At 34.4% G+C, this 144,179-nt stretch overlaps 6 protein-coding genes and 3 non-coding genes across 12 annotated transcripts; 6 read left to right on the top strand and 3 right to left on the bottom strand.

Annotated features, from left to right (window-relative positions):
* Positions 1-3,830: 3,830 nt before the first annotated feature.
* LOC111049149 (formin-binding protein 4) lies at positions 3,831-31,210 on the top strand. 2 transcript variants are annotated; one of them, XM_039432819.1, is made up of 15 exons: positions 3,831-4,339; positions 4,796-4,897; positions 6,476-6,744; positions 7,843-8,033; positions 9,380-9,531; positions 11,965-12,082; positions 12,808-13,847; positions 14,219-14,626; positions 15,708-16,148; positions 16,944-17,092; positions 19,674-19,807; positions 24,931-25,223; positions 27,126-27,271; positions 28,302-28,583; positions 30,301-31,210. In XM_039432819.1, exons 2-15 carry the CDS (start codon positions 4,816-4,818, stop codon positions 30,397-30,399), a joined length of 3,804 nt encoding a protein of 1,267 aa, XP_039288753.1. In that variant the 5' UTR covers positions 3,831-4,339; positions 4,796-4,815; the 3' UTR covers positions 30,400-31,210. The 2 variants fall into 2 exon arrangements, with proteins under 2 accessions (XP_039288753.1, XP_039288754.1); XM_039432820.1 differs by having other exon boundaries at positions 4,029-4,116.
* Positions 31,211-32,717: 1,507 nt separating this feature from the next.
* Positions 32,718-38,220, top strand: LOC111049147 (40S ribosomal protein S13). The gene is made up of 4 exons (XM_022335163.2): positions 32,718-32,869; positions 33,686-33,813; positions 34,883-35,048; positions 38,037-38,220. Exons 1-4 carry the CDS (start codon positions 32,847-32,849, stop codon positions 38,173-38,175), a joined length of 456 nt encoding a protein of 151 aa, XP_022190855.1. The 5' UTR covers positions 32,718-32,846; the 3' UTR covers positions 38,176-38,220.
* A 1,154-nt stretch (positions 38,221-39,374) lies between these two features.
* On the bottom strand, positions 39,375-57,846 carry LOC111049146 (2-oxoglutarate dehydrogenase, mitochondrial). The gene is made up of 12 exons (XM_039432822.1): positions 57,704-57,846; positions 55,007-55,199; positions 53,190-53,528; positions 52,144-52,433; positions 51,348-51,476; positions 50,935-51,095; positions 50,559-50,706; positions 47,184-47,390; positions 46,296-46,496; positions 45,355-45,505; positions 43,122-43,392; positions 39,375-40,430 (listed from the first exon to the last, which is right to left on the bottom strand). The coding sequence occupies exons 1-12, from the start codon at positions 57,791-57,793 to the stop codon at positions 40,019-40,021; spliced, it is 2,592 nt and encodes an 863-aa protein (XP_039288756.1). The 5' UTR covers positions 57,794-57,846; the 3' UTR covers positions 39,375-40,018.
* A 553-nt stretch (positions 57,847-58,399) lies between these two features.
* Positions 58,400-83,329, top strand: LOC111049140 (2-oxoglutarate dehydrogenase-like, mitochondrial). Its single transcript, XM_039432823.1, has 13 exons — positions 58,400-59,252; positions 61,421-61,628; positions 65,800-66,144; positions 67,088-67,374; positions 68,528-68,656; positions 68,941-69,101; positions 70,399-70,546; positions 71,848-71,985; positions 73,349-73,552; positions 77,241-77,375; positions 79,183-79,405; positions 81,119-81,389; positions 82,866-83,329. Exons 1-13 carry the CDS (start codon positions 58,965-58,967, stop codon positions 83,275-83,277), a joined length of 2,949 nt encoding a protein of 982 aa, XP_039288757.1. The 5' UTR covers positions 58,400-58,964; the 3' UTR covers positions 83,278-83,329.
* Positions 83,330-94,261: 10,932 nt separating this feature from the next.
* On the bottom strand, positions 94,262-102,902 carry LOC111049145 (V-type proton ATPase subunit E). Its single transcript, XM_022335160.2, has 4 exons — positions 102,746-102,902; positions 101,321-101,496; positions 100,499-100,667; positions 94,262-95,979 (listed from the first exon to the last, which is right to left on the bottom strand). Exons 1-4 carry the CDS (start codon positions 102,776-102,778, stop codon positions 95,677-95,679), a joined length of 681 nt encoding a protein of 226 aa, XP_022190852.2. The 5' UTR covers positions 102,779-102,902; the 3' UTR covers positions 94,262-95,676.
* A 160-nt stretch (positions 102,903-103,062) lies between these two features.
* Positions 103,063-139,675, top strand: LOC111049144 (regulator of gene activity). 3 transcript variants are annotated; one of them, XM_039432826.1, is made up of 9 exons: positions 103,077-103,334; positions 104,395-104,462; positions 108,801-109,105; positions 116,674-116,981; positions 126,219-126,416; positions 131,536-131,721; positions 133,358-133,619; positions 134,440-134,547; positions 136,994-139,675. In XM_039432826.1, the coding sequence occupies exons 3-9, from the start codon at positions 108,807-108,809 to the stop codon at positions 137,217-137,219; spliced, it is 1,587 nt and encodes a 528-aa protein (XP_039288760.1). In that variant the 5' UTR covers positions 103,077-103,334; positions 104,395-104,462; positions 108,801-108,806; the 3' UTR covers positions 137,220-139,675. The 3 variants fall into 3 exon arrangements, with proteins under 3 accessions (XP_039288759.1, XP_039288760.1, XP_039288758.1); XM_039432824.1 differs by lacking the exons at positions 103,077-103,334; positions 104,395-104,462; positions 108,801-109,105; positions 116,674-116,981 and adding an exon at positions 118,909-119,860; XM_039432825.1 differs by lacking the exons at positions 126,219-126,416; positions 131,536-131,721; positions 133,358-133,619; positions 134,440-134,547; positions 136,994-139,675 and adding an exon at positions 117,777-119,860 and having other exon boundaries at positions 103,063-103,334.
* Positions 139,676-140,621: 946 nt separating this feature from the next.
* On the bottom strand, positions 140,622-140,694 carry Trnak-cuu. Its single transcript has one exon. It is a non-coding gene; the product is annotated as a tRNA-Lys (tRNA).
* Positions 140,695-141,358: 664 nt separating this feature from the next.
* Positions 141,359-141,430, top strand: Trnaw-cca. The gene has a single exon. It is a non-coding gene; the product is annotated as a tRNA-Trp (tRNA).
* A 2,208-nt stretch (positions 141,431-143,638) lies between these two features.
* On the top strand, positions 143,639-143,712 carry Trnat-agu. The gene has a single exon. It is a non-coding gene; the product is annotated as a tRNA-Thr (tRNA).
* The last annotated feature ends 467 nt before the right edge of the window (positions 143,713-144,179 follow it).

Below are 144,179 nucleotides of genomic sequence, written 5' to 3' on the forward strand. Positions count from 1 at the left end.
TTCCCAACAAAAAGGAATATTTCAATCAGGCTCTCTGTATTTTTATGTGAGACTGTTGGATACTCTTGAAGATATATACCTCTTCAGTTGCGCCAAAACATTTGGTTTATGCATAATGGAGCTCCAGCACACTTCAGTGTTGCTGTTCGTGAACATCTAAATCACAGCTTTCCAAATCCGATAGGCCGAGGTGGGCCAGAACCATGGCCAGCTTGGTCACCAGACTTAAATCCTTTGGATTTTTATCTTTGGGGACAGTCAAAAACCTTAGTATACAATACTCCGATTGATACCATTGAACAACTCCGATTAGGGATTTTGAACGGAATAGAAATGATAAAGCAGACTCCTGGAATATTTGAACGGGTCCGACAATCGATGAGAAGACGTCTGAACATATGCATTGAGAACAACGGAGGTTACTTTGAACATCATCTTTAGTCTTTTGGTGTAAGTTTAATGGCATTTAGATTATGTTACTTTCATATAAAAATAAAACTTAAAAAAACCGAATATTTTATCTGCAATCAGCTACAACCTATGAGTTATTAGTTCTCTCCTCATAAAACAGCAAATTTTTGTGGTGTAATGTACTACAAAAGAATACATTTTATTTAAATTTCATTCAAATTATTAGTTCACACAGCTTACATAATTCTTTTCAGAATTAAATTCTCTACAATTTTTATTGCGAAAAATTATTTGTTTACTGGTCATTAAAGAAAGTTATTGGGCATCAAACGTAGAAATCTGTGTTTTTCTACTTGAATTTTTTTCATATTTCAACTTTTTTCTCAAAAACTACTCTTACTACAGCTTCCAGACTAGTTTTATTCAATTTTTCAGATATTTTTCCATATGAATCCAGCATAATTTTTCCAAAAACTAGTCCCCAAACAATTCAGCATCGTTGTATTTCACCAGAGGAACTGAATTCCGGGCGAAATCTTTCACTCTGTATAGCTCGCTAATAAAGCGTTTATGGATACATGTTTATAAGAACTTTTTTTCTTATTTTTATCTCTACTATCACTTATTAGATTATTTTACCATAATTAAGAATCACACTGTATTAGTTGAATTATCGACATAAAACCAATCTGCTTGCTTCATCTTGTAATTTCGTTGTCGGAAAACTTAGTATTAGAAAACTTGATTCTAACACATTTAGATTTATGATATCGGTGATTGCATTTTACTTTTACCTATATTTCAATTGCTATATTCATAATATCCATAGTTGAACTATGATATGTTATGTTACTAGTTAAATACAACAAGATCAATTTTAGGTTAAACTTGGGTGACTTTTGTCCCAGTATAAGAATTGTAATATTATGCAGGACAGGCCTATGATGCAAATATAATCCAAAATAAGATTAATATTATCTATTCTACCTAATAAATCATGATATTCACCTTAATTGAAATTGATAAGTTCTCAATATTAATTTTTTGCTGATTCTACCGCTGGAGCCAACATGCCTCGACGCTACAAAGATCTTCAGTCAACAAAAACTTGAATATTTTTCAATTTTGATTTCCAATTTGTGATTTTTTTGAAGTGTATTTCATTTGTTTTTAATGTCACGCTTCATTTTAAAGTTTAACAGTTGGTTTCACTCTGAAAAATTAACCATATATTATAAATGTTTTTCATTTATAAAAGTTTCTTTTTCTGATAGCCTACGTATTTTTTAAAGTGAGACCCCAACCCCTGGTTAACATTGTCTCTTATTTTAAAAATATATCTTTGTTAAAGTGAAGAAAAGTACTGACTTTTTATAATGATAAATACTCTTCAAACATTGCAGAATACAATGTTGTATTAATAATCATTAAAACCCTCATTTTATAATTTTTTAAATAAATTTTCATAACCCTACACATACTGAAAATATTGGGAGGTGTTGTTAATATGGCCCCCATGGTGTTTGTAATATGGACCTCATAATTTACGTACAAAAAAAAGGAGAAAAAAAATAAAAGCTGCTTTGTGGCACTAAAAAAGTTTATTATGCATGAGTAATAGTCTTATATTAGGGTAAAAAAATGGATTATAGATATTTGTAGATGATTGAAGGTCAGTGAATGTAGAATAAAGTTAACAACAAAAGTTGCAGACACATTCCTCCCTCTCTGCTCCTGCACATTCATTATGGGCCCAAAGAGAACACATCAAGCATTGGACCCATAATTCTCCTCGTACATTACTCGAGAATTTTTCATTGCAGAAAATACATGCCGCATCTTTTTCGTCTGGTTGAGGCTCTCCAATTGGCAGGTCAAAGGGTGCCTCGATGGAGCAAGTGGAGAGCTGCACCTCATCATCATCATCATCATCACTGCTGTCGGTTTGTTCTTGATGTTTAGGCCTTTTGATTGTCTTTGATTTTCCATGCTCCTGATCAGTAATAGGAGATTGGAGTCCTGATGTAGAAGGCTGAGGGTCGTTAAAAATGAAATTTCTTTTGGCACCTCTACCACGTCCACGTCCACGGCCACGGCCACGGCCTCTTCTGTGAGTGTCAGCTTCTTTATTTGCATAGAAGTCCTCTAGTTCTTTCTTGTATGGAGAACTTGTAACATTATTCGCAATAGCAAGTTTTTAACAACAAATATTCAAACTGCTTGTAATATGGACCCCGGGGTCCATATTACATTCACCTAAGGGGGCCATATTGCAGACATGATTGTGATTTAACAAAGTGGTTTGTAGGTTAGAACTTGAAAGCAACAGAGCATTCTAGTTTATGTTAAAATGTTGGAAATAACTTCTAGATCATAATTACAATGCTCAATAATGAGAAATTATTAGTTATAGCACATTAAAATTGAGAAATTTACATACCTTCCAAACTTTCAAAAAACACAAGGATAGAAATAACCTCAAAACTCACCAACTGCTGCATAGACTTGTTCCATGGACTCCTAGTGACCATCAACTGAACTAATGAGCTAGTTCCCATCTTCAAAACTAGATCTCAGCACTTGGTCAATGAAATACAGAGGGGTGCCATATTATATGCAGGGGCCATATTACCACCTTTTCCTCTATCAATTTATCGAGAAACTCTACCAAACAAAACTTGTATGAAATTTATTAAGCTTCATTTTTATGTAGTTGATTATGTCAATGCAACACATTGTTTCCAAGATATAAGCATGTAAGTAATAAGTGGAAAATTCAACTTTTGAACCACCCTCATCCCTTCAGCACATGATGTAAGGTTTGCTATTTTTGATATGCTCACCTCCAAACTAGTCTCAACAAAGCTGCAAAGTCGAAAATTGCGTTCCAAACATTCCCTCCAAATTGCATTGTCAATATTGATCTATTGTTGCTGTACAGAAAATTTTACTCTCAACACTAAAACTGCTGCAACAGTCGTAGGGAAATGCGTAAAATAGTGAAAATATACATCAAATTGAAGATAATTTGATGCTCTATTAACTCATAATCAGCACGGATTTTTTTCATCAATCGTACAAAATTATAAGGCCGAAAAGATTAAAAAATTGGAGGCAGAAGTGTTTTTTCAAAAAATGTCTCACCTTCAAGAGCGGATATCTCAGAAACCATGGAAAAAATGTAAAGGATAAGACTTGTCGGTAATTTTGTAAGCTTCAATTTTGCACAGAATACAAATGTTCATAAGATGCATAGTTTCCGAGATATAAGTGAAAAATGAAAAAATGGTATTTTTTCCAGCGAAAATTATCTGGTGACTGGACTAAAATGCATATTTTTGCAACTTTTTCAAAAAATCTGAAGATTTTGAATTTGGCGCCTAATAGAATGGTTGTGCAACACCCACAAAAAGTCAAATAGATAACACGGAATAATAAACGTGAATCCAACGTTTATCATCAATCGTGAACATAAGCCTATTAGTTTTCGCAATTTTAAAATATATTTATTGTTATACTTCAATCTTTATAACTTCAATAATAAATTTTATATCATAAATAAAATAGCTTGGAATGTTGGCGAATTGGCTAAAATGATAATGGCGTCTTTTCTATTCTGTAATTATTTGTGTTTGCAGATCTGTAGATCTGTACTGTGAATTATCAAGCGGGGAAATAGAAGACTACTCTGTTTTGTTTATTTATGTAAGATTTATAAAGTGTTATGAACATTGAAATTGACAAGTAATTAAGACAAAAAAGTCTTCAAATATTAAGAAAATTTTTCCAACCAGTTATTGTGCACCTAACTTAAACATAAACAATTGATTTTCAGTAAAGCATGTATTATTGTTTTTAGACGTCATTGGCTTGTAAGAATGAGTTATATTATTGAAGTAAATTAAATCAAGCATTACATCATTGCTCGGTAGGTTTATAAGTTGTTCTTGGTTGAATATAATTTATTACCAGTGTTGCTTATTTGTTAATTTTTATTATCAGTACGGTAATCAAACAATCTTTTGCCTCGAAACTAAGTCATTTCATTTGCTTGAATCTTGAATCAAATTGTAAATGTGTTATTAAAGAATACTACTAGCTTTTTGAAAGAATATAATCAACTAAGTATAGCAAAAGAAATTTTGTATATCAAAAATATTAAGTTATAAAATAGTCTAATGTTTTTTATTTATCTTGGTTTTGTAGGTTATGTTGGTTTTGATTCAATTCTCAACCTAACCTTAACCAAATAGATTTTAAATGTAAGTTTTACAGAATAAGCAGTATATATTTCCTTTTTACTATTTGATATAAAAATGTAATGCATGTTACTTTATATGAATGTAAATAGAAAATCTTACGCCTTTTCTTAATGTTTTTTCAGTTTCATGAAATGATACTAAAATGAAACGAAGAGGAACAGCTCGTAAACCCGTTCTGGATTTAAACTCAAAGGCGGACTCTCCTGTCAGACAATCTTGGCAAAGTAAGTTATTATTTTTATTTTATAATTGTTGTTGGAAAACGAAAGCAACAAAGTATGAAAACGTTTTTTTTTACATTCAAGCTTCACGTTGAAACCAATGATTATTTAGTCTACCCAGCGAGCTACCCTAATCTGTATCCATTGCATGAATAGAAACTTTATTATACATTTGACAAATACCTTTCTTGGGCGGATTTCACACCAAAGCTGGGCCGAGCCGAGCCGGGCGGATCGATGAGAGGCCGAGCGGAGCGGAATCTGCCTGCGTTCGCACTGAAGCCGATTGCCGATTCGCTTTTTAATTCATTTTTTACTTAAAAATACAAAATACTTGCTCGTCTTATCCGCCTAAGCCAGGGAATAAAATGCAGAAAAACGCAGATTTTTGGCATTATTACCAAACCCCACTAATGCTAAATTTGATTTTTCTTATTACAATAAGTACAATCACTTGCGGAAAGGAACAACAGGCTGGTACTATTCCAATTTAAACAACACACAGTTTAAAAATACAGGTTATGAGAGTCACATTTTAAAATCACAATACCAAGAAACAAACAAATTTAGAATTAGTTAATATGAATATAGAATAAAAGTGAAATAAAAAATAAGTCATTGAAAGTGTCCAAAAATATAATAAAATTAAAAATTTAGAACCGTAAACTACACTTACCATTCAATCATACTACAGCTAATGGATTATGAATCCATTTCATTATATCTACAATTTTCATACCTTATCTGAGTCTGTGTACCAAATTTGAACATTTTTTGAACTTTTTGTTCTTGAAAAGGTTAAGAAAACGCCGATTTTGGGTTTACCTTAGCCATAACTTTTAAGCTCTTCTATAGCCTATTTCTGTAGCCTACCTCGGCTGATCTCGAGTACCAAATTTGAACATTTAATTCTTGTGGAAGCTTAGCAAAATCAGGGAAAACGCTTGGAAAATTACTGATTTTGGGCGTATTTTCAGCGTTTTTACAAAACCCTTTCAATACAACAATTTTACACCTCAGCTGAGCCTGTGTATTAAATTTGTACATTATTTGTTAATTAGTTCTTGGGAAAACTGAGAAAACGCTGGAAAAAGGTAATACCGTACGCAGATTTTGTGCTTATCTTCGGATTTTTTTTTCAAATCCGTTCTTAGTGTGCCTCCAGAAGTCCTTCTGGTAAATTTGGTATTATACCTGTCTAATTTTAATGAATGAAAAATACCTGCCTGTTCATGGTGAATGAGTGAGTAAATGGATCAGTGCCATTTTGCTGTAATATATTGATTAATATGCAACAATACATCATGACTAAATTTATTAGACTAACTTATATCTACTCAAAATGTTCGGTCATATTGTTCAATAGACTTTGTTTTTCTACTCCGACGTGATTTGAGTCACAAAAAGTCTTATTATTACTTGAGTTAACCGGTAGCAGATGAATCAATACAATATGAAATTATATTAATACGCTAGTAAATTCAACAGTTGAAGAATGATTGAGCCTTTTTATGATATCTTATTGGATTCTTTTGGAACATTTTCAACAACGCCTACATTGTTTTGTTCTTTTTTCAACAGCCAAATACCAGCAAATCTGCCAGGAGCACAGTCAAAATGGCGGCAGCGAAGCGGGCAGTCCGCAGTCGCCGGTGGTGGAACCGGAGCGAGTGGACTCGCCGAAGAAACGGCGGCTGTCGTCCGATTCCGCTGGCGCTTCAAATAATCCGCTGAAAGGTTTGCTGGGGCAGTACAACAGTGACGACGACACCGAAGGCCATGTTGACCAATCAGGGGCTGCTGTTGTTGGCAACGGTGGTTTGGATGCTAAAGTGGAGGATTTTTTGAAGGTTGGTTTTGATTTGATTTTTTTGCGGATGATGCCCACATGAGCTTTTTGCTTGTGCGTGGTTAATGGGAAGTGCGAGGGTGAGTTATGAGATGATCAAACATCCATGCCTAATCGATGGGATTTGTCGGGATTCGAACCCGCTACCAGGTAACACTAGCAGACTGAAGGGTGCAACGCCTTAGTCAACTCGGCTATCTGGCCGGCGGCAGATTTATCAACTTACTGTTCTGTAGGCATATCTAATTCGATTTATTTTACATATTCACAGAAATTAAATGTAAAAATATAAGATTAGCGAGCTGATAATCTGTTTAATTGATTGAAACGGAAATATCTCGATATTTAGTTAGCTATTGAAAAATGGATGCATTTCCTCTATATTACTGTTTTTATTTATTTATTATTTTTATTTTCACAAGAAATCACTGAATGGGAGAGAAAAACTAAGGATACTCCTTGTACTATTTCTTTCCCGAATTTAGATAATATTTTAAAAGTCCGTTATGACTTTAAAAGAGGTTATGATTCCTTTTTTAATTAATCTTTTTTCACTAAAAAGGAACAAAAAACTAAGAATTTTGAATTTTGACGGTTGAGAAACAGGATAGAAAACAAAAATATTACAGTCAAATCACTATCAATTGAAATTTATTTATTTAAAGCCAGAAAAATTAAAAAAAATTGTTTTATTTCTAAAGTGGGATTTACTGCAAATGGTTAGCATTCCTAATGGCCAGACCATATCGAGCGTTTTTAGAGTTGGCAGGGCAGAAAAACGTCTTAAATCGCTTGCAAAAAGCTAAAAAAGGTCTAGCCCCATGCCCCAAGGGTCAAAACCTAGTGGAGCGGCGAAAACCTAATTAAATACTAAATACCTACCTTTGCCGTTCCAATATGTTCTCTTCTTACACATTTGAATAGGCCTACATCAATTATTTTTAACGCTCTCTGATACCTTATCATTGGAATATGTTTATTATTGGAATAACATCAATGTTTTATCATTCAACCAAAGCTGACAGTTGAAAGTGAATCAAATCTTAGTGAATAAGATTATTTAAATTTGAATTTAATACTGGCTCTCTTTTGCAAACAGGAAATCCAAGAAATCGCACCTCTCGAAAAACCAGTTAAAAAGAAGAAGAAGAAGGTGGCCGCAACCGCCAAACCCAAACCAGTGGTGCAACAAGCGGATGCAACCGAGTTGTATGCAAATGCAACTGCAGCGGAAAGTGCATCACTGCAGCCCACCATAGCCTGGCAGGAGTGCTTCGATGAGGGCACTGGGTATGCATCAATAAATAAATATCTCTTGAAAAGTGATACAATAGTGATCAGAATTCAATTCATTCTCCATTCATTGATTGCAATGCTATTGTGCAAATTTTAGACTATTTATTCATTAACAGAGTCGCAAATAATAAAATACAATATGATTGGGAGATGACCACTCGGCGTAGGTCGAAACTGTCTCTCTCCTAAATTTTCATCGGTTTTGGAAAATAGTTTTGGATGAATGTATGTGAGAATGTATATGAGAATATGTTTTAGTCCAGGCAATGAATACTCAAAAAAGGGTATAGGAGAAAAGTTTTGGAGGAAAATTTTTGACCCCGCAGTCTTGTTCATGGTAGTAAGGAGGTAAACAAAGCAAAAGTCCCCATCCCTACCTCATGTGCTAAAGGGATGAGGGTGGCTTAAAAGTTGCATTTTTGAGCGTTTTGCTTCCACGCTCATATCTTGGGGAAAAACGTTTAACTGACATAACTAACTATTTAAAAATGAAGTTTGATAAATTATCTACCCTTTATGTTGAGTAGAGTTTTGTGATATTCCCCACAGTTTTCGAGATATCCGCTCATGAAGTTGTGAAATTTTAAAAATAGCTGGTTTTTATCCAATTTTTTTGCTCTTTCAGGGCTTATAACTCTCCAACAATGCATTGTAAAAATAATTACTCATCGTGGGTTTTTAGAGCATTAAATTATCTTTGATGCGATGTATTATTCCACTATTTCAAGTTTTCCTTCCATTGTTATAGCAGCTTTAATGTAGCGGGTGATATTTTCAATGCTGTAACATTGACAATCAATTGACAATAAAATTTGAAGGGGTTGGTGAAAATTTTCAACATTGCAACAAGTGTCATCTCAGCGGTTACACACCTTCAACAGAGGAGATAAAATGCGCACTTTTCCTATGTTTACACTCTCACTAGTCACAATTAAGCTGCAAAGTCAACAACGTTTTTCCGGCCCCCCTTTCAAGTTCTATTGTCAATTGATTGTCAATGTTACAGTATTGAAAATATCATCCCCTACATTAAAGCTGCTATAACAATGGAAACATTATTAAAAAATCACTCTGTAATACTGTCAACTGGTCAGCCTGAGTTGAAAGCATTGAAAAGTTGAAAGAGATAGTTGAATAGTTGAAGAAAATAGGAAGAGATAGGCATGGCATTGAATTACAAGCAATCAAGCCTGGTGACAAGTGAATTGATTTATTCTAGCACTACTTTTCAGTGTTGTCAGTTCGTTGAGCATGGCATTTGTTTTAAAGGTGTCTGAGGCTCATTACACTTTTGAAGTACAATGTAGCATACGATTTAAATGACTTGATTGGATGTGTAGGTACGCTTACTACTGGAACATGCACACAAACGAGGTGACTTGGCAGATGCCGGCTGAGTACCAACAGTACCTGGTGGTGTTGGAGGCTTGGCAGAGGCAGCAGGCTGTATTGGTAGCGGCCGCTGCAGTTGGCAGCACTGCCAGTGATGCTCGTAAGTACGATATACAAAGTGATGTAGATTCTTTAGGCCATGTAGCTAGTAGGCCTACGGTATAGATGGTGGTTCAGTCACCAGAGGACGCTTAAAATTGCAGATGTGTTGGGGGGGGGATGAGTACTGCGTATGTGCTCTTTTTGTATTGCTATCTGTTTTTCACTAAACAACAAGGCAGCCAACCCTTTTCTCGTGGCTCAACCGATCCTAATCACCTAATGCAATACGGGCCAAAAAAACGCAAAGTCTGGTGGAAGGTCTTCTTCATAAAACTGTTTTTTTGTCAAAGTTTCTAATATATTTTAATTTTAAGTTTTGACATTTTTTATGCTTATTTACCTATGTGATTTTAATTTTTTTTCAAATTTAAAAATAAATAACTTTGTAGTATATATTTCACTAAAAGCTTTTAATCTAATGATTTGTAATGAATTTACTTCATTGTATTTGCTATTTTGATCACTAATGTATCAGCATTTTTATTATCAAATTTTGATGGTGTGTAATCTTGAAAAAATTATATACTTCCAATTTAGTCCAGTCAATATAGACATAAGAAAAGGGGTGTGCTTGCAATTTATATTGTAGTTCTGATTTTTTAATATATTTTGTGGATACATGAGAGAAGTCCAGAACCGATTTCTTCATGCAAAATTTCCTTGTGCTTAATACAGAGTGGCCCAAAAACTTCGTATTTTCGGTTCATTTTTCAGCTATTTCTACCAAATCCAGTAATCGGACAGAAAAATTTGCTCTCGCCTTTTTTCAGATTATGAAATTCTGAGTAAAATTAGATCATTCGGAACTCTTAATATCCAATAAGTACTGAGTTATGATTTTAAAAAATGAGTAAAATTTGAAGAAAAATCAATTCTGATGAATTTTAGGTCTTGATCATCAATATCTTCCGATTTAGATGTATAATTCAAAATCCCTCTGGGCGTATTTTTTTGCTCTATAATCTGAGATCAGATAGAGCGCTCTATCTCTTATAGATCTCCAGGTACATCTGACAACAATGCTCCTTGTATTGTGAAAAACACCTTATTTTCAGCTTCAACCATCATCACCAACTACATTGCCCTCACATTGATATTTCGCACTATGACATAAGTTCATGAGATTATGTTCTATGAAAAGTTACAGAAGATTTTAAAAATGGCGAATTCAGTTTCTTAATTTTTCGATTCGAATTTAAAGATTCTTCTGTTGATTAAAAGTTTTTAAAACGAGTCTGATACATCGTAGAAACTCACGATTGATTCCAAATTGTAGATAAATTAAACCTCTAAGAGCTCAGTTGCCTAAAATCCATCTTGAAACACTCTTCCCTATCACAGAACTGTCACAACCGTTAATATGAGAAAAATATCTACAATGTCCGGATTTTTTTCAACAATCGAATCTTACTTTACGAACACATTTTTCCATAAAACGTTCACAGTAAATGAAGGGGAAGATTCTACTGAACATTTCAATATCAAGTAATGTTTTTAACGGGTTACCGAGATACATAGCTCTGAATATAGAAATTGGCCAAATTTTGTGTATTGAAATATGGGCGTAAGTACACTCAACAATAAATTTTACATTTTTCTACCAAACTTCACCTATGATGCATGATTCTGGACAGCCTTGACGAGCCGAGAAGAATGAAGTGTAGTACGATGAAATCTGAGCATTGTGTCAAAAGTTATAAGAGTGTTTGAAATTTTGATCCTTGAGGTGTCCTTATGCGAGCCTCTCTACTAGGAAATGCTGAAATGAAGTGCATCTAATGGGTGATCCTCATAGAACATAATCTCATGAACGTATGCTATTGTGCGAAATATCAATGTGAGGACAATGTAATTGGTAATGATGGTTGTAGCTGAAAATTAGGTGTTTTTCACAATAAAAGAAGCATTGTTGTCAGATTCACTTGGAAATCTATATGAGATAGAGCGCTCTATCTGATCTCAGATTGTAGAGCACAAAAATACGACCAGAGGGATTTTGAATTATACATCTGAATGGTAACAATCGGAAGATATTGATGATCAAAAACTAAAATTCATCAGAATTGATTTTTTCTTTAAATTTTACTCATTTTTGGAAAATCATTACTCAGTACTCATTGGAGATTGAGAGTTCCGAATGATCTTATTTTTATTCAGAATTTTATAATCTAAAAAAAGGGCAGAGCAAATTTTTCTGTCCGATTACTGTATTTGGCAGAAATAGTTGAAAACTGGAAAATGAATTGAAAATACGAGGTTTTTTGGCCACTCTGTATTTAGCACAAGGAAATTTTTCATGAAGAAATCGGTTCTGGACTTCTCTCATGTATCCAAATAATAAATTAAAAAATCAGAACTACAATATAAATTGCAAGCACCAATGCATATAGTGACTGGACTAATTGTCATAAACTGATTTCTCTGTTTACAGCTTCCCAACAACCTCAGCAGTCGAACAAGAAGACTGAAACTAAAGACAAATCGACCAAAAATAAACAATTGGATAAGAGAAAATCTAAGAAATCTGATGACAGTGGATCGGAAGACGAGTAAGAACAAGTTAATCTATTTTCTATTAATTAGTCAAGTTGGATTTCCACCTATTAGTGTTGGTGTCCGGTTCCGTGAAAATATTCTTCTTATGGGTTCCAATGGGATTACTTATACTCGGTTGGCCGGGATCAGTTGCCATTAGAACCCATGTAAAGAATGTTTTCATTAAACCGGGTACGGGCTCTGATAATGATAAGTGCGAATCTAGATTAATTCATTTCTTGGTAAGGATTTGTAAACTAGAATTTTGAAAAGCTGGTGTGAAAGAATAAGAAATTCATTCGTTCAAGCAATTATTTTAGATTAGATGATTATACAGTAATCAAGTAATAAATTGAACAACATGTTTTATTGAATACTTGTTTCAATTAAATAATTCAATTGAACTAATAATAATTATTTGATTGAAAATGAAGTTACATTCTAATCACATCGAGGTTTACCCTTTAACTATTGTTTAATCCAATATTGTTTATAAATGAGAATAAATGGTGGTACTCTTGCAGATTTTTGACAAAACGTGATGCTAACAGATTTGATTGAATTCCTAAATTGAGTATTGAATATGGCAGCTGCAAATTTATTAGTCCAAAATATTACAATATTGGAAATCAAACAAATTAACAAAGCAAGCGGCCTGTGTAAGTTTTGCTCTAAGATTTTAATTGGTTTTAGATCTAACACACCTTTCATTATTTCGTTATTATCTTTGTTTTTGTAGGAAAATCGAACTGATAACATCCTATGGCCAGTCATCTTCGGAGGACTCAGATTCAGAAGAAGAAATGGAAAAGCATAAGCCAAGTGTCGCTTCAAGTAAGCCTCAGCTAGGACTTGGCAGGGCTTTCCAGCAGGAACCAGCAGCTGCTGTCAAGAGGGACTCGGTCCAGCAAAAACCGCCATCTGTGACTGCAAACAAACCAAAACCTATGCTCCCCAAGTCTGCGTTGAAAAAATCTGTTGAAGAAAAATTGTCTGCGCTGCAGAAAAAATCTGACAAGTCGTCCGTTTTGCCGAAAATTGGAGAGAAGACGTCCGTTTTGTCTAAACCAAGCGTTAAACCGTCCATTGTTTCAAGTGTTGAACCGTCGCTTGTTCCGAAAGAAGCCGATAAATCGTCTATTATCTCGAAAGGTGTCGAAAAATCCTCTGTTATCTCGGATAAATTGTCGGTTAGTTCCAAAGTTGTCGATAAACCGTCCTCAATTGGGGATAAACCCTCGGTCAAGTCGACTGTGGACGACAAACCATCAGTTACTTCGACAGTATCTGACAAAGCGTTGGTTATTTCAAAGGAGACTGATAGCAAATTGTCGAACAATCCTAAATCTGCCGTTAAAACCTCGGTTATGGCACCGACTGAAACTAAACCAGCCCCCGTTAGTTATGATTCGAACAGTGCTAATACAGGAAATAAAGACAGTGAAAAGGAGTCGACAGTTTTGAAGAAACCTAGTGAAAAGAAGGTCATTGATAATATTGAAACTCTGAAAAGGTTGAAAAAACTGAAACGGAAAACAGTTGATTCCGAGTCCGATTCAAGTAGCAGCAGTGACAGCAGTAGTGAGGAGAGTAAAAATGAGGAAGATGATGATGATGATGATGATGACGATGACGATGATGAAGATATTAATGAGAGTGATATCTTGGCTAGACTAAAGAATCAGGCGAATATTCTGAAGGAGCTAGGTGGTGAAGTGCCTGACTCAATCAAGGCGTTGATATCAGATGATGGTCCGACGTCGTTCTCACTCATTGCAGGTTAGTTTTTCACGTGATAAATATTATGATTTTTAAAAAAATTTTATTAATTATGATTTTTGTATTTCTCTTGCTTGATTCATTTGGAAATGCTCATTATTCACCTAAACAAAATGCAACACAAATTCAAATTCTCAATAAGCATCTGGCAGATAAGAAAAATAAAAACATTCTGTCTTTCAAAAATCTACGTATCATTCGGTGATACGTGGATACGGAAAGCAAGCTGGGACACGCAGGAATGGAGGCTGGGCTGGCGACCCTAGTGTAGTGAGCAGTGAGCGCAATAAGAACTAATGTCCACTGGTGGCTAATGTAATACGGGCCTTATTGAAAATGTTTATTAATGTGATTTTCCTATTTTGTTTTAGGCTACGGTGATTCGGACGCTGAAGACGACAAAGAAGCCGGACAAGAAAAAGTAGAGAAGAAAATAGAGAAAGAAGCACCTCCCACTAAACCATCAGTTGCACCTAGTGAAAACAAACCACTTTTCCCCATCATGGAAAGTGTGAAAGCGGAAGCGGATAAAATGAAGGTGGAAGAGAACGAACAAAGCAGAAATGAAGTAAAGGAAAAGAAAGAGGAACCAAAGAAAACGGAATTGGAAGATGCAAGATTGGCTGCTAATAGGAAGGTGATAAAGCTATCGGCTAGGGCAAAGACGCTTATTAAGAACAGTGTGACGACTGCCAAGGCTAGGGCTACTGATTTCGTCAAAACCGACCAGGGACTGAAGCCGGCCAAGAGTTCGGATGTCACACAAATCAAAGGTTCAGGTAAGTGCAAGGCTCAGACAAGCTTTCATTCTATTACACAAATATCCTAATTCAAAACCAAATGTATTCAGAATAAAATGCATGCCACGTTTTTACCCAAGTCTCAGTAATAGTAGACACGAAAAAATAAAATTGAACTACCTATATAATAAATTTGATGTCACATAGTTCGATAGTAAATATCACTGTCAACAGTGTAATGGGGTTAATATTATTGGTTATTGTTAGGTTGTGAGTATGAATAGGTGAGATTTATAGAATGAGTAATAAGTTGTAAAATTTTACTAATTCATTATGATAACAATTTATAATGGGGAGAATCGCTTGGCTTGCGAGAGGTTAAATTGTTCTAACTCCAACTCATGAGAAATGAACTATAATTTTAAATAATAAACAGAACAAATAATATTTTGAAGAACTAAATAATCTATTTAAAATTGAAATCCAAAATGAAATTGAAAACTAAAATTAAATATCAAGGGAAATTTAAAATAACAGTAATAATAAAATATTGTGTACGCTCCGTGTACAGTAAATTGTTCCAGTTCCAATCGTAAATTGTTCCGCCACGTTACTAGTGCAAAATGTTCCCATGGAACGCCATTTCAAAATCGTTGGTTCAAGCTTTTGGCGCGCACTTATAAAGTTGATTTACACCAAAATATGTCGTTTACTAGCTTCGTGAATGAAGAAAGGCTGTTTTACAAACTTACCATCTAGAAAAGTGTGCATTTCTTTCATTCCATTACTCTCAAATTTTCTATAGAGAAAAAATCATTCAACGAATGGTTATCAAACATCATTTTCTTGGTTAAGTTATTCTATGGCTATGCTATGGTAAACAAACAAGCTATCAGCGCATGCGCAGAGAAGCAAGCAGACTACAATTCAATCGACCAATGAGAGCTCTGATAGTTTGAACTGTCACAATTTACCAAACTTCGACTGTGGGGCAGAAACTTGGAACTGGTTTCTGGTAAAGAATCTGTCAAAATTCTTCCCATGGGAAGCAAAATGTATCTCATATGATTGTTTATTTTTATGATTAACATTTTATTCGAATCTCTTTTCATTGTTCTAGGAACAAAAGACACTCAACCACCAACCCTCGAAGAAAAACCGAAACCTATTGCAAAACCGGAGCCAGAGTCCAAGAAAAAAACAAAATTGAAATCAGTGGCTTTGACAAGTAGCAGCTCGCTAGAACCTCCAAAAACCGCTGACGTTGGCAAGACTGTTTCGGCGCTTAGTAGTGATAGTGTAAACCACACTACTATTGTGAACACTGCAGGTACTAGTGTAAGCAGTAGTCTAGCCTACACTAGCACATGGAGCTATGGCAGTGAACATCCCTCGGGCGAGAGAAGAGGTTTCGGATTTTCGTCACAGCCGGATGTGGGTGTTAGCAAGACGGAGAAGAAGGCTGGTAAAAAAGGAGGTATGATTCAGTTTGTGAAATCGGATACTGTACTGAACGAACCGGCCGCAGTGGAAAAAGCGCCTGTCATACTGGAAGAGAAGAGTGAGTTACAAACATTTTCACAATTTTATAATGCACGGAGAGAATATTGTAACATTGATTGTGTGATATTGGAGGAGAAAAGTGAATTATCAATACTTTTATTATATCTAATAAGTATTATTATCATCCTTCGTAATTTCAATAGATAGCCCATTCAAATTAAGACAATGCAGTGTTTCAATTTCAAACCGATAATCGTTAAACTTCATAAATTTTAAATTTGGAATTATCAGTCTCAGTTTTCTCTACTTTTCATTATAAACAAATCATTGATTGTCCATTTTAGGGTTGATTTAGTGTGAGTCTTTGGTTGATTAGTTTATTCTATTTCATTTTATATTTGTTGGCTTGCTCACTTGTTTACTTTTGATAATAACAATTCAAATTCAATATTTATTTATCTTTTTAATATTTATCTAGTTTCATACAATATTTTATTGATCACCTATGGTGGGCTCTGTGAAGTGTTTATTAGTAACTTATCACATTAAAGTATCGTCATGTATATAGGGGGGAGGGGGGTTATTATAATATCTTAAATATTTTCAAGTATTTACAGACTTTACAACTTTTTTATTAGATTTCCAATATCATCGATACTTATTTAAGGACTTGTATTCACAGTTCATGTAAATTATTGAGCTATTGAAAATACACTGTTTCTGTTGGAGTCAATTTTATTTATCTAGTTGAAGTTTTAATCATTTACGACTTGTTTTATTGAAAACTCCACGTTTTTGGTTGGACTATATGATTTATTTCTGTATATTTGTTAACCGTGTTTGCTGTTTCCAGAACTGGTGGCCAAAACTGTGACAGCCATCGATCCAGACACTGAGGCTACACTGAAAGACTTGGCAACAGTGATCAAGGAGAAGACAACCTTCCTCAGTGAGGGCAAGGAGCCCATTTCAGCAGTCCAAGTCATGTCCATTCAGCTTGAGGTAATTCCAAAGCAATTCACCTAAATGGGAACGCGCCAACTAAGCTCCCCGTCAGTAGAGCTCCTTTTAAAACCACTTTCGAGGGGATTGGTTGAGGGGCGTCAACTGAGCTCCTGAGAGTGGAGCTTAGCTGACGGGGAGCTTGGTTGTCGTGAGCGTTCGAGGAGCTTGTTTGTTGTCTACGGTCCCGACAACTAGTCCTTACTCTATGGATTTACTCTATGCACTTACTCTATGGATTTCCTCAAATCACTCCTGGTTTTCCCAGTCATTCATTGCTTTTTGATGAGTCATATCACATTTTTCAAGAACCAATAGTTCAAACTTCATTATGAGGTTCAGCTCAGTTATTGGTTCATATAATGATAAGTTGCATATAATGATGCTAGGACGGCAAAAAACTGGATGCCAAAAACCCGTGGTGTGTGCAACGGGGTAAAGCTTATTTCTATTACTATGGATTCAGTGTGCTCTATAATAATATACCTTCTACCCTCTAAGGGTGTATTTATAGTGGGTTGAATGATGAAGATTAGGATGTCACTACAGATGGTATTCATGAATCAGCTTTAGTAATCAAACACTACACGAAATAAATGAAAGTGGACAATCAATATGGAGAAGAAAAATTAATTGACTTTTTTAATAATGCCTAGATAAATTTTCATATATTTCGGAATTTTTAGCAGTCAGGTGCATTGAAATTTAAAATTGAATTTTTGGATCACAGATTAAAAAAACAAAAATATTTCCGATGCCAGTATTACAAGGTGATAGTTTTTCTCAATGAAAATTGAGATGAAAATATGATTTCACATGAATCTCTTTTCATAAATGATCTGCATATGGCATAGAACTATAACCGTGTAAGGCCCACCGCAAAGTAGACCCACGCTAATCCACGGAAAGCAACCCACGCCGTGGAATGTTTTGTAAACCATTGCTAGGCTTCTCTAGACATCTGTGTAATACATGCAATGAATAATCCACTTGTCAGCTGATTGATTATGAATAATTCTATAGCAATGGTTTACAAAACATCCCACGGCGTGGGTTGCGTTTCGTGGATTAGCGTGGGTCTACTTTGCGGCGGGCCTAATACCGGCCTAATAAACGAATTTGAATGCCTAGGTCTACTAACTTTGAAGATTGCCCAGCACATGTGATACAGTATAACTGTCTTTGAAATCGAAGCTGTCACACAACCCTTTACATTCCATACTAGAAAAATACCATATTAAAAAATCAAGATTAACTTTGATCAATCATAATTAATCAAAAGAGAATAGTTGAAAATTAGTGAATAGTTATTTAAAAGAGGACAGTGACAAATCAATGTAGAATTATTCCTACAATTCACATTACATGAAAAAATTATAAGGCCCGGTCGCACAAAAGCCGGTTAAATTTTTAATTTATATTAAATTTTAACCGTGGTTAATTTCACGAGAACCAATCAGAGAAGGCGTTTTTGAAAAGACGGCTTCACTGATTGGCTCTCGTGGAATTAATCACGGTTAAAATTTAACCGGCTGTTGTGTAACGGGCACTAAGAATATAAAGTCTCAATCTAAAGTTTAGAATGCCATTAGTTGAAGACCAAACACGTTTGACTAGTTGATGGCAATGGTATAATTATTTTGCCAGGGGATTTACTGACGCCTGTGATCAAAATTGCGAGGAGCTTAGTTGTCGGGGAGACAGGTTGGCGGCGACCCACTGCAAAATATACCATTGCTGTCAACTAGACTCCCTGACATCTAATCTCCTACTAGAAGGAACTGTGGTTCTCAACTGGAGGGTTGCAGTGTAGAATTTGAATTGACTCATTCCTTGGCAATACTTTGACTTTCAACAAAGTCAAGTTCTATGTAACTAGTAGGTTTCAACTTAGCCTAACAATGATAGTGCCATAGTTGGTATAATTATATTAATTGTGCCTATTATTTTTAAAAATGCTCTTCATATCTGAGTCACCTAAATCTCTAAAACGTTTTAAATCATTATTTCTAAAGTTTTATGAGTGTATGGATCTGTTCAATGAGAGTCTTATCAAATATGGTTTATATTGTTTTGAGACTTTTATTGTGTATGTTATTTTGAGCTGAGCTGTGTTGAAGTGTTCTTTTATCAACTATTCTTCACCTTTGATTTCATTCTTTAAAACTGACTTTGCTAATCTCATTCATTGTAGTTAGCATGAAAGAAGTGTATCAGACTGAGGTGTAAAGGTGTGGCCATTCTCTGCCATTAATGTGACATTTATTTGTGGAAAATGAGGGACCTCACAATAGAAATAGTATTTTAACTTATGAATTGAGCTGGGATAATTTTATCAACATTCGTTGCCCTAACTTTACTATATTGAATTATATTGAATAAAATGTCTCAGAATTATAACTACTACTCATTTATTTTAAAAAATTGAAATTTTAGTTTTCACTGATTATTCTTTACGTTGGAGCAATGTATTTGCTTCTTTCATTTGTTATTATTGAAATGATGGATGATGATGCTCGTATTGATTGTGCATGGATAATGAGATGAGATGAAATTCAAATTCTGGGTCTGTTTTCTTCAGATGCTGACCAATGCTTGGAGCGAGAACGCACTCTCATCAGACTTCTACCACAATTGGCTGATGTCAGTCACACGTCAGCTGACGTCACTGGAGATGTCTGCCACCCCACTAAACTGGGCCTGCTTCTGGGATAGGTACGCTACCTCAACCTTCTACTACTACTACTTCTACTCAACCACTCAACTGTTAGGTCACAAAACAAAGACAAACAATTCATGTTTTCCCCACTCACTTACCCTGTCTTTCACTCATAGTATTTTTACGCTTTTATAATCTAAAAGATTTTAAATTTCATCTCAAAGTTTGCTAAGAGTGGATAAAGTGAGAAATAGTCAAAACTATTGTTTTGTGTGTGTAATTTGAATTTGGCATCCAAAGTGGGGCCTTTTAGTGACATCATTGGTTGGCCTACTGTGACGTCATGGATTGGTGGATCCAATTATGACGTCATGAATTGGAAGAGCAAATATATGATGGACGGTTGCAATGCATGGACATGGACTGTTGGAGAGCCAAGCTTGTGAAGTACCATCTTAGCGAAGACTGTGATAGACGGGTGATGGTTCCAGTGCTAAGGTAAGGGACTACAAGCTTTTTCAAGTACATTTTTATGTTGGGGTGTATGAGGTGATCATGATAATTTCCCTACAATTTCTTATCATTTACAACGTTCTTACAACCCAGGCATTTGTGTTGACAATAGATTGAAGTTTTGAACTCATTAGCTTGGAGTAAGCAATTAGTTTAGAACTTCTCAGTAATAAAATAACTGTATTGACAAACCTCTCATAAATATTGAAGTTTCTGATCTGAAACCTCTCAGTAATAAGTAGCCATTCACGTTCTGCTTGTGAGCTTCCTTGAATTGCAAAAAAACTTGATGTAGGCTAATTATTATTATCTGAGAAAGTGCAAAATTATACTGTTGCCCAATTCTATTTACAATTATTATTAATATTTTTGTGGCATAGAATGGAATGCACGAGACTAGTTTTTAAAAATATATTTGTGAAAATCTAAATTAAATATTTTTGATAATAATTAATATACTTAATCCTGATAACTCTATTTTTTCAAGTATCTTAGCAATTTTCCTATTTACAATTAAACTGAAAATGTACGTTCTACTCAAACTAACTTCAACAATAAAAATATAATTGTTGAAAAACCTGCAAATAGAAAATGTATAAATGTATTTGTAAACAAAACTATTCCATTCTAATATTACCTAATACTAACAGGCAACCTGTGCCCTGCGAGGGTCTAATTAAAAACTTGACAAACTGAGATCTTGAAGAATTGAAAATAGTCCTATAACCATCCTCGGGAAATTAAGAATCTATTTGCAAAATTTCAAGTTAATCAGTTCAGTAGTTCAGACGTGATGATGCGTCTACATGTATAAGCCTATTCTTTCATTCATTATACATATTATAAATGAGATATTCTAATATCTATCATCCAATATTTCAGTATTCTAATATTATGATCGCCTTTTTATGTTTAATTGACTATATATAATATTTGTATAATACCTACATTATATGCCTGGAATCCTTGTAAGGGTTTATGCTGGGAAACTATTTGAAAGCTGATTGCCCAATAATTGAGTTTATTTTAAGAAATTTTCATTGAAAAACTAAATTCAAGCTTGGAACTTTGTTCATTCCTTGACACTCAACAACTCTTGAGACGACATTTCTTTTTTTCACTACTATATTATTGAATATCGGTTTCAAAATGTTTCCCAGCTCTAGAAATGTATATTATTTCGAATAATGGCATGTATTCGTGCATTCACCTGGACTCATATCAAAGTATATAAAATGGCTGTGAAAATAACTTGGTAGAAGTATGTGTGATAATAAGATTTGTTACAATATTGTTTTTAACTGACAGTTACTGTCATAATATTTATATTCTACCTACCATTCATATTGAATGATTGTTAACTAGACTTGTAAAACAATCCATACCACTAGTTGTTACATAAAATAAAATGTATTTTCCTCTAAACATATTTCAACTTCTTTCGTATCCCTTGTTATTTGAGTACAAAAAACGGGAATTTGGAGAGAACCATAACAGTATTATGTTATCGACCAGAATCTTGCAGTTTCGATAATCTGAATTTTACAATACGGAATTACATTCCAAAAGTAAGCTAAATACATTTTGAGATGTAATTTATCAATAAGTTTCATGTTGATGAGCTTAGGTGTTTTAGATTCATGAACGATTTCTCAAAATAGGAAGTGATATTTCTACAAAAAAAAATCTATATTCAAGTTTAGATATGCGAGTCCAAGACAATCTGTTGTTAGACTTCTCATTAGCATTCATTAAAAATATATTTTGTTATTGCCCTCCCGTTTTGAATGTACAATTAACAACGCTGTATTCAATCTTACACACATAGCTCAGTATACCGATGGCTTGAGGGATAGGTAACTGTCCCTTATCGATTCTTGTTGAAAAACGACTCAATGAAGATATGAATATTAAGATATTTCATTCGTTCTAGAACAGCAAACATGTAGGTTATGAAAATGCTTACCACTAAAAACGTCTAGACAATCCTAAATATATTTTGAGTGAATGTTGATGAATCAACGTTTGATTGATTATGCAGCATTTTACTCTAAATTCATGAAAAATGAATTTGCATTCAGCAGGTTTCTGAATGAATAAAGCTTCATTACGGAGATTGAGTTTGGAAATTAATCAATTTCTGACTATAGATTATATTCTTGATCAGATCAGTTCTAGATTGATTAAGCAGGAGTAGAGAATAATTTATCAATGATTAGCCAATCATATGAGTAATGATTATCAAACAACTCTATCTCTATAAATAGCTTACTCTGTTAATTAGAGCTTCCTTTACTGATTTGGCACCTAAACTATTGAAGTTCAAAACCGATCTGATCTAAAGAGTATTGTACTATTCTTGTTCAATTTGTTTTCTTTTGCAGAAATAATGTTTTGTAATTACGTGATCTTATGCTTTGATCTTGTTGACAGGTTATTGAGGAGTGTACATGGTTGGTGATCTTGATCATTGATCAAAATATTGACCGCAGATTAAATTCATTGACAGAGGATGTATCGAGTTTTTGATAGATTAGAAAAATTATGGAGTCTATCAAAACTGAAAGAACTGCCCTCTTTCCTACAGTAAAAATGAATTCAATATGGATTAGTTGGAGCTATTGTACTATTTCAGGTTAATATTTTGAAACCTTTTAAAGATTGCAGTAGTTTTTGAACATTCAATGTCTAATAAGACATTTTGAAGATTTCTCCATAGCCTATCCTATTTTCACTTATCTGTTAGATGGGGTTTACAATATTGCGGAAATAAATATTATAGGCGTTAGCTCGAAACTTTGAGGCTTAACTCACACTAACGCGACTCAGGTCGAGAAGAGACTCGACTCTAGTCGAGTGCATGTGTTTATCAATGGTGACAGTCGCGGAGACTAGAATCGACTGGTCTGAGTGTCACCATTTCGAAACACGTGCTCTCGACTAGAGTCGAGTCTCTTCTCGACCTGAGTCGCGAAAGTGTGAGTTGAGCCTAACTGTTTCAAAATTTGGTCAAAGAGAGGAAAGACATTTTTAGTAATTTATAGCTCTAGGGCTGATATATGTTTTCGTATGAAGTAAAAAAATTCTCCAACTTGAAATGGGAATGCATTTTTTGGGATCATTTCAACAATGGGAAATACTTCTTCGTGTAATTTAGGAAGAAATTGGTGTGAACGAGATAATCAACTGAAGATAATACAGAGAAGCATCTAGAGATCGACATCTGTTTGGCCTCATTGAGAGCAATTTTCAAAAGAAAGTTCAATCTTTCTTTCCTGGAATGTGCTATCAATTGAGAATGCACAACTGACAATGATTTAAATTATTAGTATACTTTTTCAATCTTATGACAGTTATTTCATTTCAAATTTCTTATTTCTACTTTTATTGTGTTCTCAAACAAACTTATTTTTTTGTCCATGTGGATAAGTTTGTCTATTTGGAATTGAAGTCATTTTTGCATTCTCCAATAGCCAAAACAAACAGGTAAAGGTTTATTTTTGTACAGTACCAAAATTTAATTTCTATTAGTATTTAGTCACGGAATTGTTCTGTGAATTTTCCATGGAATACTTCATGTTGAAATAATAAAATTTGGATTTGGCGATTCATTTCTCTTGAATAATGTAGCTATTAAGATAATATTTTATCAATTCTTAATCGGATTAATTTATATTTGTAATGATTCTTGAAATCGAGGAAATTCTTTTCAAATAAGTTATGCTCTTCTATTTACTATGATTTTTTTATATTGAATTGATAACTGATTCCATAGAAGATCCACAATATGAAAAATTATTTTGATACACGACATAGTGCTAAGATTCATTATACATTTATATTTCTGATGAATTATTCATTTATTAATTCAAATTCGGACAATACTGGCCATCAGATGGTGTTTTCATCCATTCAAGTTTTTTCTATTTGGGCTCATTGCCTGTTCATTACTTTTGTGTGATTTATGAAACAGGAAAACGCAGCAATTTGGAATGTAATTGATAGATTATTTTCAATAATTTTCAAATAAGTTATGATTTATTTGTTTCTTTCAAATGACCAAATATCTCGTTTCACAACTTTCTGAACATATATCAGAAAGTCTCTTTTTTCCCTGATTGCTTGCTTTTAAAGAATATAAAAATGTATTTTCAAAAATATTAACCCTTGTTAATAATTAATATATTGGTAGAAAATATTATATAAATCGAAAATTCATTTGAGATCGATCAACTAAATTTGAGTTTTTAATCTATTAAACTAAGCATCAACATAATTAATAAACAAACATTTCTCCCAATTACATTAAACTGACAAATCTCCCAAAATGTTTCGTGAGTTCTAGAATTTTTCTATTTTTATGGTACGGTATTCGATTAATTTTACAGTCTCCATCCATGGAGGTCTTTGGCATGTGACTAAAACTGGCTTATTATAAAAACTTCTTCTCAAATTATATAAACATATTTGAGCATTGAGGCTATACTTTAAAAAATCAAATTCTTTGTTACTGTTGATTAATACCGCTATTCTTAAGTGTTGCAGTGTGCAATCATGGAGGTCACTACTGTTTCCCCTACTTCTTTTTCCCCGTTTTTCCAACTTTCTCGAACTGTTTACTGATCTTTGCCTGTGTTGCTGTCTGCTTTGTTTTTAATGGCGGCAGATCTCACAAACGCTACTACTATCGCGAAACGCAGACGGGTCGGGTGCAGTGGGAGTACCCAGTAGTTGCCGATACGGCCACTGCAAAAACAGCAGCGCTAGCGTCGACACCGCCACTAGTGAACGAGTCGGCCGAGACAGCGCTAGTGTCGTCTTATGCCAGTGACGACGCCATGGATCTGTGTAACACACCGCCGCCTCCGCCTCTTGATGATGAGGATGAGCAGCCTCCAATGCCCCCTCCGCCTCCAAATATATCTTTCGGGGAAAGTGAGGAGCAGGCTGCAGATAAAGGTTGGTGCAAGATTTTGAATGTTCTAATAGTTTAGTTTGTGCATCTAGGGTATAAAATGTTTTTTCCCCTCCATCTACCATCAACATTGGGTCAAATGGAAGAGGAGGCTCTTATTGTCTCAACTTCGCCCACAACACTTGTAATATTTTAAGTTGTGATAAATAAAGGCAATCATCTTTCTACCATCTAAAGGCTATGAAAAGATGGCGAATGCTCGCATATGCATATTCATAGACACAAGATCAATAGAGATGAAATTTGAATGAAACTTTTTATTTCTCATGTTCCAGTAGCGGTATTGTCTGCCCCACGTTAACTAAACAGGAGTAGCCTACTCTTCGGTGCTCAGGTCCGTTTTCTACGACACTCACATATTACATCTAATAGACATCTCAAATCTATAGGATTAATGTTCCATAGATCCAAGAAGTGACCTAGAAACCGGTTCTGAATTAACTAGTAAAGTAAAGCAACTACTTTATTACCGTACACTCAATCGTATGATTTATACTGGCACAAATCATATAGAATTCAAATAGCATACAATCAATAAATCCATATACATATATTGGGGAGAATTCTTAGTCTCTAGGGGAAAATTAAGTACTCAGGTATTATGTTTTAGAGAGAAAAAATAGGATTTTAGATGTTATGTGAAGGAACATTGGATTTTCAGGATAAGAAAACAATAATGTTTGTGTGTTCATAATCAGTCATACTACAATATTGTCTTATTACTACAATTAGACTATAATTGACCGAAGTGAGGTCTAAGAGTCAAGTCGACGGTTTGGCATTTCTCTTAGTGTTTAAATGTTTATATGTTGCACATTTACGGCGAAAAGCGGTAATAGATTTTCATGAAATTTGACAGGTATGTTCCTTTTTAAATTGCGCGTCGACATATATACAAGGTTTTTGGAAATTTTTCATTTCAAGGATAATATAAAAGGAAAAAGGAGCTTCCTTCATACGCCAATATCACCGTAAAAATCAGACTATAGAATATTATTCATCGAAAATCAGCTGTCTAGTGGACTATAATACTACCCGTTCAAAAACATCGAACATCTTTAAAATTTATCTTTCCATCAACGTTAGTAGACAGTTGACTATAATACTACCCGTTCAAAAACATCGAACATCGTGAAAATTGTATCTTTCCATCAACGTTGTAGACAGTTGCAGCCAGAACTGATAACAGCGCTCACACTCACATTCCGGGACGACACATCACGGTATGATAGCTCTATGTTCATTTAGGATTTTTTCTAGACATTTTAATTGATAAATTATTTTTGAGAGAACATAACAACAGGTCAACGTAACTTACTGAGCACGAGGTCTACTGTTCACAGAACTACTAGTGTATAATCAGTCAACAAACAATTTAATGATTGAGAAATATTGAAACCAACACCAAATAATGTTTCAGCAAAAATATTGCGCGAACGTCCATTCAACCGTGATTGAACGATGGTTAAAGGTGGAATTGCTAAGCGACGACTGGAACGACTCTAGCCGCACTACAGGGCTCAGCTACACTACAATCTTTTTGGCTTTACAACTACTGCCATTTATACTGATATAGCGACTGTAGTGTAGCTGAGTTGGGCGGCTAGAGTCGTTACAGTTGTAACGAGCTTCACATTGAAAGCTACGAAAAGCGGTTGATCATTGTTCATCGGTGATTAATCACGGCTAAATTTAATAAAGTGCAACCGGGCTCTAGAGTTTCTTATGAAAATACATCGATATTTTTATTATTTAACGAAAATCCACATTTTTGGGATTTTGCAATTTCTTTTATTTTTTTATTAGAGCAATTTCTCTTCAATTTCCATCGTCATTTTAATTCTTATTCCAATTCTCAATAAGTTATTTGTGTTTTCTTTTTTTAGATACGACAACCGAAGACACCAGCTGCAGCAATGGTGAACCACCCCAAGCCCCTCCGCCCCCCATGATCAGCGACAGTTTCGACATGAACTCAAAGTCGCCGCCCCCGCCCCCCGTCTCACCACCCCCTCTGCCGCCGCCACCACCGGTCAGTAACCATTATGAGACTATGAATATTTTCTCGTTTTAAATAAGGTGTTCCAAATCTTTTAGGCGCCCATATCTCGCAAACTAATAACAATGTGTTTATTCACGAAACACAGAACAAGATGTGAAGAGTGGAAGTTCCAAACATTTTAAGTACCATTTTTTGTGAAATTGAGTTTTTCGACTCATTTTGTTCTATGTTCAGACGCCAATCTGCCTGTACAGCTCTACGTGCCATCACTGTATTACTTTAGTTCCAATGTTCCAATAAATCTGATAGATGGCGATTGTTCCAAGTCTATCAGCTGTGTTTTCTCGTATTTTTCCAAGTGCCAATTGCATAGCGTGTGTGTTCCAACGTTTCAACTGCAGTAATCATGTTCTGATTAAGGGTAAAACCATTGAGGATCTTCTTAAAGTTCTACTCTCTGTGAAGTATAAACAAAAACTGAGCAACGACAAAAGAAAAGACTTGAAGGCTATGCTACCTTACCTTCCTAATGAAGCAGAGGATTTCTATTTGAACTTGATTAATGAATGAGTAACAAGCTTTAGTAGACATGCTATTTTTTATTGTAATAAAGTGTATTCTCTCTGTAATTGTATACTCTCTGTGAAAAAGAAAGCATTTGGAAGGTAAGATAACAAGCCTTGAAGTCGTTTATTTTGTTGTTGCTCAGTTTTGCTTTCTTTTTCACAGAGAGAATACAATAAATGTATTAGAATAAAAAATAGCATGTCTACTCACTTGTAATGGCTTGTTACTCATTAATCAAGTTCAAATAGAAGTCCTCTTTTTCATTCGATTAGTTCACACTGGGTTTATTGTGACACTCCATAGAGTCGAAACCTTTCAAATTTTGTTAATATCACTCACCTACTCTTTCATCAAAACATCTCTTAAAAATGCCTCCTCTTATCCGTCCTCATTATAAGTTACCTACTTCATGCAATTACTCTTATTCATATTAATATTGAATAATATTTTGTTGAATTAATATTTTTAATTTTATCGTGTTTTGTGTTTTCAGACAATGTCCGAATCGACCCCTCCTGCCCCCGATCCCAACCTGAGTCTGGAGCTGAGTTCGTTCTACTCGGACCTGGCCGCCCTCGATCCACCCCCAAAGCCCCCTGCTCCCGCCCCACTGCCCCCTGCTCCTGCCCCACTGCCCCCTCTGCCTCCGCCCCCGGACTCTGCCACCGCCCCCCTGCCACCGTTGCCACCCCTGCCGCCCTCGCAGCCGCCGCCTCCCACTGATCCGCCTCTGCCCAACAGTAGTGCAACTAGTGGCACCAAAAAGAAGAAGAAGGTTAGTTGTAATAATCATATCGATAATATATTCAAGTTGATTTGATTTCAATAATAGATATATATTTATTTTATGGTGATTGCAGTGAAATAACTGTGGTTCAGTAATCAAATATATTCAAAAACAAAATTTTACAAGATTATTTCCATTGAGGTTCGTAAGACATTAGACCGCCATGGGGTCGCTAACTGCGATCGAGCCGTGGGGCATTAGTTCTAATTGCACTCATTACACCAAACTCATTATACAGTGCGTTCGGAAAGTCGCTGTGCAGTGGAATTGTGACTAGGGAAAAATGAAAATATGTATAAAGAAATGACTAAGCATTTCAAAAAAAAAATTATTCAATACCTTAATAACTTTTTTAAACCATACCTTAATACATGATTACATTGTTTATAAAAGGTGTTCGAAATGACCTCCGTTGACATCAATACAGCCTTGCACTCGTTTCATTTTGTTTGCAAACACCTTACGCAGCTGAAGAACAGTGATTTCGCTAATGTATGCCGTTATTGCGGATTAAGTTTGTCAATCGTGTGTGGTCTGTTGCGATACACTGTTTGTTTTGCCGCACCCCATAAAAAGAAATCGGGGGGAGTCAGATCAGGAGATCTTGCAGGCCACAAATTCTTTGAAATTATTCGTTCACCAAACTCGTTGCGGAGGAAAGCCATTGAGATGTTAGATGTATGTGCTGTTGCCCCGTCTTGTTGGAACCAACAATTACTCATTTCCACTTGTGTTAATTGATGCGTAATGTTCCTTAAAATAGGTCTCGCTGTGTTCGGCAACAGCACAGCGCTACCAACCTAACCGTGAAACTATTCCCGTCATGTCACTTGGTGCACAGGGACTTTCCGAACGCACAGTATTATGGTCGTCAGCCGGGAAGCCAGTTTATGACGACCGACTGATGTCTCACTTGTGTCGCCAGCATTGGTGTCCCAGCTTGCTTTACACTCGGCCGCCAATTTCCGTTTTTACACTTGCTGATTTCTCGCCGACACGACCGAAAGCTTTCCGAATGTGCGTTTTCACACTTACCGATTGTCAACCTACACTCAGAATTATTGGTTTCTGATTTGCTGAGAATCAGCTGTTGGAGAGAATTAGCCAATAATAATAATAATATCGAGTGACCTGGCTGGCTCAGGTCTGGTGTCAGAGTTTTCAGGTCGCAACTGATAAATTTCAGGGCCTCTGACATGACCTAACGACTGCTTTTTAGCCAGCCGGGACCGACGGCTTAACGTGTCCATCCGAAACACGGGAGTGGCCCGAGAAAATATCTTGGCCGGGCCGGGATTTGAACCCGGGCCTCTGAAACATGAAGCCAGCATCTGATCCACTCGACTACGGCCACTCTTGATCAATCAGAGGACAATAATGAGGACGATTATCGGCTGACAATCGGTAATTGTGAAAACGATTGGGTTGGCGTATTAATAATCAGTCAATCCTTCCAGCCTTCCTTCCTGTAATGTCGGTGAGAAATCTGTGATATGACCAATAGTTACTCATTGGCGACCCTGTCTAGTAGCCTAATGTAACTCGGTCTAAAACACATATTATTTGAAAACGGCAGGTGAAAATTTGTAAAACACACTTTTTGGCCAGTTTATGAAGTTGAAAGTGAGCTTGTTCTTTTTAACTATTTTTTCAATTTTGGTATTTATCTAAATTGTTTTCTAATGTGATTTTTTACATTTTTCAGCCAAAATTGGGCACTGGACTGAGCTTGAAGAAGAGAGGATATTCATCATTAATGGAAAAATGGCAGCAGATTGCAGAAGATGAAAAAGATAGTGATTAATTAGCAAGTTGAATAATATTATTCTATTTTATTAGAAATTCGTTCTTAATTTATTAAAAACTTGTTTTGTAAATATTGGGTTGATCCAATTCACAGTTTTCAAAAACATTACCTTATCACCAACTTCTATTGTAAATAATTTAGTGTGGTTATGATTAAATTTCCTCTCCTATAAATTAATTTATAATCTAACAATCTAATCCATAAATGAATTCCCTGTATCAAATTCAGCTATTTATCTTGAAGTTGGCCTCATGTTTATTTATATATAATTTGTTGTGAACTCAGTACTCTGGATACGTGACATTTATGATTCAAGTGAAGTATTCGAAAATGGGCACATCAATTCAAATTAATCATTTCATTGAGTTTGATGATATGGCTATTTTATATAAATTTTTCAATAATATTTTATTCTTCTTAAATTTCCATAACTTTTTTCTCAGTTTGCTGGTTAGGCAAAGCATATAGTAATTATTTATTTATTTGTTATTGGTATTATGACCACCTACTGAAACAGCATAATGTTGTACAATAAATTTCATTCAATATTTGTTTGCTATTTGAATACAGGAATTTTTATCTCCAGTTGATATTAGTTTAGTTAAATTTGTAAATAATTGTGTATTTAAGGTATCAAATTTGGCAATAGAATAGTCATTTTAATTTATTGCAACATTGAAGTTAACTAGAATCCAAAATATGAGGAAATTGTAAATATCGTTACTATGTTTGTATAATACTAGTGTGATATTATTATTTTTTGGACAGTGTGAGAAGGTCAATTCGAAATAAATATCTTACTTTTCAATTGTTTTATTTTCACCATGTATCTGATCACATTAGTTTCAAGTCAACTAAAGTGTGAAACAGAAACGCTTCCCATTCATTCAATGCCGTCAGTTCAGAGTGGATGATACACTATAAGGATTTTATATATAGTGAGGTCCACGTTATAATGGCAGTGGATAAAGATAGAAGAATAGCGATGCCGATTCTATTCATCAATTAATTATATTTCTACACTGTTAAACATAATTGGCATCGTTGTGGGCCTAGAAAAGGATAGTACCACCGGCTTTGTCGAATGATAGACAAGGATAGCAAAACCAAAGTTGATCAAATACTGTCAATATAACGTGGACCTCACTATAGTGCCGGGAACACGAACACGTGAAGATCTGACGGAACGGAAACACAAACCACCAATCATGAACCCAAAAATGCTCTAGATTATCTGGAAAATTCAAGTGGTGCAAAAACAGGAGTTTCCCGAATCTCTGAATTAAAGACAAGATGTGGTGCAAGATTTGGAGAACAGTTTTTTGTTTCTCTCAAATATGTTTTATGACTTTCCCCTTCTTAAGTATACCGGTAGGTGTAAACTTGGTGGAACGGTGAAGGTAGCTTTCTAGCTTGAGAGTGTTGAGTGTAATGCATGTATTTTAATGGCGATTCATTAGAAACAGTTTTTTGTTTCTCTCAATATGTTTTATGACTTTCCCCTTCTTAAGTATAGGTGTAAACTTGGTGGAACGGTGAAGGTAAGTTTCTAGCTTGAGAGTGTTGAGTGTAATGCATGTATTTTAATGGCGATGCATTACTTCCACAATCTTGAAGCAATAGTGAGGCTCACGTTATAATAATGGCAGTATAAACATCGGTATTACTATTCTTGCCCATCATTCGACAAAGCAGATAGTGCTATCCTTTTCTAGCTCTTTAACGTTGCCAGATAGGTTTTTAACAATGTAGAAATATTATTAAAAATATGTATTGAAAAATATTATACATTGTTAATTAACAATATGTTCTAAAAGAAAAATATATTATCTTGAATAAAATATAATTGCTCATTTTAAACAAGAATAAATAGTAATTGATATTAAATCAGATATCAGCTGTTCTCTACAGAAAGCAGAAAATCGGCAACGCTATTCTCTTATCTTTCTCTACTGTCATTATAGCGTGGAGCTTACTATAATATTCGCCGCTGTACTGTTTTTTCTATCAAATCATTTTTTTTTAATTTCAGATGTGGGGTCTTGCTTGATTTTGTAGCAATTATTATTCAATTAGATTTCATTTCATCTTATCAACTAATATCTAGTAATTTCAAGTTTATCGTATATACTTCGGCAATTTCAACTTTTAAATTATTATACATCCAAAAGGGATGCGCTTGAAAGCTGTCTAAATAAAAACATTATTTCAATCACGAGACAGAACATGACTTTAAGAAATTATCATTTTATTAATTTTATTATGACTATTAAAGTAATTGATTCATATGATTTGCAGATAATATATTATAATATTAGCCAAAAACTTAATGATCATGTAGCAGTAGTGTAGTGGTAGCACTGTCTAGAGAATAACTTCCTTCAGTAGGTACGTGTTTGTGATCGTGGTGCTTCGGTGAAAAGTTTTTTCAAAAATTGTCCAAAATGGGTCGTATGCATGCTCCTGGGTAAGTTAAACAACATAATTTATTGAAATATACTTTCCTGCTTAAATGTCATCTTAAAAAATTCTCTTTTCAATAACTTGACTTTGCCAGAAAGAAGTCACCAGGCTGTTTCCAACCTCAATCTCGAATAGTGTAGAGATTATCAATTTATCATAAATCTTATAGAAATTAATGTTATATTTTTATTATCCTAATGTTTTAGACTGCCAAATTGTTTGTTTCAACCAATTTTTATTATTCTGTAACAAACCTCTTTGTTTTTATTGTAACTGGGAAGGTCGGAATTCACGTGGTAATGTGGGCAGTGGTGGATTTGTCAACCTGTTTATCATCTATTTATAACTTGATTTCATGTTTGATAAAACGAATTTCTAATATTTTTTAATCATTTCATTCGTTCATGTTATTTGATGATATTTTTATACTTATCGTTGAAGCTCCTAACCTATAATGCCGCATCTACATATTGGCCCAACGAAGGCCAACGTTGGCCAGTTCTAGTGTTTAGATGGGTGGTTTGAAAACGCTGGCCACCGCTAACATTTATTAGTCACTGGTTAATTTGCAGGCTGGCCAGGCTAAGCCAGCCTACTGTGCCAAGTGTTAACAAAGCATAAGGTTTGAGCTTTTGATTTGTCGAAATTATGTCAGTAAAATTAGATTGATACTCATTTTTAATTCAAGAAAAGTCCAATCATCAGAACAAGTCAATAAAATGTATGGGGCTGTTGATATGGTTTTAATATTTACTTTTAGTTGATATGTTCATAAGTATCATGGCTTTCTAAACGTTAATTTTAAACTTTGTGTTTTCAGTAAGGGTATATCCCAGTCAGCACTGCCTTACAGACGTAGTGTGCCTACATGGTTGAAACTTTCACACGACGATGTGAAGGACCAGATTTTCAAGCTGGCAAAGAAAGGTCTCACACCATCACAGATCGGTGAGTGTATTTTAAAAAGATTTTTTACCATCCAAACTTAGTCGATGCACAATAACGTCTAGAAGATCCGTACGCCGTTCTTGAATTCAGAAGTTATCCACGACTAGCTTTTGCTAGATATACTATGTCAAGATTAAATTACTTATCAATTTATTTAAGGGCTAGATGTGTAGATCATAAAGAGTGATCTCTATTAACAGATACGAAGTGAGTTATGAGAAAATATAAAGATAAAAGTACCTTATCCTATTTCAAAAATTGATTAGGCTACTTCATTGATTTCATTTTATTACTTTCACTGAGTAATAAAATAAAGTTTGAAAAGAGGGTAGGCTACTTCGATTATGCCTATTTTCATAAATATGAATACCCCTCACCAAAAACGTTATGAAGTAAATTAGTAATTATTTTAAATTATTAGTGTAGGTACATAAATTTTATGCATTTGATTAAAGTCAATACGCATTGATGATCAAAATTGAGCTTCAAATGTAGAAGAGAACCGCCGGCTTTGCCCCGACTATCCCTACTAGGCAATTCGGCTTATTCAATGGATTTCAAAATAGATTTTGAAATTTTATTCATCTTAAATTCTCTATGGTTGGCATTTGAACTCAAAAAGAATTTTTGTATTAGCGATGTGCTTTAGTAAAATGAATTCATTTTTGCCTAGAATGTTTATCAATTTATTTTATCAGTTAAGGTCAAGAGTATAACTTTAATTAAACTGGTTTCAGGCCAACAATCCAATAGGATTAAAATCAAGGCTCGGTCTCTAGAACACTTATTAAATCCAATCGACCATTAAATTTATATCATTTCATTAAATTTATATTATATTTTTATTGGTATATTTGATTACTCAGGACCGGTTTCTACATTCTCTGCAAAAATTAAGAAACTTAACACTAGCGTATTATTTCTAGAACTATACGTTTAATGGTCAATCAGAGTTAATAATGAAGAGTGTAGCCTACAAGAAACCAGAACATTGTTTGAATAGGGAGCATTGATGATATTATAATCAATCTATTGATAATAACCTATTCCTCCATTTGAATTTTTTTAGGTGTTATCCTGCGAGACTCGCACGGTGTTGCCCAGGTTAGGTTCGTGACCGGCAACAAGATCTTGAGGATAATGAAGGCCATGGGTCTCAGCCCTGACCTGCCCGAGGACCTCTACTACCTTATCAAGAAGGCTGTGGCCATCAGAAAGCATTTGGAACGTAACAGGTCAGAATTTTAAACCCAATCGAATCTACTTTAGTGAGATTCAGGTTATAGAATTAGCATCTCATTAGGATTGGTTTGCTGTCATTGAACAAAGCAGACTGCTTTATCCTTTTTTACTTTCCTTGCCCTATTACCATAGGGTAAGGAAAGTACCTTTTCAGTATTGCTTTCTGAAAAAAATTAAGGTACCCCAATTTCTAAAGTTTTATACGTTTCAAGGTCCCCTGAGTCCAAAAAAGTGGTTTTTGGGTATTGGTCTGTATGTATGTATGTATGTATGTGTGTGTGTCTGTATGTGTGTCTGTGTACACGATATCTCACCTCCCAATCAACGGGATAACATAAAATTTGGAACTTGAGGTTCCTTACAATATAAGGATCCGACACGAACAATTTCGATCGAATGCAACTCAAGATGGCGGCTGAAATGGTGAAAATTTTGCCAATAACAGGGGTTTTCACGAATTTCTCAAAAACGGCTCCAACAATTTTGATCAAATATAAATACCTGAAATAGTTATTTATAAGCTCTATCAACTGCCACTAGTCCCATATCTGTAAAAATTTCAGAAGCTCCGCCACATCTATGGAAAGTTTGATTTTAGATTCCTAATTATGTTCAGTAACATTTTCACCTAATATTGAAAATAAGCTCGAAGTTTGAGAAAAAGTGTTTATTCAATTATTGCAAACTGTTGATTCTATTAAATCATTCACTATGAAGAGATAGCAGACCTCGTGTGTCTGCAGCGTTATTGTCCTGTCACCAGCTGGCTCAGATTTTTGAATAGTAGAGTTGAGATGCGCGTGAACACTAGCGTCAGTTGATCAATTTTCAAAACGGCAAGAAAAATTGTGTGAGTGCGCTACACCAGATTTTCAACACTGCACTGTTGCCTAATTGCTTGTAGAATAAGGAAATGAGTGAACTGCCAAAATATTCCATCTCAACCTTGAACATTTATAGTTGAATTTCAAAACGATGTATTTTCTTGACAAATCAAATTGATTTGAGATAGAATTGATCATTATAACAAGAATCAATAATTTAATATCAGATAGGATTAGAAAAGGAAATGCGGCAACACGGCTTTCCTATTATTTCCTTATTTCCACTGACTTTGTACCGTAGGCCTAACCTTGATGATATGGCCTAACCTAGGCCATGTTTCTTTCCTAACTTGAGTTCCATTCTATTATCTTCATTATACGGTTATAAATACTTCAGTAATCTGTCCAACTTTTATAAAATGTTTGATTCACTATTATACTTTGTGTTAGACTGTTTATTATTATTGAAGATCTTTGAACAAATATTTGACTGTGTAATGGGGCCCATGTTCCACTCGTCTATGCTATTAGAATTTTACCGGTTGACTCTATTTTTGCAAATATGATTACGATAATTATCAATGTAAACCTCTTTTAAAGGTCTACATTGTATATTTAAAAAAATAATTCAAATCTTAGTTTTTGTGGGTTCCTTTAAACTCCACAGTATTATTCGTACAAAAGTATCTTTTTAGCTGAACAAATACCTTGATTTAGAATGTTGATGCTAGTTTAGGGTTTACCGTGATTTTTTTCTAAACTCTTGAACGAATTGCAGTAGCTTCCCAATTCGGTTCTATCGTCTAAAAATACATCCTGATTTTGTAGTTGAGTAGACTATTATATCTTCTAAAAGTAAGAAATGGTCCTGTGCCATTCCATCCTTATTTATCTATTTATTCTTACAAAAATCTTGGAATGCAACAGGCATAACAGCCCAAACGCACTCATGAATGCAGAAAATACTTAATAAAAATTAGGCCTATTAAAAAATATATAAATACTAGAAAAGTAATAAAAGAGAATGATTAAAAAATAGTACATGTGAATAAAGTATTGTAGCTACTTGGAGAAAGGAAAGATTAATATTAATGTTAATGGTAATTGATAAAACAAAATTTTGATTACTTTTTGAATGAATGTCAATTTTGTAATTGATCAGTGTTTTATCATTATTCGTTGATATAGTCAGAGTGAAAGTTATTTTTTTAATCAAATGTGATTTAACGTGAGCTCTATTCATATTTATAGACATATTGAAAGAGATTAAGGATGAATCCGAGATTACAGACGGAATTTTCAATTTTAACGTATGGAGATGAGAACTTATATGTAATTAAATTTTTATAGTGACATTGAACCAACCGACAGCATTCCTCATAATTAAGATCAATGCTTCAACATCCATGCTGACATCCAGAAATGAACCTTACTATAGCTGTCATGATACTTTCTGATTACTTATTAAAGGTCTCTTCACCCTTGAACATAGTTTTCATTAGTAGAGCTCCCTGTGCAATTACTTACTATCTTGTGAACTCTCTCAATGAAAGTAGAGTAGAGTGGGATAGCACTGTGGTATAGTGCTCTACCACTTGCCTTCCTCCACCACCGCTTCTCACTCTACTCTACCACTACTATGCTAATGAAAACAGTCTCAAGCTAGTAGAGTAGAGTCGAGTCGACATTTTAAGGTTAGCTCTGTTCACTAGACAACGCACTTCACCCACTATTCTCAATTGAAGTGAAAACAGTTAATCGACCAAGTAAGTAGAGTAGAGTTAGCTCGGTAGAGTTAGTATGCCAGTTACTCGACCACTAACTCTACTAGTGAAAACCAGGCTTTAGCTATGCTACGCTGAAGTACGTCTTTAGAATACGTAGCTGTCCTATTCCCTAACATTTATTTATTTTATACATTGAAAATCACTATCATTCTCAACTCATGAATGATACTAAAATTGAAAGCTATTCTACGCTGATATGAATGGACAGTACGTAGCTTGGCTTTATCATTGGAAGTTAGGACGTATTTCAGCGTATCGTAGCTAAGTGTGAAAATACCTCTATTTATTTAATTCACACAATGAAGTATGTTTTTGTTATACTACCTGTTTTCTGAGTATTATCTTCTATTTGGTCGTGTCTTGTTTGCAGGAAAGACAAGGACTCGAAGTTCCGTCTGATTCTGGTGGAGTCGAGGATCCACCGCCTGGCTCGCTACTACAAGACAAAGAGCACGCTGCCTCCCAACTGGAAGTACGAGTCCAACACCGCCTCGGCACTTGTCGCTTAAGTCTTGCTTTTTTAATATTATAGCAATAAATTGCTGTTTCTATTAGCTGATGTCACTTATTGTCTGTCTCCTATGGAACGTAGTCTTGGTGATGGGATGTTAGTAAATAGTGAGTGTAGTTTTAGATTTTACGTCATCGACAATAATTATTAGTATTTTTTGATTTCTCAAATTCCAGTTGAGCTTCTTATTTACAGATACATCAAATGGGCGATGTTTGATATACCTAGATGGTTCAGACACGAGAAATGCATTGTGATCGACATAAATTATTGATTGAAGATAGCAACTGGTTGATTCAGTAACTGTATAATAATTATTTCTAATAACCAACGAAAGCTACATAAATAGAATTGAAGAATTTTGCTACTGCAAATATTGACCAAAGAACTAAATAGTAAAAGGAAATTTGAAGAATGAAACTGTCCATCATCGATTCCCGGTCTGGGCGCAATTTTTGGACAGTTTCATTCTTTAAATTTTCTTCTGCTAATTAGTTCTTTGTTCAATATTTTTATTAGCAGAAGTCCTTAGTTATATTCATTGACGTTCATAGGATATTTGAAATGATTATTATACAGTTATAATATTCCAGCAGTTGGTTAACTGCTATTTCTAATAGAGTCTTCCATCTTTGAAACCGGTTGATTTGGATTTTTCAATCACAAGAAAAAGCTGAAATTGCACTGGCCGAATGGGGACCGAGCTTTTACTCGGAACTGAACCATCTATACCAAAGGAAATTGAATTTGAGTTGCTCTTCTACAAGTTATAGAGTTGAATGATTCCTCTTCTTTGTGAGGAGACTTAACGAAAGACATGGAAACTATTGAGTTGCTTCAGTTTTAGTTTCGTTACTATTATTCGGTTTCTCTCTGTATATAAGTAGGTGAAAACTATTTTCGAGTTTATTGTCAAATTCATTCAAAAATTACGTACACAAAGATCAATCTACGATTTTATGTTAATTCCTATAATGGGTGTTGTAGTCTGTAGTGTAAATATCAGGATTCCACGGTTGAAAAATTCAAAATATAATTTCTGGCTCATTCAACCAATAAAGTAAAAAGTCACGAATTATCATAATGCAAATTTTCATTGCGACATTCTTTGGCAACGAAATAAATGCCGTGAATGTTGGCAGGAGAGTGTTAACAAGCGATTTCATCGCTCATCACAAGTGGATGAAAAACAATATGAACAAAACAAACATGGATTTATTTTTAATGAAAGAAAAGCATACAATAAAGCTAAACAGAAAAACAATTATTAAGAAATTCAAAACGCTGTCATAAGTTCAATAGAAAATCGAATCAAAAAATGTTTAAAACACTGGGACAAAACTATGGGGACAGCTGCATGATGTCCATGCTCTGCTTTCTATTCTTGAAATATGTGAGAGCTTCTTGTCTTCAGTTGGCGAATAATCTAACATGCTGTACTTTCTTGATGAAACTCAGATATCATAAAATAATGAATTCATCAGTCCGCACTATTTGTTGTAATTTTGTTACTGCTCTTTATCTCTTGTGCACAGTATTCAAAGTCCAGTTTTATTTTTAACTCATTTCCATTCATCTGAAGAATTTTTTCATTGTCATACAGTTAGATTCTCTTAGAACTAACGGTATTGTTCCATTCGTTTCCCTGGTCCATAAGCAGTAGGTTCGATTTAGTTTCTGAATCTTCAATTAAACCTTAAAACTTGCTTTCTAATTCTATCTACATTGTAATGTTATTAATCTAATTATTCTTCCAATTCTAATAACAATATTACTAAAATAATCAAATTATTTTAAGCTCTGGAAAAATGAAGAAACTTTGCAGTCTGATCTACTAAATTTCAAATACTCATAGCAGTATTTATGAAGTTATTCTTCTCCCTGTTGTAGACACTACTAAACCCAGTAGCGGGGGCGCAGGAGGGGGGTCTCCCCACATAGGTGATGGGCCCCTTGAATTTCCCCAGAACCCTATTCAATCGAGGGGCCACAAACGACCAACATCCCTGGTTTTTGTGCTCTTCTTGCACCCACAACACACTAGCGTTGGGGAAGTTTTCCAGGGCGTCTTGGGTGATTTTCTCATAGGGCAGAGGGAAAATCTGTTCGACCCGTGCGATGGCGATTTCGTTGTCTTTGTTGTTTTCCTTTCGGGCGGCTACTAGGTCATAGTACACTTTTCCGGAGCAGAGGATCAGTTTTGAGACGGATTTATCAGGTTTCAGGAGGGGGTCTGGGATGTAGGCTTCGAATCTGCAAAAAGAAATATTAGATCTATATAAAGAATTTTTATAAAGAAATATATCTGCATGAAGAAAAGTTATGACTGTGAAGTAGATTTGGTCCTGTCGATTTTTTTTTCAAAGAAAATACTTTACCCCAGTTCATTGAGCCCGGCCACCTGCCGGGAGAACCTTGAATTTCTCATGATTTTACTAACCGGGAAAAATACCGTGAATTTTTCATTAATTTAAATTAACTTAGTAGAGAAGTGTACAGTAACAGTGAGTATAAAACTGTCAAAAAAATTTGGCGCTTCCTTATTGTATATTTTGAACTTTACTAAATTTCAATTAATTTAGTAAAGAAGTGTATAGTAACACAAGTATAAAATAGTCAAAAAAATTTGGCGCCTGCTTATAGTATATTTTGAAATGATCATATTTTTAGTCATGATATAAATCAATTACATTTCAAAATTAATTATTTTGATTGCTTCATTCTCTTCGGAATGAAACTTTCGTCAAGGTTTGAAGAGTCACCAACAGCTGGAATCGACTAAGGTACTGAACATACATATATATGGCTTCATTAGTTAAAAGTATTTCTCAGAGTACATAATAAATGTTCAAATGTATCGATAACTTTGTGTATTGTGAGTATTGTAACTTTATATATTATTATCTTAGTCTATTTTTGTGGGAATTTTTTCTTCTTTAACTACTTACTGGGTGTTGAAATATAGACCCTGTCCGAAAGCACTCCACACACATGAGTAGTTAGAAGAACGTACTAATTCCTCACAAAAATAGAATAGTGTCAAAAATTATCGATATGTTTGGACATTTAAATACGCAGCTCGGCATGAAAGATCAAACTAAAGATTTTCATAATAAATTCTTTACGAATGTATCTTGTTCCTCCAATACCGCGGATACTCTTCCTGGAAAATTTGAAATTTTACTCTGGAAACCCAGAAATTACTTATGATTTTTAATTTTAAAATGAGTGGCCACCCTGGTTTAGTGAAGCCCAGTTCAAATAGTCTTATTCCTTGCTAGCCTTACTAGCCTTGTTCAAAGCAGAATAAGGCTCATTCTCATTATGAAGAAGGGATTTGCATCAACAAATTATTATTTTGAGTAATATTAAAATTAAACTGTCAGCATTCTTTATGAATAACATCAAAGCTTCCCATTCAATCAATGCTCACAGTTTGAAATGAATCTCAATTCAGTAAGTGTAGGACATATTTTTGAAAAAAAAAAACAAATGAATTGCAGCTGCCTCAATCACAGTTATTTCCTTTTATAGTGTGATTCACTTTCAACTGTCAGATTTAATAGAATGGGAAGCTGTGGTGTATTTTCTAGTAATGCTGACAGTTGAATCTCACTCAACAGTATAACCTCGATAATCTGTCCCTTTCTGGAACGGGAGCAAGGCCTGAACACCAACAAGGATGGACTACATACTCTGATAAACTACGTACTATTTTTTATATAGAATAAAGAAGCTACACGTGAAGAGATGATGAAGAAGGATAAGGGCTAGAATTAAAGAACAAGAAGTAGGAAAAGAAGAACTAAATCTAGTAAAATAGAATTAAAACTAGAAAAAGAAGAACAATATCTGGAAAAATAGAACGAACTAGAAAAAGCAGATCAAGAACTAGAAATCATGAAAAGATAAGAAGCAAAATAATAACAACAATATTAGTAGAAGTCAGGAACTAGCGCCTGGCGCCTTCTACTCCCGTTGCAAGGGTGATCGATTCAGCCAACTCCTCTCAATATCATTCTTATCGCTTCCATGTGGCTCAGGCTTCACCTGAAACTGTAGGTACATTACATTCACCTCTCATCATCATCATCCGCACCATCACCCACACACAAAAGCCTAGAGCTCCTGTAGGCATCACCCCCACTAAAAAAAAAATATATATATTTTAATATAAATATGTGTTATATAATAACAAGAACTTCTAGAGGAAGCATATGGTGGGCCGTCTACTAGAACCGACTTCGTCCGAACTAGCATCGGCCGAAAACTATCGAACTCGTCCGAACAATCCCCCAACAAAGAAAGGAATAGATGCTCGTGTATTGCAACAGGGTCATACGGCCGGCTCCGGCCGATCAATTTTTCGATTGGAATTGAATGGGATTTTCCGGCTCTATCTGGCCGAACTAACTAGTCGAGCTGAGACAACAGTGTTCCTAACCTAAAATTGTTTCACAGTCATGTTTTTTTCGAAGTTGTTCTGTTTTATAAAGTTGTAACTGTTGCTATGGACAATGATAAGTTGGGTTCAAGAGCTTGTTCCGTTGTGGGATATGCGAGGCAAAAGATAACATAGTTGTGATGTTCAAAGGAATCTGTGAACAAAGATTGCTTGATAATGAATAGGTAACAAATTTAGTGGATATTTGTTTTTTCATTTTCAAATCTCAATATAATCATTGTTTATGGAAAATTTTGGTGGCTATGACAGTAGTTTATTCAATAATTGGCAACTAGACTGACGTAAACGGTTCCAATGGACGACCATATTCGGCCGAATACGGCAGAGTCGTCCGATCCAACGGCCGAACGGATCGGTTGAATACGGTTCCAGTGGACGGTTACCCTATTGATTGACATGATAGTATGGTCGGTTTAACCGATAAGCCAGATTAGCGATGTTCTACTCTAGTTGTATATTTAATTTGAATGTTGACTCACTCAGTGTCGCCGACAAACTGTTGAATGGAGGACACACACTGCGGGTGCCTGAGCAGCGACTTGGGCGTGAACACGACGAGCGGCTTGCGGTAGTTGAGCTTCACTTGACGCCTCAACAGGTGGAAGATGTTGGCGGGGGTGGATGGGTTGGCCAGCAGCCAATTGGCGGCCGCCATTTGCCGAGCGGCGTCTGTCGTTGGCTGAGAGTCGTTGTCCGAGCAGATCTGCAGGAAACGTTCTGGGCGGGCACTAGAGTGCTCTGGTCCCATACCTGAGTCACCCAAATAGACTGTTAGTCCAGTCGATTTAAAGCCCGGTCCAGACGCTCAAATTTAGCTTCAGTCTTTCGCTCAAGCAAAAGTCGGAGTATGTAAGTCGTTGCGTCTGGACGGTAAAACGGATGGGTCTTCAAGCAGTCGTCAAACTTAAAATGTATCGGCCGGGAATCTTTTTCCATCAAACCGTCCGTCTTTTGTCTATCCACCAAAACCTAAATCGCGTGAAAATAAAAATGGAGATAAAGAAATTGTGATTTCAGATTCGGATTCAGCGCCCTCAAATTAATAAAATGCCTCGCGAGTACTTTGAAAATAAGCAAGTTTTTTATCGATTGTATATAACGCCATTTAACCCTTTTTTTTCTTTCTTGATTCTCATGATACAGAATTTGATGTTGATATTATTATTTACTATCATGATATATTAAGATGTACTATATTGTTGATTAGAATACTACTACAAAATTTCAATCCATTTAAAATCACTGTGTCTCGAGATAAGTAAACAAAGCCATTTAGCGATTAACAGTAATATTTTTGTCATTATGTTGTTAAATATAGCATTATCCAGTTGAATCAGCGAAAAATACGATATTACTCATCTACCGTATATATACGGTCAACCGTATACAATTCAGACTCAATGAACCATATCAGAAATAGGAAAACGGACGACATGAGACGGATGCGTGTGGACGCAATTTTACAACTTTTGCTTGAACCAAACGATCCGTCTTTTGCTTGAGCAAAAGACTGATGGTAAACTTGAGCGTCTGCACCGGGCTTAAGACAAAATTGAGAAATTGAAGATGTTTTGGGCAATAGCCTGTTTTTTCTTTTCCAACTATTGCATTGTTTGATCTATCCAATAAATAAATAATATAGACATTAAGAAGGAGGAGTGTATGCTCGCAATTTTTTTTGTATTGATACAGTGGAAATATTCCAATTAATTCTAATGGGATAAGTCCCACTCAGTCCGACCGAGCTAGTATGAACTTATGTATGAACTCTCATTAGAACTTATGTAAATTATTCTTACTGTACCGGACAGACACGTCCACTATACGGATGTGTGTAGAAATCTGCCTTGTCCGTTTTTGCACTGGCGGCGGACGAGTCAGCAGGGCAAGAAGTTCTCCGATTGGCTGATTATCAACTGATTACCGAACACCAACCCAATCAGCTGATAATCAACCAATCGGAGAACTTCCCGCCCTGTCGACTCGTCCGCCATCAGTGCTATAACACTTCATGTGGCTTGGCCCTTATTGTCAGAGACTGTCTACAGGAAAAGGCTATACTAGTCTATCCATTCAAAAACTGTTGAGCATAAAATGAACCATAACAAATACTTATAAATGTTTCATCACTACCAGACCACCTTTAGTGCGATTTTTGTTATAAAGTCAGTGGAAGCCATAGTTCCCACGTTATCTTTTCCACCGCCTTATATAGTAGATAGCTGTCATTCAAATTATTCCCTTATATCTGACATTACTTTTTTATTCTTGTTAATGATTATCAATTCTATCTCTAATATATTTTTATAAATTAATAGTACATTTTCATAATTGATATTAGAGATACTCTGGTAGTTCTTCAACATACTTCTTCATAGGATATAAAAATTTTGGCAACGCTGTGAAGATGAAAAAGAGTGAAGCTATCTGCTTTGTCTAATGACAGACAGGGATAGCAGGCCAATTTTATTCAGAAGCTGACTTCTGAATCTCTCTTATATTAATTTATTTGAAGCTGCTTCAATGAGACGGGCCAGTTTCTAGGACACTAAATCTTAGTAATTATCAAATCCATAGGTTTATTAGTCCTTAAGTATTTTAAAAACTGGGCCTAAATCAATGAACCAAAAATCTCTAGTCTGTTCGATTGAATGTTTCTTGGACAATTTGCGTCCTAGAAACCGTGCGTTTTAGGACTAGAATTGAATTGACCTTCCATGCCATGTGGCAGCAGCATGACTATGCCACTCTGTCGGTACCACCTGCTCTCCCCGCCGGCCAGAAACTGGTCGATCATCACCTGGGCGCCATTGCAGAAATCACCAAACTGCGCCTCCCACATCACCAGTGCATAGGGGCTTGTCTGCAACATTCAAAACCAATCGATTGCTCACTTAATACGGTATACAGAATGTCCCACGAAAGATGTAACAGTCGGAGACTATTGATTCTACTGTACATGAAATTTGCAACAAAAAATATGTAATGGAATTTTCTTATATCGACCATAGTTTTCGAGATCTATCGATTTTTCGATATTTTCGAAAAAAGTCATCAACTAGAAAACTATAAGTCAAAATCTAATTCTAAGGATATTGTTGCAAATAAGAAGACATTTTCAATAAGATCCATATAATTAGTTCCTTTGTTTGACGTTTTAAGCTTATAATATACATTTTTTATTCCTCATAAATTACTAAATAAATCAATAAACTACATTGCAATAATGAAAGTAACTCACAACTACAAAACAAGCATTTAGGAACTACTTGCCCAAAAGAGTAAGCTCGAGCTTGGGGAAGGTCAAGCCGAATTTCGGTACATGATGTGTACTTTTATCAATAATGAACCACGGAAAGAAGAATATTATGGTCTCAGTAGCAGTACTATTACTTTTGCTAAAGATTTTATATTATTTTGTAGCCTACTTATTTGGCGACAATTATAAGGATTATTTCTAGTAAAATACTACAATGATGTGTCAATGAAAATGATTTAAATGATGAATGTATTCGGTTTGGGTTGAGCAATTGAATACGAACCAGGATTGTTTCAATACTCCAAATTACAAGGATTATTTCTAGAAAATGCTTCATTGATTTGTCAATGAAAATGGTGAATGTATTCGGTTCGGTTTGAAGTTGTATACGAACCAGACTGACTCCGTACTCAAAGCCGAGCACGGCATACTCGCTGAGGGGACTGTTGCTGACGACATAGTCGGCTTGTTGCGGGAACATGCTGTGCAACATGTTGCGTGTGGCTCCCGTCGTCTGGTCGTGTATCACGTGATGTCTGTGGCTGAATGTGCCACGCTCCACGTCCTGGCCGCTCAGACGCACCAACACGCCCTCCTACGTCACAACATTAATCACAATTTCAACTAAAATACAAACAAGCAATATAATCAATAAAATGTACATAGGTAATATTCAAAAAATACAATACATAAAATTCACTACAAATGTAAAGAAAATGTTTTATATTAATCTAAATTAAAGTGGAAGACGTCTTTCTAAAGCCCCATAACAGTAGTAGCAAAAACGCAGTCACACAGGGGCAATATATGGATTTTAGTTGCCGCCAGGTCAAATGGACACCACTATAGTATCTGTGTGTAGTTGTGAAACAACTGTGATTAATTTTGAGACTCCAAATATTGTAACGAAGTGAATTCGTTACGAAGGTTAATGCTAGAAGTGACGGGTGGTTATCGCTAAACAGTCGAGAAGATCTAGCTGCTATGCGCATCCAAAATAGGATCTGAAATGAATGCAATATGATCACTAAAAAGATAAACGCTATTGCAACTCTCCTGTAGAGAAGACACTGAAAACTATAATCGATGTTAGGTTTTTTAAATGTATTATTGTGTGTTTCCAAAATGGAATGTGAAAGAAATCTAAAACAGTGCAGTATTTTTATGATCATTAAAAAGTTTTACTGTACTACAATTTATATAAAAATTGAAATAGATTGTATAAATGGTATGCACTGGGAAGTTTTTCATCAGACACTTAATAAACTCTGTTGAAACCCACCTGTAGCAAAGACCCGAACGCAAATGCCTCAGCCAAAGCCCAATCAACGATGCCCTCTTTCAAATGTTTCTGGCGTGTATGAAACACTCGCTGAATGCCGCGATGCACGTCAAAGTCCTTTGGAGGTGTCGATATGGCTTTGCCAATTACATCCAATACATCTTTTGACACCCCGGTTTTAGGAACTTGTAACTGATTTTTGTCCTCCTGATTAACAAGAAATTATATTTTAAATTCAATTTAATATGTATATGAGGAACTACTAAACCATAAGTTACTATTCTTATTGATAGTCAGAAGCAGATTTTTGTCTTCCTGTTGAACAAGAAAATTAATTTGAAATCTAATAGAATCTGTCATGAAGAATCTACTAAACCATAATTTACTATTCTGGAGCGATTTGTTATATTTATAAAATATTTCTATTTCTAATAGAATCTGTCATTAAGATTCTACTAAACCATAATTTACTATTCTGGAGCGATTTGTTATATTTCAAAAATATTTGAAATCTACCAAAATCTGTCATTGAAGAATCCTCCTATTCCATGAATGAATATTCTGTTACACTTTTAATAGTAGTAGGTGTTGAACACAATATTTATTATTGATACTGAAAATTAGTGAAAGTATAATGAATTTTCATCATTTAATAATTAGAACAAGTTCGAAAGTCCACTCAACTGTAAAAAAGTTTTTCCAAGTAGTATCTCTCCAAATTTCGGGTTTATAAGGGTAATATGAAGAAGACATGGGAATGCATAAAGGAGATTACAAACAATAAAAATAGGGATTTTCAACCCAAAATTGAAGCTAATGTATTAAATAAGCACTTTGCAACAGTTGGCCAGTCTTATGCTAATAATTTGATACAGAATAATCGAATTGAAATCCCAGAGTCTACCTCCTGGAGACCTTTGAATAGCTTCTTCCTAAAACCAACCGATACTGCGGAAATAAATAAATTTATACATGAGCTGAAACCAAACTCGTCTCCGGGTGTGGATAACATTAGTGGAATATGTTTAAAAAAAATCTCAAAATTCATTGTTTCCCCTCTGGAAATCATTTTTAATAGGTGTTTTTTATTAGGATATTTTCCAAAGAAATTCAAGATAGCTTTAATTAAACCAATACCTAAATCCAAGGACCTTGCAAATCCTCAAAACTATAGACCTATTAGCTTATTAACCAATTTATCAAAAATTATGGAAAAAATTATAAAAGTTAGATTGATGGACTTTCTTAGAAAAAACAATTTCATTTCGAGTAACCAGTATGGTTTTCAAGAAGGTAAATCCACCAAAGATGCTGTCTTACACTTGACAAATTTAATAAATAAAAGTTTTGATAGTAATAGAAAAACACTTGCTATATTTTTGGACTTGGCAAAGGCCTTTGATTCTATACCACATTCTATCCTTTTTCATAAGCTAGAGTGTTGTGGAATAAGAGGAACAACAAAAGATATATTTGCAAGCTATTTGACAGATCGAATGCAAATTTTAACAATAAATGATAAAACTGACATTCAAAATATAAAAGAGTTTGGACTTCCACAAGGAACTGTTCTATCGCCGCTACTTTTTTGATTTATGTCAATGACTTATTGAAAATTGATATTCCTAATGGTGTCACACTATCATTTGCCGATGACACTGCTCTAATCTTCTCAGGCTTAACATGGAATGAAACATTTAACTCTGCTAATCGTGGTCTTGAAATAGTTAAATCGTGGTTGAACAGCCATATTTTAACTCTAAATGCGAGTAAAACTAAATACATATCTTTTTCCCCTAACATAAGTGGTCAGCCTCCTGATGAGCTTGAGCTGATAATACACTGTCATAACAACATCACTGTTAACTGCACTTGTCCAACAATAGAAAGAGTTAAATCAATCAAATATTTAGGTGTTTCTGTGGATCAGCATATTAAATGGGACGTTCACATTCAGAATCTATGCTTCAAACTGAAATATTTAATAACAATTTTTACAGAATTAACCAATTAAAAGACTTGAATATTTTGAGAACGATTTACTACGCTTATGCTCATTCACTTTTCCATTATAATATAGAAGTATGGGGAGCAGCGTATGACACTCATTTTAAAAAACTTTTTATAATACAAAAGCATATTATTAGAGCTGCGCTTGGAAGACCCAGACTCTATCCCAGCAGATTAATATTTGAAGAGATAGATCTACCAACGTTACGTCAAACTTAATTGTATAAAAATTATTAGAACTTGAAAATTTTTATATTATTTTCTGTGTATCTATATTTTGTTTATCAAGTACTTGACTATTGATAAAATTCAACATCCATAGATTATTTACCATATATCAACAGAATTGTATCATTTGTACTGCTGTTATTAGTTAAAAAATGTATTTCTTATTTTTAGAACTCGTGGCTGGAGCTCAAGGCTTCTTCTTCCAGTCACGCCAAAAACTATTGTAATTTAATGAATATTTTGTTTGTAAAAATATTTTTTGTATTTGGTAATAAATTCATATTCATATTCATATTCATACATAGCTATTAACTTCATAGTTTAGAGACATCGTTTATTCAAATATTCATAATTATAAAATGAATAAATGATTAACTTATCATATTCAAAAATATCATAAAACTTAATTTTTGCCACACTGCACAGAAAGCAGCTGTTTTCCAGTCCCTACGTAGATCTGAAAGACATTGTTTGCAGACGACTCTCGTCTGATGTCAGAACATGTTTCTTTCCGGCTAAGGCCGGAAAGAGTACCCTTTCCGGCCGCTAAACTTCTAGTGTGCTAAAACAGCTGATCAAAAAACTTTTCATTATTTTTGAGTTTATTATTCAATAATTAAAACATTTATAATAATATCGTCATATTGTCATTTGAAAGAATAAAAAAGTATAAACTCAACCTCCCACATAATTGAACATATTATTTTAGGTTACCTATTTAGACAAATCAGAATGAAAAATAAAAATACTTGGACAATTTCCTGATATTCAGATTACCTCAGATTTGCTACAGCTATGACCTTCCACTTTTGCTTTCGGAAGTGCTTAATAAACAGTTATTCTGTTATTATATATATATATTGTTTATTTTTCTGTGTGGCGAAAAATAGCGTTAGCACCACGGGCAAAAATGTTTTTCCGGCTCTTAATCATTTCTAGTCCTCGGCCTACGGCCTCGGACTTGAAAACCGATTTCGAGCAGGAAAAGTCTCATTTTCGGCCCTAGGTGCGAAATATACTATTGAAGCCTATTTCAGTAAGCAGTAATAAATTGTCGTGAGTTCTATTCATAGATGAAAGCATTTTCAAAATACAGTATAGGTAATTTAGAAGTGTATATAAAACTAGTAATTGTACCTTTTCATCAATACACTTTTTGCGATAGGTCAAATATACGGGTTCCATCTTCTTAATGACTGAATACATGGTTGGTTGTGTGTAGAATGGTTCATCAACTTCATTATGACCATAGAGCCGATAACCTTTTATGTCCACTACTATGTCTCTGAAAATCACAAATATTAATCTCTTGATACAATCATAGTACATGAGTAGTAGCTTTAATTATTTTTCAATCTTGAATTTATAATAATGAAAATAATGCGAAGGATGTTACATTGTATAGCCTTTTATATTTACCATCTATATTAATGAAAATTTCAAATATCCCACTTCAATCATAGCAGAAAATTATTTTGAAAAATTAATATACAAAGAGGAGGAATTGAATTACCTCTCAAATTTTGCCTTGTACTCAACAGCCACTTTGATCGCATATACGACAGCTTCTATGTCTCCACTATTCACATGTATAATGGGCACATCGTTAGCCTTGGCGATACATGTACAGTATTCGGTCGACCTAGAGTTGGATGATTTCGTTGTAAAACCAATCTAAAAGAGACAATTACAATCAGAAAAACATCCATTAATAAATTATTGTATTCATACTTGAATTATCAGAACAAATCAGAAAACATTATATATGTTTGTTAGTACCGGTATACATACTTTGAATTTGATAATAAAACTAGTAATACCGTAATTAATCTTGAATGGACTTTTCTAATATAGGAACATCCTAAATCCAAAATGATTCCCAAAAAGCTATAATTCAAAAAAATGATAGGAAACCTATAACTCTACCTGATTGTTTGTTATAATGTGTATAGTTCCACCAGAATTGTAATTTTCCAAATCAGACAAATTGAACAATTCGTAGACTACTCCTTGCCCACTGATGGCCGCATCACCGTGAATTATTATTGGCCAAACCTAAAATAAGAATAAATAAGTTATAAGACATAATTATAATAACATAAATTATGAACATAATTATAATAACATAAATTATAAACATAATTATAATAACAATCAATAATATTATCTATTGTTGTTGAAAGTAAAATCTTTCTCCAAATTCAAATCTAACTGAATTTAAATTTAAGCATTGCTTTCCAATGAATTCCTGTTCTACTGTGCAGAAGAATAGGTACCATTGTTTCTTATGAAGGGTTTGCTCATTTTAATTCTGCCAATGTGTTAATACTCTTTTAAGAACATAAACAATAGTGTTATTTCTCTGTCAATGTATAAACTTACATAAGAGCCAATGGAATTTCTCTTTTAGCAGAATAGAAATGTTAAGTAAAATATTTAATAAAATCTTAATAAATGCTATTTATTGAAAAGCAGAATGTTAGTAGAAATCTTTTAAAAGTTAAATTTAGAAAAAAAAAACAAATATACCTTCCTCTAGTCCTTGTGCTCAATGAAATAGGTATCGTATAGGTGGTAGGTAGCCTGGATCATATTTTTACAATTATTTTCTCTTCAATATTTTATTCGATGTTGAATTTTTTCTTTGATTTCAAACTTTTCTTATAAATTAGGTATAGTTTCCAAATTTGAATTTTTTCTCCGAAATTAAACAAAAATTTACCTTTTTCTGGTCCTTATGCTCATTGAAATGGCTGTCCCCATACGCGTATCCTTTCGCAATAGCGGTCACAGTTCCCAGATGGGAAGCATTTGAAATGGAAGCGATACGAATTTTCTGCTTAGTATGTGTATGCTCAACAACTGTATGTCCTCCCAAATGGTACCTTACGTTTCCCGCTGTGTTCTGGTCTTTTGCGGATAGTTTGACAGGTTGGAAGTTGGAAAATACGTGCACGAACGGGATTTTCATTATGTTTGCCAGTAGGTTGAGACGACCTCTGTGCGTCATATCTATTAAAATGTTGTCAAAAATTGAAGAAATAAAATTATTTAAAAACAATAAAAACTATTCAATTGATGTATAAAATACTACAGTATTTTAATTCAATAAAAAGTTGATAAACATTTTTTTGCAATATTATCCGTTGATACCAATAAAAATAAAGATATAGTATATAATTCATATTTTGATTAAATTTGCATAATTTGTTTGTTCAAATACATATCTGTTGAAATTGAGCAGAATAATGTTGAAAACATGTTAATTTGCTTGAATTTTCTCAGCTATTTTGTTTAAAATCATATTTGCTTATATATGTAGCAAAATACTATGAATACATTTGAAAATTTCTTAAAAGGTTTAAACCGAAATGATAACATCATTTTTCAGAATGCAATCTTTTTATCTTTTTAATTTGGATTTTCGTTAAATAATAATAATTAATGCAATCTTTATTAATGAATTCTCCATAGGCCTGAAACTTCTCTATAATTAGATGATTGAAATGAAACTTGTCAAACTCTAGAAATTTTCTTATCATATCCTTCCCCAAGTCACTGAATTTGTGTAAAAAACTATTTAATCACTTCAAACTGTCAGCATTTTTTATACATAACACCAATAATGATGCTCCCCATGCAACCAATATTTGATAAATATGCTGACAGTTTAAAGTATCTCACTATAACATTTATTCATTCACCAACTTGGATTATTTTTTTACTAACTTGTTTATTCAATTTAATGATAAAATTTAATCAACTTACCAAAAACAAAAGAACTCGCCCCTTGCTCACTTCCATACTCGACCAGTGTATGAATAGCGGGTACGAGGGCATCACACCCCTCCAACCCAAACTTTCTCTCGGCCGGCCATTTTTTGGTGATGAACGTCTCGAACAGATAAGATTTTCCCAGAATAACCAGGTTATCTATCTTCTCAGTTCTGCTCAGTTCAAATTTGGAGCGCTGCTCAAATTTTTCGCGCAAAAACTTTAGTTTGTTCTCGCTTGGCACAAAGTTGTACTCGGCTGTCAGAGTTTTGCAGTAGGCGCGCTCCAACCGGTCAATTATTTCACCCAGAGGTAGTTTTTCGCCGGGGTTACCTTCAAGAATTTGTGAAAACCACAATAAAATAATTTATTTCATCATTATAATTAGTGAAAGATAGTTCTATACCTCGTGAGGTTTACTAAAACTAATGATAACTTCTATAAAAGACTTTTAATAGGCCTATTTACTTTTCAGCCTTTTTAATGTTACTGCAAACTAAGAGGAATACAGGTTCAGTGCTGTCAAAAAATGATAGATGGACCTGTTTCAGGTCCAAAAATCATAAAAAATTATGAAAATAGGAATAGACTCAGTTTGTCTTTCACTGTTCCACTTTGGTAGCGTCCGTAAAAACTGACCATTTTTTTTGTTGAGTGGCGGCTTTCAGGGCAGTCGGAACTCCGGAGACCCAGATAAACTTGTCAGCATTCCTTATAGATAACATCAATGGTTCTCTTTCAAACAATGCTGACAGTACAAAGTGAATCTCACTGTGCCCATCCTAACTCTTTTTTAGTCCTCAAATATTGGCTATTGTAAGGTATTGCATATTTTGTATTACAGTCTTATATTGAGAGCACTGTATGTTTATGGAGTTGATAGATGATTGGAATCTTTATTTCTGTATTTTTATTTGATAGGTAATTGGAGTAGTTCTACCCATCTCCATTGTTAAATACGCGGTAGCCAATGTTTGTATTTTTCGTATTAACATATTTTGAGAAGACTGTATTTTATTGAGAGGCCTCTCCTACTAAACATACAATATATGTTGGATTTCATATTATTATCATTATATTTTATAGTAGTTCAAGTAGGTCACCCTATAATTCTCTATTGAAATCGTTGAATTAAATTGCCAATATACATGGATACTACAAAAGAATCATCGGATTTTTAAAAATAATATTTACCATAGTAGGTTACCTATGTTTTTATCTACTAATAATTCACCTACTCATTCGAAACCAAAAATCTTTTTACCAATGGAATGAGAATTTCCAAAGTTTCTTTGCAATAAATACTTTGGGGCCCTATTAGACTATAGGTAGCCACCAGGACGCGCAACCAGCCAGGCAACCAGGTCACACAGTCAGTCATGCAGGCAGTCACCGAGCATTGTTTTAAGACTAGGACAGCCATCCGGGCATCCACATTTTGTCTGCTGCGTGATTTCCGAGCCCGACCACCACACTGGTAGCCAAAATGTGGCTGTCCAAGTATTGAAACAATGCCTGGTGACGGAGTGAGCGACTTCCTGCCCGGCTGATTGTGTAACCTGGCTGCGCGTCCTGGCTACCTAGTCTAATAGGGGCCCAAGGCATTCTTTGTAAAAAAAAACTTTGGAAATGCTCTCTTTCCACTAATATTATGATTATTGATTTTCAATGAGTACTTTGGTAATTATTTATTTTTCTGTCCTCTAATATCCAATGTTTAAAGGAGTTCCATTAAATTTAGTATCTAAGAAAATTATGAGAATATTTGAGAACATGATATTATGATAAGCTATGCTACTCATCAAACTGACCAATCATGGTTGTCTTAGGCAGAGGATAAACAACAGATTTGTCTTCAGGAATTTTTATTTCCAGAACTTTCTCTCTGTCCAAATTCTGGCGTGCCAATTTCAATGGATCAAGAGTGGCTAATAGATGACCTCGAGACTGGTACCGCTCTATTATATTTGCCAACTCCACCGTTTCATGGAATGTTGCTGGTCTCTGAAATTCATTTCCAAAAATTAGAGTCTTTTTCAATAATTCAACATTATAATTGGACAAAATTTTGCACAAATTCCATGAATCGGAGGAACCGAAAAAATCCAACATATTACATTTTGAACCAAACTTTCAAATTTTCACAAGGACTACCTTATTATTTCATCTTTCAATGTTATTACATTAGTGTCATTTGCATTGTAAATAAATAAATATTTAATAGATTCATGTTTCTAGAATTTTTCTAGTCAACCAGTCTGAACTGGTTGTAGGCTAATGGTACTAAAATACCGGTTTATTTTTCAAATACACTCATAATCAAAATTTAGCTATCAGGGGTATTTACAATGTTGGAGTTACAAAGTCGAGGTATTCGCTATCTTCAGCTATTTGCTAAGTCTGTGTTAACTCAATGCTATAGTGATACGTTAGAAAAAAATTAACAGACGAGATAGCAGACAGCGCAGGTTTGAGTCCGCTAACTCTAGCTATCTCTGTTAAAACGGTAGACATATATGTTTATAATCTTACTTTTTCAAACTAACTTTAAGTTACACAAATTATCCGCTTGGATCGTTACTGAAATTAGCTAATAGCAGATGGTTTTAGATTGGGCGTTCACAATCAAGAGCTATCGAATAGCACTTCAACTGGCTAAAACAACATTGTGAATACCCCTATCAACAATATTTTGAGGATTATCTCTATTCATCTAATAGGGTATTTTTATACAAAATGTTATGTAACACAATCATTAATAAAAAAACCTTTATTGAAAAATCATCTTGATGAATTCATCAAAAAATTCTAAAGAGAAAAAATATTGATCTATTCTCAAAATAACAAGTTAAACTTTTACTATACTCCGTACAAAATTACTTTTTCCTACAGTTACCTTGAAAAGTGACCATTTCTGCACTGATTGCAGGCCGCAAAGAATCACTTTTCCGCTCTAGTGCGCAAAGTATTACTTTACGTACTCCAGATTTGACGCAAAATAGTTATTTGGTTTTATGAAGCACCAGTGCAGGAAAATCAAAATTAAGTTGGTAACACTGACTGTGGTATAGTGAGGTCCACGTTATAATATGGCAGTGGAGAACGGCGTTGCCTTGCCATTATGTGCCTTGATTAATTTAATTTTAAATTAAGGGTTTTATTAATAATAAAATTACACAGTGAAACATTTGATGGATTTCAGGGAATTTTACCCATAATTACCCACTTTTCATATTCAATGGTAACTGTAGGAAAATTTTAATGTGAAATACGTGCGCGTAACGTTTGTTTCGGTGCAGCAAACTGTCACTTTGCGCACTATTTGCATAAATAACTATTGCCTTGGAGGAATATGCGGCGCAGAGATCATGATCTCTGATAGATGATTGAATAAGATAGAATGCTTTTATTGAATAGGCCTACATTGAAATTGATAGTTAAACTAGAAACGTAAACGAGAACCAATCTGAAATGGAGACTTGTTATAATATATAATTTGGTTACTAGGGCAACTAGAACAGATGGTGATCAGTACTTTCTGTAGAGATCAGCCAATTACAGTGATGGATAGAGTCATAGGTAGAAGCTCAGTTGCCAATTTGTCAATTAGACTCAGTCGACTCAATGCTTTCAGAGAGGAAACTTCCTAAGTTTAACATGAGCGTTTGAATACTCACTAGAAATCAGAGAACGCTGGCCGGTTCAGAACAAAAACATTGTTGCCGTTGTATCTCTACTGCTGTATGCCTTCTCTGCTGCGCATGTCCTTTCCAAGTCAAAAGTAATTTTGTACGGAGTATAGTTTTATCACTATTTTTTGGTAGATTTTACATAGATTACAACCATTTTAAGAAATAATGTTTACTCGTCTACAGAATATGGTGGCTTTCAAATTGTAACTAAAATTATGTACTAGATAACTTACTTACTGCCATGGCCATACATATCTACGTAGTTATTTAGCCGCACCAACAAAGCCCCTCCACCTCTTGATTCTCCGCGTCCTCCTCGGTTGCTCCAATTCTCTCCATATCGGCCTTCACTTTTGACTCCATTTCCGTCTTGGTCTTCTTCTCGGTCGTCGTTTTTCTGGATTTCTTTTCAACACTTGATTGAGATTGCTGTCCTTTTTTCTTCTCAAAACATGCCCAAACCATCAGATCCTTCTACTCTTGAACTCGCATAGGCCTACTACATCTGGCTCCTTACTACTACTACTCTCCTACTAGAAAACTACTGAATAATAATTGGAGGCTTTTTAAAAAAAATCCTCTCTTTCTGAAGTGTACCTTGATGTAGGAAGTGTTGCACATTTTTAGAATAAGCTATACTCATGTTTACCTATTCAAGGGATAGGATTAGGCAGGCTTATGGAAAAATACATATATGTATGAATGTAGAAAACATATGTTCAATGTGCATAAATTTTATCCATTAGAATTAGGTTAAACTCGTCATAAAAAATGTATAATTCTAATCTTCCGTACTCAAATATATGATTTGCTTACCCCTTTCATAGACAAGTCGACAGAAACTGCCGCATCCTCCCTTGGTTTTCTGTGTTCCACAACTCTACTTTGTTCCAATGGAGCTCCCATTTTTATTCCCGTCAAATCTATGACTCTGATGGGTGATTGGTAAGCATTACCTGGTGATTGCCCCTTTTCAACAAGTTTGAAGTATACTTGCCAAGAAGGATGCACAGTTGTCGGGTTTGATCTCCAAGTTCTAAAAAGTTCTTCAATGAAAACTGCCGAATCGCCATTCATGAATGGTTCGGATGTCACTTGGTGCTCGTAAAACCTTTTCAATCTTAAAATATGTGAGTTTTTCAACAAAGGTAGCTTGGTTAAACGTAGCATTCTCAGAAAGCGACAGAGCACAGACAAATATTGTTTGTGCTTTGAATATCCAACAAAAATTTTACACTGAAAATATTGTCTTTGATTTTATCAAAAAGAAACACAATAGAAACACTCCCATGAAATGTTTTAAGCTATTTTCTCAAAAATTTGGTGAAATATTAAATATTTCTATAGTTTGAACAAGCATTTTAATTCAATAATGCAAATTTTATTTTGGATATTTGATTAGTCTTGGATGACACTTGTTGCAAGGTAATGATCAAAAATAAAATATGCCTATAATATTTTCATTTTAACACTTTTTAAAACACTTGAGAAAAATATAACATTTCAAAAATGTTTCATTAAACTGGTTCAATACAAAGCTAAAAACTTGGAATATTTCAATGAAGTTTCGAGGTACTGTTACAATACACTTGGAAAAAAATGTTTAAATGAATATATTTCTGTAGATATAAATTACACAACAAATAAACTTATTGCTTCTGAAATATTATGCTATTTGGTACAAGCAGTAGTATTAAACTACCAGCAGTATCTTTTAAAAAAGCCAAGGTGAATAGTATTTATTTTTAATTTTAATGAAGAACTGCTAAGTTTGAATATTCTCATATGTTTATATTACCGTTGTGATTAAAATCTATTATCTGTATAACAAAAAAATAAAGAAATAAAATAAAAACAGCTAGCTTCTGTATTGCAAGTGCTCTAAATCTGTCTGTACCACATGATATTATAATTTAGAGATTTTTGTATTGCATTAAATTTGTTCAGGAATAACCAATAAATATTTGATTGCGTTTTTTGTTTCATTTATATTTTAGTAAGATTTTAAAGCTTTCAAATTGTTTTTACTAATTTACAATTTAACTAATTAAAAAATTTATTTTGTTATTGGATTAAAATGTTGAAGTCAACAAGTTATTGTGTAAAAAAGTTAAGCTACTTGAGAAAGTTTAAAAACCAAAACAATGTCAAGTACTACAGCCAATATGCGGAGGAAATGCGGAAGTTCTGGGATAAGGATCCGACAAGTGTTCATCCCTACTGGGATGCAAATTTTAGATCAAAGCAGCATATCCAGGATAAACCAAGGAGTCAGCTAAAAACTAAGGAAACAACACAATTGAATGATGTGAGACCAATAGGCCTACCGCACAGTGGGGACTCGCACCAATTTGAATGTAACGAGGTAAGTAAGCCAAATTGTAAAACTATATGATTTTGCATTATTTATAAAATAGAATTATAGTACCCTTTAAAATGAATAAAATATTAAAAAACAAGAATACAAATTGTAACGATTTTGCATTAATTTTATTATAAAATAGAAAAGATTTGCAATTGTGTTTATAATTTTGTATTAGCGCAAATTAAAACGTAAAGTCTTCTACTCATTTACCTTTCAATACTAAGAATTTTTACTGTATTGTGAATCTATTAAAAAATGAAGAAAATGTGCTGTTCACTTTTGGATATTTTTTGTATTAGTTGTGTGGACTTGTAGACAATAACAAGTACCTAAGATACAAAAACTTTATTTGTGATCAAAGCTGGTAAAATAATGTTTTTCAAATTTTAAATAAATAATAATAGAATAATGTTCAGAACCAACATTTTTTTAACTGATAAGATTTAATTATTTCCAAGACAAAAGTATGATCTATAATAAGTTTATGTGAATGATTGGTGTGGTAATATTACGGTAGCCTAGTTGTTAATTTGAATATTTCCAAATAATAATTTCAATTATCTTAATACTTGATTGGTATAAAATTTAATTTATTGTATTTTTTGTTTTTGTTTTTAACAAAATATAAATTATTGTGTGAGTAGCTCACTGTAATAAATTAATATATAAGTACAAGTAAATGAGTACCGTGTAAGTTCCTCAACTTCCAGATTTATTATATAGATTAAAATATATACTACCTACATTTTTCACTTATAAAATCTTGTAAAAACAAACAATATTTTTCCATCTTCTAAAATATTTTCTTATAACTTGATGTGTACTTTTAATAAATAATTCTCGACCCCTATTATTATTAGCATAGTATAAAAATTCATGAAATCCCTGCTTCTTTATTTATCTTCTACAATATACACAATAGATTCATAAAGTCTATTTAATGTTTAATGCCAAATATTTATTTATTATATGAAGGCTACTAATTTGTACATGAACCTTAATAGCTATTTCTATATGAACTCAAGACTTCTCTATTAAATTAATAATAATGATCCCCGATGACAAATACTTTTTTTGATTTTGAATATTGTTGGTTTTAGTCTATGGAGTCTGTAGAAGACACTACTGCTGTCGAGAAAAATCTTATGAAACAAATAGCAAAAGTTACTATTCGAGGTTTCCCAGTTATTTTGATGATGGTTTATCCTGATTCCAATCAGTTCGATGGCATATTTCTTTTTGATAATTTTATTGGCGATGGTGCTAGCAGTGTTGTTGATCCTGTTGATGATATGGTAATTATAATTTTTATATTATAATTGCCATATTTTTAATATTGTAGTGAAACTAATAACAACTAACAGTAGTTTAATCCTCACTAAAATGTAAATATCTCAGAATCTAAGTCAGAGAAAAGGATAGTTCATCCTATTTCACCTCTTTTTGAATATTTTCAATGTTATAATTATAATAACCGTCACTCTCACAAAAATGTAATTCTCACAGTGTATAAGAGTTGAAAAATTGTAAAGTCTATCCTATTTTAGCTCTTTTTGAAGATGTTAGCTCTGAGTTGAGTAACAAAATCAATGAATGTGTCATAAATATGTAAACATCTTATAATTTGGAAAATAAACGCTCTTTTCCACTAGTTTTAGATGGTGTAGTGAGGTGATAATTTTAAAAGTCTCGTGATTTACTCTAAATTTTTAAAATCTCTAATTGATTTACATGAATTTTTAATTTTCGATCCAGTTTCGAACGTCTTAAACATACTGGATCATCTGGATTGAGTAGGATATTTTAAAAAAGAATTTTCCGTTACAAAATCATGAAAAGTGATGTGTCCTTACAAACTATAGGTTCGCCGCAAACTGTAAACACAATTAATAGAATCCGAATAAACTACAATCCGACATTCTATCTAACATCCTTCCAGTATTTTATTTAGAAAGAAATTGTAAATTGTTACTAGTAATTACTTGTACTTATACAGACTAATGTAGGTCCAGATCCATTTTTTAAACACCTCTTTTGATTTAATACATGATATTTTCTAGTTTCAATGCATCTTGAAATAAATAGGCCTACTGGACTTAAAGGAGACCCATTACGTTTTTAATACATTAAAATATCAGTGATTTTAGATTGTTTTATTTTGGTTTCAGCTATCATCCTCTTCTGAAGAGACTATCATCGTGAACAATCTGATCAGGACTTACCAATTGAGAGGGCATTACAAGGCAAACATAGATCCTTTGAACTCGTCCCGAGGGCCTCTCGTGAAAAAGGACAAAAGTAAAGGGAAAATGTTTAAACCACCGGTTTGGCTCGATACTAAAACTTCCATTTGTTTGCCAAACAGTACTTATATTGGTAAGTAATATATTGTGAAAATTTATCCAGTATTAATTCTAGTAGATATTTATTAACTTTTTGTATACCAATGTATTGATTTGTATTGATGGGTAGAACACCCCTGTGTGAAGTGTAAAAGAATAGACAGGAATATATGTCGTTTGGATACAGTGGCAGAGACAAATAATAATAGGGTTAAAAACAATGATTGAACAATTCATACATGTGTCAGACAGAATTCAACAATTCAGTGTTAACTTAATTTAGTGTCAACAATTCAGACAGAAATGAATGGAAAGAATAGAAAATGATTTATAATTTCAATAGCTATTCTCAATGTGTGTTGTCGTGTTGGAAATGTCAATATAACAAATCTTATTACAGTACATTAAAGCTGCAAAAGACAAAAAATTACGAAAAATTCTCAGCCAATAAGGCTGATTGTCTCGGAAAACCCACCTCAAAATCAGTTAGAGAACACACTGGAGGCTATGGGAAAACCTCCAAATCACGAAAATTTTCAGTCACCCTCCTGAGCACCCCTAGAGCCCCCCAAATTTTTTCGACACATTTAAATAAGCCTCGCACAGAAAATTCGATAGAAGCTTTTTTGTTCAGCTCCCGGAGATAAGCCTATATCCATAGTTCGATTTCGACCAAATTCAAATGGCGACCCGGGAAATTGAGTTTTCTTCGACAATTTGAAGTTTTCCCAAATATGAAAAATTCTCAGCCAAAACTATGAGTTCGCTGTGAAAACTGAACACCAAATCTGTTGCATACTACACTGGAGGCTACGGGGAAACCTCCAGACCTTCCAAATTATGCCCCCCGGCTCCCCTGTACTCCCCCAAATATTTGGGACACATTTAAATTTGTTCCCCACAAAAAATGTATTACAAGCTTTTTTGTTCAGCTCGTCAAGATAAGTGTAATGCCATAGCTAAATTTAAACCAAATTCAAATGGCGACACAGGAAAGGGAGTTTTCATCAAAAACTTTGTGTGTGTGTGTGTTTGTGTCTGTGTGGGTGTGTTTTGGCAGTGTTTCAAAGGCTGGCTTCACACTGTTGATTTTTACGTCGGCCGATAGTTGGATCATGTACTTTTCAAATGTAATTCTTCAGACTGTCAACGGCGATAAAAAACTCTTGCCATAAAATAGAACCTGTCCTATTTTCAGAGGAGAGCAATAGTGATGGCGCATATGCTTCTGCATACAACCGTTCACACTGGTAGAGTTTAGTCACCGGAGCCCATTCTTCACAACTTTAGGAGAGTCAATGGCCTTTGTTTGCCTGCTTATTGTTTCCCTAAATAAAAAAACTTTATTCGTCAATTTCAATTTTTTTTTTTGAAATATTATAATAATCTACACGACTCACTGATCCATAGAAGTTTGAGTTTTGTTTCTACGACCAAAAATAATAAGATTTAAAAAAAAGCTAAAAGTTGTTCTGTCCAAGAATCAACAATGTGAAGACCTAAAGCGATTTCTCCTATTCTACCGTTTTAAGCAAATCATTCCGGTTCATTGCGGACGACTTCTCTACCTAATCTTTACTACCTAACCTACCCTACCTGACATACCCTACCTAACCTACCCCCAACACCTATAGTCTATATTACGTAAATTCATCTATAATTTTGCTGTATTGTAAGCTATTGTATATAAGTGTATAAGCCAGTATATATTGTAATCTACATAAATAAAGTACTCAATCAAACACCCCTAACCTAATTAACCTGCCCTCTTTCGTACAGTAGTAAAAGGCAATTGTGCGGGCGAAGCCCACCTCCCAGCCGGAGCGCGAAGCGCGGAGGCTGCTACCCAACACTATACCGTCATAAAAGGCGATTGGGCGGGCGAAGCCCTCCTCCCAGCCGGAGCGCGAAGCGCGGAGGCTGCTATCCAACCCTATACATTCATAAAAAGCGATTGGGCGGGCGAAGCCCGCCTCCCAGCCGGAACGTGAAGCGCGAAGGCTGCTACCCAACACTATTCAGTCATAAAAGGTGATTGGGCGGGCGAAGCGCGGAGGCTGCTAACCAACCCAACTGGTGGTGCAGGGGGCTTCCCCCTGCCGAGCGCGAAGCGCGAGTATTCAACAGTAAGATTAATAAAAATATTTTTATTCTACTTTTGATTTTGAAGTTTTTCAATTTCTAGCTCATGATTGATTAAAAATTTTGTTCATGTTATGTACGGTACTGTTGAAAAAATATCACTAGATTCATTCCACTGTTCAAATATTTACAATTCTATTTTTGAAAAAGTTTCAATTTTTAGCTCATGATTGAGTAAAAGTTTTGTTCACGATATGTAGGCTACTGTTGAAACAAGCACTTTGAATCATAGCAATGTTTCAAAATATTTACTATATTATTTCTGTTCTTAGGCTACGGCAGACAAAAATCGCTTCCGTTTGAAGAAATAGTGAAGCGACTCGAGTACACCTATTGCAACTCAATTGGCGTGGAAACTGTTCACATGCGATCGGTCGAGCAAATCGATTTCATCAGACAACGCATGGAGCTTGAGCAAGTGCCACCGCCAATGTCGAGAGAGAAAAAAGTTTTTCCAGCTCTCAATCTTTTCTAGTCCTCGGCCTACGGCCTCGGACTTGAAAACCGATTTCGAGCTGGAAAAATCTCATTTTCTGCTCTAGGTGCGGAATATACTATTTCATCGAAAACTTTGTGTGTGTTTGTGTCTGTGTGGGTGAGAGATCTTTGGCAGTGTTTCAAAGGCTGGCTTCACACTGTTGATTTTTACGTCGGCCGATAGTTGGATCATGTACTTTTCAAATGTAATTCTTCAGACTGTCAACGGCGATAAAAAACTCTTGCCATAAAATAGAACCTGTCCTATTTTCAGAGGAGAGCAATAGTGATGGCGCATATGCTTCTGCATACAACCGTTCACACTGGTAGAGTTTAGTCACCGGAGCCCATTCTTCACAACTTTAGGAGAGTCAATGGCCTTTGTTTGCCTGCTTATTGTTTCCCTAAATAAAAAAACTTTATTCGTCAATTTCAATTTTTTTTTTTTGAAATATTATAATAATCTACACGACTCACTGATCCATAGAAGTTTGAGTTTTGTTTCTACGACCAAAAATAATAAGATTTAAAAAAAAAAGCTAAAAGTTGTTCTGTCCAAGAATCAACAATGTGAAGACCTAAAGCGATTTCTCCTATTCTACCGTTTTAAGCAAATCATTCCGGTTCATTGCGGACGACTTCTCTACCTAATCTTTACTACCTAACCTACCCTACCTGACATACCCTACCTAACCTACCCCCAACACCTATAGTCTATATTACGTAAATTCATCTATAATTTTGCTATATTGTAAGCTATTGTATATAAGTGTATAAGCCAGTATATATTGTAATCTACATAAATAAAGTACTCAATCAATCAATCAATCAAACACCCCTAACCTAATTAACCTGCCCTCTTTCGTACAGTAGTAAAAGGCAATTGTGCGGGCGAAGCCCACCTCCCAGCCGGAGCGCGAAGCGCGGAGGCTGCTACCCAACACTATACCGTCATAAAAGGCGATTGGGCGGGCGAAGCCCTCCTCCCAGCCGGAGCGCGAAGCGCGGAGGCTGCTACCCAACACTATACCATCATAAAAGGCGATTGGGCGGGCGAAGCCCTCCTCCCAGCCGGAGCGCGAAGCGCGGAGGCTGCTATCCAACCCTATACATTCATAAAAAGCGATTGGGCGGGCGAAGCCCGCCTCCCAGCCGGAACGTGAAGCGCGAAGGCTGCTACCCAACACTATTCAGTCATAAAAGGTGATTGGGCGGGCGAAGCGCGGAGGCTGCTAACCAACCCAACTGGTGGTGCAGGGGGCTTCCCCCTGCCGAGCGCGAAGCGCGAGTATTCAACAGTAAAATTAATAAAAATATTTTTATTCTACTTTTGATTTTGAAGTTTTTCAATTTCTAGCTCATGATTGATTAAAAATTTTGTTCATGTTATGTACGGTACTGTTGAAAAAATATCACTAGATTCATTCCACTGTTCAAATATTTACAATTCTATTTTTGAAAAAGTTTCAATTTTCAGCTCATGATTGAGTAAAAGTTTTGTTCACGATATGTAGGCTACTGTTGAAACAAGCACTTTGAATCATAGCAATGTTTCAAAATATTTACTATATTATTTCTGTTCTTAGGCTACGGCAGACAAAAATCGCTTCCGTTTGAAGAAATAGTGAAGCGACTCGAGTACACCTATTGCAACTCAATTGGCGTGGAAACTGTTCACATGCGATCGGTCGAGCAAATCGATTTCATCAGACAACGCATGGAGCTTGAGCAAGTGCCACCGCCAATGTCGAGAGAGAAAAAAGTTCGAATTTTGACGGATCTCATCAAAGCTGGAGACTTTGAAAAGTTTCTGGCGAAGAAATGGCCGTCCGAGAAACGGTTTGGACTGGAAGGCAATGATAGTTTTATACCGGCTATGAACTATTTGGTTGAATGTGGCGCGTCTCTGGGAGCCAAATCTTTTATACTTGGTAAGTTGTATGTAATTTGGAGGGAGATTCACTATATACTGTCAGCATTGGTTGAATGGGAAGCATTGGTGGCATTTTATAAGAAATCCTGACAGCCTCAGTGAATCTCTAAACTAAAAAATACTTCATGGTTAGATGTGAAAATTGCAGTATATGATATTGCATTTGTTCAAATCCTACAATTATTCAAATAAGAATTTGTTTCCAATCTAGATGAAAAATTGTACGGAAAATAATACAATAGATCTTGCTTCTATTCTAGAAACATGAAGGTTTACATAATTATTTATTTATAATTTTTACAAAGTAGCACTGATTGGGAGAGAAAAACTAAGGATACTCCTTGTACTATTTCTCTCCCAAATTTAGATTACATTTTAAAAGTCCAAAATAGGGTTATGGTTTCACTTTTCTGAAATTTAGTCTATTTTCACTAAAAAAACAACATATAGGCAGTAGGCTACTGTTTTTGTGGCGGTTCGCGCCGGACTGGCATCACTCGCGACATAAAAATAAAAATGTTCCTTTTTTTTGAATTTATGATCCTGTTAATTTCACCTTGCTCTCAAATAGCCTTATAAACAGATTTTTGAGACTAAATTAAAATTGTTTTGCCGAGGGCGGCTCCTCTTCTGAATATCCCCAGTACCGGAACCCATATTGTTACAAAATCATCACTGCCTACCGATCTTAAATTTTAAAATTTCACTTCGAGCTTTACATTCCCAATCTAAATAATTTGAAAAGTGATAAATTATCACATAATAAAATTTTTTTATGATCCCAAACATTAAATATAAATTAAAGTTTAATTCTATGTAAATGTCAATATATATGCTGAAGACTTTTTTATAATCTTTTTGCTCATTATATTTTTTGTTTTCGATTTTTCTCGTCTTGTACTATTGGAAAATGTAGAGTGTGTGATTGATTTTACTTGCAGGTATAGCCCACAGAGGCCGTCTCAACACCCTAACCAATGTGCTCAAAGTTAATCCGAAGCATTTATTCACCGCCTTTCAGAAAATAGACATTTCCGATGACATAAGAGGGACTGGAGACGTGAAGTATCATTTGGGTACAACTACTCACATCGCTACTGCTGGCTCCGACGAGAAAGTCAAGATATCACTGCTGTCAAATCCGTCGCATTTGGAGGCAGTCTGTGCACTTGTTTTGGGAAAAGTAGCTGCTGAGAATATGTTGGATGGCAAAGATGGTGAATCGAAGGTGAGATGAGATGTACTGTGATACGATTTACTCATCACTCGGTTTTGATAGCTTGTAGTGCAGTCAATAAGTGTATACATATTAGGCTAATTTAATTAAGCAGCCTGCACAGAGGAACATTAGTAGCGTCTACTAGCTGCTATGCAAAAGCGGAATAATTGGAAATGTCATGTAAATTTGAGTTTCGGACATTTCCAATACCACTATATCCATTCTGTGAACACTATTATACTAATGTCCCTGTGTGAAGTGCGCTTGAGAGTTTCTAATGAAAAACTCGCTGTTCCATTTTTCAAGTAGTATTTTAGGATAGAAAATACTCTTCAGGCTGGATAGCTATAGTATTGACAAACAAAAGAAACTTGTTTTTAATAGATATTTTAAAAAAAAATTAAACAGTATGTTGTCTATTCTACTAGAAGAATTCTATTTACAGTAATATAAAGAGTATAATTTTAAACTTTCAGGATTCCTCATAAATAACATCAATGTTTATTCAACTACTGACCAAAATAAATATCACCATGGACAAGTGAAGTTGTCATTCTAGTGTGTCTAGTCCAATAACATAAGAAAGTCTAGTAGAATAGAGAAGTTATCTTATTTTATTGCATTAGGATAGACAACATACATCATAATTATATTGTGTTTTCATTTCGTTATGGAACAATTCTCCAAAATATAACAACAGTGCCTTATTTATTAATCAATCTATTACTTTTGTAACAAAACTGTACAATGTAACTATACAATGTAACTGTAACAATGTTACTGTACACTGTATGAATAAGTTTTCGGTCAATACATAAATTTGAGCTTTTCTGACAATCGGTCATTGGAAAAGCTAAAAAACGCCAATTTTCGTTTTTTTTAAATTCTCTTGTTGGTCAATACTACCATATAGCTATTCATTATTCAAATTCATTTTTAGTGTGTGTCTGTTTCTAGAGGTTCAATAAATTGAACATGCTAACTTTTTTGTTATAGTTGGATTTTCAATTTTGCTGATTTCGCTTCTTTATATATACGGCAATACAGATGAGATATCAATAATGTTGAGATATCTACTTTGATGAATCGAAATAACTAAATTTATATTTTCTCTTTATTATAATTATTATTTGAAAAACTATATTAATAATTTATTTTGTAGACTTGGCCAATTTTAATCCATGGTGACGCTGCTATGGCAGGCCAGGGAGTGGTCTATGAATGTATTCAACTCAGCCAATTGGAAAATTATTCTTCTGGAGGCGCAATACATATTGTCATCAATAATCAGGTGAGTTTTCATTCAAGCTTGCCAAATCAATCATCCCCTCGTGATTATAATTATTATGCATCATTATGTTTGAATGATTAATTCAAATCAAATCCCTTCCCTTCATGGAAATACAAAGAAAAATAAATACGTTGAAATCGTCATAAGTAATAATAATTATTCTAAAATTATAGAAAACCTCTTACCGTATGAGCAATGCATATATTCTATAGTTAGTGAGTTAATAAGTAGGCTAAGTTATATTCTATCCACTTTCAATTTTTACAGAAAGAATTTTTTTTCAGATAGGCTTCACAACCAATCCGAAGTACTCGTGTTCGTTTGAGTATCCAACTGGAATTTTGAAGATGATCGGAGCTCCCGTGTTCCACGTGAACGGTAACGATGTTGATGCAGTCATTCATTGCTGTCAGGTGGCTGCTCAGTACAAGGCTACATTCCACATGTAACGTTCAACTTTCACTTACTTGAAATTGAGTTGTACCATAGAGAAAATATAGCATAAGGATTCAGGATAAGGATAGCATTGGAATATAAGAATATATCCCATGGTATAAGGCGTTTTATGTTTCAAATGTCACTGTTAACTCAAGCCGATATTCCTAGTAGTTATAAATAAAAATATAAATCTCATTTTCAAGTCTTGAAAATGGCATTAATGTCCGAAACATGTTGTGACAAAATAATTTAAAAGGGTACTGAGATTTATATTTTTATTTATATTAAAAGTAGCCCCAAAGGAAAGAAGACAATAAAATGGCGTGTCCTGGTAGTTAATTTTTGTGAAGTTATGTGACGCTGGTAGTCTCACATACTATGCCGTTCTTACACTCGCACCCTGCCAAAATAGTAATAATAAACAGTAGTCGGCAGTAATCGGTTTTAGTTACCTAAAAATCAGCTGGAAATTTGGAACATAAAGACCTATACCATTGGATCTTTCTCTATTTTCTCTATGGTTGTACATAGTGATCCACTTCTAAGGTAAATAAATAAATAGATAGAGTGGATAGCATCCACTGACCTCAGAGGTATCTCAAGTCACTGGGTAGCATAAAAAATCTAAAAGTATAAATATGAAGAATACATTTTATAAATTCCTCATTTATTGGGATAAATGTACCATAGATTCATTAAGTTCACTCTTAGCACTGCTCTGATACTCTGCAGACAATCTACTTCATAATTTAAAGTTATTCAGTAAATTCTGATTTTAATTTACTCTTTGTCATAATTCATCGCTTCTCATCAACCTCATTATGTTCTTATAAGCATCTAAATTTGAAAATCAACTTTGTGAAAATACTTGAGGAATGAAAATTTTGTGAATTGAAGAACTTCAAGACTTAACCAATTTCGGACTATGTCTTATCTAAATTTGAGAGAGGAATAGCACAAGGATACCTTATTTTACCTCTCCTTATCATTTTGATAATGTACTTATTGTATAAATGAATACATAAATAGTAGCTTCTACTGTTTTAGTAAATATCTACATTTTTATACTCTCAACTGTGACTATTTTTGTCAAGAATATTATGCTGCAGTACGGTAGCCCAGACAACTAAGCATTGCACTTTTCATTCTGCTAGCGCCACCTGTTCGTGGGTTCGAATCCTACCAGTAGGCATGGACGTTCGATGACCTTATTTATTATAATTTCATTCCATTACCTAAGCACAAACAAAAAGCTCTTGTGGGCATCATCCGCTATAAAAAAACGTTTTTGTGTTCTTTTGCAGGGATGTTGGAATAAATATAATGGGCTATCGAAAAAACGGCCATAATGAAACTGATGAGCCCAGATTTACTCAACCATTGCTCTACAAAAAAATTGACGCCATGAAACATGTTCAAGACATTTATGCTGATCAGTTGATAGCTGAGCAGGTAAATTTACACATAATTGGAATATCATGAAGTATAATAGCATTTAAGGCCTGAATATAATTGGCTACAGAACATAATTGGAAAATATTATGTTGAAGGAAGGTTATTCATTTATTGAAGACACAATAAAAGTTCAAATTGTTCATTTGATGCAGATCTAACAGTTATAGAATATTGTCATGAGAAAAAGGTTGGAACTAACAGTGGTTCCATGGGAACTGAGCTGTATCTTGTAGAGTAAGTTTTTAAGGAATCATATTTATTTCCTTCATCTATAGTTACTATACAAGTACATGCGAATGTCAGCAGATGAAAGAAGAAGACTGATTAGAAACTTGAAAATAGAAGACGATTGTGAAGTGGAAGGCGTCAGCGAGTTTAAATACTTGGGAGTAACACTGACAGCTGATAATAAAACTAGTCATGAAATCTCCACTCGAATTATGATGGGCAATCGGGCATATTATGCTAATCAGAACATTTTCAAAAGCACTGACTGATTTCTAGGCAAACCAAGGTAAAGAAGAAAGAGCGTTGAGGTCTTTTGAGAGAAAGATGTACAGGAGAATATGGGGACCGGTCTGCGTTGAAGGAAACTGGAGAGCCAGATTTAACAATGAGATTGATGAAGAAATTGGCGAAAGAAATATTATAAGGTGTATCAAAGCAAAACGAATAGAATGGCTGGGTCACGTGGTAAGAATGAGTGATGAAAGAGTACCACAAAAGCTGCTTGATGAAAGGATAATGGGCACCCGAAAAAGAGGAAGGCCAAGAAGAAGATGGATCAGTGATGTGGTAGAAGATCTCCATGTGCTAGGTGTGGCAAACTGGCGGCAGAGAGCACAAGAGCGGGATGTATGGAGGCGTCATGTAGAGGAGGCCAAGGTCCACCCAGGACAGTAGAGCCAGATCAAGAAAAAAGAAGATAGTTACTATATCAAATAGTGGCTATATAGCTACTGTGACTAATACCAATTAATATTTGAAAATGTCATGTAACTGAGTATGTATATAAGTTGGTCATTGTTGTTAGTTATAAATCTCGTATTACAATAATAGATGAAAAATTGTATTAATATATTCTATAGTGAGATTTTTCATAATTTATAAATTTATTGAATAGTCAAATTAATTACTGTTAATTTTGAAGGTTCAGAGAGCCCCTGCTTCACCAGTACAGTTTGATCAAAATGAAAATGTAATTCTGTAACCAATAAATTATGTTCAATTAAATGGATTTGAATATTGTATAATTATTCAATTTTTTCAATTATATTATTCTGATATTTTTTGTTCAGGTGGTGACCAAAGAAGATGTCGACAAAATAAGAAAAGATTACGAACAAGAACTTGAATCTTTGTTCGTGGAAGCGTCTAAAGAGAAGCATTTTGACCAGAGTGTATGGGTGGATACACCTTGGATAAATTCTTTCAAAGTGAGTAAGAACGGGATTTGTTCAGTTCAGATGATTCTTTTCACACGAATATTATATTATTATTTATTCCACTATTAAAATCATGCCATTCCTTTCATTCATTACTATGTAGGCTGAGTATATTATTGCAATTTTATTTTAATCAAAATCCTATTATCGGGTACGGTAACGTACAGGTAATTATTCAAATTCCTTATTCATCTTTTTTTAAAAGGAACTAGATTTATTTCCTACTTAGTTTTCGTATTGTTCATTATACTATATTTTGATATATTGAAAGATCCTTGTGAGAGTTTTTAATGCATAAACAGAATTTTGTAAAATACGAGTAAATCTGAAGATTAACTAATTATTTTTGAACGCCATTAGTGTTTGAACTTATAAACATGAAATCGGTATCAAGTTATTGTTTAGTAATTCCTCAACAATAATTTTCCAACCAGCTACAGTTTTCAACTTCATTTTACATAATGGATACATCAATTAGCCTGGAACAAATTTGTTTTAAAACTTTTCTACAATGGTTTGTAGAAACTTTTCTACAGATTAATTTCAAGATTAAATAACTAATTTTGCAAAGTCTCATTCTCGAATTGTAGTGAGATGACATGAACAGTAGTCTGTTTTAACGCCTCTTCTAAACACGGACTATTTCCATATTTTAGAAGAAATGTTTTACGTAGCCTAATGGTATTACGTATTATTATGTCACACATTACATATTGTATTGTAATGTATTTCATCTAAAAATAAAATAAATTTTACCCACAATTAAAATCGTATATATTAATTTTTATATTGGTTTTTGGAGGCCTTTTGTAGCTTGATACTTTTTCTGATAATGAGATAATAAATTCTATTTTGAATTAGCAATCGTAATTAATAAACTTTTGCAATTACAACTTTGAAAACAGCATTTTTATCAGCATTTGTAAAAACATCGAAAATTTCAAGTTCTTGGTGCCTTAAGGTATTGACTAAGAAGTATTTTCTTCGAATCATTCTCCATTTTTTCCAATCCTGAGAAATGATTACTTTGATAGATAATAGTAATTGTGTGTGTCATTGAATCAATAAAAGAATAGAAAAATGATTATCAATGAGGAATCTTGAGAATCAGAATCTCAGTTTTTCTGTACTACTTTTATCTGTTACAAATTCATTTAATGAAAAGAAGAATAAATTCAAAAATAAATAAATTTTAAAAATAATTTAATAATGAAAATAACAAATTCATATAATTCATTTATTAATACTGTACATGTAAAAAATGATAGAATGATTGTTTTTGTTATCTTACTGTACAATTGATCGATTTGATTATTTTCCCCCATCAATTATTGTCTATCATTTCTACAAACAGGATAAAGATCCAATGATGGTTCCCCAGACAGGAGTTGATCGGAGTGTGCTGGATACATTGAGCAAAGTTCTCTCGACTCCACCTGAAGACATCAAGGCCCATCAGTCACTAGTTCGCATATTCAGAAACCGAGCCGGTCACCTGGAGAATGGAGTTGTTGATTGGTCTTGCGCTGAGTCTTTCGCGTTCGGTAGTTTGTTGAAGGTGAGAACTTAATTTTTCATTCAGTCATTTTAGAAGCAAATAATGTTTTATCATTAACCAGGTTGAATATCAAATATCCCAATAATCTCATGATTGGAATTAAATAAGAGGAACAGACTCAGCCTAAAACTCAGTGAAAATGAGCGATAAATACCTTAGATACTAAGGATTGCCTTAGTATTTTATCGACCAATGTTTACACATCAGTGTTGTTTGTCACATGGATAAATAAATACAACACAACTCAATGTAACGGTAGGGAGAAGCCTCCACCAAATATGCCTTCACCAAATATGTGAGGTAGGTGCCTCCACCAAATATGTGAGCTAGGTGCCTTCACCAAATATGTGAGCTAGGTGCCTTCACCAAATATGTGAGCTAGGTGCCTTCACCAAATATGTGAGCTAGGTGCCTTCACCAAATATGTGAGCTAGGTGCCTTCACCAAATGTGAGCTAGGTGCCTCCACCAAATATGTGAGCTAGGTGCCTTCACCAAATTTGTGAGCTAGGTGCCTTCACCAAATATGTGAGCTAGGTGCCTTCACCAATATGTGAGCTAGGTGCCTTCACCAAATATGTGAGCTAGGTGCCTTCACCAAATATGTGAGCTAGGTGCCTTCACCAAATATGTGAGCTAGGTGCCTTCACCAAATATGTGAGCTAGGTGCCTTCACCAAATATGTGAGCTAGGTGCCTTCACCAAATATGTGAGCTAGGTGCCTTCACCAAATATGTGAGCTAGGTGCCTTCACCAAATATGTGAGCTAGGTGCCTTCACCAAATATGTGAGCTAGGTGCCTTCACCAAATATGTGAGCTAGGTGCCTTCACCAAATATGTGAGCTAGGTGCCTTCACCAAATATGTGAGCTAGGTGCCTTCACCAAATATGTGAGCTAGGTGCCTTCACCAAATATGTGAGCTAGGTGCCTTCACCAATATGTGAGCTAGGTGCCTTCACCAAATATGTGAGCTAGGTGCCTTCACCAAATATGTGAGCTAGGTGCCTTCACCAAATATGTGAGCTAGGTGCCTTCACCAAATGTGAGCTAGGTGCATTCACCAAATATGTGAGCTAGGTGCCTTCACCAAATATGTGAGCTAGGTGCCTTCACCAAATATGTGAGCTAGGTGCCTTCACCAAATATGTGAGCTAGGTGCCTTCACCAAATATGTGAGCTAGGTGCCTTCACCAAATATGTGAGCTGGGTGCCTTCACCAAATATGTAAGCTAGCGAGGTGGACCTCCACCAAATATGTAACGGTGGGGACGAGAAACTATATGTAATTACGATAAAGAAAGATTGAAATGAAACTATAACAGATTGGGTGGGTGTAAGATGAAATCAAAGGTGAACAATTACTATAAAATTTATTGAATCGTTATCGATATAATATTATTCACATATAGGATTTCTGATTAGAATAAACAATCAAAATATTACTGATTAGAAGAAAACAATATTATGGCTACTCGCTTTGCTGCAATGAATCAATTCTTGTGGTAAAATAAATAAAAGAAATCTCAACAAAAGAAAACACCTACCTTTTCGAAGATGGTTTCCTGCTTGGCAATCACTGACAATTCGCGACGTTAAATTATTATTTAAAAATCAAAATAACTGAAATAGTGAATCGGGTTCAGATCCTGTCTTATTTAATAATACAATTCTCTTTAAACTGCCCCAACTGCGACAGGAAAACTGTATTATAAAACAAGAGCATTATCTATCCTTTTCACCAGAACAGCCGGACTTTTACTGTCAGTCCTATCAAAACGAGCTCTCTCTCCAAAAAGATAATTTTGGGGTATAAATAAACTATTAGTCAATGCCAAACATGAAAGCTATATCGAGTACAATAAAAATATTTTTCTATCTATAGCATGAGCACACGTTTGTTATTAAAAACAGAGAGAAGCTACAGTAAATATCACGCAACAACAAATAAACAATCTTTCTGTCGATGACAGATGACTGTTCAATGAATTTAAATTTATAACTAAAATCCTGATCAATATGAGATGAATATATTTTTATATAAATATGTCCCATATGACCAGGTGACAACACTCAATATTTTGACTACACACCATCATAGAGAAACGATAGCATAATATCCTATTATATTAAGCGAGCAATTTCTGTATTTATATATTTATATGGTTATGTGGTTATGTAGTTATATGGGTATATATTTATGTTCAATGGATCTCGAAAACGGCTCTAACGATTCTCACGAAATTTGAAGCAAAGTAGGTTTATGATATTCGAAGATTCGATTTCACTAGGTCTCAACACTTGGATAACTCGCTGAAGGACATTAAAAGGATAAATACGTCCTTGGAAAAACAGCTGGACATCTTGTCGTCTGTCGATACCGTAATGGAAGAGAGTGAGAGTGTGTGTGGGATCATCCAGCTGATCTCACGAGAAGAAAAAATCAACAAGAGAAACTCATTTTCGTTTATTTCTCTTTTTTTTAGAAAACATAATATGTTTACTTCAGAAAGTCCAAAATAGTAACTAGATACATAGTATATTAACTAATATTGTAGCAAACACAGTATATCATTCTAAATCGAATTCATAGTACCGTATATTTATTTTTAATTTATGATGTGTTATTTTGATGATTGATAGTAGCTTAACCTAGATTTTGATTTGGACTGTAGTATCAATTTGAAAAGGGACAGTTTTGGGCATAAGCCTGTTGGGTCTCCTCATATGACTCTAAAAATAATTGTACGACTGAGAAAATGAATAAATAAATATAAACTATATATTCAATCTTTCGTTACAAAAATGTTCTATGCTTTTACACTCCAGAGCAAAGCTCGGTTCCCTGATATTAAGCACATTATATGCTATCTTTTCTCTATGATACATGATACTATGCATGTTTTGTCCGGAAAGTAAAAAAATACAATGAAACACATTTGATGCAAAACAGCAGAACGGACATTGTGTATATTGTATCAAATGCCATATCAAGTTAGTTGCATCAAGTTAGTTGTGTAGCATTGTGTAGTATTGTTTAAAATTGGATTTTTATGGTATTCTATTGTCTGATTTGTTATAAATTGTTTCAAATGGGTTGTATTTCTATGTATGTGGTCTCTATAGTGTTTTGCCTTTTTATTGAATATTATTGAGTGTGATGAATAGTCGTATATTTGTTTCTTTCTCAAATGTTGAGTTACATCTGGGAAATCGTTTTATTATTTTTATTTAAATAAATTTAATGCTTCCAAAGATTAGATAAATCAAAGTGTATAGTTTTGATTGTCTTGGTTTGTATTTTAATTGTAATTTGTATTTCAATTAAATTTATTAGTCCTTCTTATTCTATTTAAATATGTGATTGGCATTACAGGAAGTTGATCCGATAAAATGAATGAATGCATTTATCTTCTTCTTTCGTCATTACAGCTTAGCAGAGCTTTTCAGCCTCTTCACTATTCGCCTACATACTAAACGGTCACCTGCCTTCTACTTCCAACCTCTGACCCTCATCAATTCAATATCTGCCTCCACTTCATCCAGCCAACGATTCCTTGGTCTGCCTCTTTGTCTTCTTTCCTCGGAATGCATTTATAGCACACATTGAAACATACAATAAATTCAAAGTTGGAAATACATAGATTTGCAGTTTTGTTATTTTTTGATTGTAAAGTTTTTGTGATGTAGGAAGGTATCACGGTGCGTGTGAGTGGCCAGGACGTGGAGCGTGGCACATTCAGCCATCGCCATCACGTGATACATGACCAGACCGAGTTCACGTATCGAACCTTCAATCTGCTCGATAATGTCTTTCCAAATCAGGTACTACAAATACTATAAAATTTTTCGTTATTAGTATCTCGATCAAGACCAATAATGTAGGTATAGCTATTAGGTTCACTATGGCCTGGTTTCTAGGAAACTCATTGAATCTAATGATCATAGAAAATCAGTTGTTATAAGTATCTCAATCGAGCCCAACAACGTACGTATAACTATTGAGTTGTTGACTATAGCCTGGTTTCTAGTAGTACATTTATTGAATCTAATGAACTATTAAATCTATTTTGATGGTCCATTAGATTTAATAAGTGTCTATCTCTGAAGAGACCTATAATCTATTGTTTCAATGGTCCATTTAATTAGTGTCCCACAGACCGGGCCTTTATCAACAGAAAATGTTCTATTGACAACGGCAAACAGGTAGATCGAATCAACCGTTCATGATCAAGCAACCTATCTCTAATCATGCTTTAATAACAGCTCTTATGTTACTAGAGATGAACTATTGCATGGTGAAAGAATTTTTTTAGTGTGGAATTGATTTCCTTATTATTAATATTATTATATCATAGATAGAAGATAGCAGGCTATGTATGAATAGATAGATAGGTAGATAGAATAAAGAATAGCATAAGCTATATTTTTTCTTTGATTATATTTTACTGTAATATTTGATTTGTTGTGTAATCACTAATGAGCTCTAAGGAGAAATAAATTCACTTGATTACGGTAGATAGAATTACTAGTACACGTTTTATTTTATTTTAGACACGACTTGCTTCGGGTATTTATCCAATTATCAAGTGTAAAAAGGAAGAGTACTAGTAATTACTTACGCGCACATACTATTTGGCTCAACAACCCATTGATAGTCTTATCCTCCTGCAGTATGCCTCTCGATTCGTCCTGATTATGTGCTTTTCCTCCTATTCAGGTTGTTAATGCTTTCCAAATCAATCCAAGACTTCCTGTCCAATTCCGATCTCCGATGTTAGAGGGTTTCATAACGTAAGGTTTTTACAGAGTAGTATTGTTAGCTCCACCCCAACCCCCCGTTTGGAGGACCTTGGGCATTTGTTTAAAGTCGCCATTTCAATTTAAATTTAAATTAAATTTATTTTTACACACAAGTTTAATACAGAGAATAACAAAAAGAAAGTGGTGCAAAAAAAGGATGGAAGATTGAAGTGCTTTTCCAAATAAGTGGATATCCATGTACTAGGAAAACCTTCAATCCTTGAGAAGGTGAAAAAGGTATCAGGAAAAGTAAATAGACGGTAGATTTGAAAGGATGAGATGGGGGAAGAATAATAAGGGGAGGATGGAAAAAATAAACCGATAGAACCAGGTGTTAAAAAAAATTGTAATACTAGATGAAATACAAAGGATTGCAGAATAAGCAAGCACACAAGTCAGAAGAGTAAACTTTGAAGAGAAACCCTAGATTTCCTAGGCACTTGCTTTCAGAGTGTAACCTTCCCTGGATTTTGTTCGGGTTTACTCCCTAGGCTCTTCCGCCCTCTCCGCCGTTGAGGTTTCTCCTCATCCGCCTTCGAGGCCGTTGACCGACTCTCACCTATTAACCCTAGGCAGGGGCCCTCACAGGGGGCTGCCATCCGGAACCAGATGGACCCTGTTTTTTAAAGACGTTAATCTCCTCCCGCAGTGGGCTTGACATGCAGTCGTGTTGTTAACACTGACGCTAGATGTTGCGGCCAAATACTTCACATCCACCACTTGCTGGGGTCCCCGGGTACTAGTAATAATTATTCTATGTAATTAAACTTTCAATTAGCCGTATTGAAATGAATGAAACTTCAGTTGATTTGTGTTTGTATTGTCACAGGCCAACTACACAGTGAGCAACAGCACCCTGTCGGAATTCGGCGTGTTGGGCTTCGAGGTGGGAGCCAGTCTGGCGTCAGCTGATGCGCTGGTCATGTGGGAGGCGCAATTCGGCGACTTTGCCAATACGGCACAAGTGATAATCGATCAATTCATTGCGTCGGGAGAGAGCAAGTGGTTGCGCCAGTCAGCTATCACCCTGCTGTTGCCGCATGGGCTCGAAGGTCAGCAGCATTTTAGTCCCTACAAAACAACTTCCGATTTGAGGGATATGCGGGTCAGGGAAAAGTAGGGATACAGCGGCGGCGATGTTGCCGTGCTCCGTTCTGTAGTCTCTAGTGATTGTTCAACTGATCATGATTTGCATACGTAGTTTCCTCTCAGAAAACACTGAGTCGGTTGAGTCTCTGCACTTCTTTATATTACTCTGTTCAACACGGTAATTAGCTGATCTCCCACCATTTCTCTGCTCCGCTTATTCCTCCAAGTCAGAAGATGTTTTTATGGACTATAGTTGTCACCTTAGCATTTTGACCACAGGCAACAGCCTGTCACCTCCTAAAAATATATCGATACCGACAAGGTGTTGCCCTGCTACCTTCTGAAACACAGGTGACAAGTTGTGATCATACACCACAAAATGTCACCTCGCTCACTGGCGTCAAGGTGGCACGCCGTCAGCTTGTTCCTTCTGAAATCACAGGTGACAAGTTTTCTGGACCATACATGACGAAGTGTCAGGTCGATCATCGCTGGCGTCATCGACGACCTGAAACCTGTCAAATTGGCACCTCCAGAGAATGGTGGAAGATCAATTATCGGTGACAATCGATCACCTAAAACCCTGATTTGTTAATGTGTGTGTTCTTTGGGATGAGCGGTTGAATGGGTGACACCTTGACTTTTCCACATATTATTTGCCTGGACATTTTCCCATTGTATTGAGCTAGACAATGGAAAGCATTGATGCTATGTTGTATAAGGGTCAAAGAGTGGAAACACGGTAGAGCGGCGAAGGTAGTTTCATGATTTAGAATGTTGAATGTAATGCATGTAGGCTATAGGCGGGTCAAAACATACCGTCCCACTATTCGAAACCAGTGAGCTAACACAATGCATTAAATGCCATACTCTCAAGCTTGAAACTACCTTCGCCGTCCCACTAATATATGTTTCCACACATTGACCCACCCTTAAACCACATTTAAAGCATCAATGTTTCCCATTGGGTAGGTGCCTCGAAGACAATCACTGATGTTATAAAATAAGGAATACTGACGGGAGTGAATGTCTTTGAAGACAACATTTCCTTCTACAGTCCAATTCAGTGACGGCTCTAGTTTGAATTAGCCAAGTCACGTGGCCGTTTGCAGGGCCGAGCAAAAAGTTTCCTGCAAGAGACATTCACGGCCAAGTAACGTGCGATATTTTTTGCTTCGCAATCAGCAAATAACATGTAAATGAGTAAACAGCAACAAATCACTGAATATGTAAGTCTAGTTACACACACACACACACACACACACACCACACACACACAACACACACACACACCACACACACACACACACACACACACACACACACACACACACACACACACACACACACACACACACACACACACACACACACACCACACACACACACACACATTTTTGGACGTACGATTTTTTGCCGTCCTTATGAATTCTATTAGATTGAGCATATGATGTCAAACAGGTGATGTTTGTCAAGTTCCGTTTAATATGATAGAATTCATGAGGATGTCCAAAAATCTTGACTTTTCCGTGCTCAAATTGAGATCAGCTGTTTTTATCTACACGGTATCTTTCCAACCTAAAAAATGTCGGGGAATTGTACTTTTTCTGTGAAAAGGTATTTATTCACATTAAAAATGATTATTTATTAATTGATTGAAATTGATTGTGTTGCAGGTATGGGTGCAGAACACTCAAGTGCCCGTCTCGAACGCTTCCTGCAGCTGAGCGACGACGACGAGAGTGACGTCACACCCAACATGGCGGCACAAATGGCAGCCGCCAATTGGCTGGTGGCCTTCCCCTCGACCCCCGCCAACCTGTTCCACCTGCTGAGGCGGCAGGTGAAGCTCAACTACCGCAAGCCGCTGGTCGTGATGGCGCCCAAGGCTCTGCTCCGCTTGCCCGCCTGTGTGTCGCCCCTCGACCACTTCATCACTGGCACCATGTCTGTATTTCTGTAGTGACGTTAACTTTAATCTTCAACTTTTCTGAAAGGTACAAAGGTGACACCAAGTGCCGTTTGCACAAAACCCGGTTAAATTTGAATCGTGATTAATTCCACGAGAACCAATCAGAGAAGCCGTCATTTCAAAAAAGCCTGCTCTGTGAAATAAATCACGGTTAAACTTCAACCGGCTTTTGTGCAACCGGGCCTAACTGCTGGCTCAACCTCATCTCAATGGAATATGAGAAGTTAGAGAAGAAGAGGATGAATTATGAGAGAGCAATTGATTAAGGCCTAGGCCCATTTATTTACCATCCACGTTTAAACGAATATTGATGATTTCGTTGAAGCCCAGAATGCAACACATTATACAGAATGCGATCATATCTTCTGATGAACTTGGATTTGCGTTAAACCTAGTTGGTGCATATGGGCCTTATTATACTGATAGATAGAAATAAATATGCATGATAAATTGGTTTGTTTTTCTTTCAAGGCTGGCAGCTTTAGAAGTTGAATGAAAAAAGTTTATGTTCATTATAGGAAATGTCACTACAGAGGGGTTTATTTCCAATATGTTTTTTTTTTAAGATAGAGGTGAAATAAATTATTGTAGAGCATCTTGTTTAATACAAAGTTCTCCTGAAAATGGTAACCCATGGTATTACCATGGGTGATGGTGGTTTACCATTTGTCCGCTGGAGGCAGAGAAAAAACCGAGGATATTCTCCAGGATAGAGACATTGTGTACGACATATAAAATTCCAGAGGCTACAATGTATTGGGCACCTAAAAAGAATGGCTGAACAGAGAATGCCCCCAAAAATGTATAAGGGTAGATTGGAGAGAAGAAGGCAAATAAATGGGTAGGTAATGGATATGATCACATTGAATGCGTGTATTTACAAGTTGCCCGTCATGAGCCAAGAAACAAAATCTGGAAATGTCATTGAAACACATTGAAAAAAATCTATGTTTCATTTTTATTTGTTCCACTTTATAGTCACGTCGTAACTCATCTGTAGCTGCTCACACTGAACGCAATCAACAAGTGCACGGGTTCAGTATGACTGATGTTCCTCATCTTCGCGCTTGGTCATGCGTAACCAAGCTTGCACTTGCACGTATATAAGCATTCAATGTGATTTTAATTTAAAGATTTTAATAAACATTTAAATTAATCTTTGTCCTAATTTTCTATCCAGGTGCTCTGAAGCTGCATTTACAGCAAAGTTATTAACAAAATGTTAATAACTTGATCTTTATAGATTCTATTAGATTGAACGGAACTTGCGACAAACACATATGTTCATCATGTGTATGATAAGCTATGTTGATAACTTTTGTGTAAAACCCAGCTTTAGTCTGTATAATATGATCTCTTCTGTCCCCCACACATGCTCTATAATAAATAAAAATGTTGGTGATGTATAATATTGATTAGTAATGATTCATATAATCTCTATTCTATTGCAGGTTCAAGCCCTACCTACCAGATCCCCAGGTACCAGCCAGCGACAAAGTTAAAAAACTAATATTCTGTACGGGCAAAGTATACTATGAGCTGAGCGAGGAACGCGCCAACAAGAAGCTGATAGACTCAATCGCAATCTCCAGAATAGAACAGCTATTTCCTCTGCCTTACGCCGAAATAATGGAAGACGCCCTCAAGTCGTACCCTAATGCGCGCGTATTTTGGGCACAGGAAGAGCACAAGAACAGTGGTGCTTGGTCATATATGGCGCCAAGGCTGAATAATGCACTAGGCAACAAGAAGGGACCGGTGAACTATATTGGGAGACCGCCATCTTGTGTTGCCGCCAACCATTTGAAAGCCGAGTACGATAATGAGCGGCGGGCGTTTTTAGACAAGGCTATGGAGGTTTGAATAAATTGAGATTGTTTGTTATTGAACCTTTTATTGTAAAATCTATGAATGTCCTCGATCCTTCCAAATCTGGTGTTGTAGCCATGTGTTTCGTTTCTTGATCCTGTTGTCGAGCATTTTTTAAAGTACATGACTACGTCAAAAATATATTGCCCATAGATTGTTAAGATTCCAAACTGTGGAAAAACTAGTTTACTGAGTCTAATCTTTTTAACTTCATTATTATTCTGAGAGCTCTTTTTTGTTGTAATAGTATCCTTATCAAGGTTACTCTTGGTTGTACTTCCATAGATAGCAAGTCCGTATGCCAGATGAGAATATATTAAAGAGTGGTACAGGGATTTCATTGTCTGTATACTGCAGATATCTGTCAATTGCCGCAAAGCAGAAAGGCCGGGGATATCTTTTTTACAACCTGAGAAACATGTTTATCCCATGATAAGCTGCTATCAATATCAAGGCCTAAGAATTTTGTGCCATCCACTAGTTCTAAGATTTCGCCATTTATTCAACATTTGGGGACCAATGATTAATTCTTTGCCTTGTAGAAAAAGGAACTACAATAGACTTGCTGGCGTTTAAAAGAAGATTCCTATTATTTAGAAATTTATTAATGGAATACAAGCCAACAGCGGATGCTGCTTCAATCTCTTCAATGGATTCACCCGAGAAGATGATGTTTGCATCATCAGCATAGAGACAAACAGCAGCTTTCCCTGGACCACCCTAGGCAACCCTTTGATGTAGCACAGGAACAATAAGGACCCAATATTGAGCCTTGAGGGACACCATTTTTCAGACTCCTCAGGTCAGAGCGGTATCTGATTTTATATTGCAGCGCATGCGTCTCTTCAATAATATGCTCTATCTCAACAAATTGTTGTCTATCCTTCAGGTACGATTCAAACCATGTCTGTTCTATTCCATTTACACCTAGAGTTTTCAACGTATCTATCAAAACATTATGCCTCACACTGTCAAAAGCACGAGTCATATCCAAGAATATGCCAACAATGTTCTCCCCTTTGTCGATTGCATTTATGATAGAGTTAATGAAATCGACTCCAGCAGTTATCGTGGACTTTTTAGAGCGAAAACCATGCTGCTCTTTGTCCAAAATGTTATTTGTTTCTAAATATTCTATTAGCTGCATGTACAACACACGTTCAATAATTTTAGAAAATACTGATAAAATAGATACTGGCCTATAACAAGCAGGTTCTCTGACATCACCCTTCTTAAATATTGGAAAAACTCTGGCTACCTTTAAAATGTTTGGAAAATGGCCCGATATCAAGGAAGCAGAATTTATTATATGAGTCAGGGGTTTAATTATTGCCGGCAAGACTTTTTTAACTATTGTAATTGGGATGTCATCTGGCCCTGAAGAAAGTTTATTTTCAAATGACATTATTATTTTTACTAACTAATATTCTGAAATAGTTTTGAATCTGAATCTCAGTGTGGATTGACAGTTTGGAAAAATCGGGGTTTCAACAGGTTCACATCTATCAGGAAAATTTGGTATGACAAACTTATCTACTGCTGTAACAAAGAAATCATTAAATATATTAATAATAGTAAGAGGGTTTGTTACATGAATTCCATTATCTATAACACTTAAATTTGAGTTTTTATTTTTGTTTTTACCAACATTATCGTTAACAATCTTCCAGATAACTCTATTTTTATTCTTGCATTGGCGACTTTATTGTCAAAGACTATTTGTTTATTTATTGCTATTTCCTGTCTCAAATCTCTCTTTCTAGTTTTAATTTGATCTTTTAAATCATCACTCTTTGTATTTCTAAATATTCTTTCAAGCTCTAATAAGTCTCTCTTTTTCCTAATGACCTCGCTGCTCGAATATTTATACTTATTTGTTTCCTTCTCATTCATAAATAGCTTTGGAAAATTAATGTTGAAATAATATGAAAAAATTGAAATAAATACATTATACTTATCACTTACTGAAGATTGATAAACATCCATCCAATTGACGCTCTCTAAATCTTTGAAAAATATATTGGAATTACAGTCGTCAAATCTCCTGCTAAGACCTCTTATTGTTTTTTTGTGAAAGTTACTAACATTAAGAATTTCAAATAGCTGAGCATCATGATCTGATATATGGGTTATAATGCTGACACTTTCAAGTTCTCATCATAAATATTTGTAATAAAATTATCAATGGCAGTTTCAGAGGTTGTAGTTATTCTAGTTGGAAAATCGACCTTAAATGACATATTATACATTTTTAGAATATTTCTGAACTTAAGGTAAACATTATTCTTTTCTAGTACATTAATATTTATGTCACCAGCTAGTACAACATTTTTGTATTTCTTGCACAGAATTTCAAGCAATATTTCAAGTTTTTCTAAAAAAGAATCTAAGTAACAATGTTGGGGTGTTCTGTACAACAGGCCATAACAAAAGAGAAACTATTAATTGAAAATTTGGTCACACAACACTCAAATCAAATCAAATAATTTATTTCGCCATTTAAAAAAACAAAAACAATCACAAATAAAGAGCGAATCAAAAAATTATGAATAATAAATTTAAACAAAATACAAGTGTTAACTTAAAAATAAGAAAATAATAATACAAAATCATAAATATCTCTTTACATATGTAAATATAATTTACTTATTATATATGGCATCACCAGCAAAAGAATAAACTTTGCCCGCTGGTGACCGTTGCAAATCGAAAATAGTATAATAATATTAAAAAAAAAAAAAAATCCTCATCATTTAGTCATTTCTGAGAATGAAAAAAAGATAAAAGTAAATAAATTATAAGGGATACAATAAATTTTAATTTAAATAAGGTTTTCTATTGAAGTGAAATAGTTTGCAATTATCCAATTTTTTATATCATTACTGGTATCTCTAGTTATATGTGTTAAATTAAAAGGTAATATATTTATAAACTTGCTGCTTAAATATATCAACTGTCTCTTAACTAGTGTAAATTTTGCATAATAAACTTCGTATTTATTGATAGTATTTGGCCTAAAATTGTAATGAGATTCATTATCATAAAAAAATTGTCTTTATACTTAATAATATATTTTGTTAAATTTTTCAAGTAGAGTTGTCTCAAAGTCAAAACGTTAAATTCGTGAAATAATAGATTAGTTGAATAAAGTCTATGTTTATTTAATATTGTTTTAATAATATATTTTTGGGTGATGAATAAATTATTTACATGAGTGTCAAAAGCTCCACCCCAGATTACTATCCCATATTCCAAAATGGATTGCACCAATGCAAAATACACGGTTTTTAAATCTTTCAGTTCTAATATTTTATTTATTTGGTAAAATTTATATGAAATATATTTAAGTTTTTTTGTTATAAAAGCAGTATGGGGCTGCCACTTCAAGCATTCATCAATAATTATTCCTAAATACTTTAAATTACATACATTTACAATACTTGGACAACTGCAGAGGTCCTTGTTTGTGCACTCTAAGTGAAGTTTTATTTTTAAGTTTCTATCAGGCTTTCCAGCTGCATTTGCTGAAAATGAAATATATTTAGTTTTCTGTACATTCAAGCTCAATGTATTTAGTTCAAGCCATTTTTGAATTTTAGACATTTCACCTTCAGCAACCCTGAAAGCATCTTCCCAGTTTTTTTGCGAAAAAATTATAGCTGTGTCATCGGCAAAAGACACCAGTTTACCACAGTCTAGTTTCAGTTTTAAAAGATCATTTACATAAAGCAGAAATAGTATTGGAGATAGCACGGTACCTTGAGGCAAACCAAAAGATGTTAGGGTTACAGAACTTTCTTGAGAATTTAAAGATAGAATTTGGGATCTGTTTTGCAGGTAACTTTTTATTAGATCAAGAGGGATTCCTCTTATACCCATTTTATCTAGTTTAATAAATAAATTATCATGTGGAACCGTGTCGAATGCTTTCGATAAATCTAAGAAGACTGCTAAAGGTTTTTCATTTTTATTAAGATTATTTGTGACAATGTTTATAAAATAAGCTAGTGCATCTTGCGTGTTTTTATTTTTTTGAAAACCAAATTGATTTTTTTGGATAATGTTATACTTATCAATATAACTCAATAAACTCATTTTTATGCATTTTTCTGCGATTTTTGCTATGTTACTCAAAAGACTAATGGGTCTATAGTTGTTGGGGTTGCTTTTGTCTCCACCTTTAAATAACGGTTTTAAATTTGCAATTTTAAAATGATTTGGAAATGTTGCTGTGATGAAGATCTTATTTATAATATGAGATAGAGGTGTTGAAATGTATTCGGCTATGTGTTTTAAAGTCATGTTATTTATGCCATCAAGACCAGGACTAGAACTACTTTTTAAATTTTTAATTATTTTTTCTATATCAGATGAGCAAACTGGATTAATGAACCAAGAATTTTGAAAATGGTGATCGTATTTTTCAAACTGCAATTCAATTTTTTCATTAGTTATTTTGATATTCTGAGCATGTTTCATTCCGACAGAGGCAAAATGGTCATTTAATGTGTTTGCATCAATGGTAATCTTATCTCTGCCTGTGGTTTTTTCATTAATAATCTCATTTATACACTTCCAAAGATTCTTGGGGTTATTATTGTGTTTATTAATTTGATTTTTATAATAATGTGTTTTAGCAGTTGTAATTACTTTATTCAATATTACCCTGAAATTTTTCAAATCTTGTTTTAATCTTATATTGAAAGGCTCTTTCTTAATTTTTTTATACATTTTATCTTTGGTATTGATCGATTTTATCAATCCGGGAACTATCCAAGGTTTTAGGGGTCTATTTTTATGAGTAACCGTTTTTACCTGAGTTGATTTCGCAATATGTTTATTAAGCGTATTTATGAAATATACAACCATATCATCAACATCATCAAAAACATCCTCCATGATAGCACTCCACTTTTCCTCAGCCATAGCCTGCCTTAAAATGTCATAATTTATTTTCTTAATGTTTACTGGGGCAATAATGTCACCAACAAAACAGTCTACATACCCCAAGTGGAGAGAAACCGAGAAGTGATCTGTAATATGAGTCTTCAATATATTGCCTATTTTACATTTTAATTTCTTATCATTGTTTCTCAGAAAAATATGATCAAGACAGGAGACGGAAGTCTCTGTTACTCTCGTATTTCCATTTATGTAAGATTTAAACCCGTTTCCACTAAAAATATCAACATACTCAATAATAAGCTGATTACTTAAACTCATATTCAAGTTGATATCGCCTGCAAAACAGACGTCAATATCTTTTGGAATTGATGTTATATAATTTTCTAAACTAGATAAAAATCTCGGCACATTACCACTAGGAGATCTATAGATACCAATAAATTTAAGAGTTTTACCACTAATCGTTTTGATATCAAGAGATATTGAATTGCATTCATCAATCTCACAGTTCAATGTAGAAAAGTCGAAAGAATCTTTTACATATATACACAAACTATCGCACTTATTCAGTTTAGAACTTTTATTAACTACTCTGTAACCTGGTATGTTAAAAGTAAAAGGAGTGTTTTCATTTATCCATGTCTCTGTAAGGATAATTATGTCATAAGAAGTTTTACAGTTTTGAAGAAGACACAGGAATTCATTGAAATTTTTGCTCAAACTACGTACATTCATTACATAAATATTTAAAAAAATTATATCTTTATTTTCACTAAAGGGTAAATAATTAAAATAATCATCTATTTCTTTTGTTAAATTATTTTCACTATCATATAAATTAAAGATTTCTTCTATATCAGCCATTTGTAAATACTAAAACAAATCAAAAGAAAGTCTTTTCCTCCTGTTGAATGTCCGGTGGGCCAGTCCTATCCACTCTCAGAAGTCAAGTTGACATTTAACAATTTCGCATTCAGGTTTTCCAGATCAGCCATACTGGAAATTCGAATTATTCTGGTCTCTTCACTCTCTCTGACGAATACTTTTCCATTCCGGATCCATGTGAATTTGAATTTATGATTCTTTGCAAACAACTTTGCTTGAAAAAGAATTTCTTTATAATAAGGTGAGAGATTTTCATTGATATACACAGGCCCATCTTGTAAGTTTTTGTTCACATTTACAGTTCTCAATTGCGTCTGCACATTTCCAGCGTTTCCCCCACCATCTCCCTCATTCAATTTAGCTTTATCCTTCAGTTCTTTAAGACATTTTCTATAACTTGAAAGCAAATTATTTTTTATGTCACGACGTGTGAATCTTACTATTATCGGCTGAATTTTGCCCTTGGTGGTAGGAAGTCTGTGTGCAACATCAATGTCTTCTTCTCTAATATTCATCTTCAGATACTTTGCAACATCTTTAACAATCAAGTTAATATCTTCCTCTCTCGTAACTGGGATGCCGTGAAACTCAAGATTATTTGACCTCGTGTACTGTTGCAGCTCATTTAGTTGTGATTCCATGGCGGTCATTTTTATTTTTAAACAATTATTTTCTTTTATGATAGATTTGTATTCAGATGCATATTTCTCAATTTGAACCTTGTATTCATCCATCTTTGTAGAGACAAATTCAACTGACTGACGAAGGTCCCTCATTTCACCCTTAATATCCTTCATTTCCAATGAAATCGATTTTCTGATTTCATTAATAATTTCATCTTTGAAAGTTGTAGAAATACTGGTATTGTTATCCATTTCTGATTCCTTATTATATCTACAATTATGACACTTCCAATGTTGTTTTCTTTGTTTCGAAATTTTTTTAAAGTTTACTTCATTAAAGCCGACACACTTAAAATGAAAATGCAATGAACAGATGCTACAAGAGATTATTTCCTTTTCCGTATAATTTTTATTGCAACTACAACTGCATTTCAACATAGTAGAAGATCTTTCATTTTTTTAAATAAAATTTGTTAATATAGCCAGACAGGTAAAATAAAACCAAATTTCTTTTTTCTCTTTTCTAGTATAATTGGATAGGTACTGAAAGGAATATTTTAGGAGAAGCCTAGAGAGCATTCAAGGCACTGGTCAGAATTGGAAGCTCCTGATTAATGAATTTTGGTTTTAAAAGGAATAAGAGAGAAAAAAGAATAATAGACCTATCGACTGTTATCTCTTCTTGATAACTCCTCTCTGCCTTTATCGCTCGAGTTAGAAATTAAAAATTTCCTACCGGGTTCATTCGTTCATGTAGAAACTCTTGTTTAGCAGAAATTAAAATGTGACTTATCTTTTTATCCAGCAATGATAACAAAAAAGTGAAGGCGAATTCTTGTAGTGCAGAATTTTCTCTTCAAAACAACACCACACAAGCACCAATACGTCAAAAACTACTCACAGAAAACAAATAAAAATAGTGGAAGAAACAACCAACGATGTACACTCGACCAATTTCGACTCGCAACTGAAATTCTTCTTCCCATCGTTATAGACTTTATTGCCGGCAGTTCAACGGGCCTGCAACTTGAATAGATTTTATTACTAACTAAAATCATGACCCCGCCTCCCATATTATTACTCATAGAGAATTTCGAGCTTATAGTATAGTTGGGTATATTTAACAGTGCAGTTTCAGCTTCTGACATCTTGTGCTCAGATATTGTCAGTATGTCAGGTTTTAGCTCCTCTAAATTAATTCTCAGCAAGTCTGAACGGGGATGGCAAGTGCTGAACATTCTGATGTAAAATTGATATTCTTCCGGATCCATCCTGTGAGACACTTGTAGCTAAGGTTGAGTAGTTTCCACCGAGCGGCAGTCGTTTCCCAAATTTGCCGCAGGAGATACAGCGATAGACTGGGACTCGACATCGGGAGACTGCATGTCGCCGAGCCGCCCAATTGGTGACCGGGGTGGAGAGGCCACGCAGCCCCCCGCGAAGGTGAGCCGTAATCGGCCAGAGAAACAGGAGAGTCAACAATCGCATAGTCACCGTCCTCAATAGCCGCAGAAATCCTTCCAGCCAGCCAGCCCTTGCCCCAACGGTTAAGGTGCATGCCGTGTCGAGCGTGGTGAAATATTTCTGCCCGACTTGCCTCTACAAGTATCACATTCTCATACCTCCCACAAATAGCTTTGAGTAAACAGTTCGTCCGCGCTACTTCCCTGTTCACACAAGACCACTCAACAAGGTCGTGTCTGTTTGGAACATCCACTAAGACAATTTTATTTTTTTGGAATCGATTAATCGTCTCCTCGATTCCCGTTAGTGCCTTTTCTGCCTCGTTTCTTGCAACATCGTTAGCGCCGCACAATATAATTAGAATATCATTATCTGCAATTTCACCAGATATATTAACATGGCATAAAATCTGTTCAGTCCTAGCGCCAGGACTTACAAAACCAATACATTCATAGGAGTGTTTCAACCTATTTGCATTTAAATGCCACGTTAAATTCCTTCCATGACTATCAGATACCAACAGTATCTTCTTTGTTGCATTGAGCATATTTTTAGGGAGATTGTTTTTTACCAATTCTGGTGCATTTTTTTATAGTGAGGTCGTTTGCGTTTTGAGGTAGCAATCTCTTCAGCCATTGCAGCAATATTTGCATCTATATCCTCCTCATTTACTTGAAGAGGCTGGTAAAAGTTACGTAGCTTGACGTTGAAATTGCCAGGCAGACTATTTCTTAATTTATTTCTCCTGTTAGTAGGTTCTAACTGGAAAACCGGAGTATTACGCTTGAGGTCAACTATTTCTTCATCTCTCTCCAAAATATTTTTTTTTTAATTTACAATTTCCTTCCTAGCCTGTTCTAAGTCCTCTTTAAGCATTCCTAAGATAGCTTTCTGGTTCTCAATTTCCTCTATGAGAAGGCTATTCAATTCTACATTTAGATCCCCCTCATTTTGTTCACCATCAGCATTAGATGATGCTGGACAGCCTCACAACATGAGGAGGCTAGGATTAGCTATTCAGCGGTCGACCTCATAGGGGAGTAAGAGGCGTTGCAGGGTGCAGGCCCCACTCCCACTGACACGATGACAAGCATATAGACAAAGATGATATTGTTTAGATATTGCAAAAGGTAATTTACTAAAAGTGAAGTTACACTTTTTTATAGTAAGTTACTGACCAAGGACAGAACATCTGTAGTAATATTGAAAATAGTGTTCAATCTTTGAATTCAAGTTATTGAATTCTATTCTGGAAAATAAAAATATATATGTTCTAAGAGTTTTTTGTATTTTAATAAAATGATGTTATCAAAAGTAACAAAGTTTGAATTTCCCTTATAAATGACTACATGATTAAATGAATCTAAGAACATTTGAAATATTATTAAGCTGTTCACATTCTGGGCATGAATAGCAAAATACTATAACAACCAACATGTTAGGTAATATTACTAGTGGGTGAAGCTACCTTCACATAGCACGACTTGCTATATGGTTGGTAGATTTTAAAAGTCTAGCGGCTGAGTTGTTAATTCAGTTGCCCATACTCAAGAAAACATATTCGTTAAGTAAATCATCCGAAGTCATGTGAATTAACCCAATAATATTAGGTACTAAGTGGCTGCCAAGTCTTTTGACACACAGGATTATACAAGTTTAGTGAGATTCTCGTTATAAAATCAGCACGTGATTTTCATTGATTTTCTATCCTTGTCTGTCATTAGACAAAGTAGATAGCTGTGTAGTTGTTTAGCGCCGCACTGTTGCCAAATTGTGTGCATGAAGAAATATAATCAACTACCAAAATATTTCATTTCAGATATGGAAATTTATTATCAAGTCATTAAAAAATATATTTTCCTACAGATACCCTGAAAAGTGACCATTTGTGCACTGATTGCAGGCTGCAAAGAATCACTTTTCCGCACTAGTGCGCAAAGTGAGTACTTTGCGTACTCCAGATTTGCAGCATGACAACTCAAAATAGTTAGTAGGTTATATGGAGCACCAGTGCAGCAAAATCAAAATTAAGTTGGTAACAGTGAGTGGGCTGCTATAGTGAGCAGAGGTGCAACGAAGCACAACGTGCTAATTATTAAGTAGATATTATAATGGAGGACAACGACAGCACAGTGCCACCACAGCACACACCACACAGCTGCCCCCCGCCATTCAAACACTACTACATTATTCAGGCAATTTTACCCATAATTACCCACTTTTCATATTCAATGGTAACTGTAGGAAAAATTTAATGTGAAATACGTGCGCAAAGTTCGTTTGCTGCACTCAAGAAACCATTCCGCCCTCGCCTACGGCTCGGGCGTAAACGTTTCTTTCAATGCAGCAAACTGTCACTTTGCGCACTAGTTGCACAAATAACTATTGTGCAACTAGTGCGCAAAGTGAGCCGTAGGCGAGGGCGGAATGGTTTCTTGAGTGCAGCAAACGAACTTTGCGCACGTATTTCACATTAAATTTTTCCTACAGTTACCATTGAATATGAAAAGTGGGTAATTATGGGTAAAATTGCCTGAATAATGTAGTAGTGTTTGAATGGCGGGGGGCAGCTGTGTGGTGTGTGCTGTGGTGGCACTGTGCTGTCGTTGTCCTTGGTTATAATATCTACTTAATAATTAGCGCGTTGTGCTTCGTTGCACCTCTGCTCACTATAGCAGCCCACTCACTGTTACCAACTTAATTTTTATTTTGCTGCACTGGTGCTCCATATAACCTACGAACTATTTTGCGTTGTCATGCTGCAAATCTGGAGTACGCAAAGTACTCACTTTGCGCACTAGTGCGGAAAAGTGATTCTTTGCAGCCTGCAATCAGTGCACAAATGGTCACTTTTCAGGGTATCTGTAGGAAAATAACTATTCCTCGACGAACAAAATATATCTGAGTTATAATAGATCATTATTAACAAGAATCAGATAAACAGGAATAGGTTGAATTACAGCTATCTACTTCAGAAGGCGGTGGTAAAAGAAAATTGGCAACTCTGCTGCCCTATCATATCCACTAACATTATAACGTGAATCTCACTATAGGTCTTTGAGGATTGTAACTCGATAGGGAGCAGACAAAAGATAAAATTATTTAAACACATAAATCTTTCTTTATTTTAGAACCACATCAGAATTCTAACCAACAACAAAGTTTAATTAAACTTTTAATATCATACTAATACTTCTACTATCTATAAATTCACATAATACAGATTGTAACATTATCTTTATTTATATACAGAATGACGCTGATAACAGATACTTCTCTCAAATCTAAATTTTTACTATTTCGCTATTAAAATTGCACAAGCTTAATGTTAATGTAACTTTTCTAAAAATGATGTGGATTACAATCAAAAATACAATTTTGGAGTTTTTATCGCCCATTTTCGCTTATAGTTTGTATTATTTAGTTTGAAATACTGTTAGAATAAACAGTATTCAGAATATTCAACCATTAAGTCTGTACTTGAATCTTAACATAAAATTGATGTTTTAAAAATTAGTTATTGCTTCAATTACATTTTGATAAACTCTGCAACCATATTTACAAGGAAATTGCAAGTTGGTGATTGCAATCTTGCCGCCAGATTAATAATTAAAAACAAGAAAATCGTATTAAAAATGGAGAATAGAGACAAGAAATAAAATTATAAACTACTGAGAATTGCAAACAATCCAAATTTATAATTTTAAATAAATGCTCGAAAGTTAGTGGAAATTATTCTACTTCACTTGATAAAACAAGCTTCATGAGTAATTAGTTCTCGTTTAAAGGGTAGCCTATGCACTGTTGATTAGTATTTTTGATACTTGATCTGTTTTTTTTTCATAGATATTTATTTCAATCCTACTCCATAATATTATTATTCCATTGTTCATCATATTCCATTCCATGAAGAAATTATGAATTGGAAATCAAGTTTTGTGCAAGACACTAACTAGTACAATACAATTCTTAAAGAGCTAATTCAGTTAAATGTTTTCTTACAGAAAATATCCATTGTTGACGTTGAAAATTCACATATCATGCGTACGGTAACAAATTGACAAAATTTATAATCAACAATGAACATGAGTGAGACAACTTTCAATAATTCAACAGATATTGATTGGTAATACAATGTAAATCTTTCAAAATTAGCAGATTCTAGATACAAATTTGAAAACTGAAAGATAGAGATGGTTACTGCAGTTTAGCAGATGAGAAGGTTGGAAATACATACTAAAAAACTGGCAGATTCGGGATATATTTTTAAACTAAATGTTGAATACGGTTAGGTTAGTTTAGGGAAAAGTGGCAGATTGACAAATTCGGAAAACAACATTTTAAAACTAAATGATGGATAGGTTAGTTTAGGGAAAGTGGCAGATGGACAGATTCGGGAAACAAATTTTAAAACTAAATGATGGATACGATACGGTTAGGTTAGTTTAGGAAAGAAACAGCTACAACGGTGGAATGCTTGCGTTGGTGACGTCAGGGCCAGGCAGCGTTTCTGCGCTTAGTCAGAGAACTTGCGGTTGGGATTGCGACCAAAGAGCGCGACTCGAATCTCGGGCACAAGTTGCTGGGAGATGAGGTCGAGCCTGGACTCGAGGGTGTTGGGGATCTTGATGCGGCCGTTGCGGGCGAACAACTCGACGCCTCCACACGTCTCGGCGGCCAGGAAGTTGTCAGCGTCCAGCTTCACCACCACCTCTTTGCCGGTCATCTTCGCGTACTGCTCTGCGCATGTGCCAACAATGCCCTCGATCAGACTCACGTCAGCCTCGCGCACGCGCAGTACTACGTTTGATTCTAGCAGCTGCAATTAAGACACAATATTATCAATTCCGAAAACATTTTCTCAATTTCATATTGTATCTTAATTATTATGTGCATTTTATTAATTTGATTGTATTCTAATCTTGTTTGTATGCTAAATATCGGGGCACCAAGCTTCGCTCGTTATTTTTATTTATTGATACCGGTAAACAGAACACAATTCTCTAAAATGATCGTGTTCATATTTTACAGCTGGCTATACGTCAGATTATGAATTTCGGGGATGCGATATTTTGATTTTCCACAGAATCACTCGCTCACTTTTTGGATTTTTACTATCCACAGACGACGAAAGTCTCAGCTGTTTCAGCCAAGGAGGAATAATCATTTTAATGTCGTTCAGCGAGTTTTCCTAAGGATGAGACCTAGTGCAATCGAATTTTTATATCATAAACCTACTATGTTCCAAATTTCGTGAAAATCGTTAGAGCCGTTTTCGAGATCTGTTGAACATAAATAACCAGATATAAAAATAACCATATATAAATATACAGAAATTGCTCGCTTAATATAATAGGATGATATAGAATTTATTTTTATTACTAGCAGGTGCTCCGCAAGGGTCTAATTGAAAACTTGACCTACTGAAATCTTGAAGAATTTAAAATAGGCCATAACAATCCTCGGTAAAATAAGAATATATTTGGAAAATTTCAAGGTAATCAGCCCAGTAGTTTACATGTTATGATGCGTCATTAGTGAATTTCCAATCCCGTACGTGTGTAAGCCAGTTCTTTACTCTATTTATTATATTATATACATTACTGCATTTCGATTACATGATTTGCACGAGTATAACACTAGTGATATTAACTCTAAATAAGTCAGTATGGGTTTAATGAACAGCATCAATATTTTTTTCAATTTTGCAAAATGCAACTCACAAGAGCGCATAGTGAAGAAGTGTTTTAATTTTTATCTTTGGATCAAATTTTCTCCAATTAGCTCATATTTTACAGTTGAATGTGCTCAATGAGATTAATTTTGCTATTAATTTGGTTTTTAAACTTTATATCAAAATGTCTCATTTTCAAGTGTTTTACAAGAAAATTAGACGTCTAATAAAGTGGAGAAAAACATGACCTACTTTCTGGATTAGTATACAAAAAAAAAAAATCGAGGGAAGAACAGTTTTGGCTTTGCCTGTTGGTCCTCTCCAAATTATTATAAAATGTAATTGTGTATCAATAAATCAATAGGAAACAATTGAATCATTACAATGATTGCTGACAGTTAATATTAAATCGCACTACAGAATCTTTCTGTTTTGTTCATGTCAACAAACCTTGAAAATCGTTTATAAATACGGCATACTGCTACATTAGATCCCTGAAGCTACAAAAAATAATTAAAATAGAAAAAATTTAGAAACAATTTGATGGATCTATTGTGAATTACTTTCTCTTAGAGAATACTATATTGATTTTACTATACGGTAGATTGGTAAGGAAGTGATGGACCCAGTGATGCTCAAATTAGATTAGTGATGACCTCCCTCATGACTCAAGGCAGGATCCACTATGTAGATATGAGATAGACCAAATAGTAGATTAAGAGCCGGTTTCCGAGCTAGGGATTTAGCTAAGTTCCAGACTTTAAACAGCTGTTTAAAGTAGAACTTGACTTAATCCAGAGCTTTCATCTCTCAACCTCAAAAATATCCATCATCTTCATTCCATTAGATATGTGTTTTAAAATCTACTCCAAAATCTGCTCATTGTAACGTGAGACACAACAACGTCAAGTTTGTGCTTGTGTGCGTATGAAAGTGATGACTCATATCCGTTGTTAATTGCTGGAAAGCATGTATAGGAATAATATTATTATTAATGCAGATTCCTATGGTGAGGTCCACGTTATAAGACAGAATATGATCAACATTGGTGCTGCTATCCTAGTCTATAATTCGATAAATCTTAAAGTTATCCTTATTTTGCTGTGCATTGTTGCCAGACGTTTTTAAACAATGTAGAAATATAATCAAATAACAAAATATTCGAAATCAATAAATTATGAAAATTTCTTATAAATCATTGAAAAATTATTTTTCTTTGCAAGAAAAATAAGAAATATATGATGGCAGTGGAAAGCTAGAACAGCGTTGCTGATTCTCTGTCTTGCAACTACCTTCTATAGATGATATCAATATCAACTGTTCATTCTTGTTTAAAATAATAAAGTAGGCTGTATTATGTTTGTCAAAAAAAATATTTTTAATGATTAAATAATAAATTTTCATAATACAGTGTGACCACGAGAAACATTTACATTTTAGAAATGAAAAAACAATATTAATTTTTCAAGATACTATTTATTCAACTTGAGTAAAATAGTTGTGAGTATATGCCATTTATTTTCTGTAGAGAAAATTATGTCAGGAAGGTGACGTCTTTCTTCCCTGAGGCGATTTTCTATTCTGTTCAGGAAGCTCATCCACACTCTTTCCAGTGTATCCTCAGTGTTCCACGCCACCTCAATAGTTATAGCCGCTTTCAAGTCATCCAAAGTGATTTTTATTTGTGGGGACATTTGAAAGAGCAAGTTAATCGACATAAACCACGTACTTTGGATGACTTGAAAGCGGCGATACGTACTGAGGTGGTGTTGATCACTGAGGGTACACTGGAACGAGTTTGGAAGAGCTTCCTGGACAGAATTGCCTCAGGGAGAAAGTACGTCAACTTTCTGACATAATTTTCTCTACGTAAAGTGAATGGCATATACTCACAACTTGTTTACTTAAGATGAATATAATCGAATAGTATCTTGAAAATTAATACTTCTTTTTAATTTCCAAAATGTAAATGTTTCTCGTGGCCACCTTGTGGAGTAAAAATATTTTGTTAATTGATTATTTTCTACATTCATTGTTGAAAACTGATTGGCAACGTTGTGTCTAGAAAAGGATAGCGCTATCTGCTTTGAAGAATGATAGCAGGGATAGCAACTCCAATGTTAATCAAATACTACTCAAATATAAGATGGACCTCACTCTATAGCGAATTGCTATTGGTAGCTTCCCTCAAGGTGCAATTCCGTAGCGACGACTCGAGACGCGCAGTTAGAGCACATAACCTATAAATTTATTAGATTCGATGATTCATTAGATATGAATCGTAAAAGCAATAGAATAGAATTTATTTGTCATGGTATTCGCAAAAATGCATGTATATTGTGAGATCTGGTACAATTCTAAATCACACAAGTGAGAAAGACAGACAACTTGATATATAAACATAGTCATATAAAAACAGACAACAGTATTCAGTCATACAAGGTGCGCCAGAGAAACTTACTTATTTGAAAGGTCAATAAAAACAGAAGTAATTTAGATATTGTTTCAATCTTTTTTTTATATGAGAATAGAATATCTCAATTTTTTTCATGCAGTCTTTAAAAGTACATCCAACTCATGGCGACCCCCATTGCGCATACACTGATAAAGTCGATTTTTGAAATTTCGTTGCAGTATATCAAAGGCGTCGCGAATGTTGTTCTTGAGGTGTGCTATGGTCCGTGGTCGATCGACATAAATCAGGGATTCCAAATAACCCAATAAAAAACCGCATTGAGGAAACGCATGTGGAAATGAGCCTTGTCAAATGACCGCGTCTTCAGGCAGGTTGTCAATCAGCATATCACTTGCATTTTGACGGGCAACAAAATCGCGTTCAGTCAATTCTTGAACAACACTCAATTTATAGGGATGAAGTTGAAGATCTTCATGGAAAATTCGTCGAACAGTGGAGTCAGAAATTGCCATAGCAGCTGCGTGTTTGCGAGCCGAACGCCGGGGAGAACGCACAACTGACTGCCTCACTCTTTCGATATTTTCTGGAGTTCTGATGGTTCGTTGAAGTCCTTTTCTGGGTTTAGCGACAGAATCGAATTATGGCCAGGAACGAGTCTGTGGAGAGGAATTTCAAATCGAGCGCGGAAGGTGATCGACCATTAGAAAAGAAGCTCTCATCTGCGAAGGCCCGCTGCTCTCTGACCGGAGCATGATGACTTGAGGGAGGATAAATTTGAGAACTTTCCCCACCAGATGCGCCCCCTCCTGCCCCTCTACACGACCAATTCAACGCACAGGATTTTTTCAAATAAGTAAGTTTCTCTGACATACTTTGTATTATTCAAAGTTGAGTCCACTCAGGCTCTTGGCATGCCATGCCACTCCTGTAGTGAATAAAGTGGCTTGGATTTCAACCACTTTTGCTTTATACATTTAGAGACGGTTTCTAAAGCTCAGGATTTAGCCAAGTTCTAGACTTTAAACAGCTGGAGTCAGAACATTGGCTTTCCGAAACGAGGCATAGCCCCGATAATTTGATTAAATAAATCCCGAGCTTATAATATTTGAGCTTGGATTTTAAGGATATAAGGTGCACCTACTCTATAGCGAATTGCTATTGGTAGCTTCCCTCAAGGTGCAATTCCATAGCGATGACTGTAAATTGTAATACAATTTTTAAATAAATCAATACTTGTTAACTATTTACCTGCAGGAGTCCTTGGACAATTAGATACTGGAGGACTTCCTTGTACTTGGCTGGGTTTCTGGTTACTTCTCCTAGACGTTTTCTGGATTCTTCGAGCACACTTCTCACGTGATCTTCGCGCACCTTCAGTGCCTTCAGACGCGCTTGGTTCAGCATGTTTGACGATTGGCTGTGGTCAGTACAAAAATTACATTCAAAACACAAATTTACGTTATCAATTTGGAATGCCTTTTAGACAATAGAAATTCAAGAATAGTGTCAATTCTTTCAGTGCATTCAAACGGGATCAGATAACATTTCTGACAATTGACTGGGGATTTGGGTCAAATAGAACTCAAAATAAAACAATCAAAGACAGTAAGCCATAGGAATCTATTCTTATTTCTTATAAAAGTGTGAAATGTATCAATTACAATCGGACAATGCGATGACGCCATTTAACGTGGTTAAGTTGAAGTACCTGCAACCTGCAACCGGGACTCAGTTTCCGTGCTAGCAGTTTGGTTTGGGTCAGTTTGTTCAAGCTTTGAATGAAAACACATACGGTACAAAATAAATCATTCAGGATATCAGATGTTGATTGTAAAGTACCTTGTCTTTGAAACTAATTACTGTCAATAGCAGTTATGTTTAATAGGGGATTGTAATACACTGAGATTTCCTTGAAATTGTCAGGAAAATTGACACAGTTTTCGAGAAAGTGAAGGGTTTCCATTCTATTTAAAGAAATCGGTTGAATAGAAAGTATGGCATGAAAGTTTTTTCTTAAGTCAACCAATGCTTTTTTCGATAATTTTTGAAAGAATTGTTGTTGTTACTTACATTTTTTTCTGGAGCTCAACCTGCTTCTCTTTCCTGTCATAGTACTCCATGATTTTAAGGCGCTGGTGCTGTACGAGCCTTCCCTTTTCAATGTTGAATTCTTCCTCGGCCTTGGCATCGATCTCTTCGGCTTTCTCATTGGCTTCTTGCTCAATGAAAGCCATCATGTGCTTGATCTACAACAAGTAACATTCAAAATATAACTTAATCTTTACAAAGATTACAAGGAACATGCACAATTAGTAGAAATGAAAAACTTATGTCAGAATGAGAATGTGACCTAGTACCATGTGGTATGCTAAAGATTTTATTTGACCAAAAATAATGCCAAAGTTACTACAGTTACTACTAATGCATAAATTACAACATTGCAAATTAACAATTAAGTGTAAAAATAATCTAAAATTTGATCCTAATGCATCAATTTGAATTAATCAATCATTAATATGCTTTTTTTCTATATCTTTTACTTTTATAGTTTAAGTTACATAATATATTTGATCACTATTTTATAATAGGGCCTATAACTAATTTTATAGTTTGCCCTAACAAAAAAAGATGTACCGTATTTGATCACTATGAAATAGCCAAAAATAAATCTTTTTATGAAGAAAGGTTTGCATTCATCTTACAAATATTATGGAATTTTTATGATTTATTAAAGGAGTAGCCTACATTCTTCAGAAATAATTAGTTTCAAACTAAATGAACAACTTGACATAAAGAAAAAGAATACGAATTGTAAATTTTGATACGGTAGTTTGAAATACTATAAATAAAGTCTTGTGGGTAAGAAATAATTAATCTACAGACCATTTCTAATTTAAGAAAATTATATAAAGAACTGTGTATTCAAACTTATAAAATGATTTTTGTGTAACATATAAGCCATTTAAAGGATATGTAATTGTAAACTTTATTGGATGTAAATTGGAAGAAAACAAATTGGCCACAGCCAAAAGCATGTGATTTAATCATGGGAATGATAACCTTCACTTATAAAACCCAACCCAACAATCTGCAAGAAGTCAAAGGTTACTTGAATAATAAATTTAAAGTTTTTTCAGTTTAAAACAAGACTATTTTAATAAAAACCAACATTAGGCCTATAGATTATACTTGAAAGCTGTCAGTAACTTTTGGGCTTGACCAGATTCCATTCTACTGGAAGAGATTAGGGCAGGGCCAAAGTACAATAAACCTCAACTAGCTTTCAAATTTGTTCAATGTATTTAAAGCTACTAGAGTATACTAAATTATTTTAATAAGTTTAGCATCAAATGATTGAATATTATTACCTATAAATGAATAAATAAAGATACATAAAAGGATAGATTGTACAGGAACGCCCTAATTAACTAGGAAAGATTAAGTTAATACACTGTTTTATAGATTAATTATTGATAAAATTGATGAAATACTTACTTGTTTCTTGACATCTGCATCGCTTAAAGCCATTTTGACTTATTAATATTAAAAAACTTTGAAAATATTTAGAAATTTACCAGGAAGAACCTACAAACTGTTCTGAATCCTGACGTCTACTCAAGCGAAGTAGGATTCGATCATATGATCCAAACCTACTACGTGAGTAGAACCAAGTCAATACTGTATATATATTATTAAAAGCCTTAGATGGTAAAAATATTAAAGGAAAATTCATAAATTGACATAAAATGATTTTACATATAAAAAAATTCATTTATAGTCTTAAAAAATTATTATCTAAGGATATGGAATTCGGGCTTTAACTTGACTACTAAACCTTTGGTTGAAGGCAAATATGGCAGACTTTATTCTGTATTGTTCTGTTATTTCGTGTAAAACATAATATTTGTTAAAATTTTAAAGTAAGTTTGAGTTCATAATACAACTGTGGTGGTTTTCCAGTAAAGATAGTAATAAAATTCTCAGTGTCTGTCATAATTTCTATTATCTGCGTCGTTGGGAGTAGGAATCACTGAATCTTTCACTCGACTGGAGCTGGAGCATTTAGCCTCACTAGGCTGAAATGGTAATAGATTCGCTTGTTTATTTATCAATAAGTATTTATAAACCTTATTAACTACTTTACATGTTTAGTAAACAAATTATTCACTTTCATAATTTTATTTAGTTAGAATTTGACATTTTCTGTTCAAAATATAAAGAACAAAAACAGTCATTTCCATGTTTCATCAATATTTCCCGTTTAGTAGAACAATAAAATTAACTGGTTTTTATAAAATAATAATTATTTTTTTGCTTAAACGAGTACTTTATGTTGCTCACCTATTTTTGGTTACAATAGCCTTGTGATATAGTTTTGAATTGAAATTAAAAATATTGTTATCACTATTGATCGAGTTTTATTTGGATTTCTGTGCAGGATTATGATAGAACTATTTATATCATCAATTTTTCCAATTCAACTTTCCTTTATTTATTTAGTTTTTTAATGAAAATATCTTAAAGAAACCAATAGTTATAATTAAAAAAATAACTTCTGTTGCTTCTATTGTAAATAATAGTTTCATTTTGTTCATGAGGTTTTAGGAATAGGCCTTATCTAAATTTAACATTACTGCGTAATTATTTTGGTGTAAGTGTAATTCTAGGTATCAGTAATCAGGTTTATAGACTATTTTAAAACTTTTATTATAATTATTGTTTATTTTTATAAGATAAAATCTTGAAAAAATGTATTAAAATTGAGTTTCAAGAAATTACTTGCAACAAACATTATTTAGGCTAGATTGTACTTTGCCAGCCAAAATTCTATTTTGGGTAAAAAGTAAACTGTCCATTAGCATACTATCTTACTTTACTTATGTCATGTTTTCTTATGCCATTACTTATAAATTTTTAAGATGTTAACAATTTTTTTATCATTATTTTTGGAGGTTAAGTTTTGAACAGCAATAGGCCTAACATATTTTTGCATAACTTATAATTTTTGAAAAACACAAATTTTAAGTTTGATATACCCTAGATTTTTTATATTATATATTTTTCTCGTTTTTTCATAAATTTGACTAAGTTTCTTTGTAGGTTTAACTTAATTCTCCATTTTGTTTTTTTTTCTTTTTCTACAGAATAGCTAGCTGGAAAAGTTATAGTTGAGGAGTGTCTACTTGGCTGTACCAACAATAGTCCAGCATAGGTAAGAGAAATATTTTAGTTAGTTATATAGTGAGGTCTAGGTTTTAATGATTTTATTAACATCTGTGTTAATAATATCCTTGTCTATCATTCATCGAAGCATAAAGCGACCTCCCTTTCTAGCCTTCCTATTTCCACGGTTGCCAGACCGTGGAAATATAATTAATCAAAAAATATTAAATTTCAATTAAGTATGTTAATTTATTAGGTAATCAATCATTGAAATATATTTGTTATTGACGAATAATACGTATATTTAATTATATATTATGTTATATTACATCAGGGCCTTTTTCACAAAGCTACAAGTATTGTTACCAACCATGGTTACGGACAAGTACTTGTAGTTACAAGTTAACAAGTATTCACGCTTCACAAAAATTTATGGTTTACAATTTTACAAGTCTACAAGTGCTCCAATAGTAAACATAACCTATTTTCGTGATAATTTCCTTTTTTCATCCTTGAAAGTCCTTCCTTCCTTACAAGTTTACAATAATTCTTCTTTTGTGACGCCATTGTCAACATAGCGATTGATATACTGCAACGAGTGGATATAAATGTCAAAAATCGATTTCATCATGTGCAATGGGGGTCGCCAATGATCTGATGTCATATTCAAAACTACATGAAAAAAGGGATAGGCTATTGTATTCTCATATAAAGAAAGATTGAAACAATAACTAAAGTATTTTTCTTTTTATTAACCTTTTAAATAAGTAAGTTTCTCTAGTGCACTTTGTATTTTGTTAGAATCAAAATAAAACATGGCGGATGGCTTTGAGATTATTTGTTTATATCTGTACAGTCACTGGCAAAAATAATATAGGCCTACCGTATTTCTGGCAAACTGACAACATTGCAAAGCTAGACAGGGATAGTGCTATCTGTTTAGTTAAATGATAGAAGGTGATAGCAACACTATTGTCAATTAAATACAATGTCACAAAGTGAATTTTTTGACGAAAGGCGAATCGTCATTCAGTATATGATTTGGATAAGTTTCTTTATTTTAGAGTAGGGTTAGGGTTGACAGTCGAATTTAGTTTGCTAAGCTTAGAGTCATCATCATCATTGGCGACAACCCTGCAAATTATCATCTGCGGATTCATCTTAACCAGAAATTTCCAGATCTTGTTTACGAGTTCGAGGGTCCGATTATTTAACATTGCAGCAGCAGCAGCCGCAACATCAGAGCGATAAACGGCTACCGGGCAGAGACGGAATCGTTCTTCATGAAATTTCTGAAAAAAAATTGTTTACCAGCCTAATCTATTATAGTAATTAGCAGTATTGTCATCATGGATACACCCTTAGCATCAAGATCATCTGAATCATTCCCTGTCACATGATTGGTGGCGTGATCGTCTCCGGAGACTCCTATTGGTTGGTAATCTCTTTTCCCCTTGCCTCCCGTTTTTCCACAGACCCTGCTCTGCGAGGAGCAGACCCGGGGTCGAGTCAGTAGTTTGGGGATCGGGTTTGTGTACGGCGGCGTTCCCTATAATGGTTTTCTAGAGGGATAATATTCTATTCTGTATTTTATTGAATGGAATATTATGAGTCGAGTTTCCGACTATTGAAGGTAGATTTTCCTGGGGGATTTTCTTTCCTTGTAGTATAGTCAAATTGTTCGGTGGTCGAGCGTGTGAACGGATCGCGATCTCCTCTCCTTACGGCGTTCCCGGTACTAGTTTATTACTAGGAAATTATTCTATTCTGTGTGTTAGAATAGAATATTGTAGGGCGAGTTCCGGACAACTCGAAGTTAGATCTTCCTTGGGATTTTCTTTCTTGATAGTTATTTCTCCCAACTCGTATCACTGGGGGTGAGCGGGTTATCCTTGGTTTAGAAACCTGGAGGGATCTTAAGTTTGTGCTACAAACAGTTGAGTGGGAAATTTAACTAGGCTCTTTTCAGTTCAATAATGGTAGGTTCCGCAACGTTCGCGGATTGTAGCGGGTTATTTTAGAGTTTTTAATTTATAAGTCTCTACTCTGTCGCTTCACGACGGTTTTGATTATAATACGGGAATTGGGAATCGGTTCGTAATTCTCCGTATTTAGATCCACGGTGATTCAGGTAACTGTATGTTAGGACTGGTCGCTTATATGCGTTTCCTTCTCTGTAGTAAGGTGGTTATCTCTAAAGAAATATTTTCCTTGCTTGGTTTTCATACTGTAGAGTGGCCCCTGTATTTATCTTTGCTTAGCAGTTTCGGACTAGCTATAATTCCTAGTAGGAAAATCCCAATCCTTTTCCTAGAGAACTCAGATGCAGCTTGAGTTCATACCTGTCGAAGTTAACAGACTGCGACGTCCTTTCTCTTTCTCTCTCTTAACTTTTCCTATTCTAGAATCCTTCCAGCTCTCAGGTACAGCTTGAGAACTTCCTGGTTGAAGTCATCAGACTGCGACAAACTTCCTCTTTCTTTCTCCTAACTTTTCCTATTCTAAAATCCTTCCAGCTCTCAGGTACAGCTTGAGAACTTCCCGGTCGAAGTCATCAGACTGCGACAAACTTCTCCATACTTTCTCTTAATTTTTCCTATCCAAAAATCCTTCCAGCTCTCAGTTACAGCTTGAGGACTTTCCCGTCGAAGTCATCAGACTGCGACAAACTTCCTCCTACTCTATCCTAATTTTCCCTGTTTAGATTAGGATCTCAGTTGCAGACTAGAGATCGTCCTAGTCGCGGTTCTCAGACCAGCGAAAAGCTTAGGAAAACCCTATTTAAATCAGGATCTCAGTTGCAGACTAGAGATCGACCCCGTCGCGGTCCTCAGACCCGCGAAGAGTTTAGGAAAAACTCCCTTATAGCTTTTCCCGAATTAGGAGTCTTTGACTCGGTATTTTCCTTGGGGAAAATCATTGTAAATCCTTTCCTACCCTGACGACATATTGATGTCTTCCTGATATTATTCTACAGACTGTGTCTGTAAAAATCCTTTCTATCCTCTCATAATAGTCGACATACTGACTATTAATCTAAAAGCGTTTCAGACGATTGAGAGTGATTTACATTCCCTTACAGATTAGGGCTGTTACAGATTAGCCCTTAATAACCGTCGCGCAGTTGTTAGACTCGCGGAAATCCTGGTTAGCAGTCACAGAATTGCTAAAGATCCTCTCGCAGCTACAGGCTTGCGATTCAGAAATCCCATACCTAGAACCCTATCCTCTAAACCTTAATTTCCCCATAGTTGAAATTCATACCCCGTATTTAGCTAGCAGGTCCAACTTGCTGAGAGCTAGATCGCGATTTTCAGATTGCGAATTATTGAACAAGCTCCCGTTAGTTGTAGGGAAGGATAATTCTATTAATAAATCTCTGTTTCCCAGACCCGATAAAATATTCTCTATACCTCAAACTCTATACTCTGTATCCTGTACCCTATACCTCATACACTTTACCATTAATATTAATCCAACCCCGGGTGCGCAGATCCAGTCTGCACACCGACAGCGCGCAGTTACAAATTGCGAAAACCCTAATAAAACAATTCTTCTTTCTATAACCCTTATCCCGGGCTTGCAGGTACAGCTTTGCTCGCCGTTAAATCGCAGTTGGTTCAGATTACTTACTACTCAACAAATTCTGAATTATTGAATACCACTAACATACTCACAGTTTCCGCCATACCTTCACCCCATAGCTCTCACCTTAAGTCCTGTAGTAGCACCTCTTTCCGGGCTCGCAGATCCAGTCTGCCCGCCGTCAGCTCGCAGTTGGTTCAGACTGCGTACCCCCTTTTTAAATATAATTATTTGTAGGGATTTGATATCCGGATCCGTCTTCTTGGTTAGGGTTATCTCAATTCCATTTAACACCCACCCTGAATTTCAGAGGCCGAGAGCCGAATCGGCCAGCAACGGCACGGGCAAACACACTTCCCTTGAAATTAAATACCTCGCGACAGAAACAGAGGGTAAAGAATCAGGATAGGGGAGAAGTGTAGGTCTGGTATCTCGACTAGTCAGTACGGACACTGACCCCGACCCATATCCGGCTGAAGCTAGTCCGCGTTGTAGCAATACTTCGCAAATATTAGAATGATAACCTAGGGGATGGAATAGGCATATATAATAAAAAATTCTTCCATTATAATGTAGACCTCATTATAAATCAAGTCTAGTATAACTAAAGAACAGATCTAGTTGAATATAGTGGGCTTTCAATGGAAAAACAATAAAGTATGTAAATTTTAGAAATATCTGATGTTAAAAATATTGAAGTATGCTACTTCTTAAAAGTAGGCTACAATTGTATTAACTTATTTGTTGGTCAATAAATATATTTTACTAATGTACATATTAATAAGTTGTGCATTTTTGTTAGGTACCAATGGCGAACCTGAACTTCCAGCAACCGCCGCGCAGCCTGGGAGGCGGCGGAGGGGCGGCGCGTGGCTTCGGGGGTGGCGGAGGCGGCGGTCACGTTACACCCACGTTTGGCTCGGGGGCGGCGCCGCAGCAGTTGTCGCCCAACCGCAGCCAGCAGTTAGTGGGTGGAGCGGGGGCGGGGACGGCAGCCAGGGGCGGTAGTCAGCCTGGGGGCGGCAACAGCAGTATCTTTGCGCCGCGCGCTTTCCCGCCCGACCGTCGTTCTGTGCCTGGCGGCTTGGGCTCTGTCATGCCTGATTGGTCAGTCACTTTTCATCTGTATATATATATATAAAAACGAAATCTATATTAGGCTATATAAAAGCGAAATGGCACTCACTCACTGACTGACTCACTCACTCACTCACTCGCAGAACTAAAAATCTACCGGACCAAAAACATTCAAATTTGTTAGGTATGTTCAGTTGGCCCTTTAGAGGCGCATTAAGAACGGATTTGGAAAAATTTCCAAAGATAAGTCCAAAATCTGCGTTTTCCAGCGTTTTTTAGTGTTTTCTCAGCTTTATCGAGAACAAATGAACAGAAAATGTTCAAATTTAGTACAGAAGCTCAGCTAGGGTGTAATAATATTGTGTTAGATGGAATTTACAATAACGTCAAAGATACGCCCAAAATTATCGTTTTTCCAGCGATTTTTGCTTTTTCTCAGATTTATCGAGAACAAATGAACAGAAATTGTTCAAATCCAGTACAGAAGCTAAGCTAGGGTGTAATAATGTGTTGAGAGGAATTTGAAATAACGCCAAAGATACGCCCAAATTAGCGGTTTTTTGCGTTTTCTCAGTTATTTTATTTCATCAAGTAATAGACAGAAAATGTTCAAATTTGGTACAGAGGTTTAGCTAGGATCTAAAAATTTTGTGATGAGGTGACTTCAATATTTCATCAAAGATACGCCCAAAATCAGCGTTTTTCCAACGTTTTTCTCAGCTTTTCTGCGTTTTCTCAGTACTTTGACGTTCTGATAGAATGAAAAATGCATGCGAGCGAAGCGAGCCCGCTGATCTCATTTTTGGACGATCCAGTCGGGGGTCCAGGGGCGGAGCCCCCTGGCTAGACGGATATGGCGAGCGAAGCGAACCTGACGGCTAGTAAATAATACAGTCTAACCAAAAAATACCATTGAAGATGATGACTTGAAACTTTAGTTTGACTCAAATAAATCATGCGGAACTGACAAATTCAAATTTGATTTATCCAATTCACAATATTCACAAATTATAAGCAAAAAGAAAACAATATCACACAGCTCAACACGATGAAAATAGTAGCTAACAATTATCAAGTACTTTATAATTATTAAACAATTATTATTTAGAAAATTTATTTTGATTTTTAGAAAAAAAAAACTTTGAATATGTTATCAGGACTAATTTGTGAATTAGGAATAATAAATACTACTTGCTGAGAGTTCAATACTCTGTCTCTGCAAGTAGGAATGAGGCCCAAAAACTATTCTCAATCATTAAAATTATTCTAAACAAACCTAGATTGTACGCTACCGAGATGGTTTTTAGTGATTTTAAGGTAATGGCAATACGACAATTATATATTACAACCGTAATTGAATACTTGATAAAATATAAATCCGTTTTTCCACGCACTTTAAATTCAATTGTAAATAATTTTCATTTAAGGCCCACTGCAAATAGATATGTCGCATATTACACCAATATTGAATGTTTAAGGAAACAGTTGATCTATATAAGCACTAAAATAAACCTTATTCCGGACCACTTCCTCATAGACTCTAAGATTAGTAGAAAAACTAAACTAGAAATAGAAACCTGGACATACAGTAACTTTTTCTCTAATATCGACGTATGAATCTCGGGCTTTCTGCTCTAACTACTATTTGCAAGGCCAATTCTTTTAGATACTTTTGTTGAAAGTGAACTCACAATTTTTGCACATTTTTCTTTTTTCCCTACTTTCTTCTCCAATACTTCACTTTTCTTCTCCTCTTCACCCTTCATTCCTTACTTTTTATACCCTCTACCTTCCTGTGGGAAACCATAGTTGGCTGGGTATTTTTCCTCCTTTCTTTCTTTTCAGCACACCCCGCCATGAAGCCTGTTTTTGTATTTTATTAGAAATGTATTTTTGATTGTGGTTTTTGTGTTTTGATTTCTTTTATGTATATCGTATTGTGTTGATTTGAATAAAATTGATTGATTGATTTATCAATAATTCATGGAGAAATGGTGAATAGAAATAGACAATATCGCTTTTATTCCACCTTAATAAAACAAGGGTTTGGGCCAAAATATGGTTGAGCGGCGCATGGTTGAGGTAGTTTTAAGTTTGACAGTTTTGAAAATAGGCTAATGCATGTTTTTTTAAATGGGGAAAATCATAGTGGATTTTGGTAGCTTATATAATAATTTTCATTACTTGCATGTTTAAAGCTAATTTCGCCACTCCACTATGTTATGTTCTTAAGTCAACTATCTGAAAATATGGGCTTATTTTTGTTTATGCAGGCAGAACTGTTTATTTTGCGTTTTGATCATTCATGAATTTTATATTTGAGTTTATACCTGTGCAAGAAATCTGCTAGTTAGTGCTACAAAGTACATCTTATGCTGGCCATTAACGGTAATATGCATGATACACAGTCGTCATACATTGTTCTGTTATCACAGCAAAACGCTTCTATAGTGAGGTCCATGTTATAATGGCAGTGGAGAAAGATAGGAGACCAGCGTTGCCGAGCCTCTGTCTTGTCAATGTCTTTTACAGACAGATACAGGTTTATTAATGCCATATTAACTGTTCATTCGCGTTTGAAATGATAAATTATATTTTATTGAACAAAAAATTATATTTTCCTCCGCCTACTGTCTAAAGTACTTACTTGACTCCCTGGAACATAATACTAAGGTTTCACTTTTCGCTCTCGGTACTAAAAAACTGAAAAACTCCCTAGGGAGGAAAAGTAATTCCATTTAAATAACATGGGAAGCATCTCCATTTTAAAAACTTACATTGGAAAAAGGTTAGAAGGTCTAAGCTCAGATGAGGAAGCATAATAGAGTAGTCATTGTGCCAACTAAATTAAATACCTCAACCAGAAATTTGATTAACATATGAAATATGTTTGTATGCTAAAATTACCTATTACATACTTCATATTAGTATACTATAAAAATTTATAAATATTTTTTAAATATTCCATGTTATTCAAAATACCAGCCAACAAATATTTCCCATTAACAAATCAAATTTGGAACGCAAACATTGTAGTTATGAGTAGTTGGCCATTTTTGTTACAACTTTTGCCGACAGATAGCGTAAAGCGCTGTCGGCAGTGAATTGTGATTACTTCCAGCTGTTTACTTTTAGGTTATGTTGTAACACATTGTTACTGGTCACGTAAGTTTTTAAAATTCTTTTATTTGCAGTTTTTATAAAAATGTAGGTGGAGGAAAAATGTTGTGTATATCATGGGTGAAAAATGCCACTTTTTCTCCCTGAAGGGGAAAGATTGATGCCCGAGGCGAAGCCGATGGCAACAATTTCCCTGAGAGAGAAAAAGCATTTTTCACTCATGATATACACAACATTTTTCCTCCACCTACATTTTTATAAAAACTGCAAATAAAAGAATTTTAAAAACTTACGTGACCAGTAACAATGTGTTACAACATAACCTAAAAGTAAACAGCTGGAAGTAATCACAATTCACTGCCGACAGCGCTTTACGCTATCTGTCGGCAAAAGTTGTATCAAAAATGGCTTTTTATCTCTCAGGGAAATTGTTGCCATCGGCTTCGCCTCGGGCATCAATCTTTCCTCTTCAGGGAGAAAAAGTGGCATTTTTCACCCTAGATATACAAATAACTATTTTTAATAATTTTATAATGAATTTCTAAAAAATTCAAATTCTATATATTTTTCAAATTAATTATTTATGATTCTACATTGTTAAACGACGATCTGGCAACAGAGCAAAGCAAGAAAGAGATAGCGCTATCCGCTTTGTTGAATGATACATACAAGGATAGCAATACCATTGCTAATCAAACTTTCATTATAACGTGGACCTCCCTATAGCAAAACATTTTGTGGTTAGGTTTTTGTATCTCCGTAGGTATTTTGTTTATTTTCTCTTTGCTGCTCTTTCTTAGATTAAATCATTTTTCTATTATAATTTGTAATTTTCCAGTGTTTTATTGGTTGATATGCATTATCATGCATGTTCAACCGTTTGTGGCCAGCCTCACAGTGATCTGTTTTTTGTAGCTGGAAGATGTATCAGGGCTCAAAATTCATGTATTCATTAACATCTCTCAGAACAATATATATATTTTCCTCCACCTAATGTCGAAAGTAGGTAGTACTTACTTGACTCTCAGAAACATAATAGTAAAGTATGACTTTTTTGCCCTAGAGACTAAAAGTGGATATTTCTCCCTAAGAAGTAACATGGGGAACATCTATTTTTAAAAGCTCACGTGGGAAATGGGTAGGAAGGTCGGAGCTCAGATGAGAAACTATCTAGAGTTGTCATTGAACGATTGTAACATTCTCAACTGAATTTTAGACCTCAAACAGAGATCTGATCAGCTTATGAAAGATGTTTGTAAGCTATACTTATTACATAGGCCTACTTAATATCAGTATAAAAATCTATTCATATTACGCTATTCAAGATACCAGCCTACGAATATTTTTCCTAAGCTAATCAAATACCTAATATTTAGACCTTGAATTATTGCAGTCGACTATTTTTGTTACAATTACAATTTCACCTTCAGCTCTCAGTTGCTTAAAACAAATTTCTAATTTTCAGGTTGTATCACTTGAGTTTAGAAATTTGATTTTCAATCTCTGTAAATGTTGGTGGAGGAAAAATGTTGTGCACATCACATATGAAAAGTGTTTTTTCTCCCTCGAGGAAATTGTTGTCGGCCTTGGGAAACAAACGGGTCAAGAAGTTTTGCTTCTCACTCTAGATATACAAAATTTGTTTTACTATTGTATATCAACCAATAAATAATATCTAAATGAATAATTGAACTTTGCTCTAAACACGCGTTTATATTTAAAATATAAGACAATTTATATTATTTTGATTTGAGTAATGTATAATGTATTTGATATTGCACGAATAAACTCCTTTAATATTCTGCATTAGGTCTACTATATTTTAAAAAAGCTATACTATATTGCTGCGTCTGTAGCCTTATTTACGATTTCTCTATCTTCCAAAACATTGACGATTTTCTAGATTATGTTTTCTTGTTTACACACTGCTCTCCCATTGTTATGGCAGCTCACTGACACTTTGATCTACTCCAATCGTTTAGTAACGCAGCATTAATTTGGACATTTTTTCGCTGGTGGAATCTAGTTTCTCAATCTTTAGTAAAGATTATTAAACGAATCGTTGGCGTGATAATGGTGTGCCCACCCATAATGTAATAGGATTGCTTTTCTATGTTGATTAAAAATTCGTTTTTATTTGCCAAAGGGATTGTAATGCTAATTATTTGTTGTAGTAGAGGAAAATAATGTTTAAAAAATCCTTATAAAAACTATATTTGTTTTTTACAGTAATGAGACTGTATATAATACAATATTACAGTAATGAGACTCGTAATGATCTTATAATGCTGTAATCTTGTACAGGCTTTTTCTATTACCATTTTTGTGTCGGCCTGCTAGAATGAAATGATCGATTGCAGATTTCCTTTGGCAGCTTGCTGAGGCAGTTTATTTGCAAAACCTCATTCCCGAGTAGAAAGAAGATTTGTCGAAACTGCAGGAAAGTTATCCAGGTTTCTATTACGAATATTTTACTGATGTCTGATGGTAGTAAACACTTGGAGTGTTTTCCATTAAATCATGACTAGATGCAGCTTTGTATCTTTCCTGAAAACGTTTTATCAATCATCCAAAGTGGTTACACATTTTTCGCCCCACTTGGATGTAATGAGCTGGTTTTCGTGCGTCATATAGTGGCCGAAAGTGATTGTTTTCTGACCAGGCCGGTAAAATTTTTACGGCCCTAGGGCTGTAAAATAACCTTGAAGTCAGCTGATTCTGATTTGATGTGAACGTGTTTACAAAATAGTTTATGAAACGGAATCAGTTTATGCTTCTAGAATTGAATAAAGTATTTTGCAATTAGATACTATCATTTTTTATTTGGATGAATGAAATTCAAATAAGATATTATAAATTATTCAAATTCAATTTTCAGAGTATAATAGAATCTAACCTCTAACCTCATAGTACTGCGTTTATCACGAAACCTGGTGGATAATTTTGGAACTATTTGGGCAATATCCTTAGTGCTGAACGTTTTTACAAATAGTTTATGAAACGGAATCAGTATAATATGCTTCTAGAATTGAATGAAGTATTCTGCAATAAGGTACTATCATTTTATTTGGACGAATGAAATACAGATAGGATATAAATATTATAAACTATTCAAATTAGATTTTTAGAGTTGGATAGAACTTCTAACCTAAACAAGCATTGTTGACGTTGACATTCAACTTGGCCAAATTTCAAAACAGCTGCTGAAACAACTGGGGCCTATTTCACAAAGATACAAGTATTGTTACCAACCATGGTTACGAACAAGTACTTGTAGTTAGTTACAAGTTTACAAGTACTCACGTTTCACAAAAATTTATAATCTACAAGTTTACAATTTTACAAGTCTACAAGTACTTCAATAGTAAACATAACCTATTTTCATGATGATTTCCTTTTTTCATCCTTCATAAAGGTTACTTGTATTTTTCAATAATTACTTTGAAAATATTTGAAAGCAATATAATGTTTTTTTGTACAGTCTACTTCATTTATTGCTGAATTTGTAACCTACACAGTATATGTACTCTGTATATATTATAGTAAATAATGTACCATATAATATAATGTATACTATACTGTGTATATATACTTTAGTACACATAACCTATGAGGTAACACATTAATAACTATTTTGGAAATTTATTAAATTCAATTTCCTGATGCATATATCTCCAAAATAATGAATTTCAGAGGAATATAAGGCATTTTTGATTATTAAAAATATTTATTGAATACTTTTTGATCATTGTAAATCCTTTACATAGCTTTCCACTTCGGTAGAAATTTCATAGTTACGAACAAGTAATTTCGACAAAAATATTGTTGGCTACAATGAAAATCTTTGTGAAACACTTGTTCGTAACAAGCAAATCACTTGTAAACTTGTAGAAATTCATTGTAACTACAAGTTCACAATTCTGCTCTTGTGAAACGATAGTAATCACTAATCAGCTGTTCTCCAAAACCATGGTTGGCAACAAGACTTGTAACCTACTTGTACCTTTGTGAAACGGGCCCCAGATCAAAAAACTTTTCATTTAAAGTTTTTTTTTTATACTTTCAAGTATAAACTCAACCTCCCTCATTAATACACAATTGAACATAATTTTTTAGGTTATTTAGACAAATCAGAATAAAAAATAAAAATATTCGGACAATTCCCTGATATTCAGATTACCACAGATTTGCTAGAGCTATGGCCTTCCAGTTTTTCTACATTCTCATATATATATTGTTCTATTTTTCTGTGTGGCGAAAAATAGCGTTCGCACCACGGGCAAAAATGTTTTTCCGGCTCTCAATCTTTTCTAGTCCTCGGACTTGAAAACCGATTTCGAGCCAGAAAAGTCTCATTTTCGGCCCTAGGTGCTAAATATACTATTTGAAACACTCATTATAAAATTCAAACTTGCAAAATGTTGAATGATGCGATGAAGGAAGCAGATTTTTTGACATTTTAAATTTTGCGTTGACAGGAGTTCAAGCACCCTTGGCAACATGGGGAGTTTCGGCATGCCGCCTTCGCGCTCGGCCTACTCGAGTAGCAGTTCGTCGGGGGCGGGGGCAGCTGGGGGCGGCAACAACAGTTTCCACTCGGTGTTTGGGGGCGGTGGCGACAGCGGCAGTACGCCTCCTGTGCTCGATCTCAGCGAGTTCCCTTCGTTGACAAATCGTGGCGGGGGTGGTGGAGGCGGTGGTGGAGCTGGTGGCCTTGGAGGTGGTGTAGGGGGCGGCGGACAGGGTGATGCCATGCCCAACACTATGCCCGGCAAGCAGCCCTACGGTAAGACTAATCAATTCTTTGTTTGCACTTGTATTGTACATTAATAAAAAATAACACACTGTTGGTTTGTTATTGCTTGTATGGTTCACTTTTAAGAAAGGGGTTCATTAGTATAGCATTTCTAATTTAAAACTAAACAATAGAGTGGTGTGAATTTAAAAAATTGATTATTGTTTAAAAATACATAATAGTTTGGTGTGGCTTCACAAAATTGAATCTTGTTTGAAAATGACTGTACCGGTACAGGTGAAGAGTTTTATCTCTTTTTCAAACTAAAGTCAGTATAGTTTATATTTGCAGTGCGTATATCTATAAACTACATATTATGTAGTTTATAATGTGGTTTCGATTGAGATATTATCTTAATTAACATTGGTAGTTAATGTTCTAAGCTACAGATATAAATTTGTTGTGGGGTGGGCTGTAGAAAACATTTCAGTTGGTCTTAATTCGGTATTAAACCTGTAAATTTTTTCAAATTATTTAGTAGCGTTCTTCAAGTGTCCATCAGATTGTTTGGTAGCCAATTTTCTCTCTTCTTCTCTATTTTTCTACGTTTTTCTCTAATCCGCAATGTTTTTTTATTTTTATATAAAAATCATGAATAATTTCAGCTTTGATATCTGCTCAATTCAAGCTGGTTTTAAATAAATGTGTAGTGTAACGCTGAAAAATTAACCATCTGGTAAAAAATGTTTAAATGTGAGTTCTGTCCGATTGCACGAATGTTTTAATAAATGTGGGCTACAACTTCAATCCATTATTATTGATGTGGAAAATTGAAAATTATTGCAGGGCCCAATATGGATTCAGTTACACTTACAACCGCTAGCTGCAACAAAACCATCAATGAAGAAGAATTAAGTGTAACGCTACATAGTTTGCCTGCCAGCTTTCCCAGCAAAAGTCTGACAGCGAGGTTCACAGTGAATGCACTGACATTGGATACTGAACTAGGAGAAAATGAATTGTCGACAACAGAACTTGAACGTTTAGATGAGTGTTTTATGGAATTGGGAGTCACTGACAAAGGAGATCTCGAAAATGTTCGTGGATTGAAATTGACTACACAGGGTTTTCTGAAAGGGAATTTTGTTGAATCTGGTGATAGTCATGTGGTTGCTGATAATAAATATCAGGAAAAGTTGGATGCATTTGAATTACCAACACTTGATTCGTTGCAAGAGAGTTCTGTTGTAGTTGAAGACAGCTCTACAGTGACCGAAGATGAACAACAGGCAAGTTTCCATGAATTCAGAATGTCAACAACCGAATTTGATTCAATCACAGAGAAATTTGTGAAATTTGGAGACAATTCGATTATAACCAGCCATGTGGCTCCAATCCTGGCTTCTAAATTACCGGAATTGTCTCCTGACGAACCTGATTTTATGAGAAAGTTACATGAAGTGATTAGTAATTTCGACGAATGTACGAGAGTGGTGGACAACAATGTTCAGGTTTTTTCGAATATTATACCTTGTAAATTTGGTGGGAAAGGTCATCCTGTGGAGAAGGTTGGTACGGTATTCCCAGTGCTTGATGCGCCCCTTGAAACCGACAATACTGATTTCTTTGAAGTGAAATTCTTAGATCAACGACTCTTGGGTAAAGTTGATGAAGCCATCCGCAAGCCATTTCTTAACAAAGAGGGGGATGTGAATAAAGAAGCGTTTATTGAAAAGTTGAGTTACTTGCAACCAGCATCTAAGAATCTTCTAGGCAATCTTGCAGAGGCCTTTAATTCCAGAGATCATTTTTATGACACTTGTGCACTGCACTGTATGCCAAAGGTGTTACATATGCTTTGCAGATTGATATTGCGAAACTGGCTGGTACTCAGACCCAAGTGGTGGAGTTTAGAGGGAGGTCGGCTGTCACCTATCTTGATCTTGGTGACGAAAACATTGATTATTTAGATTGGAAGGATCATTTTCGTTTTGGAACTTTTCAACTCAGGGAATTTGACGAATTTCATCTCTCTGATTTGCAAGCTATTTACTGGCTAGCCGAGGCTGGACATCGTATCACGGGTGTTGCGCAAAGTAAGACCAATATGTGTCACTACATCAAATGGCCAGGCATAGCTTTCCTCTTGATAAGGAATGGTCCGGCTTTGAGAGCTCCTCCTGCTCAAATGATAACCTCTCAGCAGATGATGTCCTTCCTTCTACGACTAGCTAATTGGAGAAACGAATGGGACTCATTCTGCCATGGTATCTACATTGCCCTCGATCTGGTGGGTGTTCGATATAGGACTGTAGATGGTCACAACTATCATCTATCATCTGATTACAATTCCTCTCCCTACATACTTCCATGTCCTATAGATTTCAATTTTTTCGTATGGTCCTTCAGGCCATTGACGCCATTCAAGAAGTCTAGACATGATGAGGTGTGGAAGTTTTGCAACAATTTTGGCAATCATACCCCCGCAAAAATCGCTGCCATCTATACAGCTATGCGGTCTGCAATGGCTACCACCTTGCTGGCTAGTTACAACATCACCATTCGGGATATATTACAACCCAATTTTTATCGGGGAAATCCGGGCACACCTGGTAGTGTTATTGAAAGGCATGGTGAGCTCTGGTTCTCAAAGAAATTACGCAGTATGTTCCAATATTTTTTTGGTTTGGTGTTGGATGGTGGTTACTATTGTTACTATTGGTGGAATTATGATTATCGCCGGGACTGTTGTGGAGGTGCTCATGCTGAACGTTGTTTTGGTGGTATGAATGCTAATTTGCCTCCGTACTGGTTTTCACCATTGGTTGTAGATGATTTCCTACTGACAAGACCACTTGAATGGGGCATTGTGGGTCCCTTTCCCAAGGTGGACCTTGAGGAGGACTTGATGTGTCACGGACCTGATAAAGGTGTGTATTCAAAGAATGGAAGTACTAAATTGATCTTTAAATGTCGGAACTCAGATAGACCTTTTGATTTTGTTCCCTACGGTGTTCAACTCATGAATGTTGTGCTACAATCTCGGAACACGAAAGAATGTATGGTAATTAAGTACAATGCCAGTATACATAATTTTTAAGATTTGAATGGTCGGGTCTTGAAACTCTCTCCGACTATATCTATGATGCAGATCTTTGCTGTTTGCAGCCTTGCACTCTCCCTTCATACAATATTCAGGCCGTCAATCGTTGCGGTTTAAGGTTTAACAGGTTTCAAGAAATTGGAGAGTTTCGTGCTCCAGTCATTTTGCTGAATGGAAATACGGAAATGTTCATGAAAATGCTGAGCTGTTTTTCTGGCCAACAAATAGGATTCATCGGCTATCATCTGAAGAGGCAGCCGGTTGACGACCCAATCCCTGTTATGCGCAAAAAAATGAGTGGTCTGGAACGTATACCTACTTAACTAAATAGTTATACTTATACTTAATATTAAGTTATACTTAACTAAAATCGTACCTATAGGCCTAGTAGATACTGTGCTACTCCATATTATAATAAACAGGCTTTTTATTTGTATTGATGATTATTTTCATGGTAAATCTTTTCTCGTCTTTTTCTTGGAAACAATATTATTTTACTTGAATACTGTAGAATTATTCGAATTTGTGATTTCCAATTACTGAAATTTATTGTACGATTAATTTAATTTATAGATGTGCTTTTCTCATTATATTTAACAGATCATCTCGTAGATCACATTCCAATCTAATATTATTACAATAGTTAAGGATTCAATACTGTGCATCGCTATATAAATCATTGGGAATTATGTGATGAAATGAAGATTTACGAGACTAGATCTTGTATAACTTATTCTACAGCATTCTACAATGCTAATTCATTCATTTATTCCATTACAGCAAACCTCCCCAATCTTTTACCATAAAATCTAAAACAGAATAAATAGCTTCATATTATAATATAGCATTCATTGATTTCCTCTTATACATTTATATCTTTTGAAATTTAACAAACATATTGGATACTATTTCCTATTAACAACCTGTCTGGAAAGTGTTACTATATTTTGTTAATAATTATGAATGATGGTTTGCATATAATAATAAAATTTGATGGTTTGCATATGAACAATAAATCAAGAGATCGATCCTAGCTATGTAATCCTTGGACCACGCTGCGAAATCTAGCCTCTGAAGCCAACATCTACTGCCAAATCCACTCATCTTGACGTCACAACAGTGACGTCACGCATCGTATGGAAAACTTTCAGATTGTGTCTATTTCAGATTCATGGTGTTTTTAGGTTATTTCTAGCTTCGGGCAAAAACTATATCGGTTAAGTTATAATGTGTTATGTGATATCGGCTTCAAAGTTATAATGTGTTTTGAAAATAATAAGACACGGTAGTCTACAAAACTAATTTATTGTCATGCTGCAATGAGTTCACTTACATCATAACCAAGGATAATATTACAGTTACAACAGTTACAATATTTATGTGTATAAATTTCAACTTACGCATGAAAAGATATTCCACTTTTTTTCCTAAAAATTTCAGTGCAATTAACAACAATGTAAGTTAAACACCACAAACACTTACACAACAAACTCAAAAAAGTTTTCTATAATTTCTATACGATGCGTGACGTCACTGTTGTGACGTAAAGATGGGTGGATTTGGCAGTAGATGTTGGCTTCATCGACTTTCAGTATGAATATACAATGGGCCGTGTCTATTCTATAAAACTGGTCTAAGATGTAATCACATAAGTTGATTATAATTTTCATTCGTATTGGTTACTATTGATTAGATTCCGGTGAATTTATTTTTTGAAAACATTAATTTTGCTTAAATAATGTTATAGAAATATTGTATTCGACAATCTCAATTATTGTTATTAGAAGACCAATTTAGTGGAAAATGTTTATTTTAAATAAAGATTGAAATCATATTATTCTACATTCTATTCTTATACAATGATGAAGGATTCAATACATTATTTGTTCGTAACTACAAGCAATATTTCCAATTTACGTTCCTCAAAAGAAAAAATATAATTGAACGAATTAGTTCTATGTCTGAAGTTATTTCAAGTATCAATCAAATATCTTGTTTTATAATTATCTTATTTTTTATACGATTTAATTTGGATTTTTCTCTTTACATTTTTATCAAATCATTCTGACGTAATTCTTTACGTTTAATTAAGAATATTATTTATGTTTAGTAATTCTGGATAATTGTAACCCGAAGACTGTTTTTGGTTTTTATTATTTCAAGGTTGAAAATGTAGTAAAACTTTTTGTTCGTTGTGTTTTGTATTAAAGACATTTGACAATTTATTTTGAATATATTATTTCTTATCAAACTTTAAGTAAACTCCACATTGTACGTTTATATCCATAGTTTAGGGTGGCCACTAACGGTAAAACATGCATGTTTATCATACATTTTTATCACATACACATGTCCATCATGATGTTTTGTCATCAGCAAGAGGCTTCTAACATAAAATAAACTGGAAAATTACAAATTGTAATGATGGAAAAATAATTTGATCTCAAATAGAGCAGCGAAGAGAAAATGAACAACAAAAAATCGGAGACACGCAAATCGGAGACACAAATCATCGCAGTGATGATGGTAGGAGAACACACATATCCGTGCGACAGCCGAGCGGCAGCAGTGTCTCAGTTCTGTAGTGCTACTGTGGTCTGATTTCTGAATGTGTTGAACGATTGTTAATAATATAACACTATTAAAGCTTGTTACATCCGATTTAAATTTATATTTTTCAATTTTATAGTAATTACCTGTAGACGATGAGAATCATAGTGCTGGTATATATATTTCGGTGCATAACAATACCACAATCAGTTCCATGTATCGGGATATATATCAGCAATAAAATTGTTATCTTCAGCCTTATGCATTTAAACGTAGTTGGTTTTAAATTAAAAAATTAAGACAGTGACGGGTCTCTTTTTTTATACTTTTTGTTGTTTATTTCATTATTTATTATATTATGTCTATCATACCTTTTTGGCTTGACTTATTTGGTTATACTATTACTTTTGGTTTAACTTATTTCCCGTTCAACCATATTTCTCATCACTTTGATCGTAAAAAAACTGGAAAATTCCGTATCTCTTCAATAAGTTTTTCACTCTCTATGTTAAACGAGCCCGCACCGTCTTTGTCAAAAAGTAAACTGAACTAGTCTATAACGGCGCGGGCAACAAACACGGTGACGGTGCTGACGCGGTGCGGTAGTATGTGTCCCTACACGTTTCAAAGCATTTGTTTTCTCACTCGCCGTAGTACGTCCGTCACACGGCCGTGCCGCGGCGCGGGCTCGGTGCGGATATGTGTGTCCCGGCCATTACTCTACCATAATCATACCATTGACAAATAAATGCATTATATGCACTGATACTTCCAATTTTTTTAGTATAATTTTTCCGTGGAGCATGAGAACTTCATTCTATAATAATTACTGACTTATCTTGATGGTATGATCTATTTCCTACTCTTGTATTGAAATTCTTGAAACATTGAAAATATCTAGTCATTAGATCACAATCCATGACTATTTCTAAAAGGATTATCTTGATAAGTTGAGAAGAGCTTATCAGATAAATTATTGTCAATAAACTTATACTGATCAAATTAATCAATTTTCTCTTTGTTATAAAACACTACAATATTTCAATACTATTAGATGGCACAACGAGCAAAATATTCGTAATTTTGACCAAAGGGGACGAGGCGTATCACCTCATAAAAATATATCGCTCCCGACAAGTTGTCAACCCTCTGCATGCATGCATGGTACCAACCTGACCTCGCGTCAATTTGTCAACTCGTTTGCATAGCACCTCCTTGACGAGGATCAATAAGCAATAGTAACATTACTAAGAAGGAAATGTTTCAAAGGTTAGAGGGTTAGCTTTTTAAATAACAATATGCTGGTATTATTAAAATGTTTTGGTAGTTGTTTAGAGAATAAAAAACATTGAAAACATTAACCTCTAAAGAAAACGCTAACTGCGCATACGCATTATTGCTGGTAGATGCCCTTGTCACCTTAGATAGTTGACAATGACAAGTAGTCGGGACCATTGGCGTTGGCGACTGAGTGTTACCTCGCTCGATGATCGCGTCTTCACCGGATCGTCGATCACCTCCACCCGTCTTCTTGACACCTCCTTGGAGAGGTGGCAACCACCAGTTTCTATAGTGAGGTCCACGTTATAATGACAGCGAAGAAAGATATAAGAACAGGGTCGCCAATTCTTCATATTTGACTCCATTTTCCACAGACTGTACTATAACACAGCCATTCATATCAAATCACCCATTACACCCAATCTTATTTTTTCCTACTTTCTTTGATAGATAATCAATTTCATATTGAATTTATTATATTCTTGAATGAAATATGCTTTATCAATAATTGATTCAAAACATGTCAGAATCAAAATAAAACATGGCGGATGGCCTTGAGTTTATTTGTTTATATCTGTGCAGTCACTGTCAAAAGTAAAAATGAAATATTTTCGGCTAACTGACATCGCAAAGCTAGAGAGAGATAGCACTATCAGCTTTGTCGAATAATAGAAAAGGATAGCAACACCATTGTCAATCAAATACTGCATTATAACATGGACCTCACTATATGATCAGTCGCGAAAACCAGGTGACGAAGTGACAACCCCGGATCTACCCGTATACTTAATAATAGACGTATGTGCAACCTTGAGATAGTCTCATTTCCGTTACCACTAATTTTCAATGAATAATTCAACCATTAAATGACTAAATTGATATTCAACTAATTTGATTCATGAGAAAAATTATTATGGGTATAATACGTGTGATCTGAAGAAGAAAGTTAACGATCATTTCGTTAAAGTCACTTTTATTATCAGTTATATTTCAATATTACGTATATAAATACATTTTTTCGGGTCCTGATTTCGCTCTGTCATTCAAATTTCAAATCAAATTTATTGCCAAATCAGCAGAAATTCACAAAAAATGAAAAACAATGTTCAGTTAATCACATTGAGAAGTTGACAAACAAAATTACAAAAGCGTTTATTAAAACTAAATAATTAATTGTTAGCTTTGTCTATTTTAATCTGTATAGATAAAGGAATCTAATCTAATTGTTGGACAGTTAGCTATGAAAATTGATCAAGTAAACGATTCTGCTCAAACTTGATTGGCTTCTTATCTCAGGAATACAAAAAGAATCCTTGTCATACTTATTTGATAATTTTGTTTACAAGGAGCAAAAGAATTGAGTAGGTTGTAATCTTGCTATTATTAAAGTTCTTTGATATATTGGACTTGGTTAAAGAGTTCTGCCATTAACACATGTTTGTAGAAAGCAAGGTAATTATAATACATGTATAATAATTATATTCATTCTTTTATTGCAATATGTGTATTGTAATTACCTTGGTTGGAAATTATGCTATAAAATGACCTTATATATAACTTAATCTATCTCCAGAGGAAGCCTCATAGTGAGATTCACTTGAAACGTTCAGCAAGTTCTCAAGTTCCATATAATATTTGGGTATTTTTTATTTACAGAGTGTTTCAAAAGTTACCTTACAACTTTGATGATACATAAAAATCTATTCGAAAAAGATATAGAGCTGTAATAAATTTCTACAAAGAGAAACATCTCAAATTTTGATTAGGATAGTTTGAAAGTATGAAATTGCCATAATAAGCACTGGCTTTATTCACATTAAAATGGCTGCCTCCGTTGGACCCGAGAGTGCTACACAACAGCCAATCTCTATCTAAAATTGAAAAATACGGGGATAGTTTGTCTGGATTAATTGCTACAATTTTCTATAAAAAATATTGATAAGACTAACAACGAATAGTTCACTCACTGCAATATGGTATACAATTCAATTCAAAAAGTTATTCATTCCTCATAAAAAACAAAACAATATGATTCACAATGTGCTGTCAGTTCTACATACTCTTACTTACAACTCATACATAAGAATAATATTTTTTTACAATAACACTAACTGACATTCACGAACACTTGGGAACAGTTCTAAAAGCTATTTAAGAAGCTTGAAGTGTTTTCTTCCAAAGCAACACTAAAACCAGTTCTGCACCTTGTTCCATTAAACTTATATGAATTTTCAAAGTTGTAAAGTAACTTTTGAAACACTCTGTATAAAATATTTATATTTGAATTTATTTTTATAATATGAACATTATTGTTTCATGTGTAATATTTTGATGCATTATTGTTTGATGGGCAGTTGGAATGGTGAAGCAGCCGACATCTGAATCGAGCGAATTCACAATGAGCAGCGAAGACTTCCCGGCGTTGCCCGGCACAAGCACCGCCTCCAGCCAGAGCGGAGGCGGCAGCCAGAGTGCGGTTGGGTCGGCAGGCGCCGTGGGGGCCGTTGGACAAGGGGTGGCAAATGCCGATACGACGCCAGTATCGCAACAAGGTACCCCATATCCTCACACTAGATTAGGTTAGGTTGGGACTACTCTCACTCCTCACATCCACATCCTCACATTAAGCATATATAGGCCTATACATAATACCTACATACGAGTTGGGTGAAAAGTCCGAGAACGGCTTAATATCTCATACACAAAGGTAATTTGATGGTAGGTGTGATTGGAGATCCTACTCAAATTGAAAATACCACTTTACTATGACTTCGAAAATCTGGTCCGCCATATTGAATGCAACTCTATTTTTTCTAAATAGGAAGGTGGTCATGCGATACATGGTTTCGATGCGAAATTTCAAGAAAAAATGAATGGAGAAAACCGCACATCGATATCTCAAACCGTTCAGAAGATATTCACATTATTAATCAATACTATTCAAAGCAGAAAGGAGAGAAAAAAGTATGAGAACGGCTTAGTATCTCATAAAAGATTGTGATTCCAAGGTGGGTGTGATTGGGGATCCCTCTCAAATTGAAAATACTAATTTACTATGACTTCAAAAATCTGGTCCGCCATATTGAATGCAACTTTATTTTTTTAAATGGGAAGGTTGTCATGCGATACATGATTTCGATTCGAAATTTCAAGAAAAAATGAATGGTGAAAACCGCACATCGATATCTCAAACCTTTCAGAAGATATAAAAAAATAAATACGAAGCTTGTATACCTAAGCCAAATAAAAGTCACTTCATGACATTTTTTTCTTATTTGGCTCCAAAGTTCTACAACCTGCTGCCCTTGGAGATAAGGCAGTGCAAGATACGATCAAGGTTTTTGAGAGATGTCAAGAGATTTGTAATGGAATGTGAGAATATAGATACTTTTTTTAGAATTCTCATGTAGACTTGTATATAATAATATTGTACAATATACTTCGAAGCTAAAATTGATAAATCATCGATACTGTTATGTAATATGTGTCACTTCATATGCGACTGTCGGCCTCAGTAACTACATTTTAGCGCTATAGTTTTGTAATCAATTTTATATCACCATCTCAAACAGGTTTAGTACCTCGAGATGCAAATACTCAATTGGCATTGCATTTTATTTTGTAATAGTATTTACTCATGTTGTAAAATTTGTAGGTATTGCTTTTATTATGTATTTTCTAAGATGTTGTAATTTTATATTTCTGCCAATAAAACATTTTCATATTCACATTATTAATCAATACCACTTATGTATTTCATTTCTGATATGCATGATATTGATTAATAATGTGAATATCTTCTGAACGGTTTGAGATATCGATTTGGGGTTTTCACCATTCATTTTTTCTTGAAATTTCGTTTCGAAATCATGTATCGCATGAACACCTTCCCAAAAAAAAGTTGCATTCAATATGGCGGATCCAAGATGGTGGACCAGATTTTTAAAGTCATAGTAAAGTAGTATTTTCAATTTGAGTAAGATCCCCGATCACACCCACCATCAAATTACCTTTGTGTATGAGATATTAAGCCGTTCTCGGACTTTTTTCTCTCCTTTCTGCTTTGAATAGTATTGATTAATAATTTGAATATCTTCTGAAGGGTTTGAGATATCAATATGCGGTTTTCGCCATTCTTCTTTTCTTGAAATTTCGTATTGAAATCATGTATCGCATGACCACCTTCCCTTTTTTTAAAAAAACTGCATTCAATATGGGGACCATATTTTTAAAGTCATAGTAAAGTAGTATTTTCAATTTGAGTAGGATCCACAATCACACCCATCGTCGAATAACCGCGCATGTGGACTTTTCACCCACTCTGTATAATAATTATTATTATGTGTATTAAAGTAAACATGATTAAATATGGCAATAAACAATAAAAAAATGTGTTGGTATATCAAAAACAAATTCCATTTCAAATTCGTAGTTCCAGATTCACGTGGAAGAGTTTGGCTATGATTTAATTTATTAGTTTGTGCCTGGCCTTTTTAAAGATAATAGAAAGATTTAATTTGCAATAAAATTTTGAATTTTGAAATAGGGCCAACACATCTAGAAAATATCTGAGTCTATACTCAAATCATGCAGGTGAACGGGCTAGAGTCAAGAAAACTTCAATTAATTTTGCCATGCCTGATTTAATGGGTTCTTACTAAACTAACAAAACACTACACTCCTAAATAATAAAAGAAAAAATACCAAAAACTTCAATATACAGAGTGAGTTATATGTATGGGAATCCTTCAATAAGTTGGAGACTGCTGTAGATATAATACTGTAACTCTCAGGATAAGTTATTGGTCGAATACCTTAACTTTTGACGTACAACTGAATTTCAATCCCTAATAGGGGGGTGGAACTCAAATATTTCAAATGTAAAACCCATTGTGTGGTACATCATTTTAGAGCAAGAAAGATGGCATCAATTAAAATGTTCTATGATACTACTTGTATCCAAAATGGCGGCTGATTGAAGTTTTAGTATTTAAAGAAATGATTGGTAAAGTAATGAAACTTGAAACAACACTTTTTTGAATGAATAACGAAATACAACAAAAAACTGGTTATTTATGTAGTAATCTGTCTACTACTATTTATTTTCCATTTTAATAGATGCTCGAAGTGCCCTCCTTCTCTCGTTTGACAGTGTGCCTGTCTGTCATAAAATGATGACACCGCATTAATTAAATAATGACTCCTCAGTGATGGTTTGTGTTGCTTCGTCAATTTTATTTCGTAGCTCATTGTTATTTTGCAGCTTACTACGGTAAAAAATACTTTTTCTACAACTGCGCGTAAAAATAGCTATTTATGTATTAAGAGCGTAATGCGCGACTTTATCGCTCGCGCAAATCAGTTATCACGCGACGCGAAGCGGTGCGTGATAATTTTGCAAGAGCGATAAAGAAGCATTACGCGCGAATTAAATACAAAAATTTTTCTACAACTGCCCAAACCTTTTAAATTACTTACATCGGCGGAGTTACAATTACCGACTTTTTAGGTTAAGATCTGACCTTTTGGCGTGCTGCTTACCATCAGCTGATTGGCGAGCGTAAAAAAACTCTTCTGCACATGCGCGAATGATTTGCAAGCGTAAAGAAAATTTACTGCGCATGCGCGGATGGTTAGCGAGCGAAAAAGTAGATTCTCCTCAGAAATAAGCTGTTTTACGAGGAGAATTGAGTATGTAAATTCTTTTTTACGCGCAGTTGTAGAAAAAAGAACTTACATAATGGTGTTAGGTCGAGTGATCTCGCTGGCCATTCGATTGCCGCTGATCATCCAAACCAGGAAAAACATAGGATTTGGTTATTTTGAGATTTGCCTACCCGAATAACATAATCTGGTGGAACACCACCTTGTTGATACCAAATGTTGTAGAAGCAGGGACCAACAATTTATTGAATCCTTGGAATAATATCCTGCACGAGCAATTTTCGTACAAATGATTTTAAATGTTTTTTTCTAGACTGGCACACTATCAAACGAGAGAAGGAGGACATTTCGAGCACTTAATAAAATGAAATGTAAATAGTGGTCAATCAGATGAATAACCAGTTTTTCAATGTATTTTGTTATTCATTCAAAAAGTTTTGTTTTAAGTTTCATTACTTTACCAATCATTTCTTCAGAAACTAAAACTTCAATCAGTCGCCATTTTGGATACAAGTAGTATCATGGAACAACTTTTTTGATGCCATATTTCTTGTTTTGAAAAGGCCTTTAAAATGATATACTACACAATAAATAGGTGTTTACATTTAAAAGTGCACAACAATTATTTCAAGTTACTTTGTTGACATTCTTCATCTGATTTGGGGGCGCATTACTATCCTTCATCCAGATAATAATGTGACACAAAACCAAACCAGTCAGTAAATAACAAAATTTACGTATATTTTTAACACAAAAAACTCAATATTATCAAATACCCCGGTGACTCAAATTTTGCAAATCAGCTATAGAATCAGTTAAAAAACACTCTCAATATTGTAATACAATAATTCCAATCCAGAATGTATCACAATTACATTGTGATGTATCTCAACTATATCTATTGTAACCTGAACTTGTGTGAATAAAACTAATAACACATCATTGTGTGATCTTTTATATCTTCAAATTGTTCAGAAATGTAAAGTCTCATTTAGATCAGATTAGAAGAAGCAAATAATACTCATAATTTATTGAAGTTTACACTATCAATATTACACTACAGTAAATATGACCAGAACCTAAAAATTGATTTACCCCCAAAAGGAATCCGTTATAGGCAGCAGAGTTCTGAGTGCATGCAGGAAGCTACAGAGACATTCATTTAAAATTACTAGTACCCTTTTATTTTTTGATTACGCAACTGGTTATCCAATTGAATCTATATCTAAATTATCTATACAATCATTTTATCTATAAGTAGCAGGTAACTCGTGCTCCGCAAGGGTATAATTAAAAACTTGACAAACTGGAAACTTGACCTTCTGAAATCTTGAAGAATTTAAAATAGGCCTATACCCATCCTCGGTAAATTAAGAATATATTTGGAAAATTTCAAGTTAATCAATCCAGTAGTTAAGACGTGATGATGCGTCATTCGTGAATTTCCTATCGTGTATAAGCCGATTCTTTCCTTTATTATATTATTATAGATTATAAATCATTCATTCCGACACTTTATGATGGGATGCACACCCAAAAGCGGCCGTGTCATCAAAGAAAGTGGAAGGGTACTATTGATACTATAGCTTAATAAAAACTTATTTAGTATTTATTTACTTATTTAGGCTGGCCACTAACGACAGGACATGCATGATGAGCATGTGTGTACACAGATGTCGTCATACATTCATTGTTGTGTCATAACAGCAAAAGGCTTCAAAATTTTTGTGGTTAGATTTGTATTTTCGATTCCTTGTTGTTTATTTTTCTCTTCTCTACTCTATTTGATGTTAAATTATGTTTGTATCATTATAATTTGTAATTTTCTAGTGGTCTACTCATTGTTACTGGTTGTTTATTTTATGTTAGAAGCCTCTCACTGATGACAAAATGCATGTACAGTACACACATGTTCATCAGTAAGTGGCGAGCCTAAGTGTTTCACATCTTTGTGGATGGATTCTGGTGAATGAATAAATGATCTAATAAGAATGTTTGTGTGTTTAGGTGTGGCGACAGGAGTGAACCAACATTCGACGTCTAGCCTGAACATGACGCTGGACAAGGGCGGAGGCGGAGGGGTGGGCTTGGAGGGGGTTGGGGTGGATGCGACGGGGGGAGGTGGCGAGCGGATGAGCACCCCCCATGACAAGGCCCTGCTGCAAAAACGGGGCATTCAGACCTCGCCTGACGGTCAGACCCCACTAACTATCATAATTAATAATTATAATATCATAGTAAAAAAATGAAATTATAAAAATTAAGTTTTCTCCATCACTCAACCTCGACATTACAGATACAATGAAATAAGTAGTTCAACTTACTACTTTACAATACATAGAAATAAATCATAGTACTACAAAATAAAGACCATAGAGAAAAGATAGCATAAGAAGATATCACATGGTAAAGGGCGTTTATGCTCCGAATTTCACTGTTAACTCAAGCCGATAGTCCTACTAGTTGTTTTCGTGGAGCTATGTGACGCTGGTAGTCTCTCATACTGTGCAGTTCTTACACTTTCGCCCCAATAAAACGGTAATAATATACTGTAGTCGACAGTAATCGGCTTGAGTTAACAAGAAATCGGCTTGAAATTTAGCACATAACGACCTATAACATGGGATATCTTCTTATGCTATTTTTCCTCTATGATGAAAACATAGTTGAAACAATGTGCATTACGAGTATAATGTTATCTGGCTGGCTCCGGTCTGGTGTCTCAGTTTTCAGGTTGCAACAATTTACTAGAATACATGTATTATAGGTACCTTGGGTTGCACCTAATTAATTTCAGTGCCTCTCGCATGACCTAACGACTGAGCAGCCGGGACCGACGGCTTTGCTTGTCCATTCGAAACAAATTTAATTGCACAAGATTAGTTACATTGATTAATTATTTTAGAAGATGCTTTATTACGAAGTACAATATTATGAGAATATTTACTGTTGTTGAAGAAGACAATAAACTGCATTAGAGTTCGTCTCATAATACTGTTTAATAGAATAGATTATTAAAATGTAATAATTAGATTTTCATACAATGTGACCATTCCTGCACAAAGAATCACTTTTTCGCACTAGTCGTACTTTGAGCACTCCAGATTTGCTACATGACAACACAATAGTTATTTGTGCAACAAGTGTGCAAAGTGACACTTGCTGCATCTAAAGAAACATTTACGCATGAGCCGTAGGCGAGTGTGGAGTAGTTCCTTGAGTGCAGCAAATTAACTTTGTGTACATATTACACATTAAATTATCCTACAGTTACCATTGAATGTGAAAAAATATCAATCAGGGGAAAAATGGCCTTTAGTTCATCAAATGTTTGTGTAATTTTGTAGTTATTTTGACTAATAAATTGAAGTAATATATAGATTATAATAAATTGAAGAAGAAAATTTATTAGGCTAGTTGAATTATTATTAAAATAAAAATCAATTATTAATATTAGATTAAATATTGAAGAATAAAATTAATCAGGCTAGTTAAATTATTAATTAACAAATAATAACTTAATAATAATAGCTTATTATAAACAAATAATAATTATAATCTATAGTATAATAAAGTAAAGAACTGGCTTATACACGGACGGGATAGGAAAATTATGTTCGACGCATCATCACGTCTGAAGTACTGGACTAATTATTTTAAAATTTTGCATATAGATTTTTAATTAACCGAGGATGGTTATAGGCCTGTTTTCAATTCGTCAAGTTTTCAGTTTATCAAGTTTTAAAATACACCCTTGCGGAGCACAGGTTACCTGCTAGTATATAATAATTGATGATAATATTGTAAAGTATGGTTGGTTTGTTTGTAGGCAAAGTGACGAACATCCCAGCGAGCATGGTGAAAGACCAGTTCGGCATGGTGGGCCTGTTGACGTTCATCCGGGCGGCCGAAACGGACCCGAACCTGGTGTCGCTGGCCCTCGGTCAGGACCTGACCGCCCTTGGCCTCAACCTGAACTCGCCCGACAACCTCTACCCCACGTTCGGGGGGCCCTGGGCAGATATGCCTTGTCGACCGCAGGACATCGACTGCCTTGTGCCGCCCGAATACCTCATCAATCACGGCATCAGGTTTGTATCATTTACATCAATCACGGCATCAGGTTCGTATAATTTACATCAATCATAGCATCAGGTTTCTTATTATTTACATCAATCACGGCATCAGGTTCGTATCATTTACATCAATCATAGCCATATTGTACTAAGCTCGAGGTGATCCAGCTGCTAGACAATGGAGGGTTGATGCGCACGCTCAAAAAGAGGAAATCGTTTGAAATATAGTGATATCCACGTTATAATGGCTGTATTTGATTAACATTGTTGTTGCTACTCTTGTCTGTCAATCGACAAATCAGATAGCACTATCCGTTTCTAGTTCTGTAACGTTGCCAGATCCTTTTTCAATAATGAAGAAATATAATTAATTAACAAAATATTCAATTTCATTTATGAAAATTTATTATTTAATAATTGAAAAATAAATTTTCAAAACTTGAAGATTATTTTAAACAAGAATGAACAGGCTTAATATTTATTACATCAGATATAACAGTATCAGCTACTCTATTGGCAGGACAGAATTGGCAACACTGTTCTATCTTTGTGTTGTTGGAGACTTATGGGAGATTGTGAGTCTTGCTTCTAGATGAATTTTACAGTCAGAGTTACAATGAAGTTGAATGAATGATGGACTGCAATTTTCAAATATAAATATGCTGTAAAATAGTTGAAATATTTTATTCTTCACCATGTATAAAACGTTTTTTAGAAACTCTTTTTTTTAATTGTATGTTTCTATGAATACATTATTGTGTTCTGTTGTTGGATTAGACACTGTTGTTATTATTAGTCAACTTGAATCAACTAATGCACTTTGTTTATTTTATAGGGAAAAATTGGCGCAAATAAAATTAGGCCGGTATAAAGACGACGTTCTCTTCTATATGTTCTACACGAATGTTGGTGATTTCCTACAACTAGCAGCAGCAGCTGAATTGTAAGTACTTAGTTGATCTTTCAATCTCTTTTGATTTTTGGACATTATTCATTCAATCTTTGTCAATCACAATAATTATTAATAAGTACAATAATTATTATTGTACTGCAATATATTTTGAAAATATCATTTCAGGGATCATTATCAGTAATGAAATTACTTTATTTTTCTGCTACAAATTTTCTGGAATACCGTACTTGAATTAATTGTTATGGTATACTATGTTTTTGAGTAAAATATTTCATTTTAATCTAGTTCCTCATCCTAATAGATTCAATATTTTTTTCGTACGCATCAACATTTTTGAGAAGAATGGTAGTGCGCTTAACCCTGATATTTCCTCCCGTTCATAATTACATGATTTGTAATGTTTGAATGAATAAATATCACAAAAGTTGGAAAACTAGCTCAAACCTCTATTCAGATAATTGATAGCTACAATGATCACAATATTTTACTTATTGGAAATACTGATAATATTTCAAAAGAATGAAGTCGCTTTTGAATTAACTTCTTTCTTGTTGAATGTTTACTTGACTCGTGGGTTGTATACGCCAGTGGTGATTGTCAAAGATTCAGTTAATACACTATAATGAAAGTCATGTGAAGCAAAAAAACTTTCAATAGATAACTAATTCTTCAAGAAAATGGGTGGATGAATGGTCATGCATTTGAAGTAAAAATGTTGCCATGCACTTTACTATAAACATTTTTATTATAATATCTGCTAAAAGTTCTACATTCAAATCTATGCAATTCTCAAGTTTTCCATAGCGGCATATTGTCTAGTATTCTATGAAATTCATACTTGACTCGTTGTTTTTTACTGGTATAAAACAGGATCGAGCTGTGGCTTGTTGTTGCTCCGTATGCAACAGTACAAGAGCTGCCATAAAAGCAGTGAATGCTTTGTTTCCAGGCGGCGGGCGTCATTTCCTGAAACAGGGATAAATAATGTTTCCGCCCACGCACCACTCAGCTCTAAAACAACGAGTTCAGTATGAATTTGCTGCAAAATTTCATGAGAAAGTTGAGAATTGCATAGATTCCAATGGAGGACATTCATCAAGTGTTTTATTCAGAAAATAATTCTTTCACCTACTTTACAGTAAAAGCAATCTTTTTACTTCATTTCTATGACCATTGAATTGAAACATATTTGTAAAAGAATGGCCGATATGAATAAAACCAGAGCAAATGCTCATGAGCAAGAGCATGGAGCATAAGGTTTTGCTCATGAGCAAAAGTTAGAAGCAAAAGCATTTGCTCATTTTTATATGAATAAGCTTTACCTTATACTCTTACCTTATGCTCCTGAACTCTGGAGCAAATGCTCACGTATTTTAGAGTTTTTTCATCAGCTGATTCGCTTTTGTAGCCTTAGTTTGTTTTTATAGCTCACGGAAGCGCTAAATATGCAAGTAGGGTGCACCGCTTGTGTTTGCGTCGTCTGCTCTGTTTTCTATTTATGAATATGAATAGAGTTTTAGGTTAGTTGAGTTTAGAATTTTGAAATAATAGCGTGAAAAATTTCATCTCTATAATAATCTTCAGCATATTCTTATAATATCAATAGCCTTCTTATAATCGTCCACACTCTCATATTCTTAAATGCCTATCTCCTATTTTTTGATGGCCATCTTTATAACAGGCCATCTTTTGTATTTATTCTTTTGTAGGGATAATGGTGATATATATCATGGTTGAACCTAATAAGAGCTTTATAGTTCTCAACTATTGGTTGTGATCGTATCTGGTATAGTTTCCTCTTCCTCATACGGATTAGTTGAGCCATTTTACTATGAGCAAAAGGTGATAAGCTGCTCTAGACTAGACTCACCTTCTTTGAAGCATTTGCTTCAAAATTTGAGAAAATGCTCTAGTTTATTCATACAATTTTGAGCAAAAGCTTTTACTTTTGATGAGCATGAGCAAAAGGTTTTGCTCACGTTTATTCATAGAAAATGAAGCAAATGCTCCATATCTTAGAAGTATAAGCAAATGCTCAACTTTATTCATATGGCCCAATGAGTCTCATATAAAAGTTGTCCAGTTTCACTGAAAGACCCCAGTTTACATAAGACGAGTCTTCAATAAGCTAGAATAAAGAAACTAGATCCTGGATGCTCCCTCTGTTTATCTTCAGTAGCACATATCCTAGATCTTGTTATTCTCAATACATTCTTGTTATAATATCATTCTTTGATTCATTTATTAATACAATTACAAATCATATAGCTATTACGGGGAGAGAGCTGAGAGCAACAGACAGGCTTAGAAACTGCTCTTCTCCAAAATTTTACAAACATCAACATTTCCAAGAGATGATTTACATTTCCTTTTTAATATTAATATAATAATGTAGAAAATATGGATTTTCTATTCTTATTTTATGATACAATATCTAGGTATTGCAGATACTGTGATAAATAATTGTTTGTTTTAGATACCAGCGCGAATGGCGGTACCACATGGAGGAGAAGGTGTGGATCACACAGGCACCAGGCCTAGGCGCCGTCGAGAAGACGTCCACCTACGAGCGCGGCACCTACTACTTTTTCGATGCGCAAAACTGGCGAAAAGTGCCCAAAGAATTCCACCTCGACTACAGCAAACTCGAAAATCGGCCCATTCTGCCCTCGTCCAATCTGCCCCTCCAGCAGCCTGTATGACCCCCCACACTAATTGGTTCACGCCTTCTACTCAGGTTCTATGTTCTCGTTTGAATGATTCCGTTACGATTCAGTTGGACAATGTACTGCGTCTAGTCTGTGTACTGAGTACTGTGTTTAGTATCACGACGCTGTAATGAGTACTGTACTGCGTTTAGTTTGGACGCTGGATTAAGTACTGTACTGTGTTGAGTCTCACCGAGTTGGACAATATACTGTTTTTAGTCAGGACATGTTGTTACTAGTGTTCTAGAAAGAGTACGGGTAAATGACAGCTACACACTCAATAGTTTCTTTTTTTTTGTTTTAAGGGTGGTTTAGTTTGGAAATGTCTTGAATAGGTTTGGTGGAGAACTCTGTTGATTCCAATATTTTTGTTGTATAATTACAAACAATTTTACAATCAATAAATACAGTTTGAATGAAATGTTATAGCTTTTAATTAATCTCTCAAACTTAGGCAATTATTGCTGTTGAGGTTTTCCTGTTATTTTCAACTTCTTAAACCCCGACTTACTTAAATGAGAGTCTGAATGAAAATTTATTTCTCTTGATAAATTACTGAAACATCACTGATGTACCTTTTTCATATTATTTTATAGCTAGCAACTCTATTATTTGAGAAAATGATGATGATAAATTTTGATTGAAACTGATGAGTGGTACGTTTGACTTCACTAGATGCCAGTTATATTAACCATCTTAATCTGATAATTGTATTACTGTATATTGTGATATTTCATTACATGTTTCTATGAAATATGTAGTTAAAATGGTGCTAGATTGGTCAAGTATCATGCTTTATTTCAATTATAAAATCAGACATACAAGTAAAACACGAACATAAATTAAGTGAAACTCAAAACACACCCCATTATAATGATATTCATTGTAACCCATTGAATATTACATGAAAACTGAAGAATTATAACAGTTTGAAATTATGATTGGCATTTTTCCGCTTCAAATTCGACTTAACGTATTCAAAATCTATTATTCAAACACCTTTAGATCGTAGAATGTTGGATTATAATATTTGTCTTCAAAACTCACCTACTTATGACGTTTCTAAACTCAACCATTCATATTTCCCTATTTTAAAACTAGTACTATCAATGAAGAAATTCATGGCATATTCTCACATTAGAGCTAACAGTAGTTTTTTTTGTGATCTTGTTATCTTTTCAGTCCGAAGGCTTCCACACACCTTAAGTTTCCCTTAAGGTTGCCTTAAAATCAACCTGCAACCTTGAAATCATCTTGAGGAGACTGGACGTTTTAGAGAATTATAATTATTTTGATGGTACCTACCCAGGTTAACTCTTATGAGTTTCATAATGAATGAGTAAAATGGTACCTTGACTTATAGCTGACGTACAAATTGCTGATGAAATATTCATATTTTTTTGAGTGTATAGGGAGAGAAAATTCATGGACCTGGATATTCAAATAAAACCATAAGAAAATTTTGTAACTGTATAATGCTGGTGAAAATAATTTTCATTATTTCGTAAAAGTCATCCAACGCAGGAATCTCATGTATATAATGCTTGTGCAAAATGTGATACTCCAGTTGTAACTGATTAAACATAAGTATTTTATTCAATCTATTAAACTGTTAACAGTTTTTCTTGTTAAACAAACTGTTAACTGTAATCAGTTTTCAACTAATTAAACTTAAGTATCTTATCATTTAAACTATAAAACTTGATAGTTTTTCATGTGCTGTATGTGATAATTAGTTGTAATGAATTATTTGTACCATCAATAACTTGATAAGTTAATAAGTAAAATTGGTAAATTATTGTGGAGAATTTATTCTTTATTATTAACTCATAGGAGTTAACCTGACTTGGCATGTCTACTTTCAACAAAGCATTCAAATTTGGTTCGAATTTGAGGTTTCGTTACAAGTATACATGTGTCTTAATTTTTTTCAAAAACTCTATGCACTCAAATTTAATTTCTAGTCTTTGAGCTTTTTTAAATTTAGCTCACATCTAATGTCGCTGGCCAATCTCATGTACAAATGTAAAGTCTAACGGTAATTAAGTAGCGTATTAGATGTGGCAATAAATATTTTGAACAAAGTATTAGCAACAATTTTTTAAATAAATACACTAAAATAAAAGATTATTTTTGTAGAAGCTGTCTGTTTGCCTGTATTAGTTCATACTTTAGTATGGTGGACTAATAGTATTCCTATTGGATTTTCGTTTTTTAGAAGAAAAACGCCTGTTTCATGTCATTCCCCTATAAAGTCTAGCGTGAACCGATCCTAAACAAAATCTTAAGACTTATCGGTGATATTGATGTTGATAATGATGATGTTTGAGATATGATTGATGATGATGATAATGAGAAAATGTATGGTATTTCATTTTTTAGAGTATGTTGTTATTTTCAGTTAACGATTAAAACTAAAAAAAAAATTGAATTATAAATTGATGAAGCTATAAATGTTTTCTGAATGTCGTCCTCCTTTTCATCCTTTATTTAGTGATTTCAAATAATTGTTATTAATTTATTTAACTGACGATTCTACTTATGAAATTATTTTAATTTTCAACTTGAGAAACAGAAAAACTAGAGTATGACAGAGGCGAATGATTCTGATCATCATATTATATTGGAATTTTGGTATTGGGTTTGATTCCTGATTGAATATGGCATTGTCTGTCATAAAATGCAAATTAAGAATTACCGTCGTATTCTGCAACAATGAACAATAAAACAATCATTCTACGCCACTATTTAGTACGCGTGTTTTACACGCTGCCATTTTTATTTCACAAGATATAATTTTTCTAAGTTGAGATATAAATTCTTCCAAGTCGTTATATACTATTGAAGCTACTGTACATATTTCATTATTATTGTTACTCATAATAATTGGGGGGTACCTATTTAGATTTTCAGACATTCTATTTATTTATTCAACTACTAATGATACAATACCAATATTGACAAAGAAAAATAAATACAAGCAAAAACAGCAAGTACAATATACAAGCATTTGAATAATGATAATGATTAATAATATAACTATATTAAAATTATATGAAAGGGGATTTTTTCTTGAATTTTCCTGAAGTTGCATATGTAATGTTTTTGAAGCTACGATTTAATTGAAATCTATACAATATTATTTATTGGTAAAAAAATGTTTAAGCTAGATGAATATCGTCTAGTTAGAACTGAAGTCCGTCAAGGAAATATTATTACCTACTCAAAACAATGTCAATAATTTGGGTTTACTGGTCAATCAATGTTTCACTAAAAAAATTATTTAGATCTAAATAAATCGAAAATTTAAATCACTAAAAAAATCTATAAATGAATATTAAATTTATACTTATTTTTAATAAATCACTAAAAAATTTTTTGAGCAACAAAATATTCCGCCCAACGTGGGGCTCGAACCCACGACCCTGAGATTAAGAGTCTCATGCTCTACCGACTGAGCTAGCCGGGCGATGGGAGAAGGTTGATATTCTTCAGTACTTGAAACCTTCCTAGGAAATTCCATCTATACAGATATTTAGAGTATCAATGTTTTGCTTAAAATTACTTGAAGCGTCTATTTCTTTTCCTATAAGTTTGATTAATATATTGTTTTAAGATAATAAAATATCAAACTTTCAGGTCAATTATATTTCTGCCGATTTTCACAGATCGGCAGAGAACATTTTAGGCTAGTATAGGCTACCGTATAGATTTAATATAGGCTAATAAAGCAGAGAATTAGTATAGGCTATTATGCTAATATAAATAGCGAAGCATTGGAATTGATGAGAAATTAATAAATAGATGAATTCAATGTCAAGCTGCAATCTATTACAATAATATTGCAAACATAATAATGGTGTAGGCTAGGCCTATTGATTTCAAACCCACTAACAGCTGCCTCTTAATTAGATTAAAAATTGATTAGACCACAGTTATTTGCTGAACAAAGAATTATTTTTGCTTTAAATTGCAATATAAATTTACAGTATTTTTCGATGAAATGACAATTCATTAATTTTTATATAAAGTTCGATGAAGCTCTTTAGTGGAAAATCAATAATATTTTGCTATGTCAGTTTACAAAGTAGCGACAGGGTTGAAGTGCGGTAAGTTTCGGTTGTGAGAGAGAGGACCTCGTGGCGCAACGGTAGCGCGTCTGACTCCAGATCAGAAGGTTGCGTGTTCAAATCACGTCGGGGTCATAATCTTTTTGCTACTGATATAACACTGTAAAGTTGAATTCTATCAAATTAATAATTATTGAAAATTAATGTAATTAATTACTCATTGATAATATTATACATCTATTTTTGAGAATTAATTTATCGAAAATTATTACTGTAATATAACTTTGGCTAATAATGATTATTATATTGATTTGTTCATAGATTTCTCTACTATTCTGATATTCTATCTCCGTGATCATATAACTGGTTAAATTCTGGAATATAAAATCACATTAATTATCAAGATTTCAATTATTCTTATCCCAATTTATAATTTAATGAGTTTGTTGATGCCACTAGGCCTATTTCAAATAATTTTAAAATGCACCATTTATTGATATATATATATATATATAATACCCCCTTGTTAATGAATATGAATCACTTGCATTTCGTTCCACTTTTTTTTTTTAATAAAATGTTATGATATTCGGTATCCTATAAAATAATATGGATGTGATATTCTGTAATATGTAATTAACTACTTTGATTATAATATCGGGGCACCGAGCTTCGCTCGTTATTTTTATTTTTATTGATAAACAGAACACAATTCTTCAAAATGATTGTGTTTATATTTTACAGCTGGCTATACGTCAGCTTATGAATTTCGGGGATGAGATATTTTGATTTTCCACAGACGCACTTTTTTATTATCCACAGACGACTAAAGTCTCAGCTGATTTTTCAAGGATGAATTATCCTTTTAATGTCGTTCAGCGAGTTTTCCCAGGGATGAGACCTAGTGCAATCGAAGTTTTATATCATAAACCTACTATGTTCCAAATTTCGTGAAAATCGTTAGAGCCGTTTTCGAGATCCGTTGGACATAAATAACCATAAATAAATATAAATAACCAAATACCGTATAAAAATACAGAAATTGCTCGCTTAATATAATAGGATGTAAATAACCAAATATAAGAATACAGAAATTGCTCGCTTAATATAATAGGATATTTTATGTATTCTTATACAGTACCGTGTTCAAAATTATGATTTGAAGATAATCATCATAATTGAAAAAACCAATGACTTTTTTATGGTATGGATCTATGGTACCGTATTGTATTTTACAATCCAGAATTCACCAACCAAAATAATTTAAATTGAAATAATATGTCTAATTCTAAATAAATAAGAGACATTTGATTCAACTCTGATCATTGACAATATTCATCTATTGATCTATTACTTGACAATTTGAATAAAATTTTAACTTACCGTATATGATACTTGAAAGATGAATGATTATCCTAATCAAATTCAACATATTAACAATATTTCTCAATTTTTTATTCTTGTACATAAAATTTACCATTAGAATTATAACTTGAATTTTGGATAATAATTTTAAAATTTACACTATGAGCAGAGGTGTTGTGCAGTTTCTCCATATTAAGGTGAAATGAAATAAGATATGTTGTCGGTTCCACATGATTTATTTTATTTAACCCAAACTATACTTTCAATGCACTAAAGGTAGGCCTATCATCATTGATGCATCGGTGGTATTTTTAGCTAGACTGAGGAAACAACTTTCTGAAAGAAATAATAACTGTGAAAACATTTTTTCTTCAGTCTATAACCAAGCGAAGATCACTGATGATATGATAACTAAATTATGTGGAACTGACATCTCTTTTATTTCACCATGATAAAAGTTTTATACTGTAACTTCTAAATTATTGTAACGCGTGGACAAAAATTCTTTATAATTTTCCTCTCTTGATGGCAATCGATAATGTTTCTTTTTATTTTTTCAAGTCATTGCACCTTTTTAGAATATTATCAGCTTGGTACCTAATTTTCTGCAGATATTTTTCTCTCTAGAATAGAAAGGTACGGTAAGTTAACTATAAGAATGGATAAATAAGTCAATAAAGATAAGGGTCTATTATAAGGTTATCTTAGGCTATACCTTTCCACAGATTACAGAAGGAATTTAAAGTAGAGCTGAAAAATGGCAAATACTTTAAATAAAAATCGTTCTGTATCTGAACAGTGTAGTTTACATTGAGTTGGCCGGATAACCGCCTGAAACGGAAGGACAGTTTAATGAATTTTCCTAAAATTCCTTTACATCGGATATCGTACTTTTACAAAAAAAAACGTTGGTAGATTTTCCCCCGAATTGACGAATTGTGGACTTATGTACTGTAATTTTCACCTCCCCCTTTATCCGGCGCCGTGGCTTAGTTGGTTAAAGCGCCTGTCTAGTAAACAGGAGATCACGAGTTCGAATCTCGTCGGTGCCTTTTTATTTTTGCTTGATTTCTGATAGCAAGTTGTGTTTCAAATCACTGTTACAGTTGCTGCAGGATTTTTTAGATATTTTTGCTAATATATTGTTGTTAGTAATCTGAATCTATTTTTCATTAGAAATACTAAATCAACCAATAGCAATAGGTCTACTTGAGTAATAGGCCTTGATAAACCTATTAAGAGATATTATCGTAGATTTGATGACTGTCATTTGGAAGTGTTTTATAATAGAGAAGTAGTGCGTTTGAATTGGATGGAGGTTTATCATTCACCAGTGAGTGAAAAATACAATGTATTTATCCCAGATTTTGCACATTATTTCAACATTAATTTCAACAAATCATGTTTTTGGACTCGGGGGCCTTGAAACGTATAGAAAACTTGAAATTAGGGTACCTTAATTTTTTTTTGGAAAGCAATACTTTCCTTACCTATGGTAATAGGGCAAGGAAAGTAAAAA

This window comes from Nilaparvata lugens, chromosome 7 (genome assembly GCF_014356525.2).
Source record: "Nilaparvata lugens isolate BPH chromosome 7, ASM1435652v1, whole genome shotgun sequence".
Classification (NCBI taxonomy): domain Eukaryota; kingdom Metazoa; phylum Arthropoda; class Insecta; order Hemiptera; family Delphacidae; genus Nilaparvata; species Nilaparvata lugens.

Bases quoted from the DNA above. Each gene is read 5' to 3' on its own strand.
- LOC111049149 (XM_039432819.1), top strand. From the start codon at position 4,816: ATGAAACGAAGAGGAACAGCTCGTAAACCCGTTCTGGATTTAAACTCA. The intron at 4,898-6,475 runs GTAAGTTATTAT...TTTTTTCAACAG, and splicing joins TGTCAGACAATCTTGGCAAA to CCAAATACCAGCAAATCTGC. The intron at 8,034-9,379 runs GTATGCATCAAT...TTGGATGTGTAG, and splicing joins TGCTTCGATGAGGGCACTGG to GTACGCTTACTACTGGAACA.
- LOC111049147 (XM_022335163.2), top strand. From the start codon at position 32,847: ATGGGTCGTATGCATGCTCCTGG. The intron at 33,814-34,882 runs GTGAGTGTATTT...GAATTTTTTTAG, and splicing joins TCTCACACCATCACAGATCG to GTGTTATCCTGCGAGACTCG. The intron at 35,049-38,036 runs GTCAGAATTTTA...TCTTGTTTGCAG, and splicing joins AAGCATTTGGAACGTAACAG to GAAAGACAAGGACTCGAAGT.
- LOC111049146 (XM_039432822.1), bottom strand. From the start codon at position 57,793: ATGGGAGCTCCATTGGAACAAAGTAGAGTTGTGGAACACAGAAAACCA. The intron at 55,200-57,703 runs GTAAGCAAATCA...AATGAATTTCAG, and splicing joins TCGACTTGTCTATGAAAGGG to AGACCAGCAACATTCCATGA. The intron at 43,393-45,354 runs GTCAATTCAATT...TGGGTGACTCAG, and splicing joins GCTGCCACATGGCATGGAAG to GTATGGGACCAGAGCACTCT.
- LOC111049140 (XM_039432823.1), top strand. From the start codon at position 58,965: ATGTTGAAGTCAACAAGTTATTGTGTAAAAAAGTTAAGCTACTTGAGA. The intron at 61,629-65,799 runs GTAAGTAATATA...TTCTGTTCTTAG, and splicing joins GCCAAACAGTACTTATATTG to GCTACGGCAGACAAAAATCG. The intron at 70,547-71,847 runs GTAAATTTACAC...TTTTTTGTTCAG, and splicing joins ATCAGTTGATAGCTGAGCAG to GTGGTGACCAAAGAAGATGT.
- LOC111049145 (XM_022335160.2), bottom strand. From the start codon at position 102,778: ATGGCTTTAAGCGATGCAGATGTCAAGAAACAA. The intron at 101,497-102,745 runs GTAAGTATTTCA...TACTTGTTGTAG, and splicing joins ATGCAGATGTCAAGAAACAA to ATCAAGCACATGATGGCTTT. The intron at 100,668-101,320 runs GTAAGTAACAAC...TACTGACCACAG, and splicing joins GTTGAGCTCCAGAAAAAAAT to CCAATCGTCAAACATGCTGA.
- LOC111049144 (XM_039432824.1), top strand. From the start codon at position 119,038: ATGTGTCACTACATCAAATGGCCAGGCATAGCTTTCCTCTTGATAAGG. The intron at 131,722-133,357 runs GTCAGACCCCAC...GTTTGTTTGTAG, and splicing joins CATTCAGACCTCGCCTGACG to GCAAAGTGACGAACATCCCA. The intron at 134,548-136,993 runs GTAAGTACTTAG...TGTTTGTTTTAG, and splicing joins CTAGCAGCAGCAGCTGAATT to ATACCAGCGCGAATGGCGGT.